Source organism: Myiozetetes cayanensis, unplaced genomic scaffold (assembly GCF_022539395.1).
Source record: "Myiozetetes cayanensis isolate MyiCay16 unplaced genomic scaffold, myiCay2020 scf14, whole genome shotgun sequence".
Taxonomy (NCBI): Eukaryota; Metazoa; Chordata; class Aves; order Passeriformes; family Tyrannidae; genus Myiozetetes; species Myiozetetes cayanensis.
Genome location: NW_026087048.1, coordinates 16119367 through 16263545, shown reverse-complemented (window position 1 = coordinate 16263545; position 144179 = coordinate 16119367). Strand labels below are relative to the sequence as shown.

Genomic DNA, 144179 nt, shown 5'->3' with positions numbered 1-144179 from the left:
CCAGACCATAGCAGCAAACTCTAACCTAGCCCTAGACATTTCATTTTTTTTTTTTAACATGCTACAAATTTGCAGTAAGTCTGGAGAACCTTAACAAAAGCCATTCAGAACGCACAGGGGACCGCTCAACTTTATTCTTTACTTAGCAAATGCACCATTCAATGTGCTTTTGGACAAAAGGTTGAAGTAATCTGTCAGTCTTTTGGTCCATATAATGGCATATATTCTGGCCCTGGCGTCTCCCGGTGCTGTCTTTCATTTGCCATGTGAGCATGTCTGGTTTTAGTCCTCACGTGAGCACATTTAGTCAGTTCTGTCATTTTCCCTATGTTGCATCTCCATGGTCATTTTCATTCCTTCTGTTCGCTTCCTCCACGGTGTCCTTGCTCAATAATTTTCATTAATTGATTGACAGCTCTGATAGACCCAACTAACCTCTATCTCACTCTCATGTCGGTTTTTAAATAAGTACTTGTACGTCCAATGACCTTGTCGCCTCATCAGATATCAGAAAATGAGCATGCAGATATGGAGGAAGCTGATTAGCAAAATAAGGAAGATCTCACTCCTGGCGTAAGTCCTTAATAAGCTCTGACAACTAACTTTAGAGTTAGGCATTTAAAACAAAAGGGGCCTACAAATGTGGAATAAATAGACCTTAACCAGTTTCCTGAGCGCTGGCTACAGTGAAAGGAAGATTTGGAACATCAGTAGCATAACAGCCTTTCTATAAAAGCTGGAAAACAAGCTCTATTTCCAACATGGGAATTATATGTTGGAAATAGTCAGACTTATTTTACTGTTTATAATTCTATCCTCAATTAATTGGACATCATTTCTTAGCTCCCCAAAAATCCATCCATGGAAAGGGAAGAGAATGTATAAATAAAAATTACATTATATTTCATTTTATTTAGCACACAGCTAAATTATTTACAGCATACCAGTGATCTTTCCCTTGGTAAAATTAACTGAACCTCAAAAAATTCTCAAGTTTGTTACACACACACAATCTAAATCACCAGATGAACCTACATGGGGTATTCTAGTATTTTAATTAAAAATGTTCCCTGTAGAAAAGATCAGGCTTTAAACAGACAAAACACACCAGAAGGATTTATTTTTATTCTAAAGGTGGGAAACTGAGGCTCAGTGACACTTGCACAATGTCTCTTGCAGGTCAGAAATTAGTCCAGCTCAGCTGAGCCCCAGTCTGTCACATTTTTCCACAATGCCACACTCTTTATTTCAGATCCCTGCAGCATTGTACAATTCAAATTTTTTTCTAGAGTGAAGGAGATTTATCTGGTGGTATTTCAGGTCTTTGATTTAACACAACAATGCCAAATGACTGTCTTGCTCAACATGCTTTAACGAGCTGGTTTAAGACTGACTAACAAATTGCAAAGCCTAACCAAAGTTTGGAGCATCTATTTGAGCTGCAAATCTGTTAAGACCAGAAGATAAGAAAGAATATACTTCACTGGCAAAAAGGAGCATGTACATTGGAATTTCACCTCTGTGTTTTTCCCTGTGAAGTAACTGTTGGTTTTGGATAAAATTCTCCTGATTCAAGTGGCTACAAAAGCTGCTGAACACCCAGCTCTTCAGATCATAGACCTTACCACATCTCAAACACCAACACATCATGTTCAAGTCTGTATTCTTTATCAACAAACGCAGCAACCAAAGCATGGCAAACAGAGATAGAAGATAGATTCCATGGTTTTATAGAATTACTTACTCCAAATCACCTGTAAAAAACAGTCTTTGAGATTTAAAGTTTTTATTCATAACTATGGAAGATGTATGATGACATGTGTGTGTTATTTACTTTCTAATCCTATGCAAGGGTGTAAACAAAAATCTCTTAAGCAGCAAAACTGGCAGACTCAGATATTCAGAATACAAGAGTTTATCCTTAACTGGAAGTGTAACTGGAGTTTTCAGACTATAAAGAGAGACACTTCTGATCATAAGACCCTTTTTCACATCTGCACAGCTGCAGCTGTTTTCAAAGAGTCATTCCTTATTCAACTATCAGGAGAACCAACAGTATGGAGCCTTGAAACAGGACTGAAATTGAGCCTAACAACTTATCCTCAAATGCAGGAGCACCTTATTTTTCTCCCTCCTTTGGCTCTTTCGTAGGTGAAAGACACCTGCTTCTCTGTATGAGGTGATGTTACTCTGTATGAGTTGAATTTGTCTCTCAATGGACTGAAGGGCAAGGCAGGAAGGTGGAAAGGTAAACAAGTTAAAAAATTGTCTAAAAAGGCCCAACCGGAGTTCAAGAATTATGGGCTATGAGCAAAATCAGACCATCACTAGTATTAGTGTAGGATATAAATAGTGTAGGTGCATTCTAGTATTTATACTCCAGTATAATTACTAAATTACCATGTTTTTGTTTTGGCAATATACCTTCATTTTCAGAAAGCTGACAGGTGGGGTGTGATAAATTACCTCCAAAAACCAGAAAAAAATTCTGTCAGAAAATACTGAAAATTGTATATAACTTTTAACAGTTTAAAATATTTTAAAATATAACAAAATCTTACTATAAAGGGCAGAAATTGTGTGTTTTTACAGTTCTAATTAAAAAAAAAATTATCTTCACTCCCATTTGCAATTTCCATTTCTACAGGATTCCAATCTCAGTGCCAGGGGAGCTGAAAGCAGAAGCCTATTTCTAAAAGTTCCTTTACATAAGAATTTTGCTTGGGTAAGCACTTCTATTAATTTTAAAGCCTTCTGGGCTACCAACAAAAAATTCAGTGACCTCAGTGAAAGTAATCACAGGGGTTTAGACTGACTATTTATATGAGTCAAGCTTTGCAGAATCTAAATCAACTAAATTATCTTCAAGATCTAACTTCCATAAGTGTTCGGTAACATTAGGCAAAATGTTGATATTTGGTTACTGTAATTAACCTTGCATTTTAATCATATTATTGCATAGTAGAGTTCTAATTTCTATTGCACTGTTATACACCCCGGAATACCCTTCTCCTCTGCAACATAAACAAACAAATCAAAACAAGTTGAGCTGTTGGATGAGCTCTGGTCAACTGAATTTCTTTTAATAACTTTTTATCACGAAGTTGCCCACGGAGTACCCTGCGTTCTCCAAATTACAAGTCTTCCACCTTAGCACTTTGGAAAGGCTTGGATTTTATTTCATGTAAGTTTTTGCAGCTGTACAAAATACTTTCATTAACCCAAGAATGGATTATTTGGAGTGCTAATTAATTGATTCTTCAAAATGCCAATTGACATACTCCTAGGGAAAACCTGATCTAAGCAACTATGTTAATCAAGCTATTGTACTTACGGTTCTGTCTGAATATCAGACCATCTGAAATGAGGAGAACTTTGCCATTACTATCCTGGACCTCTTGTGGGCAGCTAATTAATATGAGTAGACTATGACAGTTGCACTTGTACATTCACTGTACTGCCTGACAATAACTCTATAAAATTAGATTTCAGCTAAAGAATGGAAACAGTGTTAAATACCATTATTTGCCTTCCTTTGATGTCTGAGAGTCATTATGAAAGCAATTACAGCAGTTTCTCTGTCTGTATGTCTACAGGGTATTTATCTGTATCTGTCTGAGTCCTTTGCCAGGTGGAGAATATATGGCATATTAAAGACAAGGGAATTCAGCCTCAATTATCAGACTATGAACAGAAGAAACAAAATCAGAGTTTTGCAGATGATCCTGCCAGAAAACAGTAATTTAATATTAAAGGCAGGTAATCTGGGGAAAACTTGCCCAGTGCAAAGTCTTTTTATTTTAATATTCTTGAATCCCCCCCTACTTCCATTGTCCTATTTTGTTTTCTATTCATTTAGCTTCCATGTTTTCTAATACCTCTGCTCACGTCAAATAAGCTTATAGTAGGTTTGAGAGTCTCATCAACAGGAGACTTTTTTGTAAGCCCTACTTTTTATTCCTTAATTACATGCAGATCTTCTACCATCAAGGAACCTCTCAGAGCAAACAGCAGATTCTGGGTGGGGTAAGGCCATCTCGAGGCAGCATGCTGGCAGCAGAGTGAGGAGCTTTGTACTATCTACAGCAGGAGAGTACCTTTTTCATTCTGCCTGTGCCTAATTATTGTTTTGTTGGCCTCCCTGGCAGTCTGATTACATCCATGGGTTGGCACAAGGGAGAAGACAGTACCCACTTTACACACAAAAGGGCCAACCCCAAATTTATCCCTTGGATTTCTTCAGTTATCTGCCCAAAAAAGGCTACCAAAGACAATCCTGCCACTGCTTTTCTGTGCCACTGAGCTCAGAACTAACAAAATAACATTCTGCCAAAAACTTCTGAAAAATGCTAGTTCTTCCAAATAAATACATATACAGAAAGCATGAGCACCTTGCTTTTTCACCTGAAAAATATATTAGTTCTAATCCTGTTTTCAGTATATTGAAGTAACATCCACTCATAAACAGTTTCACGGTTCCTTCATAACTTGCAAAGATGGATGTTTTACCACCTCATCCTCCTAGTGTTCTATAATTACCCTAGTTCTGTAAAAACAAACCTCACCACGAATCTCAAAGTGTCAGTCCCACCAAGAGTTGGGACTTTTAGTACTATCACTGAACTCTAGTGATGAAATTTTATAACTGTGGTCTTCACCTGAAAACATCACGGAACGCTTTGATTTGGGCAGATGAAACAAATGCCGTGGTATTTCCAAATGGATTACCCAGTTGTACCATACACACAGAGGAAAGCATCACAGACCTGGATGAAAGCTACTTTGCCCTGCTATTCAGGGCTGACAGGATGCTAATTTATCTTAGTTGCCTGCTATCCATCATCATTTGACAGTCTAGTGAATGTATCGATAAAAGCCAAAGATCCTCCTCTTTTGGTAACCCAACATTTCTGATGCTTTAGACTGTCTTTTGTTTTAAATAGAAAGGCAAGATTAGCAAAAAGTCAGGCTGATCATCAAGCTTGATGCCTACCCTGAAACTCAGGTTAATTTCTAGGACCAGACTTCAGCATGTTATTAAAAATGTCATTTGATATTACCACCAGATTTTTTTAGGGGGTGGTGGAGATTTTATAACACTCTAGGGACTTAGATAAAAAGTATAGTAGTGTTTGAATAAGTCTACCATCAGATGAAGGCTGACCTAGTCTTCAAGAAATATCCATGACTTCACATCTCACTGCTGTGCCATTAGCATAGTCATCCAACTGGGAAAAGGGCGTGCAAAGGGGGGATAAAACACAACTGATACAGAGATGCCACCATCTTCTTTATTTTCACATGATCACATGGAGGCACTGGAGAAAAATCTGGAGCACAAGTTTGCCGGAGTCGTGTTCAGAATCTCTTCCACCCACGTTCTGTCCTGCTGAATTAGCACTGTCACTCTCAAGCATCTAATGCAACACTTCCCCATGCACAATAGAGACAACCTTCACTTGCTTTAAGGCTTGTGCTACCAAGGCCACAGAGAAGATACACCAAAATGTCATCAGTAATAAATCCAAATTATCCATCTGCTTATGCCAGGGCTTTTAATGCCTTTTGAGTATTAGATATCATGTGCGACTTCCCCAAAATCCCTAGAATCTTTTCCAGCTGCACATTCCTTTTTTTTCCAGACTTTTAAAGTATGCAATTTTTAGGCTGTAGACATTGCCAGTAAAATGTCTGAGAAGTGCAGAAGAAAATCTCGTGTTACAACCCTTTTTCCATCCTATAAGGGATCTTGGCCTTTGGAAATCTTGCCATTTAATTCTTGCAAAATTAGAATGTTTACAAGAAGTTTGCCTGTGTGTATACAGACCTATATATAAGCTACAAGAATTTTATTTAAAAAGATTAATGGATGACGTAAGTCTCATTAAAACCTTAATACCTTCTGAGCAGAGATACTGTGTTCCTTCAAAGAAGGAGGAAAGGATTTCATGATATATTAGACATTTTACAGTATAAATATATTCTTGATTAATTAAATCTGTGTAGTCTATTGCCTTACCCTGAGGAAACTATGATATTCAACAATGCTTTTCTTAATAAGAATAAAAACCCAAACAACTTGCTTTTGATATTTAACCTAAGAGAAGAGATGTAGAGAAAAATATTTTATGAACTTGTATAAACAAAGAAATTTAATTCTTTCCTTTAATTAAAAAGAAACAATGCAACTTGTAAGAAACATAAGAAACACACTTACTTTCTTCAAAAAGGAAGATTAATACAGGTTAAAAAGCCTTTCTAGTTTTACAAAATTAATACTGTGTTTAATTATATGAGATTAAAATTTCATTATACATTATACTTTAATTGGTATAGAAGGGGCCAGAGGTTAAAACCTTTGCACGAGTTACCTTTTGTGCTGTTCCAATATCTAATAACATAGCAGTTTTAAATTATAAACCCTGACAACATTTAACAAGTTTCTTACATGTTTTAATTCTACACTAGTAATCTTTTATGTGGAGCAGTGGTGTTCCTGAGGTCATAATCCTGGACAAGGAAACAGGCAGAGGCAGAAATCATTACAAAGCCAAAGTGGCTGGATGTTATTGGGTTATGGGAAAAGACTACCTGGACTCCAACTATCAACTATAGGTTTAGACATGGCTATTCACAACAGTTACATGATGGGGTGGCTAAAACACACTGTGTGAGGCAGCTTTCTGCCTCCTAAACAGGCAGTTATACCTTCGAAAACACTGGGAACTTCTCAGGAAAAGATCAAAGAAATCTGGAGGGTCCTTCTAACAAATGAGTAAAGTGGCCTTGAACTGTTTAAACCTATGATGCCACATCCTACAAGTGGGATTTTCAGAGGACTCTGAGGGGTTCAGGAATGCAAAGCCTATTGACCTCTAATGGAATTAGGACACCTATTCCATAGGTGTTTGGAAAACCCAATGCTACTTAGAACAATGTTCCTTAAATATAAACAACAGGGGGCAACTGTTTCAAGGACAAACTTGTCTCATTTTTTGAAATGAAGTAAGCCATTTGCATGAATAACAGTTTGCTGGTAAACTAATGCCATTGCCACTCTATTTCCCCACTTTAATGAATCCCTAAGGAACACGGTTAATGGATTCAGGTGAGTCTAGAGAGTTGGGTCTTGGTTTAAAAATGCTGGTTTGCACACACAAACAGATAAGCTTAAAGGAATTTAATCTTGCCACAACTTATTGACCAACAAGAAACAACTGTCTAACCCATATTTCGTCCTTTCTCCTCATCCTATACACCTGGGCACGTGAAAATTTACAAACAACTGATTCTCTGTATGGCAAATCCAGGCAGCTCAGCATCTACATCAAGCAAACTGCACCTGAAAACAGTCATGTGTCATTCAGCACCATCCCAGAGTGACATGTAGAAAAGGGGTGTTTGCTCATGTTGTTGAGCTGAGAACAGTTCTAATTACCTGTTTGTTTCCTGAGGTAGTTTACAGTTAAATCTCATTATTGGGTAACTGTTTAATCATCTCTGAAAAATACAGTATAATTAGGTACGCCATCAGGCAAGCAGCTCCGAGAATGGCAGAAGCCTACTCCATATTTTGTGCATATCTTGTTCAAACCAAAATTCAGACACTGAAAAAACACATGGGTTTATGTTTTTAAAACATTTCATAATCTCATACTACATCTTTAGACATTAAAATAGTTGTTCAGAATCCCAGTTGAAGTAAATTAGTCTAACTTTCATTTAAATCAACAGAGATGTACTGATTTGCCCAGTATGAGACTTTGACCCACACTCTTCTTTAGCAGCAGAGGAACTCTGGGTCTGATAATGTTTTCACTGAAAAAGAACACTTCAAAGGGATTTTTGTGTGCTTAATGAAATTCAGGATGAGGCCTTCTGCAAGTAACTATAGTGAATAATTTTAAAATATCTTCTTCATTAAAAGGACAAACTTTCAGAGCCAGCAAATGAAATTCTGTAATTAAAACATGTTTGTTTTAAAAAAAAATAAATCTGGAGAGGTCTCGGACAGTGAAATAATATCCTTTAGATTAGTGTTTAATTGAAAACAGTATTTACTGCTCTACTGCATTTGATAGAGCTCTTTACTGTGCTTCTTTATGTATAATTGTATTTTGCAACCAATTTGAAATAACTAGATGAGTGCAGTCCTTATATAAGGTGAAGATGAGTCCTTGCAAGGATATCAATGTCTACAGGGGTTTCTTTCTAACAGATATGAAAAAGTAATTTCCATTCTGCTACTTTGCTCTGATCCTTTCTGCATATAAAATGCCTTTCACATACATACATATCTACACACACACAACTCCTCACCTGAGAGGAATACTTCCTAAAAAACAACATAGCCTACTCTAATATTCTCTACATCTTTGATTTAAGTTCAAGTCAGATCATCACAATTTTTTTTTCTCCTTTAAAAGTATAATTCATTGCTTTTCTCCTATAGTCTTATTAAAATGTGATTGCCACTATTGTAACAGAGAAAAAATAATCAGGTGTGATTCTGCCTTGACAATGTTATGTGTAAATTATCTAAGTCTAAACATCCAAATTGCAAAGGGGAAGTTTAGGGTAAGTGACTCTTCTCCCAAAACTATTCCCTGCCTTAGAAGTATCACTAGTTTTACCAGATCTAAAATTTCAAAGCCATTTGAGCTGCCCTTGCAAGATGCCTGAGTACTCAAAATTTGGTCATATCACTAGAAATATTAATGAGCTTGGCTTTGGATGATTATCCAGCCTATTTCCTCACCCCACTGCCAATTTGTCTTGTTGCATCTTTGATCAAGTTCAGTTTAGATACGCTCAGATCAATGACCCTGTCTGTCTTCATACTCATAAAAGATGAATTTAATGTGATGCTATTCAAACAGCAATAATAATGCCCTGCCACACTGGGGAAAAAAAAATGTGCTACAAACTAGAGCATTTCTTGGTAAAGATTCCACGTTTTTAAAGGTGATTTTAAAAGTGGGAAGAGAACCTCAGGATGACTTATATCCCACATGCAAGTGGGAGACTCAGGCTCTTTCCTTACATCCCCACGGCCTGATTGCATTTAGTGTCTTGGCCTATTGTTATAGACACGAGAACATCCAACTCTCCCAAGGTTAATTGACTGCTGTTCTTTGAAATATACATGAGAAACTGTATTGACTGTCTCACATCCAACCTCACCTGTCATGCAGGAGGAGAACAGTAACAAGGGAAAGGACTCCACAAATGGATGAGAAGGACAAAGGTGAAATGCAAAGGGCAGCACTGAATTCCACCAAAATCCCTTCTTTGTTGTTGTCTTGTGTATTTTCCAACCCAACTTTTTGTGATTAGGGTCTGTAATTTAAGGAGAGATTTCTCCTATAAATTTAGCAGGTTAACCATTTCTCCCAGTGCCACAGGGTCTCAAGTCGACTAAATCCAACAAACAGGAATATGCAGATGGCCCAGATTCACTTGCAAACTTAACATTTGTAGCTTTTCAGCCTTTCCTAAGGATGGTAATTTCTTCACATATGGAAAAACTTCCATAACATTTTAAAGTCCACAGTGATCAAACTTCCATAAATAATTACTTTATCTCAGATATTACAACAGCAGGACCTGAATTACCTGAATCACGTAAGGATAAAGTCACAAACATTATGTTGGTATGATCTGACAGAGTACCATAAGGAGAGCGAATTAGACCATCATCCCTGAAATGATTCATGTAACTTCCATAGGTCTTTTATGTCAAATTTCAGCCTTGCAATATTAAACTTGGTTATGCAACCGTATCTGCTTCAAAAGTGTGTAAATTATCTGCAAGTGTTCTGTGAAGGAAAATGTCCTTCCCCTGTGACTCCAACACGCGGTCTGCATACATGGATCTCAGAAGTGTAGCATCTCCTGGAGATATCTCACAGAAGAAATAATATCACATAGGAACTGACATTCTAAATTGCAGTCTTTCCAGGCTCATATCCTCCAGGGATAGAATTAAATTTGGCTTAAACGTCATACAACTTCTTGTGTTTTGAATGTTCTGGCACCAGGAGAACACCTGTAATTGTTAAACCTCCACCCACCTCGAAAATAATTCCATGTAAAACAGAACAAAAGGGGCTTTTTCCAATAAAAAGCAAGCACTGTTTTGTACAACACACTTGTATGTCACCTCACACAACATCACTGTTATGCTCAAATTGGAAAAGGGGTTTACCTTCGACTGCTGACACAGCCCTACCCACACAGCACATCCCCCAAAGAGCAGATATAAGCCAAACATGTCTGATTCTTAGCACATTCCATGACTTCTGTCTCCACAATGACAAGCCAGCACAAGAGACATTTCTGATGATGAGATAACCCCTTGTAATGCCTCCACCATGATAACTGGATTTCTGCTAAGCTTTCCATGACCAAATTACAGCCATAATGATGACACACCACGCACCACTGCCAACAGCATAAAGAGACACCTGCTTACAACAGCTTGAAAGGGAACTTGTTGGTACAACCAGAAACACTACCAAAGGGACTATTTTTTCTAAACTCTCTCAATATTGGATTGTACCTATTCAGCTTGGTAGCCTCATAGAACCAGAATATACCTCTACACCAGGCAGAAACTCTGAAGCCAACGAAACACTTTGTTGTTGATGGAACAAAAAACCCACTCTCTTTATCATACCAGGAATACCAGTCAGACAGATCCAATTAAATCTCTTTGGATTACGCTCAACCTCCACCTCAACTCTACTACAAAAATCCACACATGAAATCTGTGTAAAAGCCAGAGGTAGAATATTTTCATTACTCAGTTCAGCACTAGTAGGTTACAAATGCCAGTGTCCTATTCCCTTTCAAAATCTCTCATCTCCTACCCCCTACCTGCCAGCTTTATAGAGCATTTCCCTTGCCACTAATTCTGATAGCATGCCCTAATTAACTCATTTTATCTTTTGGTATAAATCAATTACAATTAAAATATAGTTTGTCAAACCTCAGTGGATTATTGTTTCATGTTAAAAACATTTTTACTCATGAGAGAAAGTGTGATTAACTTCAATAGAAAGCTTAAAGTTCAACTTACTATGAGCAGAGGGAATCGAGCAGGATTCTTCCTTTGCAGAAGACTTGAAGTTTCATTACAGTGCAAGAAAATGAAAGTGGAGGGCTTTGTACTGGTCACTCAGATCCTTAACACAGGGCAGGATCTAGGAAAAAAAAAAAAAAGTTGTTGTTTTGGGTTTGTTTGGTTTTAAAAGCTTGTGGTAATGTGATGACAAAAGAATGCCCAACACTTGAAAGGATAAAAAAGAGCTTTTTAGGCATCACACTTTTTCAAACCCATTTGAAATGTGCAGTACTGTATTTTAATTTTAGGTGGGGATAAAAATGCAACAAGTCCAATGTTCCAGCACAGATAAGGGATTCAGTTTCTTTGGCCATGGGTTTGCAGTAGCAGAAGAGTCTGGCAGAGCTCCCAGTTTCAACAGAGCCAGAGGTGCACTGGAGGTTTCCTGTCCCAGCTCTTATCTCCACAGAAACCATTTTAAACATTAAATATACAGTAGAAGAACCTTCCACTCACTATGGTGTGTTATATATATTATACATATATATTTTTATATATATTATTTTATATATATATATACCAAATAAACGTGATAGAGAGAGTTGAAACAGAAAAAAGTCCTTGCCTAGACAGATGTGAGTGTAATATTTATGGGGGTACTTTTACCCTAGGGCAATTGTAGTAACACATCCCTGGTGTCACAGACTACAACAGGACAAATCCTCATCTGACGGATTTCACTGGTTGTATTGGTGAGGGATAAGGGAAGTGAACTTGGCTGGGGACACAGACAGTGGGACAACACATCTGAGTGGGGACCTCTGAGAGGACAACCACCCGTGGAGCACCCCACACTATAGCCCACATCCCTGAGGGATGGCAGCCCCTGAGAGTGCCATGCCAGTGCAGGGACATCCCTGAAGAACCAGACCAAGGAAACTCAACAGACCATTCCAAAGGACTGATTTCCAGGAAAAAATGAGAAAGAAATGCATTTAATAAAGATCCTTCCACCTGCTGCAGAACTACAAATAGATGCCACTATTTTTTGCAGCCTGTGCATAATCTGTGAGACTGCACAATCTAGATTTACCTCTGTTGGAACAGTTTGCCGAGGATAAAAATCTGTAACTGTACCAGAAAACACATTCTATGTTTTAAAAGCCTGTAGCACGCTTGATACAGAATATAAAATCATCCTGCATTTTTCTAAGAGCCTCAAGAAAACGACCTCACTGCCTCTGATTTACACCAAGATCCCATGGTGGCTTTGCTGTACAGGTCCATGCCACTTCACCTCCTGCTAGATTAAGTGTCTACCTTTCTACAGGTGGCATAAATCTTTCCTTACACTTACTAAACCTGTTCTTTGCTACACAGAACAGTGAAAATAAAGCGTGTGCATGCCATGTACGTGTCTAAGTACACACACACAAACACATTCATATTACATTTTCCCCAATAAGTGACACACCAGTCCCCTCTTACTCTAATGTAGCTACACTTCCACCTAATAATGTTCCATCAGTTCTCTCCAACAGAATGATCAGCTGGTTTTAAAAACCCTAAAAACATCACAAAACTGACATAGTTTATAGATATCCTATATCCAAGATATAGGATGACCTGGGGCATCATCAGATACACTGTATGCGAGCACAGAGTCTGCCCAGCCCACCTTGGCCCTGAGTTTTCTGTTAGGTGCAATGATGTTCAGCATCCTCAAACACAGCACCTGAAATCCAGGTGGCTGCACTAAAAGTCAAAGTTTTTACTCCCACTGGTGAAGCTGCAACACAATAAAAAAAAGGGGGCATCCTTTAACAACTGGATTTCTGCTGCACAGTTACACTGCAGTGAATAAGATCCCTGTATTTACCATTAGCTGGGAGGCTGTGATGATTGCTGCTATCAGAAGCTTGAAATATTTCCTTTATGTTTTTATCCTGTAAGATTCCATGGGTATTTTAGTGCGTATTTGTAGCAAGTACAGCTCTAGATTAGCAAACCACAGTTTTGTTTGACCCCAGCCACCATGTAAGCTTCTAGTTTTCTCCAGTCTAAAGTACACTGAAGTATTTTTCTGCTTTCCTGCAGTTTTTAAGTAGATAATAAGTCCCAAACTTCACCAGTCTTTAGCTGAAAGAAGCTTGTCACGGTGGTTGGTAGCTAATGAAGATCCTTTTAGTTTATCTTCATCAATTGTCAAATATTTGAGTCCATGAAGTGGTGTGATGAGGTACAAAGACAGATATTTGAAGGGATTTTAACTCATTTGAGCAATTACATGCTTAACTGCCCTGCGATAATCTGTCAGTCTGAGTCTTTTCTACACAGCAGAAGTGGGGAGTATTAGAATAGCTGGATTTAGAACATAAAGGCCTGGCCTGAATGGAAGAAAGGCACCAGAGAAATTAATTGCCAGTAACAAACAGCAGGACTGCTTGCAAGTTATATATCACATAGTTACCTACCAGCAGTGGTAGGAGCCAGCTGTAAAATAACAGACTGAATTGTGACAAAATAGTCACTGCTATGAAAATCAGTGAAAGCCATGAAGAATTTAAACTAACACTGGCTAATGGAGTACATTGTATTACATAAATTACATAGATACAGAGATATAAATCTCGTATTATATAAAGATTTGGTGAACCCTAATTTTAGTAAAACAAACGTGGTTTTAATTATAGCTCCAGGAGTCTTAAGAGGTGATCTTTTAATTTATCTGCTGATTTTTATTTGTGCAGGTTTTTCTGCCATACTCAGAATATGACACTGCTGTGAATTCAGTAATGTAGAAATTAGTAAAATAAAAGAGGAAAAATGTTCCTTTATGTGTTAGTCTTTAATTTGGAATTGCTAACATTAGAGTCAGATTATTAGGAAGATCTAACTGATAGCGTATGTCACGTATTGGTATAGTTGCAACTTCTTTGGGTCCCAGAAGTTCCCAAGAAGAGCCAAAAGAAAACTATCACAGAGGAGCCATCTCACTTCCCTCCAGGCTCAGTGATGCTCTGGGCCACAGACATGGCACTGTGATAGCACTCCACAGTTCTGTTCCACAGAACCTTTTCCCTGCACCCATAGAATCCTGTCTAACTCAGCAACACTCTGGGATTTCCAGCAGTGGGGAAATATCCATCCCAGTTAGAGCCTTTTTACACCAGAAATTAAGTCCTTGACTTCTGCACGTGTTTGGAGTTGTTTGTTGGGGTTTTTTTGTTTTCCCCCTTTGGAATTACACCATGAAACCAGCATGAGGAACAGGGACTTGAGACTACAACTAACAAAATAAATGTGGAACACACTTAAGAGTCTCTCACTGCCTTCCTGATAACACAGACCACAAATGACAAAGTGTGTTTCTATTCAGAGAGGGCCATTTCATTCCCATTACTCATGTTAGTTATGATGTTTATTTTAGATTTGCTGTCTCCCTAAGGTGCCAGCTCTGGGGGAGCTAGTTAGCATGGCAGTGTTAGGTACAAAGCAAAAGCCCTTCACCTCAGGGACTGTGCTTCAGTTCTGACCTCAGGTCAGGAAGGAAATAAGATAGGTAATCTCAGCTCTGTCCCTAATGACCAGTATTCCACATCACAATGCTGCACATGGCTGTCAGCTTCTGCTCAGGAGAGGCCCAGGACACAGCCAGCATGGAGAACTAATTACCCTCCCATCCCAGGAACACATGGGCAGCCCAGCTCAGCAGGCTGGGATCGCTGGTGAGGTACAGCAGCAGGCTAATAAAGTGGAGGAGTGTCACACACATGGCTGTGGCACACAGTTCAGGAGGAGCTTTATTTTTCCTTCATTAATGAGGATTTTTATTTTAGGCTCACTGTAGCACATTAACATATTTAAAAAAAAAAAAAAAAAGGAAAGAAAGAAAAAAATAAGAGAGCTGATTTATTCAGTCAGCCTGGTGTTGCAAACCTCACCTGCCTTTTGTTTTTACAGCCCTAATTCACATAGGCCAAATTAAGTCCAGACTTTTACGAGTGGGGCATAAAGGGCACAAAGAGCTGCTTCCTCCATCAGTGGAAGAAGGAACCATAAATTGGCTGCTTACACTGGAGAATCCAGAGACAGAAATCATGCAGTGCCAGCAGCATTAGTTGGGTCAGACAGGCCATGTCTGAGCTGGATGGACTGTGATGCGTTCTGATTCCCTCCCAACTGTACGGCAGGGCAACCAGTAAGGAAGCAAAGTCTTCAAAGAGCTGATGCTTAGCACTCACCTCCTGCACCCCTGAAGCCACCACTACCCCTGGGTATCGCTGTTCACAGTGCACAGAAGGGTCTCTCCCTCCATGAGAGGGCTGAGACTAATTAGCTCACAACCTAACATTTATTGGGATGCAACAGCTTACTGTAATTACAGCACTCACTAACTGCCTAGACCAAGGGGTAGAAAGACCTGGCAGCAGAAACACAGGTCATTGCCAGTACACACACACACAGAGGTGCTCACAACTCCCCTACAACCAACACCAACACCAGGAGAGCCAGCAGGACACTCATTTTGTCTTACTACAGCCCAGAATATGCACAAAACTTACAGCCAAAGATGGAGCAGCGAGCATGAAGGAAAGAGATATCTTCTAAAGCTCATGCTTTTATGGCTGCTATAATAGCAAATGTGTTAATTAAAAGAAGAGCAGATAGTGAAAGAAGCAATTAGACATTGAGAAAAACGTGTTATAATTGACAGAAAGTTACCTTCACAAAGCAGCACTGGAGCAACATCTGCCTCTGCACAGAAAAAACAGCCTACCCCCTCAAACATACTGCACCCACCTGTGAGCTTTTATACCTGGGAATGGGTGGCACCCTCTGGTTCCACCTGTGTGGGAACCTGGAAAATGTGTCAGGTGACCCTTCTCTTGCCCGAGTTCCTTTGACTACATTAAATAACATGATTTTAAAGGATTTTAAGTATTTACATGATTTTTTTGAATGCTGGGTTCTTTCTCAATTAAAAAGAAAATCCAAACTCCTTTTAGGTGATGGGTGTTATAAACAGATCTTTAAAAAATGCACTGGTCTGAAACAGGGAGGAAGCTAAGTCATGTTTGTCTTGACCTGATTCAGACTGAACAGTGTGAGCTTGAGATGTTATTTTATTTAGAGCACTGAATTTTGGAGTGCCAGAGTAGTACGGGTGAATGGCACAGCAGCCACATGCCCTTGTTCTCAGAAAGAAATTTAGGAGTAAAGGAGGGGAACATAAAAACAACACCCATTCAGTGTGAATATATCAATTTATTGTATACTCCTCCTTCCCCAAGAAATGGATTACTATATACAGATGGATGTTCTCTGACCCTATATGGACAAATAACTGAATTTTTAAGAAACACAAGCTGAGAGTTAATTCCCTATACTCTCAATGAGGAAAGAAGCACTGGGTCAAAATACAGCTTCCTAATGACATTTTCCCTTGAATTGCTGTGACACCTGGAAGAAATACAGTATAGAAAATGATCCACTTCATTATAAAAGTAGGTTACTAACTTTGTCTCTAGATTTCATGTCTGTCATATCTGAGCAGGAGCAGCATGAGAAAAACACCTGTAAGCATCAGTGGTAATCAAGGAAAAAGAATCATACTGTTCCCACCCTTTCTGAAGAACACAAACCATTTGCAACTTGTGCAGATTTTCCTTCAAACTATATGTCACATAAAAATGTCAAACCAACTGGGGATTAGATTCTAAAATCAGGCTGGAATCTGTTTCACTGGAAAACAGTCAGCAGCAGCCTTCTTATAACTGTGAGGAAATCTGTACAGACAGACTGCTAGACTGAAGAAGACAGGCAATGCACCCTCATGGGGTGTTTTCTGATTTGTAAGAGCATGTGCCTCCACCAGAAATATTAATCTAGTTCTCAGGTCTTGAATTAAGCTTAAACATTAATTGTACTTGCTGCAATGTCATTAAGCCACAAATAAATGCAGTAAGTTCCAAAACTGAATCACTCCATGTTGAACCCAGTCCTGGCAGATGCTCATGTTTTCCTGGAAGAGAAACAAAACTGGCAGAATGAGGCACAGGCTGGACTTTGTGTCTCTACACCCAGTAGTAGAACTGAACTGGCATATTTAGAAATAAACAGTGATGAGACACAGATCCAACACAAGGATGCCCTAGTTCATAGTATCCTTCTCTGGACCATAGCACAGAGCAGCGATCCTTACACAAGACAAATCTTAATTACCACATTATGGTCATAATCTGACAGGGAAGTGGGATACTGAAGGTAAGGCAGTAAAACCAGTTGGTTTCCATAACATTCATTTAGACAACTGTAAATAAGCTTTGCAAACACGGGTAGTGAATGGATTTTTGCCATTGAATTCAGCAAGGATTTCACCTCATATCTTATTAGCTTACCAGTCCTGAAAGCTAAATTTACTGACATGCCACAAAGAACAGGACTAAAGCAGCAGGTGTATGCTCGTTGCTTTAATTCATCTAGTGAGTCCTGGTATAATAGAGATTTTCTATTACAGCCAAGCTTTTCTGACAGAGGCAAAACAATCTTCCAGCAACACTAAAAATTATTATCACTTTCATTATCACAGCACATGGGAGCCTTAGCTGACAACTAGAACCTTTCACAGACAAATACGAAAGGCAGAGCAAGAAAGGAGTTTTCAGAATGCAGCATCTTCTATTTCAAAAGTGACAGAGATAGCCCTCGAAAAATTAAATCTGCAAGGAACGTGAGAGACAAGTTTTGCCTGAGATCTGTTTCATATTCTTATTGGCATCATTCCCTAGGGGCAAGTAATTTTGAGTGCAATACAAAGTTGATAATATGCTGAGTATAATTATAATGAGGACTGATTAAGTTGGTAGCCAAAGTACAGTAGCTTTATATCTTGAGAGAGCATCATAAAAGAAAACCACATTAAAAGTTCTGGAAAAAAAAACTACACGCAGGGATTGACAACTAGTTCCCTAGTGAAATAACATCAAAGCTGATATATATTGTATGCAAAACAACCCACAAACAGAGAAATTATTCTAATTCTTTTAAGGTTTCCACGTCAAAAACTTAAAATCTGAACACATCAGGTGCTGCAAAAGAGAAAAAAGTACTGACAGCTGTAGCTATTCCATGCAATTAAGTTCAACGTGCCCCCTTTTTCAGTGGCTGTTGAACAACTATTTTTGCCTTTGGAATTTTCTTCTCAGTTTCTCGGGAACATTTGGCAACAGAAACAATTTTTGAAGAAATCTTTTCAGGAACTGATTCATCCCTCATTCTAGGGGAATTACAAGAGCTAACTGGTATAAAGACTCAATAAGCCAGTCAACTGATGGAAAGTATTTCCTCCTTTTGCTCTCTGTTTTTATTTCACATTTACCTTCAGTCCTGCTCTGGGTCTGACATTTTAATGTGTTTTGAATTTTAACAGTGAATCCAGCTGGCTGAAGTCACACGAAATCTGAACATTTCACATGACTGAGTCCCGCTTCTCTGACAGGCAGAACTCGTGTAGACAACTTTTTAATTGTCGTTTCTAGGTCATGCTCACTTAAACTACCAAAGCAACAAAAGATTACCTATATCCAAGGTTGCAAAGTGGAATAATCACACAGGTTCCTGAATCCAATTCTCTGATGGGCTGAAATAGTGGCCCCTCAAAGGAGAAGTGAACTTTTCAAGTGACTCCCCTTGTAGGGAATTATTCCAATAAGAGCAATTGTGGATGCTAAGATTAATGGAATTATTCAAATGCTGAATTTAAAGAATTTGCTTTGAAAGACCATCATTATCAGACCAGGATGCTCCAGGTCCAAAATCATTCTAGTCTGAAGTATTAAATACATGGGCTTTTTTTTAATATATGTTAAATATACAGCAGGTATGGCATATGGCTGTGAAAATACAGCACATTATAGGAATCCAGGACCTTCTGGTTCAGCAAAGTCATGCCCCAGTTACTGTGGGCAACTACATCATAAAAAAACAATTTAAAAGTAGTTCACATTCCATCTAAACACTGCCATTCTAGCCCTATTGCTTGATCACTCCACTGTAGCAGTTGCTCTTCTGATTTCCAGCCTCACTGTATTTGTAGCTTATTATATCCACTCTGCCCAGCTATCCTTCCCCTGATCTGAGTTATGAAGACCTTGGATAAAATTAAAAATTGTTAAGAAATACGCAAGAATGTATCTTCGTGGTTTATCCAAAAATGCAGAGGATTTAATGAACAGGATATAGACCCATGAAAAAAATCCCTGGGGCAGAAGGGATGCTGAGTATCACTGAACTGGGTATTACAGTGCTGATGTATAAATGTGGCATAAAAAAGGGTAATGCTGTCTTGTGCAGCAAAATGATACCAACACAATTAGTTCGATGCTGGTTTTAGAGTTTACGGAATATGACCTCTGCATTTTTCATCTTCAAAGGTTACTTCTAATTAGCATCCAGTGATAACATGTTAGAGATGCTTCTTTAAAAGATATCACAGCTCTAGCAATGAGTACTGACATGGTATCTATCAAAGTCTCCTGGTGCCTGCAATTCTGACAAAAGGCACTCCAAAGGACTGGCACGTATCACCTTATTTGCATTTTTGCATTTCATTATGCTCATAATTGCATACCACCACAGCAATTCTTCCCCACTATCTCAGAAAACATTATCAGCAGCGTCTCAAATAAATGCTTAAATGTCAACAATTGACGAGCAAGAAAAGCTGACCTTTGCAGGATCTCATTCTTTTGAGAATTGCCCTGGTATGACTCACTCCTTAACTTTCTGTTTGTGTTTGATAACACCAAAAGAACATAGTTTCTGTATGGATTGTTTTTGTGTATTGGAAATAGAGAGAGAAAGTCAAAGAGCTGTAAAAATACAATCCATTTATACCAACAGTCAGCTGGGACAGACTGAATATTTGCAATGACAACTCTTAAAGTCACCAAAACATTAAAGTAAGTGGACATTAACATTAAGCTACAACAGAATTTCTGTGGAATTTTTAGATCCACATTCGAATTAAAGTGAATTTATCCATGATTAATGCTATGCCAATGAACAAAACAATCTTTCTTCCACAAGAACTGTTTGACAATTATAAATCACTAATCTAAACCTAAGGAAAACCATTGCCAGTCATCTTATATGCACTGCAATACTGATTAGACTTCACATTTCACTATAGTTGTTATTTCCACCATCATTTCATGGCTCCATTTACCTTGACATTCACAGCAATTTTGGTGCACATTTTTCAAAAACCAAACCAAACAAACAAAAAAAATCCAAAACCAACCCACTATTCAATTTTAGCTCAAAATAAATTACACCACCACAGAAATTGCTGACACTGTCCAAAAATGCTAATCAATTTTGAAAATCTACATCATGGCTTGCATCCCAGATTTTTTCCATCCAATCCACATCAAAAAGAAATGATACAAAATGATGTTAACATGTTCGACTGCTTGTTTGCTTGTTTTAGTTGAGGCATTGGTTATGCTTCAATGGCAAACTAATCGCCTGTTTGGATTCTCATCCAGTTTGTGTTACCTTTTTTAAATGGCAATATGGAGAGGCTGCAGAAGATTTCAGCACGGGCCATAGTGCAAGCTTTAGATTGTCCAACAGGAGACTTTTTTAACAGCACTTTTAGAGATATTATTAAAATATTAGATATAAAACTATTTGTTTGGACCAGTATTACATTCCTCTGTGGAAGTAATTTATTTCCTCATATTAAAGTTTGTTCTAATGAGGCAAAGAATACAACAGATCAATTGGAGTGTCAATTTTTTCAAGGCCTATAAAAGATCATTAGTGTTTTGGTTTGGGGTTTTTTTAATGTTCGAAAGAAATAATAATTTTAAGCTGGTATTTTTATCCACTTCAGCTCCTTGGTTTGCTCATAGTTTTGAGTACAGAGTGGGCTCCTCTGTACTCAAAGCTTTCACAGAGCTTCACACTTATTTGTAATTACTACCTGTTATGGTGACAAGGCTACCTGCCCCTCAAATTGTCCCTGTCTTGTGGCTACGCCCTTTCTGCACAAATAAGGACTTCTTTTTTCTTACAGTATAACTATATAGTCCAGTATCCTATAGAAACAGCTACGCTACTTCAAGATTCATTAACCTTACTAAAGGAGCTATTGAGCTCCAGGTACTGCAGATAAACTCCATTTCATGGAGTGAAACCATGTGCAGATAAAGTCAGCACCAAAGGAAAGAGGGCCCCAACAGAACCCACAAATCAAGAAAGGAGAAAAATTACCTCTTGTTCTCTGCAATTAAAAGTGTCTTACAGAGATCCATTGTCACAGCCAGTGCTGTGGTTCAGTCTATAAACTGGATAATCTCAGTGTTCATATACAGATATATAATGGCAAGACTTTAAGGGACCAGGATATCACCTACAGTGACTAAGAACCTGAAAGGAGTATAGCCTTGCAGGTAAGTTACCATTTGATATTTTCCTGCAGGTTACCATGCAGACAAAGTGTCTCTGCCTTTAGAAATAAGTGGCAAAAACCACACTGAAAAGAATCCAAGATAGTTAACACCAACATATATCAGGATTTCATTTTAAAGTTCTATTTTGTCTTTTTTATATGAAAGAGAATTTTTCTACCAAAACAAACCACTATGTTGCATCAAGTCCTGAGGAGCTTCCTAACTCATTGGTTCACCTTGTTTGAACCACACATCTTTGCAATTGTTGTAATAAATTACGCAATGTCCAGATCTTTTTAAAGGTGCCTCGTGTGAATTAAAGATTTTGTATCACCTTTACCTTGTTTAAATAGGGAAAAAAAAATAAATGGGAGGATAATAGCAATAGACTTGGATCCACCAACTCTATCCATCATCCTTATGCAGTATGAAATACTACAGACCTTGACAAATTTCAGTAGTACTGACAAGCATTTTTTAAAACAACCCCAATGTATTAGTTTTCATAGTTCAGACATGTAAAACAGCACTTTTAAAAAGCACTTCAACATGATTTCCATTTTAAAATCTCCTAGACCTCATTAAGATCACATTCTTTGTTTCTGGCTATTGAGATAACTTGAATAAAGCTGAGACTCCTCATTATAAAATATTCTGCCAAATGATTTAAAACCAGGCATGAAAAACTATCTATAAAAACAACTTCCCACATGGATATGATTAACAACCAAGATGGAAGTGTTTCTTGTTGTCAATAACAACTTCTAGTAATGATTAAGACGGACCATTAAAAATGGAAAAAAACATAAAGCATTCCTCACATTAAAAAAAAAAAAAAATCAATGTCTTATATGAAAAATAGCACTAGAATTATTTTAAGCAATTCTTAGGTTTATGTCCTTTTTGTCCAAAGTTGGAAAATGAATCTTTTTCTTATTATGGTATGTTTACTATAAAAACATTTGTCACTGTTCTTCATTGAGAGATAAAATACTGGAAATACACGGTGCACTAACTGGACAATTTAACATGCTCAGGTCAGGCACTCTGAGACTTCACAGTAGCACAACAAGAGCAGATATTGGAGATGCTCAAAATCCAGATTATGGCTTTCAGAAGACATGGTGTATTGTTCACCCAGGTTGAAAGCAGATGTATGTTTATATACTTTAATCTTGGCTCAGATGTGAGCTACCATGTTAACAATTTTGTTGCCCAGGCTGCCCTGGCTTGGGATTTAAATAAAAACAAATTACAGGTCTTAACAGTGATAGATGGACTTCTCTTACATTTGTGTAGAGTATTTTTGCCTTAAGATTAAAGGCTTACGCATTTATCTGCATAAACTAACCCCTGGAGTAGGGTACTGCTGACATTTTCCAAGAAAAATGAATATCCTAACTTATTCCAAAGAGAAGACTTGGTATTTGTATGGCCAGAGTGACCTTTGCAAGTGCCCTTTCAGATTAGGTGCACTACATGGAAAATTGTGCTCTTACAGTACTCCATAAATCATACCTACCAATTTTCTTTAAAGGGGTATGTAAATATCAGTGTACCAGGTGGGTAAACAACACTAACCTCGTACAAATGGCTTGAAAATTGAAGAAAAGCACCTTATTTTGCTGCTGAAATTGCTTTTGAAGCCCAGCATCGTGGCTTGGGTTGTAGAATGCATGAAATGATTTGTGCACTGGGAATAGAAAATGGGTTGATGATAACCACACTCGACACAGTTCCTATGTTTCTGAGTTCTTTCGATGATCAAAGATATCATTGCTGTATATTACTTTTCTTTGCCGATCCCAAATGCATGTGAATTTCAAGTGACACACACATTATCTGCATGTTTCCAAAATGGACAGACAGCTTTTTAGTTTGTATTTCTCATTTGAGCTAGTTAATGTTTCTGGTCCAGATTCAGTCTGAGTCTCCTTCCAACAGTTATGCAGCATTTCCATTTAATAAAACCAAGGCAGAGAAGTTCATGTGCAAAAGAAGAAAAAAAATGTGAAGTCACAGACTTTGAAACTGTCAGAAGAGTTATTTGAATCAGTACTGACTAGGGAAGTGGGAAGATGTGTTAATTGTTGCTAAGCTATAACAGATAATAGAACAGATCCTGAGTCAAAAAAAAAGCCCTGGTTTTGAAGACATCAGTAGGTTAACATATATACCACAGATATCAAAGCACCTGGGTGAAACTCTAAGAAGCAACTTCAGATGTGATCCACGCAGGAGGACTTCAGTTTAAATTTTAACATCTGTGGCTTCTGTTAATTCAGAAAGGCTCATTTCTATAAATGTGCTGTTGTTGTGCTGCTTATCCTGCAGCATTCCAGGGGATTCAGCATAAATATCCACAGAAAAACTTGGTAACTCATTTTGGAATGGACATCATCAAAGCAAAATTTACAGTGTTCTCATCAAGGTCTTCTCATCCCAGCCTTCTCTTTAGGTAGCTGAAGAAATCAAAGACAACCATCTGATTTATTGAAGAATTGCCCTGATGACTATGAAATGGAGCTTATATAAAATTAGAGATGTGATCTGTACACAAGAAATCTCTATGTCCTATAATTTAATTGTAGAATCATAGAATGATTTGGGTTGGAAGGGACCTTAAAAATCATCTAGTTCCAACCTACCTGCCATGGGCAGGGACACCTTCCACTAAACAATGTTATTTTCATCTTTTCCTTTTTCAAAGTGGTGAAGTGCAGTCCTTCAGAATGTAGCAGGGCAAAGTATGAAACTGCTATCAGTCATTCTAAACACTTTTCTAACAGTTTTTTAGCCCTAATTCACTCCTGTCAACAAAATTATTTGGGACCCTTCTTGGTGAATAGGAACATCAGGAATGTACAGATTTATGTTTTCAGAAATTTCTGTTCATTTTGGCTTTATTCTTACTATAGAAATTGAGAGAATTCTAGGAGTCCTGGGCTCACTCAGCTGCAGTTGCATTTACTGATGATAAAACCCTCTACGTGTGTCACCCTGGGTGCCAAAACCCAGGCCAGCTCTTGGATAGCTATAAAGGATGGACCCTTATGTTGGGATCACAACCATATTTTAAGTAGTAGAAGATGGCAGCAGAACCAGGATGTATGTTCCCTCCTCTTGCCCACTTAACGTTGTTGAAATAAGCAGATGAAAATTGTAATCAGCCATTTGGAAAGATGAAGTGTGGGTAAAGAATAAAAACCATAATCCATTTTTAGGATATGCTCAAGAAGGTGCCTTAGAGTTATATTGTATATCAACATTTCCAGTGTCTTCCTTCAAAATCCTTAAATCAGCTCAGCTCAGAGTGCCTTTGGGGCATAAGACAGAATTGCTCACAGGGAAGTATCTGAAGCATTTCTGCAAACAGATTTATTTCTCACAAGGGGAACTAAACCAAACAGAGGGATATCATCTACCTCCCAGAGAAAAATAACACTGCAGGGAGAAGAGAACTGCAAATGCTGTAAAACCAAGCTTGAAGCATTTCTGGTGATTTTTTTCTTACTGAGAAGGGAAAAGAGATCATGGAGGGGATGAAGGTAGTGTCTGAGGATATTCAGACCTCTTAAAAAATCAGTATCTATATCCCAGAGTTGCCTCCTTGCCCTCTCTCAGTCACTTTACCACTGGTCCACCCAACAAATACTCAGGAAAGACTTTGCAGAGGAGGTCCAACAGCAAATCCAACATGTTTAAGGCAAGATTTAAAAGCAGCTTGAAACACTCATAACATTTCAAGTCACGAAAGGCCACACGAACACCCCAGAGACGCAAACTACCTTGTTGGGAACGTGCCACAGGCTGTTCTCCTCTCCTTGCAGCCCCCAATTTGGTGTGCTCAGCAGCACTCTGAGCTTCTCAGAGCTTGCAGCTAGTTGGAGAGACAGTGAGACTGAATTTCTGCTCTCTACAGCCAATATCTAAAAGGCACTTGCTTCCTGCTGCAATTCTGTTGGTTCTTTGCATCTCCTCCTCTTCATACTTTGCACTAGACAGGGTTAAAATGCTCTGAAGAAGAAAATATAATGTCACTAATGCACAGCATGGGAAAACTCTGGAAAGAATTCCATTGTGTTAAGGTTAAAAGACAGAGGAGTTGCCCTAAGTCCTCCACTTCACCTAGAATATAAAGATGTAGAATGTCTTGTCTTTAAATCAGAGACAAACATATTTCAACAAGGGACAGCACAGCCCTATTTTGCTATGATAAAAGTACGTGATACATTTAAAGAAATTATTTAATCCTCAGAACCTTTTGTTAATGGAAGCCTCAGTTCTTGTCTGTGTTCCACTGATACTGATTTAAGACAAGACCAGGAATAATTAAATTCAATACAAAGACTCACACTGGCATATGGAAACTTTCACCATTTTATCTCACTCCAAAAAGATTCATTGCAACAGAGAAGTGAATTACCCTTGACTTTAAAAGTCATGAGGAAAACACCTGTGAGAAACTCCACACTGCAGGAATAGGAATAGTTTGAGGGTTTTTCAGAAGTACCTAAATCAGGTAGCATATTAGGGGCATATTAAAAACCACTGATGTTTGTATGTCTGAGCAACTGAGAGGTTTTTAAAAATTCTCTTCTTTTACAAACACTTTATGGGAGTAATTTTTGAAGGATCTTGTGGATTTTACAGAGTCGTGTTCAGTTATTGGTAGATTTAGATTTACCCACAAGTTGTTGAGAGTTCAGTGTGATTACTATATGAGGTATAAAAAGTAAGCAAGCACACATATGTTTATAGGCTCAACACTGAAAACAATCCAGGACTCAGAGACAGGCAAAATATGAGAATTTTCAAGGTGACTTTTTCATGCTAGAAGCATTTTTTGAAGGCAGCATGATGTTGCACACAGGATAATATTGGCAAGGGCATGGAAAGCGTGTTATTTTCTCCAGTGGGGATTGGAAATAAATATAATGTTATTATTAGTTATCCCTTTAAAACATCTTTGAGCTTAGGAGGAGCTGCATCGTGCCAAGTTTTACAAACATGCTCTATCTCCAATCTCCTCAGCTCACAACATTTAAGATCTCATCCTATTATCCTATTAGGTTGTCACTGTTGGGAGGGAGAAAAGAGCTGCAAATGCTGTAAAACCAAGCTTGAAGCATTCAAGGCCTAAGCCAGAGATGTCACTGATTCCACCATACCACAACAATACAACTGAAGCCCCTGTCGTGTTTTCACAAAATCACCAATTATAAAAAAATGTCCCCTGGCAAAAATATCATCTTAAATTGTCTATTCTGCAAAAACCTTGTTAAGATATAACTCATTTTCTGTTTACTGAAACCTCAAAACATCATATGACCTTGCATCTACTTGCACAACAGCTAGAAAAAATAAAAAGAACTGTATTTGACAGGCACTGCTAATAATGAAAATGTTTTTAAATGTAAGCTCTAGCTGTGTACCAATCACTGCCTAATCAGGGTTATGCTTTTCAAATTATATTGTGTCTTCTTTCACCTCCTGCCTATTATGTGAAATAAAAAGAGGAGCGCTTAGGCAAATCCTTGATCTGTTCACATATATTTTTAATATTAATATGTCAGAGCAGTGGCAATAATGATATTAGGCAAATGACGGAATTCTCCCCCCAGCTGGACATGTTAATTGAGAAGCCAAATTTTCGAGGCAAAGTTCACGTCTGTGCAGATGGCAGGACAATGCCGGATGGCAGGCCTAGGTCAGTGTCAATCCCAGGCCGGACTTTAATGGCTCACTTCTCGGCTTTCCCAACGTCAGCTGGTCCCCGTGGGGTGTTGTGACTTGGGGAAGTCTGTCTCTGCGTTTTTTTTCTGCCCTTGACTCTGGTGCACTAATTTCACACGGAGAAGATGGCCCTATGCGTGATAATAAAAAAAAGAAAAAAAAAAAAAAAAGAGGAATTTACACTTAGAGACTTTCCCAGTATTTCCTTCAGAGCTGATGTAGCTGCACTAAAACCAATACCATACCCTCGCTCTGGCAGAGCTTCCTCCAAAGTTCTCTGACATGAAGGGGAACATATTCCCAGTAAAATCCAGGCACCTCATACCTCCTTAGTTTAACAATATTTTGGGGTGTGCTGTTATTGTCTTTATTTGCATTAATATTCAGGCTGCTTAATATTTTAGACAAGTTGGACAGATTTTAAGGTGTTTTATTCTGCTGCAAGCATATAAAGGTATCTTTCCCTTTGTCAAAAGACCCTGAATACTGTTCATATTTATATATTATCTCCTTTAATGTGATCTGTGAATCAAAAGCTGAATGTATATACTCATATGTTTAGACAGAAATATACAGCATCACAAAAAGACTTTAATAGTTTCAGTTTCCTAATATAATTATTTATTATCTCTAATTAAAATGCAGAGCTTGGCTTTCTGTGTGAGAGTAGATGAAAAGCCTTTTTAATGAAAAGAGCAACTATGAGCTCTAAATTTCTTTATGGAAGAGATAACTTATGTAATCACTGGTAACCTTTTTCAAGAATATTATCTCACTGTTTATAAAACAATACCTTCTTTACTTTAGAAATTCCCATTTACATATGAAAAAGAGCTTTATTTATTGATGCCTTTGACTGATGTGCATTCCTCTTTCAGGAATACCCTCTTTTTTCCATCTTACATATGCCAGAGAACCTACTTTCCTTTTGGCATTACCTGCAGTGATATTTGAAAACAATTCTCTGCTTGAATTATCAATGAGCACAAAATCAGTTTGTTTTTCAAATAAAATCATGTAATATATCCTCGTTTTATAATGTTATATTTCAAATGTTTTCCTATAGGCAAAAGAATGCAACCTTTAACCACTTGCAGCAGGTATGAACACAGGCAAAACCATTGTTTTCCTTTTGTATTGTAAGAAAATCCTTTTTAAACACATCCCACAACACACGAACAGACACACGTTCCCGCTTTTATAAATTTAATTATTTTATGCATCAGAATGATATAATCAACAAAGAACTGAAAGTTTACTGCCAGTAAAACTTGCCTACATCTACCTTAAAAATTAGTAATAAACTAATATATTAACATTACTTCTTGAATTTTCATAAATTCTTCTCTTTATTTCTAAATAAAGAAGGGTTGTTTGACATTGATGGGATATATATTAAAATTATTCTATGATTCTATGATAAAATATCTGAAAAGTCTATGCTTCACTATTTTTCTGATATTTGTGTAACTTCCAACATACCTATGGTCCAAATCTGACCCATCTGAAGCACTAACATCATATTCCTATCAATGTAGAGCAAACAGGAGAAGTGAACTAGTTATATAGCAATCAAATACAAATATACAGTATATCACAGCACATATTGACAGGTGGCCAAATACCTTATGGATAATCCACAACCATGTAAGTCTTGATTCCAATCTCACTGTAGTCAAAGGAAAGACTTGCACTGATTCCACTGGGTTTTCAGTCAAGCTCTTGACTATATGTATTTTTTTCATTAAATGGAAAAAATCATCATCTGTGGCGTTGCCTGGTTATAACAGAGCAGAAAATGAGTTCAGTGATGCTGCATTTCTGTAAATCTGGGCAAAATTTGACCTTATACACTGACACATCAGAAAAGAAGTAGGTAATGCATTTAACTAAACATCTCTGTTGTGCTGTAATCATCTGGTCTTGTGTCTCACTAATTAATGACCGTGTAAAGCAAAAGAATTCAAATAAACATCATTTTAAAATCCATTTACTCTTTACAGTGCTTGCCTTGTAACTTTTACTGAATATTGATTATCTTTTAACTTACCTCCTTTCTCAAACCAATACCTCATCATAAGTAATTCCATTTCTTTTCTCCAGAAAAGAAGCCACCAGTTTTTCTTAAGGACACAGTACCAGACAGCGTAGATTTTATACAACAGACTCCTAGATATCTAACTTTTTTCTAGGCCTACTGAGTGTGAATACCTATATATAAGCAGATTACCTATGTTTTCAAATATATATGTGCATGTTTTCCATGACATCTATCCAGTTTTACCAGGTTTAATCTGACAACTAATCTAGTCAGGGAATGAAAAATAATAATCTATGCAGATCAGTTTAAACTTGGAGAGTCAATCTGAATAGCCCTGTACATAGGAAAAGGTGTGCAATGATCAAGCAATACTGTTTTACAGGGAGGAGATGAGTATATACTAATTTACCTTTAATTTCATTTACAATATTGTTAGCTAGATTTTTTTTCTATTTATTATTGTATAATAATTCAGATTCCACGACTTTTTTGTGACTAAAGTCTTTAAACAAAATTCACAGTCAATTTAGTTAGGGAGAATCCATACACTAGAGCTACTCAGGTTTGAGTTAATCTCAGATGATGCAGATTTATAAAATCACACCACAAAAGCCAAAAAAGGAACAGGCAATCCAAGGAAATCTGGGGAAACTCAGACCATTCTTTCAATTTTTAAATCAGATAACATTACACAGGCTTAACATTTGACATCATCAGATATTTTTCAGCCTTTTTTTTTCTGTTCCAGTTATTTTTGGCAACTGTGTTGAACACTAATGCAGTTTCTGCGTTATTACCAATGGGAAATCCCTGGCATCAAAGGATTAATCTTAGTCTTTGTCCTGCTTTAGTAATAGGAAATAAATTTTACCTAGTCATTGTCCTAGTCAAGTCAAATAAAGAAACTATATCTGCTGACAAGCCGTTATTATCACAGTCAAATAGATTAGCATTGATTTACTGTAGGTAAGAGCTGTTGAAGGGTCCGTTCTGTATGTGCTCTGTAGCAGCATGATTATTTACTGTAAACCTACCCTCTGATTTTCTCCTTAGGCTAGTATTGTTATTATTAAAGCTAATTCACATGAAATTATGGTAGCTCTCCTGGTCTACAGTCTTTGGTCAGAGACCTAAGCAGGTGTTTGCTTAATAATTTGGTCAAAGATCAGTGAGTTAAAGGTTAGGCCATAGAGGGGAAGAATGGAGAGGTCAGAGCACTTGCAGGAGGGGTCTGAGACTTGATCTTCCTGAGTCTGGAATGGTCGAACCTCAAGGTCACCCATTAGTGATCCTGTTTTAACGGACTGAGAGATGTCGACCATAAATTCACCGTGCCAGCACCTTTAACCCTATTAATACTTTGACTACTGGAAATAAAAGCAAGGACCCAGAAGGAACCAGCCCACAGAGAATTATTCACAAAATGTCTGTGAGATTAAATTTATCTAATAAAGCTTGCAACTCTTAAAACAGTTCTCCAAGGAAAAAACTTTCCTTCACTTTACCCTTTTATAGAGGTTCATTACATTCTATATCAAGATGGTAGGTAAATGAAGACCCTTCACATACAACATGCACATACATGATTCTAAATGAACATAACATGTATTTTACAATATAACATTTTCTCTGGTAATTGAAATAAAATTAATGAAAGTAGAAACAAAGCTGAACCATCTCCTGTTGCCAAGAACTGGTCCATGTCTGCGTAATCAAAATGTCATAATGATCATCCAGAAGTAAGAGGCCGACACATACTGAGCAGTCACCTCCCTACCAGAAGCAGAGAGGTTTTCTCTTTCTTTTAGTCAATAACTGTGTTTTGACAGTCAGGCATTTTTGCATGTAGAAGTATGGGATCACCAAACCGTAACTGCCAAATGGGGAAAATGATACTGTCTATTTAGGAGCTTCACCTTGAAAAGTACTTCTTTCCTTCCACTCTCCAATTCCACTTCAAGCTGGAGGAGCCTGTACTTACTGCAGTAATGCTGAGTTACAGGGATTTAAACTTTTTTATCATCTTAGCACAAAGCAATTCAGCTTAGTTCAGAGTTTCAAACAATTTCATATCAAAAATATCTGAAACTGCTTAGTATCACCATACACCACAAATCATTTTGGGGCATCTGGCATAGTGAGATCCTTGGAGAGTCCCCTTTTGCTGTGTCTGGGATCTTTTGGACTGCACGCGACCAGAATGAATTTATATTAGGAATCAAAATTATCCTATAGATGTTTATAGCACACTTCAGAACAAAGAAAGGTGCTGGATTATCTAGAAAAGTTTACACTCTAGATCAGAGCCAGAACAGTATGAAGTGACTGTTCATATACAGGAGATATAAAGGAATAGCTGGTGGAGGGATTTCTCAGTCATTTGAGAAATCAGGGTATTTGGCCTGTAAAAGAAGTGACATCACAGACCAGGTCAGGAAAATATTCACTCACTGCTATTAAGATTAGGATGTCCATGGGGCAATGAGACACTGAACTCCTTCCCAGAGAGTTCCCAGGGTCTTCTGGCAAGCAGCTCCTTCCATTGCAAGATGAGGACATAAGAACTTGCAGGCATCCAAGTATCATGAAAGGGAGCAGAAGGGTAGGAAGGGTGAGACATAAAGGAACCATCCACTTGAGATAAATGAAGACATCACAGCAGAGTAAAAAGAGATAACAACAGACAGTTAGGTGCAGAGTGCTAATTGGGAGTCTGAACTGAATCAGTGGCCCCAGCCCAGCAGTAATGAAATATTCATAGATGGCCACACAACACACTGGCAGTAAAGGACAGGTTGCTTTGCCTTGTAGCAAAGAGAATTTTAGTATATCACTGTCCTCTTGTGTTCCCTACCCTCACAGCTCCGGGGCTGTAGGAAGGAAAGGCATCCAGCTGCTGCTGAAGCATGTTTTCTCCATGAAAATGTCATACTGGGCACCTTGGCTACCCAGGGATTTAAAAATTAATTACATCACCCATAGAAAGCCAACCACATAGGAAATTGAGGCATTCTGAAACATCACAGATATCTTTATTCAGCTACTAGTCATCTTTTCCTTGACTTTCAGCAAATTTTAGTTTGCATGTCTTCTCATCTTATGAAACCTCTCCAAATATGTGAACAGAAAGAGTTTTTCACATGTGGGCAGGAGGGAGCATGGTGTTTCAATAAAAAAGTAACTCTGCTCTTGATAAAAATTCATGGGTATTTCAAACCGAGAAACTAACCCTGACAGAGGCTGTCATCTCTTATACGGCATAAAGTGCCCACAATTCCCACAAAGATCAACAGGTTCTGGGCTCCATCCAGAGTCCCTCAGATCTGAGCCCTTCATCCAGAATACTTGGCTTCAATTCATAACACTTGAACTCACATTGTTCAGATGAGCTTAAATCTTTGCACAAACTGTTTGCTCAATTGCACTGCATACCGTGCCTGCTGCTGGGTGCACCTGTTTGTTTTGATAGCAAGCACAATAGGATATTTTGTGGGTTGAAATCATCCATTGTAACAAAACAGTCTTTTTTTAATTAAAAACAATTCTGGAAATGAAGACACAATAAGAATATGTAGGGAGAAAAAATCCTTTTATAACGATTGAAAAGTAAAATGTGTCAAAATATTTTTTGAACCTCTCGAGTATTTTGGTGACCCAAAGTCAGTTTTCAGAGAGGAGTTCTGTTTTAATGGGCATAAGCTTCTGTCTTTTAAATGATCTCTGAAGGATATCCTAAGTGAAAATCATTACTCTGTTTGAAAAATAAATATAAAATAATTATTAAAAGGAGCTGTATACTTACTGTGTTCCATGTTCTGCTTGCTAATTAGGAAGGAAATGCTCTTTTAAAAATATCTGATCAGGAAATAAGATTTCCAATCTACTTAATCAGTATGGGTTGGAATCCATTCACAGAAAGCCATATCTCAAAATACTCCTGCATGTTCAGCTTTCATTAATTAAAAGAAGAATAATAAACATAAAGTCTAAGCTGTGAGACAGACCGATCATGTTCATCTTTAACATGAAGCCTCATACTTTCAGGGTTATGTTTACAACTGATCACAAGAAAATAGTACCTTCAGCCTCCAATCTTTCACAGAACTCTACAACAGATCAGGTCAAAATACTAAGTACTGTAAACTATTGATAACCACAAATAATTATTTTCTATGAATAGTTTAATACAGTTTGTATTACTGTTACACTGCACATTTAAATGTGAATTGACATGAAAAACAGAGAAAATTATTCATGTAGCATGTTGTTGCAGTAGATCATCTCATCCTATTCAGTGACAGCAGAACAGTCACTTGGACACTGTTGCATATAGCAAGCTCTTAATATGGAAAACAGGCATGGTACAAGAAATTTTTATCAGTTCCCCTCTAGATTTTAACCTACACAAGCACAGTGAGCTCAGAAATCTCTGAAACAACAGAGACAGTATTTTCTAATTTTCTTCACGGTCACCACAGAAATTAATCCAAGCTTGGAAAAGGACACTTGAAGATCTCGAACCACTCAGGAGAGAAATCTCCGTGTCAGTCACAAGTCAATCGTTAGGTGGATTCCTGGCTCTGTAGGACAGAACTGTTGGCTTCACATAACCTCTCACTGCACCAGGGAAGGTGGATTAGCCATAAACCAGGATAGATGTTGTTCTATGGATTTGTTGCTTTCTTTGGAGTGGAGGAGATTTGTGTTTTCTTCCAGAAATCACTTCCCTGCCCAGCACAAAAGCATTGCCCTTTTGCCCCTGTTGCATGCAGAGAGAGGGGATGCTACCATGGTAAAATTCACTCCTGGGCAAGAGGCCAGAACATGGCCTGTGTACTATTAAGCCTTCAAAATAGGGTTTAAGTGGGACTTAAGTGGTGCATGAGCCTTTTGTTGGCTTTTTGCCCAGAAGTGAACTTTACCCACAGAGAATATTACACGTTGCCCAAGCATTGTCTGCCATATATGGGTGCAATGTAATTCCCCTTTGTCACCCCGACAGAACACCCAGCACTGCTTAAACCCAGTTGTTCTAAATGGTCCAGAGGAAATTAAGCCTGCTGCACATAATTCAACCAAAGCACTACTAGCACAGGAAGAAAGTATGGCTTTATGGCTGAGGAAATTTAATTTTCTCAGGACTGTCATGCCAACATGGTAAACAGGATGGGCCCTCATTATAGAAAGATGTGGTTTCTGGCATTTGCTTGTACAACACTGCACATAGATGTTCTGCAGGTCTTTATTCTGAACTTACAATCTAAGCAGAATCTCGTATTTTGTGTTTATGTAGCATCCTTCATATTAAAATGCAGCTTGAAGTATTCCCACATTCTTCAGTGTGCTTAATTTTACACACATGAATAACCTTTCAGATTCAATAGAATTGCACAGGCAGTAGAAATAAATTAAAACATAGTGTATGTCTTTAAAGGAGCAAGGCCCAAAGTTGTAGTTGCATTCCTGAAGTGAAAGCTTTTCCCTTTTTATTTCTATTTCTGGTTTCTTTTCTGCTTTGGCATTAGGGCTTTCTCTTTCCTGATTGACTCATTTTCCTTTGAGAGTTGTTTAGATAGGTTACTAAGAAGGTTAAAAAAGACAAGAAACAAAGGTTTAATGACTTGCAAAATTATGCACAATACAAGAGGAATACACACATCCTGAACATTTCCCAGCCTGATACAGTTTAGCTGGAAAAAAGGATGACGGGAAGGGAAGCAGAATTAGGAACAGAAACATCAGATGTCCTGGAAGGAATAATAAATCATAATTTGCTATTGTAAATTCTACTGGCAGCTCGTAAAAGTGACCACAAGTAGTCTCTCTGATATCTGGAGAAGGGATCCAGAACTGCTGACAGGTTTGTGTACACCAAACTGATTAACACTTTACATTATACAGATGATTATTAGGGACTTTGAATTTGAGTTCCTACATTGCTCTTGCTTCGAAGCAAGCAGCTGGGTTTTTTTTTCTGAAGATACTTTCTCTAAGTGGCATGTGGAACCTGATGATTATCATTCATTTTTATTTAGCTAGCAGATGGCTTCCAGCAGCAATTCCTTAAAAGTTTCCTCATTTATAAAATATGAAGTGGCTGACCTAAGTTAAACCAATTAGTAACTTTCCTTTATCATTTTTGCAGGTGCTTTTTTCATTAGGAGATATCAATCAACTGCAGGGCAGTAAACATGCTAGTTCTGGTATTTGTGGAATGCTCAGATCATCAATTGAAGTACACGCAGTTCAAACCTGAAATATTAGCAGTTCAAAAATCCATTAAGATCAGTATCAGACGAGTTGTTGTAATACCCATATTGAAATGTGTTGCACAGAATCAGCATGTGACAGCTTGGAACTCAAAGAAAATATTTCCTGTTACTAGAGTGTTCATACAGAAACTCTAGATTGCATTCAGTAGGCAAGAGCAAATGCTTTTCACCTGGAAAATGTTCCCTTTTAGTAATACCATCTTCATTAAAAGCATTCAGATTAGTTTCTTCATCTACTCTGTATCTCCCAGTTACAGAAGGTAGAGAAAATGTTTCAGGATGAAAATATTCTTATGCAGCATAACTGAAAAGTGATTCATCTGCTTCTTAAAAACAAGTATTTTACCTTGTTTCTACAAGCAGGATCTTTCAAAAAGATACCAGTTTTAGTTTCAAAAAAACAAAGCTATATTATTTGAAATAATGTACATGATTCAGACTTTTACCCACTCTGAATTAGTAACATGAGAAGTGAACTCTATCAGGATTTCTGCAGAACTGTATCACATACACTTACAGTCTGAAAATCCAACTGGCTTTTCAATTACACTGGAGTGGAATACAGCTGCTAGATTTTATATCAAGTAGCAAACAAAATAATGTTAATATTTTCTGAATGGAGGATTATCAGAGAAGAACAAAATCCTGATTGTGTAAAGCTACAGAATCAGGTTCAGCTCATACGAACAGGATCCTGGCAGGATCAGGCCAACCATTCACCAGAAATGTTGATACAATAAATTTGTGGATAAATTTTTGGGAAAAGGCAGGTTAAAATGACAAATGTCAAATACTAGTAGTTCTTTTTAAAAGGCATCTCCCCTGACACCTCACCCTCATCCCTTGCTCTCCCCTCCACAGATGGCAACGAGGTGCACAGTGAAAGGAATTAAGGCGATGGTGTGTTGACAGGAGCAAGGACACTCCAGTTTTCATCCCTGCAGACAACAGAAATGACATCACGTCTCCTCAAACTGACACATTAATAAATTTAGTATCACCTGAACTTTTCTGGAAAAGAGAACCTTTTACACCAGCAAGTTATCTGGTGTCAGCAATAATAGGATTCTGTATCATATTCTGCTCCATATATGATGGCAGAATTACCTTTTGGGCCCTAACAAGTTGACAGGGGTTCATTTTGCTTCCTCTTTTAATGACATCTTCTTTGCAGGTGAACTGCAGATGTAATGACTTCCTCTTTTGCTTCTGAATACTCCCGAAATGTCATCATGACCCAAGACATCTCAATCTGGCTTAATGCAAACGGGAAGCAAAGGGTTTTTAAAGGTGAAACTGATCTTGCTAATGAAGAAGTATCACTCTTCATCTGGACAGGGAGCACAAAGCTTGTTAGATCGAGCTAGGTGAATGTCACAGGCTAGAGTTCAAGCATAACACAGAATTGTGACTAAAGATGTTACCTTCTATTTGTGTAGACATACACAATCAAAACAAAGTAATAGAAGTCTAAATCTAAGTATTTTGGAATGGCACAGTGAGATATGAAATAATACTTTGCTGGAGCGGTCAGCATTTCAATGACCTTAATCATGAAAAGTTCAAATGTTTTTAAAAAGAAGACAATGGAAGAATGTGTTCTTAAAAAAAAAAAAAAAAAGTTGGATTATTCTCAAGGTATATACATATATATTTTTAATGCACAAGAGAGCCAATTAGGAGGTTCAGGTAATGCAAGGGGAAGCAGCTTGCTCTTTGGACACACAGAAAGTTCTCTGAAGCCTTTGGAAGCTTCTGAGGAAAACACCAAAACCCATCCCACAGGCAAGTACCAAACATACACAGACCACCTTCACTGACTTTGCTGACACTCCACCACCTGCTCATCCCAGCTTTTGTGGGATATCACAGTCCTCCCACTAGGAATTCTGACTGGCTGTGGAAAGCATTAACTTTCAAAGCCTTTGCTGACTGTATAGAAATGGCAGGGGTAGCAAAATTTAGCTCCCCTCTTTGCAGATGTTTCTTACATGTTTAATTCATTTAATGTTTTGTTTACAGGCCAGATCCTGGTGATACTTTTCTATTTAAAGCAGCCCACTGTTTGCAGGATTGCAGGATATTTCAGATGGACACATTGTGTGAATGGGCCCAGATTGAAGCTAATGCAGAAACTGTTCAGTGATTCACCAAGAGAAAATAAAAAACAAAAGCCTACTGGATTCAAACACTTGTCTGATTCAGGGAACATTTTAAAAACACCACATGAATATTTTAAGTGCCAAAACTAAAATGGAGATTTGAAAATAAAGGCTCAGATTTTCGAAGGAATATTTGCTCCACTCACGCAATCTTCCTATCTGCTTGGGGAAAAAAATATTGTTTTTATAGGTGAAGGTATATTTGAAATGGTCTGACCTAAGTTTTTTGATCAGTTTTTTTCACAGAAAAAGCAGAAGGTGTTTGCAATATATTTTGTTTAAGACACACTGACTTACAAGAGCTTTTTCTTATTTACTCTTGCTTTCCCAAAGATACTTAATGGAATTTACTACTGTGGAGTACAAAATCAAACTAGAGGGGATATAAAAAGAAGACTAATTGTTTGTAAAAACAATATCTATGACTAAATATGGTGAGCTCAGCCCCTGACTGACATCCATGAAGATCCTTAGCCAGAAGAATGTACATAAATTAAACTACATCATAGTAAATTTTACCCAAAACAACGAAGTCAGTGTTTACATTAAAAATAAAAAATTCTTTGTGTATCAAAGCTTAATACCAAAGGACTCAGCTGAAAAAAATGGAACAACTAGAGGTTATGCTCCATAGCAGTGGGTCAACTTTGCAAAAACTATTCAGCAGAGTTCCCTAAAGGTCACCACAAAAAAATTTAACAGAGGAGAGAGAACAGTGGGTTCAACAATCAAAACTTAATCATGAAGCTGAGAAATCTTCTGGTTGGCTTCTCCACACCATCTAGATAAGAAATGGCTTAAAATATATCAGAACCTCATACAATCCCTTATTACGCAACTGGGAACAAAGAACAGCTTTTATGCGACAGCAAAAACTTCCAGGCCATACATCATGCAGTGGATTGATGCTGGAGAACAGCCTTTATTCATTCTAAGTCAATGAGTGCTACAGAACGGATGATAAACTTGCATGTCGAACTCTAAAGTTGCTATTCAAGTTGCTTTACGACAAAAAGCAAGTGGCTGAATAAAAGATTTGATTATCTAATACCCGATACAACACAGAAAATGTGGTACCTTCCTTCTCACGTGTCTGTGGTAGAAAAATTGGCTAATGAGTTTAATCCACTTACCTCAAAAGAAAAAGTAAAGTATTTGCAAATAAGTTTAAACGAATTTTCAATTAAAAAATTTATGAGTCATGGCCTCTGTGTTATTTTAGGAAAAACAAGCAATTACACTTAGTTCTAACAGGTGGAATAATGACTTTTTCACCTGTCAACTGACAGCTTAAAATTCCCACACATGTAGACCATTTCTGTTTCATCTTTTCTTTGAATTTCAGCTGCTTTGCTTTTCAATGCCTGTGCTTTGCTGGTGTCTCCTTTGTGTCTGAAACTCTCACACTGAGTTCCGCCTCTTTGGTGCTGGGCTTTCTTTTCACAGTGACATTTCAACATAAACAGTCAATATTCATTACCTCAAAGGAGACTTCCCTCCTATTGCTGACCAATTAAATACCAGCTGAGTTAGGCAGACAAAGGTAAAGAAGCTGGAACACAAGACTGGCTGGAGTATATTTCTTCTTCCCTTAACAGCGAAAAAATGGATTCAAAACAAAGAATTGACAATATTGGGAAAATCCAAAGCAGAGCAAAACAGTTTCTTCAGAAGTTATGCTCCTTTTTATCTTGCATGGTTCTTTCCTAGCATTATTTAGTCTGTAGACAGGAATAGAAAAGATGCATATGTATCACAGGGACAAAGACAGATCACAGGTATTTCTCTGCAATCCCAACTTTGATGAAATAACAAGGATGTAACAAAAAATAACAGCTAATGTTTGATGCCAAGAGAAAGGGCTCTTCCCTTTTCATTTCTGAAATGTTAATAAGCCTCAGATGTGTTTTGAGTGTTATTGTATCACCAACAGTTCAGCAAAGACCGCTTCACTCTGTACTATTAAAGGTTCAACTGTGAGAAGGAAAATGCCCACCTAAACAGATCATGAGCAGGGGTGAAGAGGTACACTAAACTTCTGGCTGATGAGGACAGCCTGCTGACAGACTGCCTGAAGGCTGATCAACCTCCTTCTCTTCCATGGAGTGGGAGGGGATCAGCATCATTCACTGTCTCCAAAACAGAGGCACAGCCTTTAGGGGAAGGAACAGCTCTACCACTGGCAATGCAATTCAGGCATTCACAGAGCTTCACCTGCAAAGTGCAGGAGCACTGAATCATAAAATACCTAACTGAAAAGGACTCAAAGCTCATCCGTGCTGCATACCTGCCTCGGGGCAGGATCAGATACCTGAACTCTTCCTGACACGTTTGTCTGACCTCTTGTTGAAAACCTGCAGCAACAGAGACTTGACACCTCCCCTGGCGATCCATGCCAGTGCTTCACTGTGCCTACAAGTTATTAAGTTCTTATTACTGTCTAAACTAGATCCTTTTTGCTATGAAGTGAGCCTGCATAAACCCAAATTTGCACATACCCAACTAGAAACCGAGAGCTCATCAGTGGTATTCTGGCCCATAATATTTTGCAAAGACTTTAGGCATATACAATCAGTATTGAGTGATGAGGTTGTTTAGAGAACAATTAAAAAAAAAAAATTAATTTTTATAAGCTGTAAAAATGCAGAAACTTGGTATTTGTTTTAATACATGTATTATTAGAACAACCTACCAAAGAGAGCGAAGCAGTTTGGGATACGAGGATGTGTAAAGATCAGCAATAAACATGGTTCTAACAAAAACAAGTCTGAAATCAAAGGTCTTAATGACTGCTCAGTACAAGATCAGGCTGAACTGTCACTGTCTGAAACAGTGTGTTTAATGATATTAAATAGTTCTTGCATTTTTACATGAACATATAAATATTTTTTTTCTTTCTTGTGAAGCAGAGATTTCTGTAGCACAAAAGGGCCCAATCCCACAGCCTGCCCTCAGTGGGAGGTTTGCTTAACCAAGAAATGCAGTGTCAGGCTTTCTCAGAGGATAAAAACAATACAAAGAATTGGTGTAGATGCTTTATGTAAAGGTAACAGCTTGAATCCCTGAAAGCATCCAGATGATTTTTACTTAAATGGATGTGACATTGCCAAGAAAGAAACTTTATCCTCATGAGAGATCTTTATTAGCCAGGGTACTTAACCCTAAAGATGAGGAGAATTTAATAATCACAGGGTTGTTTTCTCCCTCTTTCTTTCATTTGTGCAACCAGCAGCTAGAGGGCACAAAAGAATGCTTTTACCTTATGATCTATCATATAAAAGAGCTCTACAGACTGAATAAACAAAAAAATAAATCAGTGCTAATATCATAGTATATTACATATTTTGTTCAGAATCTTCATCTGTATTCTCTTTAGTAAGAAGCAGTAGCAATTCAGAGAGACAATGGCATGACAAGGCAGGAGACTCATCAAAGACCTTTATCCCACTAAGAATATGTATTTAAACCCCAGAACCTAGCAGGTATTTCACACCACATACACTCTCTGTGAATGTGGTCATCATTACTTGCCTTAACTGTTTTGCAAAGCTCTTTGTTTAAAACTAATATAAACACGTATTTAACCTCCTTCATTCTTACATCTTAAATATTAATGCTGGCTGTGATCCTGCATTAATAACAGCTATTATTTTTGCATTAATAAGGAGCTTACAAGAATAAACATGGAAGTCATAGTGCAGTCTTCCTGTCAATTAAAAAGAGAGTCAGTTGTAGTTGCAGAGTGCTTTATCTTATCATTTCACTCAGGACATTCCCAGGTTCACAGATCCGATCTGAACAGCTCCAGTGATAATAAACATGTAAGTACACAAAAAACCATCAAGGCAAGAAAGCCACAAAGGAGATTATCAGTGAGTTGCCAATTTTGGAATCCCTCACTTTAAGAAAGAGTATTATCACCATAAATGAGGTCACTTATGTGGCCAGTGTGAGCATAGAGCTTGACATTTTTCCACCAGAAATCCTAATAACCCCAGGAGGGGTCACATCTGTTGCTGCAAGGTAAAATGGGGTGGACCTTAATAGCAACGTGTGTATTTCTCTGTGTGTATATATATACATATAGTTAAAAAGCAAAGCAAAACAAAGACCCTTTCCCTTCACCCCTAATGAACTGCACCAGCCCCTTAGGCTGAAATGACTTGGATCTGGATAGAGTACCATTTGCCAAATTGTAAATTGCCTACATTTATTTTGGGAGTGCACTAAACAGAGTGCTAATTGCCTTGTTTAGCACTTTCCCTTCTTTCATTTGCACTGGTGTAAAATCTTAGTAAATTAACTCAGGATTTTATTATGTAGGTAGCATTTGAACAACTGAATCAGTGAGAAAGCAGCATCAAAGGACTGATAAAAGAGGAGTTGACTCTACCCAGAATGCCATTTATATGTCCCTTGAATTAAAAAGGATGAAATTAACTTTTAATCCTTTTGCTTTTCATATAGCTGATCTTAACATAACATGTATTACTCAGTCATTTTATTTGCATTTACTCATTTTAAAATGTTAATAACTGTGGTTGCAAGCTTACTGTATGGGAATGTGCAATTGCTTGTATTCATATACATAAGTGTGTAGGATTCCTTAGTAATTTTTTTGAACTGCAGCCAAACACAGACTTGAGGCTTCTGTTTATTGTCAAAGAGAACACCCTGAAGAGCAATTCCCATCTAACTGTTCAGTGGGCTATGCAAAATTAGCTGGTGGTCTCACACTTGTACACAGCTCCAACGGTACCTTATTTTTACATAAAGTCCAAAGAGAAAATGAGGGGGGGGGGGGCGGGGCACGATCTCCCTGTTTTCACCGCTACAATAACCATGTTTCCCAGAGGGAAATGAGAAATACATCATTTATTCTGGGAGCATATTCAAAGATATTATATATATATATATATATAAACAGGGTATTTCAGACTGAAATCTTGCACTGGCAAAATTCCCCCTAAAAGCTCGGGATTTTGATGTGGTAGCCCTGTTGCTCATGAACACAACTTCATACAAGAAAATTCAGACTGGAGACCTCCGAGCCCATACTCAGGATGTCTGGGTTCTGTTCTGGACACACCTGCTGGAAAACTACAATGGATTTCAGCAGCAAGTATTTGGGGTGTTCTACTAATGGAACCTTGATTTTCCTAAGTTCAGAAAAGCCAGAACTTTGTCTTTGAGACCTCATAGGTACAGAAATGATAGATAAAAGCCTGTTTGTCCTTGTCAGTAAAACACTGTGCTTGCCAAAATTTGATTTACTCTCTTCTCCTTTCAGTTTGTTGTCCTTTCAAATCATGTATGTGCATATATGAGAAGATCAGATTCCTAAAAAATTACAAAAATTGATTTATTAAAATTAGATTGAATTTGATAAACTATTACAAAATAAGATGTTTTGTCCTAGTTTCTGATACACCTTTTTTAAAATCTGCTTTACTGATTATTTTCCCCTCAGTACTTCTGATTGTAATGGAAACAGGAAACACAAAACAGTACCAAAAGTCAGCAAGTCCAGAATCCTTGGCTTCACATGTACCTTTTATTAAATAACACACTATGTAATTATTTTAAAGTACTCAGACCTCTGTACCTTAAGGTACCCTACAAACAGAAAAAAGGGATTGCTCTGCAAAGCAGCTCTTCTAGTGATATTTTTTCAGCTCAGTTTCCAGACCATCATTCTTTGGGAGGGTTCCAGATAAGTATCTGAACTTCTGGATGCTTCTCCCAACTGAGTGGCCAAGCCTTTTGATGTAACTCTACTATTATTTAACACCTGGCTGCACTGCTGTGAAGTGCAGTGTGAATAAAATAAGACATGATTTAGTGTGTGCTAGGAACTATTTGGCAACAAAACAACAGAAATGTTTTCTAATTAATCTAAATACGTTTATAATAAAGATCCAGAACCGACTCCTTACGCTGTAAAGGAAGCCATGCCACATTTTTCCATGACAGCACATTCAGGCACATTATTTGGGACCACATCTTCTTGCTTCAAGGGTTACTAAGTAGGAAAGAAGTAGGTGATAGATTTATTTTTATCTGTGCAAAAATATCATGGTTAATTAGGATGTGATATCCCTGTTATTGCTGGGGGTTTTTACATTACAGGTAACACACAGGACTCATTCAGGCACTAGAAATCCGTGATGTTCCCTGCTGATAACACATGTAATGAAAATTTAAACTCTACATCTGGAAGTTTTTCATTATAATCTGAAAGTGTTGAATTTAAAGCACTGAGGAACAGACACAATGGGCACTGGAGGGAATGTAGCCACCAACCACATAGAGCTCAATGGATATAAGCACAGTCTTTTCTCAAGGTGCTGCATAAATCTGGCAAAGATTAAGTTTGTTCTGTCAATTCAGTGAACAAGTGAGTTACTCATCCCACAGAGAAGGGAAGTACATTTACTAGGGAAGGAAGATCTAAGACACAGGTTGAATAGTTCTGAAAAAGGAGTACTCGGGAGCCTAAGGAGATGATTTTGGTTTTAACCACAATATATGATCACTTTGGCCTTACAGTTTCAGGAATATGTTTTTAATGAATTCATGTAAAACTGAAAAAAGAAATGGAAACAAACAGCTGCTTTCAAGTCCTTTGCACTTTGGTATTTAATCACCAAAAAAAAAAAATAATAATGCAGCAGCAAAAATATACAAAGGGAAACTTATCTACAAATATAGTACTAAGACTTTTTAGGTTCTAATGTAGCCCCTGATCTCAGGAAAAATTAATATGCTAAATAATCTCTACCAAAAACTTTCATGTAAAGGAGTTGGCCACCCTTAATATTTCAGGCAAATGCTGCTCAGCTCCACTTTGTAACAGACCATTAATTAAAAAATATATATTACTGCAGTTAGAAAACACAAAGAATTTTACAAGTCTATCAGTATCGCTTCTTCTCTGCAATAATTTATATTTCATATTACCTAGAGGGTTTTCTTAAAAGGCATAGTCTTCAAAATAAAAAATATCCAAGCATGATGGTTACACTAATAAAATAAAACCAATCCTGTCCAGGTATCCTCCAGGAACCAATTTTGATATTCCCTCCTTTATTTAAACAAAATTAGGGAAATCTGCATATACAGGGAATTCTTTTTATGTTAAAATAGGTAATAGTGGGATTAAGTCATTAAACTAATGACGAAATGTTATAACATAAAGTCATAAGAACTTGAGATTTGCACATCTGAGAAACATAATAAATACAGCTACTACTGTTGGATCAACCTTTTGATGATGGTAGAGGATAGAGTAGTGACTCAAAAGTGATTGCACAGTGGCTGTTCTGCTCACCTGGCTTTTAGGGACATGTTTCCTGTCTTGCCACAGCCTTCCTATTTGTCCCCCACCCTGGCTCAGCTTCATTCAGCTATTTTAATTGATTAAAATCATCAGGATACCTGGAAAATAAAGCACCAGTTTTTAATCAGTCTTAGTACTTGTGATGCTGAGTCAGCAGAGCTTTGAGAAGACTCTGCTGCATCTTTTTCTTCAAAAAACCCAAGAACTCAGCACTACCTTTGTAAACACCAGAGAGAGTTTTTCACAAACCAGAGACAAGAACAGTGAACTTCTTCTAATGAAGGAAAACTCAGAAAAAACAAATAACAAAGAAAAGGGAATGAAAAACTGGGCAATATTCTCTCCCCGCCTCCTGTGTCCTGACAAGGTGGGTCCATTCCCTCAGGCTCGCTCTCAGTGACTTTCTAGAATTCTGACAAGTTGCACACAGCCCCCCGGCTCCCTCTGAAGCACTGGGCTTTCAGGGCCAGAGTCCTGCCTACTCCCTGTCCTCAGCAGCATCTCAGCCTCAGCACTCACTGCAGGGTCCCTTTTCCCCTAACTCATCTTCTGTGATCATGCTGAGACCCTCCTGAGGAGGGAGTAATCTCCCCTGACTCCAGAGGGCTGATGCAGAGGACAGCGCTCAGGAGGAGTTTAACGTCTACAGGAGCCTCGTGGGCTGTGCACACACGCTGGCTTACACACCATGAACTACACATAAAAAGAAGTATAATACAGTATCTCTAGGCTATTATTTCATAAATTATAGTCTTTAAGAGATTCCATTTCAGTTTTCCAAGCCTGCAGGAAAGCAGCTTTCCTCAGTAGAGCTGCTGGAAATCCTGCCTTGCCCTGGATCCCAAGGGAGGATGGCGGGCGACCTTGGAGGAGCCTGGACTCCCCTCACTGCTTTTATCAGTACACAACAAAACTGGTTAGGAGGGCAAGTCCCCACATTGTCTTCACATGCTACTGCCACACAAAATAGGACTATTTACACCTATAAAGCACTTCACCTGAGAAACTCAATATATGAGTTGAGAGCATTGGTGAAAGAGCTTGGTATCATGTGCCAAATTTCATGACTGTAAATTATAGCACAAATTTTAAATTATTTATTCAGTGCTAGAAACAGATTAGTGACAGAAAACCAGTGGCATCCACAGCTCTTTCCATCCATTTCTGATCTCCCAGCAGCAACTAGCAGTCCCCCCTGGGTAAGCATTGGCAGCACTAGATGTCAGCCACCAACGATGGCAGCACCAATGGGAAATGGTTAACAAAGGTTTGATATTTCATTTTGGGGGGCAAGAAAATTAAATCTTCAGTTTGTGACTCTTAGGAAATTAAGTCTCTATTAGGAAAGGGTTAAAGACAGATTATGTAAATAGGGATATTGTTATTTCTCCCATATGTAGCACTGTGGAGTGAAGACTGCTTTCTCTCCCTCCCTATTTTTATTTTTTTTTTTTTTTAGTTTTTCTTTTCCACAAATTGAGAGATTAACCTGGTCTCAATTGAAATGGCAGCCCATATCATACCTTCCCTTGATCTCACAGCATGGCTAATAACAGCTGGGGCCTACCAAGCAGGCTTCTTTATTTTTCCTTTATTGTTCCAGGCCACACAACCGTGAACCTTCAGCATGTTATGTACTTAAGCATGGTCAGGTTGATGTCATTATTTTCTTATTGTTGTGGAGCTCCCTGGGTGTTTGCCCATATTCATAGAGAGGGGCTTGTGTGCTCTTTGTAGGTTAACCTTTTAAAAAGGAGATGCTCGACCACTTGCAAATGTAGCCCAGGGCTGTGACATTGCACTGGCCGATTCGTACGCTTCAAAACACATATTAGCACCGCTTGTGCTATTTCATCTTTCTTTTTAATTTTATCCCAGTCTTGTTAGATAAATCTTATCTGCGCCACAAGTAAATGCTTGATAGAGCACATTTTTAAAGCCTTTAGAAGGAGGAGGAGAAAAAAAGTGTGGTTTGTCTGGGTCACTGTGTGCTTTGTCTAAGTGTAGGGAGAACTATTTGCCAGTTTATCTGTCCGCTGTCCCTCCATCTATCTCACCAGCCACCTCGCAGCAAACAAGCCACGAGCATTAGTGCTGAATTGTGAGAGCTACAGGGAAAAGTGCTTCTCTGCATGAACCCCAGCCACAGTCAGCTTTTACAATCCTATAAAAATTGGTCTACTTGCTATCAGTTCAGCCTGGGAAGCAAGCAGCGGCTCTCGATTGCCTCCAGCTTTGATGTGAGCACCCCACAATATTTCCGTTTAAACTACAGTGGGGAGAAGACACCTATAAAAATATTAATTAGCTCCAGTTGACACCAGATGCAGTTAACATACTGTGAGCCAGCTCCGAAATACTAGAGTTTTTATTAGGTAAGCTAATGTTTATTGCAATCATTAAAGTCTGAGTCATAAAAGGCTGAGCATAAGAAAGATGGTTCAGGTATTATTCCTTCCACGTATCAAACGTGAGTTTGTTAAATCCTGCTTCCAGGGTTAATTATTTTGGAAGTCATATTGCAAATACAAGCTTCCAAAGAATTTGGCAAGCTTTTTTCATGCACTCAGTGGGCCAAAATGGAAACAAGCAAAGGGGTGAATCTCCACTGGTTTCAATGAATTTTTGGCCTCGTAACTTTTAAATTAAGCAGATACAAACAGCAGAGAAGATTACGGGCTTAATGTCTGAATTACTTCAGTTGCACCAATTACGATAATGACAGACCTGACACCAGTGTATCTTCTGCTACAGTTTCCTTTGTAGGCCGCTCCTTGGGTTTTTCAGGGCAGGAGGTCAGGGAGGTGAGCAGTACAGCTGGGTAGGAAGCAGCCTTATGTATCTGGGTCACCCTCAGTGCCCCAAAGGTGTGTCTTAAGTTACTGGTGTAATGGGAACCCCAAGGCTGCCCCTTCTCGAATGCATGAGGATTATGTTTATGGTCACCACCACTCTGGATGTACAACTTGCCCGTTCTGTAAAATCTGTGCCACGTAGACAGGAGGTGAAAAAAAAGGATACTGAGATCTTTACAGGATGCAGATGAACCAAACTGGGTTTCCACATACTTAATGACACCTTTGGAATCTCCTTATGTCTTTACCAGGTACAGCCAGGATGTGGTAAATGCTTCTTTCAATTACTGCAGAAAAGACAACCAATAAATAGACTTAATTTCTCCTAATTTTGGGGTCAGAGTGTATGTGTGTAGATCTAAGCATAAGGATAGGTGGTCTGAATCCTTTGCACATGACCATGCAGTGTGTTTCTTGCATGGATCAAGATCAACTTAAAAGTGCTGTGTTGCCTCACTTTTCAGAGTTGAGTTTCTTGAGCCATTCCATTCCCTCTCTTACATCTGTAAGGAAAGAACTGAATATGAGCCACTCCTTTCATGTCTACAAACTTCCCTGGACAATCTGGCTTGCTCCAGAGTGAAGCTAGGATGGCCAACACTAAACTAGGATGGCCAGGGAGTTTGAGCCTGACTGCAGTCTCAATTCCCAGGGAAGATTGAAACAGCACTGAACTGGCACTGTGGTTCCCAATTTTCATTTTCTGGCTTTAATTTTATTATCAAAACCCCTTGCTGGTCTACAAGGCAATACTCAGTGATACACTGAATTCATTTTTCTCTGACATTTTGCACCTTCGTAATTCTCCTTTGCAGTGCAAGGAAATTTAATGTTAAGGTAAAATGGTTATTTTTTCTTGAAACTAAAGCTGAGTATTTCCTTCTATAACAAGGCATTCCAACTGTTTCAATTCCCAAAACTGTGTGGCAACTTGTATGTGTAAGTATAAATTTGTAGATATATGCCCATATATATATATATACACACATATATATGCTTCATGGAAATGTGAATGTGTAAGGCATATCCTTACTTCAATTTTGTTTAAGCAAATTTATAATCAGAATCACAAATGAGTATAAAACTAAGATAAAACATCTCCTCCACATGTATTTTAGTGGTGAGAATGACACACTGGTTTTGGCGTACACCAATGTACTGTGAATTCATTAAAACCTCAACAGTCTGATCTTTGATTATCTTAAGCAAGATGGTATCCCCTGCATTGTTCTTTATACACCTAAAATACCCCATTTACCTGAAGCTCAGTTTTTAAAACTACTTTAATATTTTCCCAGATAAGCACAGTTCATCTATGTTAGTTACACTAACATATTTATTTTGACTGAAGGCCTTCAGTATGTTTTTATGACAAAATCTAGAATCATATTGCCTGCTTGTAAGCAATATGATTTTTGCAGGAAACCCATAAAAATTAAATAAACCTGTAGAAAAAGCCAAGGGTTTAGTCCAAAACCCTTTCTCCTTACAAATAGTTATTTTTTTGTAATTTTGGGGACCAAAAAAGATTTCAAATTTTACTGACAACTTTCCAACACCTCTTTTCAAACCTTTTGGCTCCATCAAAACACTTCGATATTGCCAGAAGACATTATTTACTATGAACCGTGGGCTACCATTTGGAAAATATGATTTGAGCAGGATGTCCTTTCAGAGAGCACCACGCTCTGCCTATGATTCCATAAGATCTTTACATATTTTAAATGATATTCAGAAATATGCTTACGCCTTTTTTTTTTTTTTAAAGATCTGATTCTCTTATCTGAACTCCTTTAACAAAGGTATTATGCTAAGTATAAAAGCTGCCCAATTTTTTCCAACCTTTTGCTTCTTTCTAAACCACAGTCATTTTGTTAGACATTGAAAATGTCTTGATTTAGTTGTCTTGCTATTTTGGGCCTGTCCTGCCCCCTGCAGTGGTAATAAGGATGGGGCTTCCTGCTGGGTCCTGAAGAATACCATTTCACGGCCGCCACATAGCTGGCGGCTTTTATTTATGGAGCCAAGAAAATGAATGGGTATTAGTGTCCAAACATTTCAACATGCTCCTGTGGCCAGGCACAAAAGGGACTGATTTGCAGCAAATTTCCACTTATTTTCCAAAAGTATTTACCTTGCAGAAGCTTGGCTGATCGCTATAATGGCATAGCAGAGGGGAAAAATGACCATTTCAGAACCCCATTTTTATATATGTTTCTGAACCTTAAAAGTGCTATACTTCTTGTGAATAAAGATAATACTCTTGGTTGCTAGGCTTTTTATGGCTCTGTGGCTAATGCCAGCCCTTTTTTCATGTGTGTCTTTACAACAGATGAAATAGGCATTACCTAAAAGCAAGAAGCTTCCTCTGCAATGGGCACTGCATGGGTGAAAGCTCTTGTGAAAGACCAAACTTCTTTTAAGCACTGGAAATGGCACTCAACGTACACATCCAAGAGGGGTTCCCAATACCTGTACTTGTACCTGCCTGCTGGGGGCAGCACAGGGTGTATTTTACACCTTTCCTAAATCGCCCCAGGAAATTTGGGGAGGACTTTCAACTGGTGCTCCACTGGGCAACTGCACAAAACCTGCATCATGATGTTATACCAACAAAACATGGTGAGATCTTGTCCAGGATACAATACCAACAAAAACTGGTGGGGGCTGTACCACGATACTATACCAACAAACAAACTATACCACAATAACATAGGGACACAAATTGGTGAGGTCCATACCACAATACTACACCAACAAAAACCAGCAAGATCCACGCCATGATACTACACCAACAAAAATTGGTGAGAGTCACTCGTGCCCTTTAAATCACTGAAATGTATTAACCATAGGAGGTTATTAAGATCCAGTTGCTGAAAGTTCTGCCCGGACTCAGCAAAGTTCAGGGATGCAAATCAAATTCTTGCGCTCGTATCTTCTTAAACAGTTCCAGATGAGCTTTGGGGCAGCAAACTTTTAGGGCAGTCAGCATGTGAGTGTTAGATGATATAAAGGCTTTGTTAGATAAAATGGAGACTATTCTTAGTTCTGCAGGTGTTTGCAGGTACCCAATTTCAGGTGCAATTCCAGGTATACACACGCACAGGTGGAGATGGTGTGCTTGAAGATCCCCACAATCACATTTATAGGAAAGCCACAACAAAAAGAAAAACTGGATTACTTGTACAATAACATCATTTCTTGGAAGTTCCCAGCAGGTAAGATGTGAAGTCTAGATAATAGAATCACACCACTACAGTAGCTGCTATACAAGTTTATGCAGGTCACCAGATATTGCAGTCTGCAACCCCTGAGTGTAAGTTTCAAAAGAAACAATACAGGAAAGAAAGACTTGTCAATGACAATATCCTTGCAATATTTTTTTCCATTTTATATCTTTTTTTATTAAGATACTGTTCTAGATATAAAACACATCACTATTGTGTATGGTTGCCTCACCTGCACTGAAATGTAAAAACTATCACAAATTATTTTCTAGTTGATTAGTTCCATGTTATTATCCATTTTTTGTTTTTTATCCTGGAAAGTCATCTGGCAATTACAGCTGCAGTGGTCTGCAGTGTCCCTCTTTTTCTCCTAAAATCAGTTTACATACATGACAAAACCAAAATAAGAGTTTTATTTTACCATAGTGTCTGAATACCTTGCAGAGTAAACAGACTCAGAGGGAAAAAAAAAAAATCTGAAGTCCTCGATGTTCAGCAACACATCTGGAGCTGCTTTGCAGTTACAGCACTTGCTCCTTATTCCTTTGCTTCCTATTCAGATTCATTCCAGTCAGAGTCTCTGCCTCCTAAATCTATTCTCATTGAGGCAATCCCAAAGAAACAGTAACACAACATGGGTAAATCCTCTTCAACAAACAATTCTACCTCCTCCTGTTACCCCACCTTCAACTGCTGTATCGGTTTCGCTATATATATGAAAAAGAGATGGAGGAATGAAGTGGTGGAATAGAGAGCAGGTAAATAATCTCATCTGTTTCAACATCTTTCAAACTATTCCTGAGGCACACCAAGAAAAAGAGCAATGGATAGGTGAGAGATGCTCTTTCCTTTCTCACTCCCTAGAGTTTTACAAGATTTTGCTCCTCTTCACATTGCATGACAGAACACATCAAGCACCAGAACAGCATGTTGGAAGGAATAAATAAAAGGGGCAGCTGGAAGAATATCTGTGAGTCTCTAGGAAAGGAAAGACCCTTTCTGCGCAGCTCAGCTTCTCCCACTGAGAAATGGATAGAATAAGGTTCACAAGAGAGCGTTGTGAGGGTCTGCTATGAATTCTGGACACATTGAGTCATTTTTAAATTTCCACTCAGTTCCTGGTCCCTCCTGTATGTCTGTATGATACTTAACGAAAACCTTAGAACACCTTTAGAAACTACAAATTACTTCACAGCTAATGTAACAACTTAATTTTCCAAAGCAATCAAGGCCAATCAAATACCAGACATAAGTGACCTGTTTTATAACAAACTATAATTTTAAACATTTTAAAAATAAGAATATGCCATTAGTCTCCCTACCTCATAACAGTGCAATTAAAACTTTGAATTGGTGAATTATTGTATTTTAGTCTGGTTAAGAATAAGCTGTCCTGAAAACTCTAATAGAAAGTAACATATATCAAAACTTATTCTTCCCACTAAGACTTGATCTCATTCTGTTGTAATGAAGCAGGTAAACTTTAACAAAAATTACTCCCTGTGATCTGTTTTGTCCCCTTTTTTAGTGTATCTTGGTTTAGTTGATGATTCAGAAAGTCAATCAAACCCTGCTCAAGGTCCTTTTTTCAACCATTAGAAGTGAACCATCATGAAAACCCCACTTGGTATAATGGTTTCATCTTGTCAGGATAGGAAAAAAAAAAAAAAAAGAGAGAGAGAGAAAGAAAGAAACAAATTTTGCTTTTTTTTACTGAGGTTAAGAATTTATCAAACAATGGCTTTGCATGTTATGGCATTAATTTTGCAATAAATTATAGTGCAGGTAGGTGGAATTACTCACACTGCTTGACCAAAGTGTCTGACCCAACCAGACCTCTGATTGATGAATAGTTTTTCATTTTGTTCTACTAGTTCTATCAAACAGAATCAAAACGCTGGATGACAAAGATCCTATTTCATGTAATAGTATTTTGTTATATATCATTAGCACTTAATTCTGTCACCAGTGCCATGTTTGTGTTAACTGGGCCTTTCAACTTAATCCGTTCACACCTCGATGTGACATTCAAGGATGTCGTGAGGTTATACAGGGGGACAATTACAAGGGCCAAACCCAGTGAGAACTTAAGTCTCGCTATTGCTGTAAAAGACAATTTAAAAATGCTTCTATAAATATACTGGCAACAAAAAGAGGGCTAAAGAGAATCTCCATCCTTTAGCAGGTGCAGGGGAAAAAAGTAGCAATGAAGGATAAGACTGAGGTACTTAATGCCTTCTTTGCCTTAGTCTTTAACAGTAAGACCAGATGACTGGGACAGGGAGCAGAATGAGGCCCTCATAATTCCAGGAGAAACGATCAGTCACCTGCTACACCACTCAGACACATCACAGGTCTGTGAGTCTGGATGGGATCCACCCAAGGGTACCAGGAAGCTGATGGAAGTGCTCACCGAGCCACTTCCCATCATTTACCAGCAGTCTGGTAAAACTGGGAGGTCCCAGCTGACATGTAGATGTAGTGGACTTGGCAGTTGGGTTTGATTATCTTAAAGGTCTTCTCCAATCCAAATAGATCTATGTTTGTTATTGGACGATTAATGCACTAAAACTCTGGTGCCAATGAATGAAATAGTTCAGATAATGCACTAACACAGTGACTCGGTCAAGGCCCTTCAAGGGGAAGTCTCTTACAAAATTAAAAATATGACTAAAGCATGATTAGAGCCACCTTTGATCTAAATTTCTTAAGTGTCAGCATGAGTGTACTCTCAGTGGATACTTTAGGAAAGACTGAGTACAAGCCCATGAAACCTTGACTGTTCACCTGAGTAGCTATTGCATACTGAAATTCATGTGGCTGTCACTTCACTACTATTGTTATCCAAGGTACTCAGTTTAGTTCAGATACATTCTACCTGTAGTATTATTTATGGCTGTAGAGAATTTAGGCTTGTTCAGGACCTCTTTTCAGCATAGCTACTTGGTCTTGGTGAACTTTACATCTGTACATTGATTATTTCTTCTGTTTAGGTCAAAACTCATGCTTAAGTCCAAGCTTGCCTTAGAAGCACAATTATTAAAGAAAAATCTGAAATCAGGTGTAGGCCTGGAGGGAGGTCTAGAGTACTCTGGGTAAGTTCAAACTCACCCTGTTTCCCAACATGTCCTGGCTCCTGTCCCACTGCTCCAACCAGCACTGTGGATGACACAGTCATACACATGGCTGTGGATGGCTGGCTAGAAATTTTCAAATTCTACCCCACAAAGCTTTCTGGCACCACCACAAGGTGTACACAGGCTGTTTCACAAACTGGGCAATCATGAGAATGAACCTCACTCTAATTCAAGCAGGTCCCATGTTAAGAGTTTACCAGTGACTTAAATGAAACCTTGCTCTTCCTGCAGATGTTTATAACTGAGTGGAATTTCAGTCAAGATAGATGAAGGGCAAAATATTCAATGAGTTAGCTTTGCTTTGCAGCTGCAGTTTTGTTATTGCCAATCTTACTGCTTGAAAGGGGAGACTGAAGCAGCAACTAATAAACTAAAAAGAGCACGCAGTTCTGGTAGCAGGAATTTCAGTGGGTGGCAAAGCTGATCAAAGGACAGTGAATGGATTTGTGAAACTTTAAATGTTCTATGTCAGAGGGCTCAAAACTTAGCCATTTTTCATCTCTGTCAACATTTCCATGTATATAAATCAGAATCACAAAGTACATGTAAGAAATACATGTACACGTTCTGCAGAAAACTGGATTTCTTGTATTGTAATTTTACGCGTGCCTAGCACATAACAATTTCTTATAAACTACAAGATCATGGTTGCATGGTGGTAATACTTGTTGAGATTATCCTTTGTGACTGGCATATCCTCTCACATTAATTTGTCAAGTCATGCCAGAGACATGTCTCGTTGTAATTTCCCTTCCAAACTTTTTCCCTCAAGAAGCAAATTAACAACATTGTTTTCTTCTTTGGGAGAAGTCTGGTTCTTCTTGAAACCAGTCAGAGTTCGTGGAAGAGGCAAGGATCCACTCAAAAGACCTAATGACAGGATTGGGGTCCTAATTTATGACTTTTCATTTTTATATTTCATGCTGCAGAAGCATTTAACCACGTTCTGCACATGCTTTTGCTTTCCAACCAAGAATTATTGTGTCTCTGTCACCTTCCTCACTGTTCTGATGCCAACACTGTAACATGTGTTCTTTGGACTGCAAGTTCTTTGAAACACAAGCTGGATACTCCTTAACTAAGTAATGATGTATTTAGTAAAAACACGAGGTAGGTAGCAGGCAAAATCTGTTGTCAAAGAGACGTATTTTTTCATCTTTCTCCTACATAAGTATCTACTTAATCCTGAAGGTCCTCTTTCTGACTTTTATCCTAAGTGTAACTTCTTATATTGTCTGGGTTTTCCTTTCTTCTTGGGTTGGTGTTGTTGTTACTGGGTTTTTTAACACCTGGCATCTGCCAAAAATCTTTAGTCTGAATTAAAGATGCGTTGCAAGTGCCTTACCTCAGTCACAGTGAATGTATACCCAGAGACATTCCACTGGTTCCACTGGCATCAGTCCATATGTGCACAACTGTAAATGACATGAAAAAAAAATCTGGCCTCAGATATGAAAAAGGCTATTTATGCACTCTGACAAAGGACAAAAGTCTTATAACTTTGGGTCTACACAGAAATGAGACACAAATATGTTAGTGAAAAGCCCCAAGTTTTCTAAATGTAGATGAGCACAGATTAAGAAAGCAGTAATTAATTTCCTTTGACCTCAAGCTGAAATTCCTTTCTAAAGCTGTCATAAAGAGAAAGAGGCCAGAGAGAAGAAGTGAAACTGTGTAACAATGCAATTAAACCCTTGTAATGAGGTCAGCCATTGGACTTGTTGCAACTGATATCATTATAGCAATGAGGAGGCATTATACGATGGCCTGATTTTTTACAGGATTCATTTTTTTCTTTAACTCTTTAACAGTCAGATATGTGTTCTATAGCATTATAAAATAATTGTTGTTAATGACCAGAAGAACAGGCACAAGCTCTATTGTCTTACTAACACTGTTTCCTAAGTTCTGGTTATGGATGCACCAGAAAACTCCATGGCAGTGGAACACAGGACAACTTCGAGAGAGACAACCTTCCACTCAGACTCTGTGTCATATTTGCTGCTGGAGCTTCTTCCCAGAAAGCAACTCAACTCCCTTCAACAATGGGAGAGAGTAACTTCTGGCAATCTGCTGACAACTGGTGACAGGTAATACTTGACTCATGTGGGAGCTGTGGTGCTCAAGGAAAACATGAGCAGACCTGTAGGACTAACCTGAATCAGAAAGAATCCCAAGTAGTCTCGATCTCGCTTGAAAGTTGTTTATTCATTGTGGCTGCTGGGAAAAGAATTTGCTCCACTGGAAGATTATTCATTGGTTTCATGTGTTCTGCAAAGGTATGTTTTGATTGGTTAGTCATTAAAAAGAAATAGAAACTTGGGAAACTCCGATTTGGGCACAGATTTGAGATTTAGATAGGGCATATTTTACATAATGCTCTCGTTAAATAAATAATCACGTTTTCAAGTGGAAATCTAAGCTTAAGATATTGTCCCTTTTTGAAGGGAGTGCCCTCAGTATTGGGCATGCACATGACAACCACCTCATTATTATCTCTCTGACTCATTTGGATCCCCTACAACTCACAGTACCCATGTCCTCTGCAAGTATTCACAGATCAGTAAATAAGAATAATATTAATCATAATATTAATAATAATAATAAACAAGAAGTTGTGGTTCTTCCTTCAGTCTGTTCATATGAGTGAATCCTTACTAGTATTTTTAAGATAGGGTTTGGATATCTAGATTTAAAAAATGCTTCAGGATTATGAATCCAAAGTGGTCACAGGCATTTCCATCTTCTCGAGGGAAATACCTGCAGGATAAGGAGAGAAAAAGTTAATGAAGAAAAATGACAGCTTTTTGGATCTTAAATATTCATACCCCATTTATTCTTTTAAAACAACCAGAGTAAACCTGAAAGGAAGAAACTGGGGCACTTATAATGCCACAGAGAGGAGATGACTGCTTGATGAAAAGTCTGTTCATGGACTTCAATAAGGCAAGGAGATTTTGGACTTGAGTTGTCTCTTTCTTGAGGTCTCAGTTCTTCTGGTTGTCTGTCAATACATATATGAAGGCATAACAAAGAAATTCAAACCGATACCAAGTATTTCTAACTCTTCCCTCCACATTCCTCAAATTGTGCTGCTTAAACCAGCTTGAAAAAAAAAATTTCAAGTACCTTTACCTTTCCTGAACAAGTTCACCGTCCCCTGTGTGCATATTATACTTTTAAAAGAACTATTAGAAGATGGATTGCTAGATGGAAATACAGAAAAGGCACCATTTTCTTGCACTCAGAGGACTGAGGCAACAGTTCAGACCCCTGTGCTTTTACTGGTGCACTGAGTCATCACATGCCTCAGTTTCCCCTCACTGAGTATAATACTGACCTCTTCAAAGAGCTGTAAGCTTTCTGTGAACTTCTGTATTAAGTGTGAAGCCACAGCATTATTAAAGATATTTTATACAGAGGCAGCTGAGTGAAGTCCTATAAATTGTCATTTCTCTCCAAATGGAGCACAATATAACATTTCCTCCAGAAATACATTTATTATTTAACACTTTTCTGTAAAAGGTTTCTTTTACATTGCAAATGCTCAGAGTTCTTTCATAGGTCTTAGACTATTGACCCTTTACCTTAAAACATGCTATTAATGCTTAACGCTGTTATTAGTATTCAGGGAAGTAATGATTGGTACTAAAATGGAAATGTGCGGTAAAAACACCTTCTATTTTGTAAAATAATTATGTAGCCTAATAATTATTTCATACGATTCTTTTTGATTGATAGGGAAAGGGCACCAAGAAGTTTGGAATCATGATTCTTTAAGGTCTACATTCAAATAGCAGCCACCAACACCATTGTTTCCGACAGCTACATTTTCTAAGAACGGCAACAGGATGATCCCTGGTTCTGTTTGGATGAGGGTTACATCAGATAAAGGATACTTAATTAGCTTTTTTTTTTGTTTGAATGGCAAGGAATTATAATTCTATAAAGGGCAGCTCAGCGTTCTTGCAATTTCCAACTAAGTCATTGGTACCCTGGAGGTCAAATATAGTTCAAGTCTGCAGTGAAGTGAGACTACCTCCTTCCACTCTGCTGTCATCCCACCTGACCCTAACCTGGTAAAAGCATCCCTAGTGATGCCAAAGAGGCCTTTCCATTCTCTGTGTACCAGCTACACTGGTCTTTCACATTTGAGGCTGCCAGATAAATGTCAAACCGCAATGTTCTTGTGATGTTTAATGGGAACCAGGCTGAGAGTGCTTGAACTTGTTTCACTTTGGAGAAGTTTTTGTCACTTTGGCTTAGATGGAAAAACAAGTTTTAGATCAATAATGTCAATAAATGAAGTGCTGGGCTTTCTTAGCTGGTTTGCTGCTTGATAAAAAAAAATGGAAAACCTACCTAGCTTCATGTGTCTGTGTGTAGTACAGAAATAGCTGCAAGATTATTGTTCCATGTTTTACAAAGGTGGCTAGTTCTAGCTCCATTCTTTGAGTGCATAATATTAGCAACTTTTATAGTTGTTTTCCTCACAGATTTTCAGATTCAGACAGCAATAGCTGGCTGTCTATCTGCATGTATAACTATTTTAAACCAATTTTCTGGGCCTGTTTTGTTGCCAATTTCTTCTTCAAACACTGTATTAAAACTGAAAATAATAAATTCAAGCCAGGTTTACTACTAATGATACTACAGCTATGGATTGGAAAAGAAAGAAAAATTACAGGTGTAAATAGGTAGTATACATGTACACAGATGAATTAATTGTTTGTAAATAACTTTAAACCAATGTTAACATGAATTTGTAAGTTCTCAGAAGTCTTTCCTACCATAATGCTGCTGAAGACTAAGTCTGCTGAGCTCTCTGTCTCTCTACCTTTACCAGCACAGACTCCTAAGCAGGAGCCAACATCCAGCATCCATAAGATTCCCCCTCATCACTCAGTTAACCTGGGAGCTGTTCAGATATTAAAGTGATAACTGCCACAATAAAACTTCAAGGCCTATTTAAGAGTTGTGGAGAGGAAGAAAGGAAGCATTCCTGCCAATTCCACCGCAGCTGCTCAGCCATGAATGCTCTGGGTGGAGCACAACTACTCTCCTGGATCCCTGTTTCAGTTCCTACATGACTACCAAAAGGCATCAGCAGTGCCAATAAAAGCAGTAAAATACCAGCAGGATCAGCAGTAGGAGCAACAGCTGGCCAGATACAAGAAAGGAAATAAAACATACCATCTGAGGGTAATCAAGGGATTAGTTATGATTCATGAGTCACAACTCCTTTCTGGACAGGCTCCTGCTTTGATCTAGCTACATATGGCCCCTTGCTCTGGTTCCCTGCTCGAAACAGCAAGAAGAGAAACACAGGAAGTAAGTGGTAAATGGAAGCAGTAAGTGTGAGATATTCAGAGCTATTTATAAATTAACTACTTTGGGACAATTAGCTGGGTTTGAAATTACATGTTTTACTACATAATTAAAATTCAGGTAAGTATTTACTTTTGTAGAAGAGGTTACAAAATTAATAAAGAATGTCAGTCACCTACCTAAGACATTACCAGCAACTACTGAGAGAGAACAGAATCAGGGATAAAGAAAGTTTCAAATGGTTCATGAATATTTTGTTACGTTTCTCTGAATAGTGCTGCAGGAAGCAATGAAAAATTGAAAGTATTGCCTTATTTCAAATTTGAATTTTTCTGTTTTAACTTCTAATAGGTCTAATCAGCTCAGGTTTTAAGCTACAGGAAAACCTTTCTGTCAGCTGTTAGAAATGTCTTGCAGACCAGGAGTGAACAAGCTTCTAGGCTTCCAACAGGCAAATTAAGTAAACTCTCCAAGTTTCCCAACAGGAAATGTATTTTCAATATCTCAAATAATTCCTGTCTCTCTCCTCAGAATCCTCCTAAATGTTTTCATTGTGCTTTGGTTTTCAAGTAACTTAACTCTTTTACAGCGTTCCCTTTCTTTTACATCCCAGAACCTCACTTACCATCCTGCACTAATTCTTCTGTTCAATTACACCTACCATGAATATCAGTCTTTTCTCCTAGTTCTCCTTTCTCCGAGCTTATAAATGTAATTTACATTCCTGTTCCTAGATACACGAATCCGTATTTACATTTAGCTGCAACAATACAATGTAATCTCTATAAAACTACATAACTAACCCATTCTCATTGTTATTTACAAAGTAGCATCTGTAAATTCTATTTGGAGGTTTATCTTTTCTCCAAAATATTAACTTTTGGCTACATGCTGATCTACGTCTAATCATATTAAAAATACCCTAATGAAGGTTGATTTCTCATTTAGAAGCAGATTTTTAGATCAACGAAAAAAGTTTAAATCTGTTCGGTAGGGACCACATTGATTTTTGTATGACACTAATTTTTGTAAGGAAGCCATGCAACATCGAATCAGTCTCAAAAATTTTATTCTTTCAGAGCAATTAACTTTTACCTGTTAGACGTGATATAAATTCTAAAATGCTTAATGACATCATAAGTCAGCCCTGATAGTGTTACAATTTCAGTTGGACCTGAAACCGGTTCACAAATATGCTGGAGTCTTTTCAGTTCTATCACACACATTACAACTCCTCCTCCAGATTATACAATGATGCAAACGTACATTTCAATAATAACAGTATAGATGTGGCTTCACATATTCCAAGTATATAGAGAGCCTATATATAGAGGGCCTATATTTAGCCTCTACTTCCATCACCCTGTGAATGTAATGCCAGAGGGAATAATTAAGGGGCAAGACTGGTTGACCTAGACATTGGTTGACCCGCCCGACAGGCTTTCAGTCTGAATTCTCTGGTCTGCTAAAGAAGAAAGCCTCACAAAGTGTCTTTAAAGCAGCCATGGAAGACAAGAAGACGGTTCCCTAGTGACTCTGTGATGATGTAAGTCTGTCAGAGATGGCTCAGCTATTTACCATCACAAGGCATTTCCTGCCCCCAGCATAAGAGGACAGTCATAAAGTCATATATGGACGGCAGAGTGGGATCTGAACGTGGTGAACCTCACTACCTTAGATCCTTTGTTAGCAAAAGGAGATTTCCCCCATTGTAACCAGAACCACGTGAAGCTGAATCTTCAGACCCCTGTGGTTTCCCACTTTGTTCTGTGGCTTGACTTACAAGGAAAATGTGGCTTGATGGTCATCATATCCAAACAATAAATCCATCACAAGCAACAATCTGTCAGACTTTTATGAAATCTAACTTACATATCAATGACCTGTTTTCAAAATGGTTACCTGCCACAAGCCACTCCAGACAAGGAGACTGCCATCAGTGAAATCTGTTTGGTCTCTCAAGTTAATTTGTCCCTGAGTCCCTATGCTGAAGCTGTGCCAAAAATATCTCCCAGAGGTGGCACTGGGGTTTGTCCATAAGGCTTGCATGGATACGACTTGTTTCACACTACTGCTACTACAGACAAGGCATCAGATACTAAAAACTTCAGTTCACTGATTGATACAGTCTGATTGGAATCTCCAAATCTACTGCAGAGATGAAAGCCCCTGTGTCAATTCATTAGTCACCTTTGCTTCATCATTAGGAAATGTAGAACAGTAAGTTTGCAGGAAAGATATTCATTACTAGACCCCAGCTGGAGCCTTTCAAGATCAGGGATTAAAAAGCACACAAACCACTGTTTCCAATTAGGTACAAATGTCTTTCTCTCATCTGTTCCTCAGCAGTCATAGGACTTGCTCTGGATGTGGCTAAAATGGTACATTCTGGCCAACTACTTGACAACATTTATGACTGGATAACTAATAGATTCAGCTTATTAATTTCTGCCATGAGTTAACCCCAGCTCTGTCCCCAAAAAAGGCTTCTACAATAGCCCTTCTCCAGAGCCATGCCATACCCTTTACAGGGTAATCTTTTCCTGCACTCCCTAGCAATTCCCAGCTCAGGGACTGAATGTAGGATATGGAGCAGAAGACAGTGAGATCTGAAAAAAAAACCCAAATGCCAGAACCTCCACAAACCCAGTGCCTTGTAGTGAAAATCCAGGTTTCCAAGCTTTCCAGTGAGCAGACAATCTCCAAATGACATGCACGACAACACATCAAATTTCAGACATGAATAGTACGAGATCTTTTTCCCCTTCTCACCACGTTTTTTATGATTCCTCTTATTGTATCCTAAGTGTTTGGAAGATTTCTCCCTGTTGGCATGTGACTTATATAGTCCAGCTTCCTTCAGAGAAGGCTACCATATTTCAGAGGAACAGTTTTTAAGGCTGCTTAAAAGCTTTTCCTAAGGAAACTATGTGCCAAATTCTGCCTTATGACTAAAGCTGAATTCCAGTGGATACTCACTCATGATTCCTGTAGAGTCAATGAGACTTCTGCAACTGCTCATCAAGTTTCAGTCCCTTGTACATGGCAATTTTTTTTCCAGTAGATATTTTTAAAGCCTGTTTTCAAATAAAGGATGAGGTCCAAAAGGAAATGTTAATGCTTTTCTTTCTCAAATGTCTGATCAGACTGGCTGGGAAGAAGGAACTGGTGTACAATTTTGTTCCTGTTAATTTTGTTAATAGTCTTGCGCTGCAACTTGTCTAGAAGCTTTGTGACTAGTGCTGGTCTTTTCTCCTTTTTTCCCACTGATATGCTCTTGCCAAGGATATCATTATGACATTCTGTAGTAACAAGCATTCTTCTGTTCAAATTTATATCAATTAGTTTGGGACAGTAATTCAATCGGACGGCCCACTGGATTTTGAAAGACTCGCAACGATGTCAAAGTGGCGACCTTTTTCCTCCACTCTCAGCCAAAAGCCATTTTTTAACAAGGAGCTCTTGAAAAGAAATGCCACTTTGATAATTAGTTATTGATCACGGACAATGCGGCGACGAATACCATCGGATTAGCCAGACGCCAGTGGGTCGCGACACGAGGGTTTCCTTATCGCAATAATCTATGAAAAGAAATATAGAATAAAGGTCATTAAGGCTTCTGTTTTGGGAACATAACCCAGATAACTTAACTTCCTTATTAAAAATAAAAATACCAAAAGCGTTCTGGACGCACTTAGTTTTGTAATTAACCTGTTAAAAAAACTTCCGGCTACACAAAATTTGTGAAGTTACACTCTTTACGCAACTACTTTTAAAATTATTTTGATAAATTAACCTCGCTGTGGTCAGCAGTGTTGCCTCACTAAAATACCATTATCTTTCCTGCCCTAAAATGTCCATTAGAAACTATTTTGGATCTGTGCATAAAAACACCATAACAATTACAGACTTAAAAAATAATGGACTTTTCTTTCATCTAATTTAGAAAGCATTTCAAGGCCTGCCTGAAATTGCTTCATGTAAGTTATTTAATGGAGAAAAAATGGCAAAGAACAATTTTATGGCACTTAAAAGAGCTAAAAGGAGGATGGGATCCATTAGTTTTAGGGTTTCTTTCCAGAATATTAATGAAACATAGCTCTTTTGAAATGTGCAAGAATATACAACTACCTGTGCTATAATTTTGACGGACTTGAGAGATTTTTAGGTTAGTACTAGAGTAATACAACTATTTTTGAGGTATGTAGGATAATGTTAGAGTCCCACTATAAGTGAACTCATAACACCATAGATAATACCCATAAATGGCTGAACTACCTAGTACTTTACATTAATAGATATATTACTCACAGATCATTATATCAAATTCAGTACAGGGCTTTATTTCTTCATAGACTTGCCTAGAATAGTTATAATTTCAGTATGACAATGAGATAGAGAAAAAACATTATGGTCAGAGATAAAAAGTCCAGAATGATTGACTGAAATAATGTCACATAGGATGTCAGAAGTCTGCAAGTCTAAAAATCAAACTCAGATTACTTTGTTTCTAATCATATAAAATTATTTTCTTATGAACTGATGACTAATGGCACTTAAAACAGTGTTAATAGTTTAACGCTAGTCAACACTAACCAAATTAAATTGATATTATATTCACTTCCCATTTCATAATTCCTGTCTTTTTCAGCACACAACCTTACAAAATGGACACCAAGACAAGAACAACCTCTCAAACCTGAAAGTTTTTTCATATAGATTTGAATTCATAGTGATGGGGAAGCACAACATAGCCATTTCATGGGTAATAAGCATTCATTCTTTCCAGGGAAAAAGAAACTCTCATTATTAGACTGATGAACCTACCATGAACACATTATTAATTATTTCTTGTATTCAATATTATTTTGCGAAGTTCATTATTAATTCAGTGTCATTTTACTGTTGTTATTAAATTACTATTATTTTAATTTATGACAAATTAGTTTTCTCAGAGCTTCCAGAGATTCATTTTTATACCACAGTGTGTACAAAAACATTCTAAAAATGTGTGGAAGCCAACAATTAGAAGAGTTGCTCATTAGCTTCGTAAAGGTAATATGTTCTGAGTTCTGTGATCTGAAGGTTATTTAATTTTATTGCTTTGACTGCATGAAATAGTCTTAAGGAGCAAGCAGCAATTTCATTGAAGGAGGGTACTGTGTGCCCACAACAAAGGTAACATGATACAAAAGTCAGAATTATCCTGGTGGATAATTCTGCAAGGGGGATGTTTTATGATCCTTTTCTGATGTTATCTTGTCATGGGGACTTCGGCAACATAATTCACCTTTAGATGACTTGTTTTTCTGCCTATTGTGAACTGCTATTTTATGGTTCAGATTAAGAGCATTTAAAGAATAATTATAACACTGTCCTGAGCTACTAAGATAGAAACCTGAAGTACTCCAGCTGGCAGCATGCAGATGCTTTCTGCTCTTCCCAGTTTTCCCTTTGTAAGCAGGAAAGACCTGTTATCACCACTTTCAGGTAACAAGTAGCACCCCTTTTTCAACATACAGATGAACACATTAGTACCTCTTACTTAACCACTATAACTTATGCCTGAAAGTGTTCACTGCACTGTAAAAAGGATCCAAAGATCCAAGATGCACATGAAGAATCTCCTGCAAGCACAGGACAAAGGACAAACTATTCCACTGCAGTCATACCTATCCAGGTACAATGCAGTTTTTATCTGCTTTTTAGTATCTGGACCCTGAGTATGTCAGACATCTCCCTTCCCTGACATGCAGACAGGCCATTCAGTGACAGTGGGGCTGGCCATTTCCATGAGGAAAGATCCCAAATGCTGTGGGACATCTGTCCTTCCTCACCACTGGACACAAGTCTTCTGAAAAGAATAGTATTATTAATATAGGTATGATCATCATTAAAACAACGGATAAGATACATCTCTCTAGCTGAGCTCACACCTTGCAATCTCAGCTCAGTGCATCACAAGGCAATGGAAAGAATCCTGTCTGCCAGACGGGTTATTTGTGTAGATACCATGGTGATGGGCGTGTGATAAGATACGGATTATTTTTACAACAAGGCAATAATTCTTACTTACCTATTTCCCTTGGGGTGCTCTGAGGACTAATCAGTTAATGTTTGCTCAAATCTGTAAAAGGCCATATAAGTAGTAAGTATTATTATTATTACCTTATTATGATATTGACTTTACCACATCGAACTGCAGTACTTTCATCTACTTAGGTATAATATTACCATGGAGTGTTTATATTCCCATAATGTAAATGTTTCCTTTCAAAGGTGAGTTGAACAGCTTATTGTTACATGTGACCCACAGTATAATTTATTTACATGAGCCAGGAGACTCTAGAAATATATTCCAGGGACCTTTCCAGTTAGACTTAACGCTTTTACATTCTCAGTTTGTCCTGAGCAGTGTTTGTTGACATGCATTTCCGAAAACCTGTTTGGCCAATCCATACAGCCCTCTAGGGCCCTGTGTTTTGCTGCACCAGTAGGCATGCTGTCATTACTTTGGCACCGAAACACAGCTGACTGTAAAAGCTGGGCTGCTATTCCACTGCTGAATTCACCTGATTTGGGAACTCATAGCCTTGTCCTGAGAGCAAAGGCTGGACAATTGCATGAAGTCAAACCTGCAGTCCTCATCAGCACTTAAGCCAAGAGCCAACCTGCCCCCACTCCCTCCCAAAAAAAAACCACAAAGCCACCTGATCTGTCAAGTTTGCTGTTAGTACCCGTATTCCAGGCTGACAGATATTTACTCGCTCTCCCCCCAAGCCCTTACATCTGGATCAATGGGGACAGGCTTTCCACCCCTCAGAAGATTCACTTACATTAAGTGGCGAGGTGGAAGCAGTGAATGAACAATAGACGGCTGTCAGGCTCGACAGCAGGGCATGGATGTATGAGCGTGGAGCTGACAGCAAGGGCCTCAGAGGGTAAACTGCTTTGCTGGAACTAATTAAACAGATGAAATTATTACATGAATATGCAGATGTTGTTTACATTTTACCATATGGTATTATTTCAGGTAATAACTCGCAGGAGGATCCCTTCCTCTCATCAAGAGGAAATGAGTTGAAAAGGAGGCTCCACGTGTCACCTTTCAGTTGCTAGGCAGACATTGATATGGCAGGCTTCTCTCTGAGTCGTGGGGAAACTCTTCTGCTTGTAGCTGTATGACACCAGAGAGGATTTGCATTCCTCCTACTATGCAGTGTTGGAGGAGATTATCTTTTATTAAGCGTAAATGTTAGGGTTGCAAAATTTTTACTGTGGCGCACAGAAGACGCGCACTTCTCCAAATGTTGATTCCCAACGTGTGCTTTACAGCTGAGATGCTGCCAATCCATAGTCCATAGCAAGAACTGACAGTTCTGTCCAAATACATAGAGGCTGGAAGGATGTTTCTGCACAGGCTGACATGTGGCTGTGCTGGTTAGCATTTACTGCCTTGCTAACCTGAAGAGTGAATACAGAGGAGTTCCTGTTCAATGTTTCCATTCATCACACTGAAAAGGTTGTTTTCTAGAATTACAGAGGCACAGAGCTACCAACAGTACAAAACATTATTAGTTATATGATTTAAGGTGGGTAGTCAGGTAGAATCTGACACAACAAAACTGCTGTACAGCCTAGGCAAAGATACAAGCAACACTGAAAACCTTTTTATAAAGTGTTAACTATGGAAACAGGACAGTGAGGGACCACAGCCAACAAGATGGCTGGTTTGGGAGCTACTTGTTACTAGATAAATTCAGGAAGGGTAACTGCACAAATGTAGCCACTCTCTACAACCAGTCTCTGATGAAAAACTGTCACAAATATTGAACAAATAAATACAGCTGCCTGTCAGACAAGTCTAATAATCCTACTGCCTAACTGATCACTTTGCAGCAATGTCTACTGCTTAAGGACAAACATGCAACTGTCCTGTCCTTTTACTGCTATTCAAAACTCCCATCCTCATACAATTCAATATTAATGTAAGTGATAGCTCTTTCGGGCTGATTCAGCATCTCATTTCTACAATGACCATTTTTATACTCTCCAAGGGATCAATGGCACCACCTTTTTCATCATATGTGCAAAATATCTTTCTATTACTCTCTTTATTGCTTCATCTAAATGTTCCTAGCTGATATGTGGGCTGACCATATTGATCTTTCCCCAAAGACTCAAGTACCAGATATGTTTCTGGAGCTCATTGATAGGGGATAATGCCAAGTTACATCACCACTGCACTGACAGATTGGTTGCACATTGCCACTGATGCATTTGGCTTTCAAATATCTTTCTTAGGTACATCATTTTAATAGATCATTGGGGTCACTGGTGACCTATATCATTGAAGATGGAAAGACATGATGTCAGCGGTGCAAAATGTGGTTTTGATCAAGTTATCATACTTCATTTTTGAAATAATAAAAATGTTTTTCTCTTCACCACTATTTCCCCTGTAAAAAGTCCAGCTGAATAGCCAGTATAACTGCCTCTGGCCATTCTAAGTTTATGAACAAGAAAAAAAAAAAAAACATGACTGAGAGACACCTTTATACAGAGCCAGTGCTCCAAGTTCAGAAAGGATTTCTTTGACTTAGTCTTCTGACATAAACATTTAGCAGCGTAACATATAAATCAAAACAAACCAGAACAGTTCACTTTATATACATTCCCTTTGGAGAGGAGGTGAGAAAACAAACACAGAACAGATGTTAGTCATGCTTAATGTACTACTGGAGGGTACTTGGATACTAAGGTGATGAATATGGTAAAAGAAATGAGTATTCTCTTCTGCAACTGCTGTTCCTAACTGACAAAAAAGCAATGAGAAGTGCTTCATTCATTCATTCATCTGCTCATCAATGCACCACCTAACAACCAAACACTGAAGAAAAACACTGGATTTTCCTCAGGAAACTGTCACACACAGCAAACGCTGTTACTAATTACTGACTGATATCCACCTTTCCATCCTATTTGGTATTGTTGAAAGTTGGCTTTGATCATTCAAAAACCCACATTCCTTTTCAATAAATTAAATCACAGCAATTAGGAGAAGTTCCTGAAAATTTCTACAGCTTATTTTGTCAAAGTCTTTGTCTTTCTTGTTTTATTCATAGCATCACATATTATACTACAGAAAGAAATTTTATTTTGGAAAACTATTAATTTGTCACTAGAAGTGAGTCCTCTGGGTTGCAGGGCAAGCCACAGGTTTTGTTGGGCGAACAGGGGGTCCATTTATCTCATCCCTGCCCAAGACCTGCCACTGCACATTTCTGTCTAACCACAACCACGTCTTTCCTGCTACAAAGACGCCGGGTTGTGGTGCAGTTCTGATCTCTCCTTATGAAGTTTGATGTCTGCCCACAACGTACACTGGTCCTACTGAAAAAAGAGCCTGGGGGAAAAGGCAATAGCATGGAAATAAAGTCAAGAACTTCAGTATCAGGATAAGAGAAGACCTTGCTGTGAGTGATCAGAGGTGTGGACAAGGGAACAAATGAAACAAGAAGTGCTACGAGAGGAGCTGAGAACGTCCTGTTGTTGGCATTCCAGGAGGTGGAGAGCAACTGCACACAGATCACTGAGCAGGCACTGCCTAAGGCTGTTACTGCTGAGCAGAAATCATGACACAGCCATTATTAATAACAGTATAATGGTGCTCAGAGGTCTTTCAGTGGTGTTAGAAGCAGCAAATGAGACACCAGATGAGGCCTGGAGAATAAGGTCCTGCCTTATGCCTTTCCACCTTTCCCCATTTACCTCCATCAGACAGCCTTTCTACAAGTCTGTATTACTTCAAAGCCCTATCTGTTGTATCATCTGAACACAGACTATGTAAGTAATGTGTAAATGCAAGAAAATAAGTATATATACATATATATAATATCTCTTCCCTCTCCTTTCTTTTTCCCTTTTATTTCTTTTCTTCTCCTTCTATTTACTACAGCAGCAAATCACTATTACTCATTCATTGGAATTCTTTTTCCTGCTCACTAATGTGTCTAAAATACCCCATCTCAGTCTTCTGGCTGTCACGCTGTCCCTTTAGTATTACTGTACTTCTCTCCCCAGCTCATTGTCTGGGTGTTGTGAACTCACATGGACACAACTGTGCTCTCTGTATGTTTGGAAAACATCCAGCACGTTAGTGTTACTGAAAAAAATTAGAAATCAGGTAAACTTTGTTTTCATTTCTTCTTATTCATCTTTTGTTCTCCTTCCAAGAAACCAACTCCACTTGGCAGGCACTACCTCCGTAAGATAACTTTCTAACACTGTAAGACATACAATTAAAAGCAGCATGCTCATCAAACACATGTGATTTATCATGCAGACTGAGCTAAACTATGGCTTCTTACCTTCCCTAGAAAGTCCCAGTGAGCGAAGGGCAGCAGAACATCCATTTGGTTTCCTCATATCAGATTCTGTTTCAGAGTTTCATACTTTAGTACTTCACCACCTGGGGTTTAAACTTTGTCTAGTGCATGCAAAATGAAGTAAAGCACGCCATAGCAAAGACAGATTTGACCTGGAGTCTCCTGGATGAAGGCCCAAACCTAAGAGATGAAACAATTCACAAAACTTTGCATTCAAAGTAAGGCAATATAAAGGAATTGATGTGCATTCCTGACACAGAAAAGCCACAGTTGTGTAACATTTCTGTTGTCCAAACTTCAGGATGGTCTGAAGAAACTAATGCCAGATACAGAGCTGTGTTGCTTTCCATTACAGTATTCCACTTTACCAGAAGCGAGATATCAACTAGAAGTTTGTCTTGTGTAGGTTTTTTTCATATTATGTTAGTATGTTGCTGTCTACAGGGGAAGACAGATACCCTGAGTTTTATGCACTATGTAGAATTGGGTTTGGGTTGTACTAATTTCACAAAGTAGAAACAGAAATCTGCAAAACATTCCCATTGCCTTAAATACCATTCCCAAAATGCCAAGTCTTTTCAGAGTTACATTTTGTCTTTCCATCAAACGAAAGCATCTCAGATTCCTAGAAACCAGCAAAGAGATATTTTTTACACTGTGTGGGTTTCAGATACAAAGGAAGAAATAGTCAAGAAATTGCAGATAAATACAAGAAGAAAATAATGTAAAAGTATTTGGTTTAGAGAGGTTTGAGGACCAGCCTCTGTTTGAAAGCCCATAAATTATGGCTCTTAGTATTTCACAATGCCCATCCAGCAAAGAATTCAGGCGCACACCACCCTGCTGAAGTTCACCAAGGAGCCTACATAGTCTACACAGCTCAGAGCAAGACCAAAGGTCCTGCTTTTTAGGGTTCAGTCTCAAAAGGAGCTAGGAGCCAGACATCTGGGAAACTGAGTCAGGGTTATAGGCACCACCTGCTCATCTGCTCACTGACACAGCTCTGTGAAAACTGCTTCTCAGGGATGCACCAGCGATACAGAGTCAGAGAAATGCCTCATGACTGGTTAATGCTTTATGTTTCCAAACAAAATGAGTTAACAGTTGTGCCCTACATTTCCTTCTGGGGTAGAATATTGTTGAAAGGTGAAGTAAACATGTAGGAAGGGAAGAAATCAGCTCGTGGTATCAAATGAAACTCTATTTGCAGTGGTTACCAAGAACTCTCTACTGAGAAGACAATCCATAAACAATTGTATATTGACTCTGATAAATTTCACTTGATATTTTAGGAATAGTATAGAGGGACTCAAGAACAGCAAACACAGTCCTAAATCTGAACAAGGTAGAAGGGCAGAGTGAAAAGTCTGTCTAGCAGTCATAACCCTATGATATGCTCAAGAGGAGCATACCATGCATCCCATCTATAATTCAGGAAACAGGCCCTAAAATTCTCTTAGTCCCATTCCCAGTATCTCCGTGGTTGATATCAAAAGATTTTTCATCCGAGGTTTAGTTGTCTAGAAAAAAAAATCATGTATATACAAATACTTGATCAATGATTTCCTATGTGCAAATCATTCCTCCCTTCATTTAGCAGATCCTTCTCCCATCAGTGGTGTACACAAGGCTCAGCTTCCCAGACCTGGGGACTTCATAACTCTGGATTTAATGTCCTATTCAATTTACAGATGGTGCCTAACCTCATCTGAGATAAGCATTTAACCAAGGTTAGGTTTTGCACCTATGCATTCTCCATTTTTTCCACTGTACACCTATATAAAGAAAACCAGAACATGAGCTTATAGGGGTTTTAAGACCACAGCATACACATGTGGCATATACTTTAAGACTGAATGACTAGTTCTGCAAACAGACCCAGGCACTCAGCAGCAGCAGAAGTGCTACCAGGAGAGAGCCCAGGTGTCTCACTGACCTGCTCTGGCATTTGGCAAAGCAGAGTTGCTATGTGTTGAATCCTTGTGGCAGATAACTAACTCTCAGTCCCTCTGGGGCTCAAAACAGTGACAAACACAAGCCTTTGGAGATGCCATCACGAACACTTCCAGCTCTGAAATGTGAAGATCTGCAAGGTGTGGATTGGTAGAAAGACTTCACTGCATGAGGGATACGTAGCTGCAAAACTCTTTAAGTATAAACATGTTTCACTGAAACGACCACAGATTTGCTTCTCACTGGATACCACTCTCTGCTCTATGCATGTCTGAATACACCTTTGAAACTACCTGTGTCCTAATTGCATATACATACTGTAACTGTGGGACTGTTGTGTAGGTTGTGAGTCTCTTACACTGATGCCATCCTCCTTACCAGAACTTTTCAAAAAACCTTCCAAAGAAAAGCTATAACTTTTTAATTGAATGAAAGAAGTGGTGGAGATATTGACATCTTCTAAATCTCTGTTAAGCCTCTATTTGAGTACAGTCACATAGACAAAAAAAAAAATACTTTTGGAAGCATATTACATGGTGACTAATGCAAAATATTTCAGCTGTGTCAGCATCCATCCAATTCTAGATTACATTTTGGCATTTCAGACAAAAGACATCCTGGCAAAAATTAAACTAAGGAACGGGTAATATGATTATGACAATTTATATTTGTAGCAGTTGTGAATGGCAGCATCAGTGCTTGCTAATCCTTTGATAAATTCTTGTTACCTTTCAGTTCCCAAACGTATCTATGCAAGTATAAAGCATATTGGAGGCAGATGCTGCAGCAGATGAATGTGCTTGCCAAGTAGTGCTTTGTTTGTTGCTTTTTTTTTTGTCATCTAGGTATTCTTAATTGTCATGTTATATGCACCAAATAGTTCTTACTTCTGGCACACTTCATACACTGCTCTGGGAAATGAACAATACAGCTGGTGTTTTTCTCCCTCCCCACACTCTTCCTCCTATTCTCTTTCCCACATCTTCATATTAGGCCTCATCTTGCAGCCTTTACTCAAATGAGCAATATCATTTACTCCAGTGTCACTAGTTATCTGAGTAAAAGAAGAAAAAGCTTGAATGAATTGCAGAGTCATTCATATTTGAGTCAATTCAACAAAGCTTTTTTGCCCCCCTCCCCTTCTTAACCTTGAAACATCATGATGGAGTACAATAAAACAGAAGAAAAAACGATTTAAAGTTTAAAATTGGGTTTCTTTTACAACAACTCATCTTAACAGAAGCACAGCATCTGCATAGTATTTTTTTACAGGTAGGAGTCAAAAAACAAGCCTGGAAATCTTACCTTTCACTTATTATCTGAATTTGGAGAAACCTGTCAACAAAAATACAACTTGTCAACAAAGTTATATATTTTTGCAGTTTTACACTGTCTCCCATCCCTGAAAAATCAGAATATATTTTACCTGAATATAACAGGAAAGGGCTTCCTGGTGTCTCTGGAATTCACCTGTTCCACTCCATTAATGTCTGCAGGGGTTTTTTTATATGTTTTGGAATTCATTCACTTTTACTGTTGCTATCTTCTGAAATTAAAGAGGGGCAGGTTGGCTGCATAGTGAACATAGAAGAGGGTATCAACCTTGTGCGTTACTTTGCAGCCCGTGTTTTTGGACACGAGTGCACACACGTGTGCGTGCAGGTACGTGCCCGTGAGAGCTGCACGTCTGCAAACGGTATCGCCACACAAAAAGGCTGCAAAGGTCTGGGAGCTCCAAAGAAATATCTTTCCCCTCTAAACTGCTTTATTACTGGCATTCCCTCCCTCTTGGGCATGTGTTCAGCTGAGACTAGGCCAAATTGGCAGTCATTTTCAAAGCGCTTGGCAGCCCCGTGATCCCTGGGAGTTTTCAGCTGACATCTCTCTCCCCACCAGTCTATGCAAGGGTCAGTGGGAGACCTGACTCCCAGGCCCGGGCTTGCTCTGGCTGTGTCATGAGTCAGGACCAATATAAATTAAAACCTTAAAGCCATACTGTGAAGGCATTCTTTACCCCCTGAGGTTTTGGGTTTTTTTCCCTGTGACAGATTGCCTTTCTGCTAGTTTCCTACTATTTTTTTATTCTTGGATAATATAGTAGCAAGTATGTTCCTTTGAGCTGAAGGAAGGGGGAACATCTGGCAAAGAGAGAGTTAAACTTCCACCAAATTTTTAATATTTTTGGTGGATTTGTTGATGCTCAACAAGCAGGAGTGAAATAATAATAATACTAGGGGCTGCTTATCACTTACAAACAATAGTCCAATGACAATGTTCACACTGACGGAAAAAATGGGAGTAGAAATTAATAGTGACAGTCCTGCAGGAAACAAGGGAGAAATTGGATACCAAGTTATAAAATACAGACTAATCCAATAGGCACATGCTGCTGTTATTATATTAATATTGTTAAAAATATCAAAGCACTTTAAAAATGGAATTGTACTGTAGGTAGATAGACAGTATTATTTCCACATTTTTTTAAATAGAAATTTTCACTCCTTGTTTGGCTTGGAGGCATGGATGTAATTTGTTGCGCAAAAACCAGTAGCTGAATGCTGTGAAAAATAAGACTCAGGATTAAAGTCTTCCATCTGAAGGACAGAATCAGGCTACACCGAGAGCTCTCTCTGTTATTAAGAAAACCATCTGAGTCACTGCAGATATGGATTTCACTGATGTTCAAAAGTGGGGTGGGCTGTGTTTATTTAGTTAGTTGGAGAACAGGGAGAGATTGTTTTTCCTCCGTGCAAAAATAAACAGCAAAAAAACCCAACCAAACTCACGCAAATAAAGAAGTAAACGTGAACCTCGACATATCTCACCCGCTGATGAACCTAATCCCACAGCCCAGGCTCAGATAGGTAAAATCCCTCCTAAAAAAAAAAAATATATCACTTCATCACATAGATAAAGTGCATAACATGAGCTGCAGATCCTGGAGGAAATGACCACAGCATCGCCATTCGCGATTCAAGGTGTTACTGCAGCTCTCCTGCTATGCCTGCACAGCACCCAGCACGGCGGGGGCCGATCCCTGGCGCAGGCGTCAGAGCCTGGATGATAATGATGCCTCATAGTAGTGTAATTTCATCTGAAATCAGGGGATTAGGGAATCGATGTGGCTTCAGATAATGCCTCTAGAGGGAAGGGGTTGCCTGGGAGGATGCAAGAAAACCCTACAAGAGGCTTCTCCAGGTGGAGATGGAGGATGGCTGTTGCCTTTGCTTTTCCCCCCATCAGAGGTGCAGAAAGGAGCCTTGAGAAGCAGTGTTGGTACCCGAGGTGGGTGACAGAGGCAGCATAAACAGCAGCTGGAGCATCCCGGGTGGGCACGAGGTTCCTGCTGCCCTGACGAGGCCTAAAAGACCCAGCCAAAACCCAGAGAGCAAATGCTCTGTTGCCTCAAAGCTCGTTCTCTTTTTCAGCTGATTGTGAACAAAAATATCTGTTCTCCCACAGCGACTCCAAGTCAAGCCCACAACCTGCTTTCTTTTGAAGAGGTTCCTCCATGCAAATCAACTCCCTCCCTGTTTTGGATGTGCTTCTTTCCCCTCCCGGTGCTCTGTCAGACAGACCTTCCCTTTCCACCAGACACTGAGACTTGACTTAATAAGCAAGGGGGGTAAAATATCCACTCTGTACACGTAGGGTGTCCTGAGGTACATACAAGCATCACTCTAAGATGTGATAAAGTAATCCAACGCCGGGCCCAGCCTGCCAGTTCAGGCCTAAAGGGATTTGATTCAGTGTCAAAACCTTTGGCTCGGGAGGTCACTCTCTCCTCTTGCTTTTCTTATAACAAAGGCAGAAGGTTGGGGGGGGGGAGGGTTTCCTCCTCTTCTTTTTTTTTTCTTTTTTTTTTTTGTCTTGTGAATTCATCAGCTGCTGTTTGTTGAGCAGCGGGCCTTTATTCCGCCTGCTGAAACATTTTCATTAGATGGAGGCCTCTGAAGTGCGCTGGCGGCTGGGACCGCGCGAGGACAAAATCTTAGGCCTCTCCAGAAGCCGGCTGATTGAAATCAGCACTGTGTCAGGGGCTGTCATATCTCAGAAAAGACATAAAACACACGGAAACATCAATAAGCAACAAGCCTCTGACAGCTCTGAGACATTCCAGATGACAAGAAGAGAAAAGGGGTAAGGTTAGGGCTCATGGGGGATATTTAAAATGCCTAACAGCCAGCCGAAGTGTTGGCAGGCTTCAGGGAGGCCCAGAAAAGACAAGATAAAGTCTATCAGGTTATCACCTGGTTCGAGACGGATCCCTCACAGCAAGGCCACAGGGATGAGACAATGACACGATGGCTTTTTCTTCTTTTTTTTTTTACTATTATTATTATTCTTTTATTATTTATTTTTAAAATGTATCAGAGAAACAGACTGCATTTACACCGAGGTTACCCAGACAACGTTTGTGCTGGAGAAGATTAAAAAAAAAAAAAAAAAAAAGAGGAAAAAAAAAAAGGAGAAGAAATGTAAAAGAGGGAGGACAAAAAGAGAATCCTGTGAGTTAAAGAATTCTGCTTCCAGCTACCATGTACAGAAATCAAAAAGGATTAACAAGTTTTTTTTTCATTTAATTTCCTGTACACCAGACGCTTTTGTTAAGAGATCAGAGATATTGCTATTTATTGAATTTTTAATATGATCTTTATTAAAAGGCAGCACACATGTTTAGTTTTCTTTTTTTTTTTTTTTTTAAACATGCATGGGTATAAAAATCAAAGCACAGGAATGAACCACGGTTGTTTGATTTTGGTCTCTTTATATTATGGTGATTCAGACTCTTATTTAAATTTTGAAATAATAAAAACCCAACCCACATAGAAATAGCCCCTCATCCTTCTTTTAACTCCTGTCTATTCTGCTAAGTAAGCAATGGGCCCGGAGCAGCATTTTGACCAATCAGATAATGAATTCTGCCTTTGGAGTCAGCGTAAGACCAAGAAATGAGGTGTGTAGCTGAGTAGAAAGGGTTATAAGTAATTAAATCACCACTGTATGTGCTCATTTGTTACATGCAATACCCCCAGGTTAGTCTTCAGTATGAATTATATCACTAATGAAAGGAGTGAAAATCAAACTATATGACCTCCTCCTCTGGGTGCTAAGGAACTGGACCTGTTTTGTCCTGGAAGAGCCAAGACTGCTGGAGCAGAACCTGTTTTGCCCAGTCATTTACAAAACACATCAAACCATCCTTTCCCAATGACAGTCAACAGCAATTCCAGTCTGTCCTTCCTTCAATATTTAGCATGCCATGAGGATGATGATTTCTTAATGTTAGTCCTGCACTAAAATCTAAGCACATATCCTGAACAAAAGACAAATACCTTCTTTTCTATCTGCAGCTCTGTAGATTTTCTTCAGAACCTGTACCTACAATCTGCAACCACTTAAAAATCAGGTTAGACTCAGACTTCATGAAATGCCCTGCTTGTTTCTTTGTTACATTGCTCATATTGAATCCATAGGATTCAACCTAGTTTTACTGTGTATAAAAATTATTGTGCCAGTCTGAAGCTTGGGAACCTCTTTCTTCTGCCAGACTCCAGTTCTTTATGACCTGTGAATCACTTGGTCTTTTTGACAAAACATTCTGTAGCCTGAGCTAGTGAACCTCAAGAGTGAAGGTGGACACAAACCTTACCACCTTATGCTTAGTTTTCTTTTCAGGCAAAGTTTTCCCTTTCTGGAATGTCAGTTGGATTTCATAGTGCCCATAATTCCTTATATCTCTGCGGCAAACCACACTGGGAAACTTTTACAATAGCAGCCTTGTGGGTTTTGTTTATCATAACACTGTAGCAGGGCACACAAACTAGAGGGAAACCACTGGTGCAGCCACAAAGAGCCAGAAGTACACAGAATAGCTCTGAAAAAACTCCAAAAAATAACCATAATGGACAGAACTTTCTCCCTTTTATCTACAGCTTGCTGCTGCCCGACAGCGCAAATGTGAAGTGGGAGTAATTCTCCCCTATGGCAGTTGCTTGTTGTTAAAACAAATTACTCAAAAAGTTTGAAATCTCTGGACAGTGCGTGTCACATATTTTAGAAGAATATAATGCCTAGAATCTTCTGTTGTGCCTCACAAGACGAAGGAAAAGCTGAGCATTGGCTTAAAGACCTGCTCCAGCATAGAGCAAGTAGTCAGTGTTATAGAGAATCAAGGGAAAATAGGTAGAGCACAATAAAATGTATTTACATAAAACATTTCCACACAAGCATCAGGTTTATGAATGAAAATTAATACAAAGTCAGCAATTCCTACTTATGGAAGACAAAGATGTGATTTTTCCTTGTCTGTTGGAAGGGTGTATTCTGCTGACCAGCACAGCACCGAGTTACAAACACCAGAGGATGCAGATCACCAGGGTTCTTTTCATCAGCCTTTTAGATCAAAAGCACTCTTACAAAAGGTGTCCTGAGCCTGAAGTGAGGACAAGTCAAGTCTCTTGACTGAGTGCAGCATGTGTCAACCTGGACACCCTTTGACCCACCAGGTTACTTCTACTTCTGGCACTAAGAATTCCAGAGGGGATACCTCATCTGTGTCTTGTCTTTTTAATGGAAAGTTGGAGCTATATCTAACATCAGAAGTAATTACTCACTGTATCAATAATTGCAAAGGCTGGTATGCAGATCACAGATGGACTGTGGGGAGCAGCAGGCATAGACAGAATGGTCCAGGTGCTATTTGATGTTGGTAGAAGTTAGAGCCATCTTCCAGCTTGGAACAAGTGACTAAGATTACAGGAGTGCAAAGGTGAGCTTTCATATACTCCCACACCTGATCTGTGCTTTCTAAAAACCACCTGTATCTCAGGATCTAGTCAAAAATCTGAAGTGATATGGGCCTTTGTCTTTTTTCTTTCCCCCCTACAGACTTTGACAAGTATTTTTCCAAAAGTAAATGCATTTAAGTTTCCAGCAGAAACTAGTTTTTCTGTAGTTCAAAATAAATGTCCACTTTTTTCCCCCAGTGTTTTGAAGGAACTTTTTTTCACGTAGAGTGTCACAACAGGATTCTCTTCTATCACTGAAGAAAAGAATACCAGGTTTATTTTTTCTGCTTTTGTCCTTCCCTATTCTTCTTCTGAACTCGTTTTTTTAAGGAAAAAAAGTATCAAAAGACTTTTTCTCCCCCTTGAGATTAAAAAAAAAATGCTACCAAAACCCCTTACTTCTTAAAAGAAGTCCACAAGATGAACTTAAACATCAGGTTTTTGTTCCTCTGCATAAAGACTCAGTCTGTGGAAGTTGCACTGAAAACCTGTCAAAGAACCTTCTAAGACTGAAAAATCAGGTTCAGTGATCACTTCCTTTTAAGTGTGTCTGGCAACCAGTACTATTTTTATGACTCAGACAAAAACCTGATTTCTACGTAGGCTATAGCTGTCAGGCATTTAAAATCCCCTAGAATGAGATACAAGACACAGAGTTGCTTCTCACTGTAATGAAGATCTCTTTTGAGCCACTGGATTGTCAGGACCTCGAGTAGATCAGCTTGACACTGCAGTACCACTGAGCTCCAACTTGTTTCATGTGAGGAATTTTACATGGGAGCTTACAAAGTGATGCACTGAAAACTTCAGTGGGTAGCTAACAGACTCACAAACAACAAGAGTGTCTCAGTGCATTTAAACATAAGAACTGTGATGAAATTTTAGATTTTCATGGGAAGCCAGGCTGAACCATCACTAGAGGTACCACAAAAACAGTTTCCATAGGTTAGTTCAGTAGGTTTTATGTGGTCATGTATGTAAATACTCACAAAGGACTTGGTCCAAGATGAGTGCCTCCTCCTCCAAAATGCTTTGCCCAGGACTTTTGATCTTGTTGCAATGTTGTCTTGGCTTTGACTGCAAATTCAGTAGCTCTTGGAGTGCCATCACTAGTGAGGTGAGCAGGATTTACTATGCCTTAAAGTAATTACATGCAGCTTCAAATTCAATGAGTTCAGTGGCAATGCAAGTCCCAACTACAGGAACATGTGTTGGTGCGGTGCAATGCTGCAGTCAGAACTGTGAAAATACATTTTCTAATGTGTGCTGGGAATTAATTCTCATGTGGTCCTACTGAATTTCCCCACACAATGTGAGAATATGCCATCAAGTACCACTTCTTGAAAAAACCTGTTAGGTTAGTTAGTGCCAAGAAAACCCACTCATCGAATAGTGTGACTGTTGCAATTTGGGAGTTGTGCTTACTGTCCTCTATTTCTTGATTTAAGACTATTATGAAACTATGTCATTTTGGTGTAGTCTTTTTATTCCCATGGCAATTTATGTCTGTGGGTAAGCGTTTATTTTATCTAAGCCATGGTGCCAGAGTTATTTTCTGAAGCTCTTGAGTTTCCCTTTGATGCCATTGAAATTAAAACCAGAGCTGCAGATAGTACCCACGCTGTTTGTCACAGAGTCAGAGGTTAGAATGCATTTGCTGCTATTTATTGTGGCTCATCGACTGCAATCGTTACTGTTGCTCTTCTCATCATTGATACAAAAATATTAATAACAGACAACAAGAGTGGCACATAACTGAGTTTGTCTGTCACCATCAGCATTATAAAAAACACATTACACAAGTATCGGCAAATCTCTCTGTGCTGCAGTAATCTGACTTGCCTTGGGAAAATTTTAATTAAAAAGATGAATTCCAACCTTAAATATTTTATTATTTAGACAAACAATTTGCATCTTTAGTAAGTAAGCACTAAAAGATATCTCTGCATTTCCTATGTACAGATGGTGTGAAATGCTACGAAGTACATTGTCCAATATCAATTTATTTCTAAAATACATGGAAATTTTCTATCTGTGCTTAAACAGCTAACCATGTAAAGAGCTAGACTACATATTCTTAACTAAAACCTGAAAATTGTATCTAACTTATCTTCCTGTCTACTTGGTGCATTCTAGGTGTGAAACGAGCATGATGGCACTTCCCAAGAATCCCAAGGTAAAAAAAAAAAAAAAAAAAAAAGGAATTTTTCCTCTTCTACGGGACGTCTTTGGTGCTCTGGGTCCTCTACACGGAGAGAGGCACTAATAGTGTCACCCAGCAGATCACATCGTGCCTGGGGACCTCTACAACTTGTGCCACAACTGCACAGTGTGGCCCCATGGACCAACAAAGGACACAAACCACAGCAAGGAAGCATTGCTCTTGGAGAAGCCCCTTTACCCCCAAAGGTAAGTCAGAGCAGAGACTTTATGCAAAAGACTGCAGACAGAAAAAAGAATGCACATCATAAAATTAATAACAAACGTACACTTTAAAATCATACATAATTAGCCCTCTTAATTACCCCTTCACTACCATATAGAAAAAGGTGATGGAAGTTCAATAAAATAAGATGCTTTTATTCAACACTAGTCAAATTAATTTACATGCTCAAATCCTCTTTAAGAATTCTGTGATAAGGTAGGTTTCTTTCCTCCAAATTTTGGAATATATCAATGTTACAGTTATCTCAGACTGCTAATACTGTTGCAAAACTCTGATAAATTCTGGAAGGAATACTATTAGAGCAGGAAAAGTCATTTCATTACTTGCCATGAGTCTGATTATGCATCCTACAATGCACTTAGAAGATGGAAGTGCTCTTTCCTTTTAAAAAAGAGAAGAAAAAGGGCCACGAGACCACTATACTAGATATCCCATTTCTCTAGCAAGAATATACTATCTATCTGCAGCAAATCTGCTTCCAACATAATCTTTTGTTGCTCTTAATTACCTAAAACATCCAAGCCAAAAGCTTCTGCCTTCTCCCCATCACTGCAGAGCATGAATATTTTCAATATCTCATATACTTTAACTCCACTAATATGCAATATCAGACCTGTCTCTTCCATCTGAGAATACCCTATCACATCCTTTGATGGCAAGTACCAGAGATGCTATTTACCTATTCCGTGTTGTCTTTACACCTAATCTTGACTGAGGTTTCAACAGCAGGATCTTGTAATAAATCTCTTCCTGAAGGAAAAAAAGCTGCACCTACAAGCATTCAAGTGAATGACTCTTGATACCAGTCATGAACTTAGAGATGTTGCACTGAGACATAAAAAGCTGCTTCTAAGCCTAATAATTTGCCTGTGATCAGCTTAATGAAAACTTCACTTCAGCTCAATGTACAAATATATATTTACCATGCAGCTATCTATGCATGATCATAGAATATTAATGCACCCAGTCAGAGGGCAGAATAAATGTTGTATCTAAAAGAATTTAAATAAGATTTTTTTTTTCTTGCAGATTTACTGGGATGCTCAGACTTTAGTGCTTCTAAGTAAAGATTCTGAAAAGGGAAAAGTCAATTCTCTGCACTGACTGCTACCCTTCAGTTTCTCATTAGAGCTCTCTACTACATAAAAACCAGGAGAAGATGCCAGTAGATCAGCATGATTACAATAAAATTTGAATTTATTTTTTTTCCAGGAACTCCTAAGTCTCCCATCTTTCTGATACATCTTAATAGCTCCAATTTTGCTGATGACTCACATACAGCTCCAATTCAAACAGAGCTAAAGTGGAAAATATCATTAAAAGCTTTGTATTTTTATTAATTTGCATTTAGTTTCTGAACTGTTTCTGACCTATGATATCTCCATAGAAATAGAGTAAGACTGATAACTGTAACACTCTGCACGTTCTTTAGGATAGATGACAGGGAATTTCTTCATTTAGAAAATGCCTAAAACCAATCAGGCAAATTTTGTCTGTATTCTATCCAACAGCACGTGCCCAACCTAACAATACCATGCCATTACATTAACATAGTTCCATTATGCTACCAAATTTGCCATAAACACTAATATCCAACTTTTCCAAGGCATTTTATAAAGACTTAACGTAATACTTCCACATGCACATGTGTATGGTTACCAACTGATAAGAAAACTAGTAGCATTCATTAATGGCCAGTCTTCGCGAGCGAAGATCCGGGGAAGGTCTTTCCAACCTTCCAGCCTGCGCATTGGATTTTTTAGGTGAGACACAGTGTGCGCGGAACTGAGCCCACCCTTTAATCCTAAGGTTCATCTGCCGGGGCCAAGCGAGCTTGGACAGTGGCAGTGAGGTCCTCAGGACGTAGGTGGGTTGCCTTTAAGGGCTAACGAGCTCCACCTGCCCGGGAGTGGCCCTGACCGGGAATCGAACCCGGGTCTCCGCGGTGATAGCGCGGCGCCTTTACCCCCTAGACCACCAGGGGCTCCATTAGCATTCATTAAGTATTGCTATAAATCTCTCCACTGAAACAGCAATAATATCTCCTTCCAGCAACCACAAGAAATGTAATGCTTAATCTCTCTCTGTGATATTGTATAACTCTAGCCTGCAGCTAGACTTGCACTGGAGGTGGTACTGTAGGGATAACTCTGCAGTGACAGCACAGGATGTGTTCCTCTTTTTTCCAGTACCTGGAAGTTCTGGAGTTTGAAAGACTTTTTTTTTTTTTCCCTTCCAGAGAGAGGCCTGGTTTTAGACAGCAATAAGAAGAGAGAATCAAAATGTGTTAAGTGGTACGACACCACTCTTCGTAGGACCTATGAATTTTTTTAGATTTATTTTTTTCCTTCTCTAAAGATGCATTCTTGATCCACATCCCTTGAAACTTAACCTTGTCCTCATCTTTGGAGTCCTCTCTTTGCCTTACCCTTCTCCAGCACACTGAATGATATAACTACCAAAACAGGATTTGTGGGAATTCACAGATTTTTTTTAAGTACATCTCTGCAGTGACTGGTTTTGATCAAGTTAGTAGCAAAGTCAAAATATCTTTTTCATTACAGTTTTCAATGCCAGCTCCCAGATCACAGAAGCCCAGGCAGCATCAGAACAATGTCCAGCACTGCTGGGAATGCTCATCCAGAGAGAACCCCTTCCTTTTCTTTATGCTTATCCACTGTCCATCACTACAGTCCCTGTTTCCCAAATGTTTCCAATTCTCACCAGTAGCCACTCAAGCACCACCCCTGCTGCAAGCAGAGATGAAGCAGCTGTTTGGTGCATCCTTGTGTGTGACTGTCCCATGGACAGGGATCCCCACAGAGGGGCTTCCAGCACTGACATCTAAACTGGGCACTCAAATTCCACATGAGGCTATGAAAGATGATCCCGGTGCTTATCCCCAAAGGAAATTCAGAGTCCTGCAACGTTTCCCTCCAAGGGTATAAGGTGAGGAGGAGAAGGGAGGGAGAGAGGAGCAGCCCTGAGCATCCTTGCAGGAGCAGAGCCACCCCTTTAAGGCAGGACATGTGGCTGCCCCGTGGGCACCCGAACAGACCCTGCTCTGTGAAAAGCAGCAGCGCTGGCCCCGGGCTCCTGTGGCTGCAGACTGAGGAGTGTGTGACAGCCAGCTGAGGACCTGCGAGGCCTCTGGCTGGCAGCCCGTGCCCTCCCGGGGCAGGGGCTGTCACAGTCGCTTGCTCCCGCTCCCCAGCGCTCCTCGGAATGTCAGGCTGTAATCCTGCCCTGCTGCTTCCAGCCTCGGAAGGCAAAGCTTCCTCCCTTCTGCTCTGCTATTACCATAGGTGTGTGGCACAGGGCTGGGTTTGACCTAAATTTGATTTATTCATTTTTCCAATGCTTTACAGGGTACTTAAGCTCTAGGTCAGCAAAGCACTTAATCACATGCTTAACCTTAAGCACATGCTTAAGTGCTTAATCAGGGCCTTGTTGCTATATAAAGCACAAAGCTATGACTCAATTTGTAGCAACTGAGTTGAAAAATTGAGATTTCCCCCTCGTTCTCATTTGCTTACCTTGATATAGATGTATAGGCCAAATTATTCCCAATAAACATGTTTAAATATATTCTGGTTTGAAGCCTAATTTAGGAGTTTACAAGACAACCCAAATATTGGGGTCCCTGTAGGATTTGCGCCTATTAAGAGAATTACACTCCTGGAATTCATTAATTGATACCCTTCCATAATATAACTAATATTCTCTTAATTCTAATGATTGATCTAATGAGAAAAAAAGAAAAAAAAGGTTATCTTTAAAGGTATAAACTCAAAAATGAGCCATTCACATGTAATACAAAGATACTACTTATAGCAGGATGCACCCATATGCACTCTACAGCTACATATGCAGTTCCAAGATTACTATTTTAAAATGTGTACTGCATCCTTATCTAACTTGTCCAGTAGGTGCAATTATTTGTAGAATTTGTTCTACAGTTCGGCAGGAAATTTCCCTTTTGCTCGAGCAGTTCAGATTTGCCTCTGCTGTGATTTTCTTCTGACTAAACATCCTCTGAAACGTTTTTTTGATGCTTCCCAGAATTACTGGCACTCTGATTACAATATCCTGTTGGATGGATACCATGAAAGCTGCTAGCTTTGGTAACTATATCTAAAATGTACAGAATGTCATATAAAGCAGTTTACTGAGGGGAGGAGGCCTGGACTTTAAACCAATAATAATTTTCTGTGAACTGGGAATGCTTATCAACATATTTGCTGTTTCATATTACCTTCTTTGCTTGTGTTTGACAGGAACATTATACCACACATATTTGATTCCATTATTAATTAGGAATGACTGTGTTCCAGAAGTTTTAGACAGGACTGGTAAAAAGCTTTTGTATTTATTTTTATTTATAAAATAAAATGTATTTAGGGAAAGCTTCAGCCACAATAATGTAACATTACACACAGTTGATGTCTCAGCTTCTCCAATGAAATCATCAATGCAGCATGAACACGATAAACCACTTATAAAATACTTTCTACTACTCCATCAAAGGAGCACATCCTCAGCATTCTTCAGAAAACATGCAGTATCCTTTCTCTGTGCTATTTCTCACATGACATAACTTGCTCTTCCTCCTCTGAAATGTAAGGAAATAAGACAGTAGTATCCTAAATAGTCATTCACACTAGAAAAACTGTATCCTCTTGACCTTCTTCCACCAGTTTAGCTAGTTTTACCAGACTTCAATTAGCCTCTCCTAAATTTTGGTAAACTCCATTCCACTGCAACAGGATCAGTACTTTGTCTCCCTAATCACACACCATAGCAATATATGAGAAACAGGTACTAAACAGCAACATCCTGCCTGTTACAGAGGGAAAAATCACATGGTCACCAGCCAGCCCAGCACTGGATTTCTGCTCTTCAGCTTCATGCTACACCCATTAATTGGGGCTTCCCAAAAAGCACCACCACTCTTAGCTGTCCTTGAATCAGTACATCTCACCAGCTTTGGGACTTCTTAAGACAAACTGTTTATTACCTAGACAGGTACTCAAAGATATATATCTGAAGAACCACATTCAAATGATGAACATGAAGACTGACATGGGAACAGAATCTCCTGACATAAACTGTTGCTGGGAAGTGGCCAAGGGACAAGGGTGCTTCTGAGGGACAGCCATGGGGCCCCTCTTTGAGATCCAGCCCAGAGTCAAGCCCCCAGGTTCCTGGTAGGGGATGAAGTTACAGGGCTTTTGCTGTCTGCCCTGACATTTTCTATACTCACATCTCATTTTAAAACCAACCCTGAAAATTATTCCAAACAAACTTGTCTAGTTTCACTCCTACCTTGCCCCACTCAGTGCTGTGGAGATACTTCTAATGTGTAGTAGTGTTAAATAAAATCACGCTCTATTCGGGGGCTGGTGAAATCAATGTTTTCTATTACAGGATTGGTGCACAGTTTATTTCCATCCATTATATTCTCAGCACAGCAACAGCAGCCTCTCAGTTAGGAGATGAACCCCAACCACTTATTAGTTCATGGCTGGAAGCCATCAGCTCCACATTATACAAAATCCCCGATTCATCACTGCCTCTCTGCATCCTCACACCTTTCAACTCGTGCATCTGAGGTAAATACAAAGTAAAGCAGTGGGAAATCAGAACCAAAGTTTCCACAGTGAGTTTTACTGCATTTTGCTGCCTTCTTTTCATTCTTTCAAATCTTTAAAAATAAAAAAAAGACCTATTTTCTTGTGTGGGGTTTTTTTTCCCTTCAAAGATAATAGTAGAGGCTTCAACAATATCTCTGCAAAAAGGAAAACTCCTTGAACCTTGACTTTCCATCCTACTACACATAATGAGACAACTACTTAAACTGCATTTAAAAAGTGCTGAGTAGATGAACTCAATGCCTAATGATGTTACTCAGCTTGTCAGCAGCTGATTGACACTAAAAGTAATAAATTAGAACAGAAAATGATTTTACAAGATCCCTGGGATGACAGACAGGCTAAGTGTAATATCCTCCATTACAGTTGTCACTAGATTTTACACAGTTCAGATCCGAACAGCCTCGGCAGGAAAGTGGAACAATTTCATGAGATGGATCTTTAGATGATGTAGAGTAGCATAAATCCTCTGAAGTTAAAGAAACTATCCTGATTTATGCAGACAGGGATCTGGCTCTATATCTTTATACATGCTTCTACTCAAGTATTGGAATGAAATCATTTGTTTTCCCATGCAAATCTGGGCAGAGAAAAGCAGAAACCCTGTAAGAGAGGAATGCTGAGAGCTGATGTCTTGGCTGTGTTTGTTTCTGCCCCCCTCCTCCTTTTAAAAGGACAGAAAACAGTATTTAGAGCATGGCATCACTGATTTTGTTGGCTGCCTTCATTTCAGGGAATCCCACTGTAAATCCACAGCTCTGCAGAAGCACCTTTTGAATCATTAGCATTCACTGTCAGAATCCTTTGTAACGTGTTAGGATGTGTAAAAGCAAGACAAAAGGCAAGCATGTGGATACTCCACCAAGCTCAAAAAGCCATTATGCCATCATTGTTTGGGGTTAATGAAAAGAAAGAATAAAAATGCGTATCTGAGCTCTAGCTATCTGTAAAGTCTAAATGATCAATCTGATTTTGGTTTGGGTTTTGTTTGTTTGTTTTGGGGTTTTGTTTGGTTTTTGGGGTTTGTTTGTTTGGTTGGTTTTGCTGCTGTTTTTTTAAACTTCCATTCATAAAACTTTTCTTTAGAAGAAAACATATTCTCTTCATGTACAATTTATTACAAGCTCACGGATGACGGCAGATAATTTTAATTTTGCTTCATTCAATGAGCTCTTCTAATGCAATGATTTTCTCCATGGAAGACCTTAACCACAGTGGCCATTTGCAGCTGATGAATTTTTTTTTTTTTTTAATAAATAATTTATTAAGGCATTGCAGACTTATACTTTTTGCGCTGAGAGAAAGGAAAAAGAGGAGGGGGGAGGATTGCATCTTAAACTCTATTTACAAATTTACCTTGGCAGGCCCTCTTGCTGCCAATAGGAAGCCATGTTGCATATTTAATTTGCTCTTTTGTTACAACGGGGCTTAGGTTAGTTAATTTCAATTTTCGATTTCAAAAGCTATCAAATATGGCTCAGATGAGAAATCAATTTTTCTCAGCTGCCTCTGTTTTTGTGATGGGGAGGTTTCCCATTGGCGAGGGGACAGCCACGTGGCACAGCAAGAGATTAGTTCACTAGACCCCGTGTTTCAGCCACCTCAATTACTGGCTGCCTCTTGTAATTTAGCCTTATAACACCTAATTTCAAGATAGAACTCATATTTAATTCATGAAAGCTTCCACAAGAGTAATTGTGAAATAAATTGCCATAGAAAATATCCATTTGTGACTCGTTTTAATTTTGTATGCTACTAGCACGCTATTTGTTCTACTTGTTTAACACTTTAGCACAAACATATTTTATATTGAACTTTATGGACTGCTAATAGGTTATTATTTTTCAGTGTTTCCCCTTCACGGACACACCACTGAACGTCCCTCTCCTTCATGCAGCTCCGGGTCCAGCACCATTGAAACAGATGCACTAAAACACAGAAACTTGTAATCTCCTAATTATTGGCTGGATTGTTATGATCTGTTCATAACTTTAAAAGTAGCAGATAAAATCACAAGTGATGGTTTGTAAATGGTAGTTAGATGACAAGGATCATTTAAAGGGCCAAGGAATAAATACAGTTTAATTTCTCTAATGTTTTAAACAAACCCATTCATTATACATATTGATGTTGCATGCTAACAGCGGTATATGTATTTTTAATTCTTTAACCAAAATAAATGTTTCCACTGTATACACACCATTTTGTCCTTTTCCTCCCTGTTGCTATGACAACAAGGTGGGTGAGGCCTCCTCAACTGCCAAACTCAGCTGTCATCCCTTCACCCTAAAAGCCTTATAATTGCTTTTATTTGCATACGACAATTAGGCAGGATGGCTCACAGCAAGAAAACCAACCTTTCTCTCCCCCAGTGCACACAACGCCAGCCTGTAATTTATAAAAGATACACGCCATGTGGTGGAGCACTAAAATAGAGTGATGAGTCCTTTCATCTGATTGTAAGCTATTAACAAAAGAAAACATCCCCTTTCAGGCTGTAAAAAATGCCTATCTGGTGTGAACCTGGAGGAAAAAAAAAAAGGGAGGGGGGAATAAAAAAGTTTTACCACCTCCATGCAAGCCCTTCACATTCATTATCACGTTGAACTCAGGGAAAGAGTTTGAAAGCAAGAGTTACATTTTGGTGCTTTATGAACAATGGAGTGTCAGCAAAATTGATGATGTGGTAAAACTGGATGGAGATTTTTGATCTTGGATTACGTCACACCCAAAAATGCCAACGTGAGATGATAGTTCCTTGCTGAAAAGTGCTGCAAGAGAAGCTTAAAATGGGTAAGGATGCCAGATGAGGACAATAGCACAAGAAACTAGAAGTTCAATACTTTTAGTATTTCTGTTTGGGGAAAAAAGCAGTTGACAAAGTACTGAAGCCCAACTTAAAGCAAAGCCCCCCTGCTTATATGTCAAGCTGATGTTGGGGCCTAAATGCCTGCACAGATTATTCACATGAAGAATCAACATCCAGGTAAACATTTATAATGCAACTTTTTTAACAACATGCTGCTGGTTTTAACTTTCATAATTACAAAAGTATCTTTCTCCAAGCAACTTCTCTACAAAACTCCTCTCCTCTCTACCCTCTTCTGGAAGCTCTGTATGCAATATTTTGTAACACCTGAGCTGATTAGTATCTCCAATCCTCAAAAATCCCCAAAAAGACCCACCTTTCCCTTGACAGATTTTACATCTACAATCTCACTGGTAAAAGCACAGTACAGCTCGCTGGATCTAAAAATAGACCAGCTAATACAATGCCAATGGCATTACAGCACACACATTTTTAAGCCTCTCTGATTTATCCTCCTTGGAAGGACATCCTTGTTGAAACTGGGAAGACTACATAAAGGAGTAAAGCAGAACAGACCTACCCTGGCTTGAACAGGGGGACCGACCTGTTGTGTCACTGCAGCCACCTCTGTGACCTGGTATTGATGAAGAGGATGAGTCAGGATCACAGCTTGCAGGTATTGCCTTCAACTTTGCCCACTTTATTTGCTTCAAACTCCACTTTAGCACACGAGATTTACCCAAACCAGTTTCAGTAAGAGTGTGGAAGAGGAGGGCAAGTTTGGAGGGAGAGTGAAAAAGAAAATGGGGATGTTCAGACATGGGACATGTACTGCAAGGTCCTCTCCTGCTCTCTCTCCCTCATTAGCTCAGGCAGATACTCACAGAGCACAGCACATAACTTCCAGAATCACTTCCCAGCTTTTATCAACACAGGGAGCAAGAAAAAGTCAACAGAGAACAAGTTTCTCAGTACAAAGCTTGAGGAAACCAGTAATTCTTGCCAGTGCCCTGGACTGGCAGCAGGTTCAACACACAGCTTTGCCACCGACCCACAGGCTGAATCCTGACAAATCCCAACTCACAGGCTTTAGTTTATGTGGCTGCTCATACAAAAAGCATTTTTTGAAGTTGTGCAAAGGACATGAAAGTCAATTCAATCAGCACAGGATTCTTCCCTAGCTGCAATGTACTATTATTTTGTCCATTTTGGCTTTACAAGACCCAAACATCACATTTCTCCACCAAGCATACATACTCTACCCTAACTGGACTTGATCTTTTATCTTAAATTTCAAGATAGGATATTTCTCTTCTAACTCTGTGTTTCTCTAAGTATTTGCCTTACTCTTCTTAGTATCCTATTTCTACTCCCAATGCTTGAGAGGTATCTTGCAGTCTCAAGACTCTCAAAAACTGCAGTATTTATTTTTTTTTTAATGCACCCTTTCTCATACCCATTTCCTACTGCTATGACAAAGTCAGTTGAATCCACACACTGATTTTAATAAGAAAAATTTGTGCCTCTATGTTGAACAATTTTTCATTGCAGATTTAATCTCAAAATCATGCTGTTGCTGAGTTAATTCTTTTAAATGTCTGAAACCAAATTCATCCCTGGGATAAGGAAGTATAGGGGCTGCTAGGCCTTTTGGCTTCAGAAATGAAACTGGCCCCTGAGCTGCTCAAGATACAAAAATTTGATTATAAAAGTACACTATGAAAGTATACAAGGAATTTAATAAAGGCCATCCCTTGAATCAGGGGGAAGTATTTCCTTTTCCGTAAAAAACATTTAACTTCTACACAGGGAGGTTTGTTTTGAGCAAAATGAGCTTTTTTCTCTGTGCTCAATAAAATGCAGAACCTAAAAGATGCAATATCTCTTAAAATGTTGAAATAGGACAAGACATAAATGAAGCTTTGGGAGGCTTTGCAGTTTTAGCGTCTTTGCTCTCCATTTTCCAAATGCACACACAGTTCTTTAAAGAAAAGCAAACCATGAACAATTAGTGAAAGTTTACAAGATAAAGCCTCCTTGGGATGGTCCTAACACACACTCTGATCATTTACATGGATTTTATGTCATTATTGGCTGTTGCATTCAATATAAACACTTACAGTACAGCAATACTAACACAGCCCTGTTAGTCGCACTCATGTAAGATTTAAAGCTTAATATACTTCTCTCTTAGTGAGCTCAAAACTCTTTTTCTACCTAGATAGTAAAGCCTGTACCTTTTCTGAAGTTACTACAGCTTTCCATCAATATAAATTAGAGAAGAATTTGTTCTAAAGTGAATTTAATACATAAAATTTGATTTGATTCTGAAGAACAGATTTGTGCTATGGAATAGTATCTTGTTTTGTGACAGTTACTGATGAGGTGACATCATAATGTATAGGAATAAGGTGTAAGAATCAATGTTACTTTGAAGATCTGTATTTTTCAAACCTAATTTTCTAATATTGTCTAAAAAATCGGGTTAACTTTTTTCTGTTCCTCTATTTGTGATGGCTCCTAAAAGCAAACTCCACCAGTTGGATTTTGTACTCACGCTAAAGTACACATTAATAGCCCCAGAAAGGAGGAAAATAATGATAATTCATAGAAGTTATGAACACCAGATACCTGGAAAATGAAATAAACTTTTAGGAAAAGCAATTTGCTAATGGCCCTGCAGACATCAAACCAACCTTTAGTAATGGAACAAGTAAGAAGTGAATGAGTTTTACTTCCCTTATATGAACTGGTTAAGATGCTTCTCTGGTTCCTTGCCTGTATGGTAGGACAGGTTTGCCAAGTTTTCACCATTTTTTTCTATTGAGATAAACAGTAAAGGATTGCTCATTTAGGATATCATGAAGTAGACACAAGTCTGCTTCTGAACTTTAAACTGAGAACACCTTCAGGTATTTTCCCATCCACATTTCTTTTGCAGGCAGAAAGACCTAGTTCAATTTATAAGAAGAAATTTGCTCCTATTCCCACAGACAAGAGGCAGGATGAGGCTCTCACTGATGTTTTGATTATCACAACAGAAAAATGCCACTAAGTAATCTTTGATGCAGACACTACACAGCAATTCACTGTACTTTAATCCATCTTCTTCTACCTTTTTTATTTCCAATAAAAGGAACAACGTACACTCAACATGAACTCTAAGATTTAAATGAAGCTTCATGCGTGCTAATATTAGAGAGACATTAATAATGAATTGGGAAGCGGGCAAGTCGAAGATGATTTCTGACTCGGTTTTGTACCTCAGACACTAGAACTTGAACTGCAGAGTTTGACACTGACACTTTTTAGGGAACAAAGTCTCTCTCCTACTACCTCCTCCGCCCCCCGAATTCAAATCTCATCTGAGAAGTGCTGAAATGAAGCTGTCACTCAGGCCTGCTCAGGGACCTGTCAGCAAAACATTGAGCCTTTTCATTTTGATGGGTCAGCCTGCAATCCCCTTGAAAGAGAAGTCCGTGCCACTGTGGTTTTTCTTTCTGCAGGAATTCTGAATTCTAATGAAACTCCAAATCGCCCAATAAAGGCAGGGGCATGGGGAAGTAATCCAACCCAGATCGGAGCGAAATTTGTATTTTATCTTTTTTTTTCCCCCTCAGACCATTATTCTAATAGCATTCACAAAGGGTTGTGGGTTTTTTCTCCCCACCACCAACGCCCCCCTCCCTTTTTTTTTTTTGCAGGGCAGGCGCAAACGGAATGATGTGTCCTTTGTCTTGATGCTACACTGAGATTAGGTGGCAGCTCTCTGAAAATGAAAGGGCATGGCTCAAATTTTCTTGGGTAAATATCCATCCACCTATTGCAGTCTGCATTTCCACTGCTACAAATATCTCTAATGTACGACTGTGCTGAGAGAAAGAGAAAATTTCACATTAGCATTTCTTCCCCAGAATAAACTGTCTTCCATTAGCAGTGTACAAAGCTTTTTCCTAGACAAGACGGAAAACTGCACCTTTCCCTTCCATTCTGTTCTCCTCAACTTTACCTTCCAGATTAGTTGCTACCTGTGATTGATATCAGGATGGAGGAGAGATGATGCAGAGAATTGAAAAAATAATTTATATAATATGTTGATGTTTTCTCTTTAAAGTGGCTTTATTAACACATTTTATGTCTCTAAAATATGTATGAATTCAATAGTCCATTGAAGTCTGTTTATTTTAACAAGGAGATAATTGTACTTTGCTAACTAGTTAAAAATGGGAATTGTTAGAGAAGGAATAGACAGCCTGAAGAAAGACAGAATTTATGGTATGGTCAGTGCTACAGCCTAGTGCTTTTTATATATTTTTGGAGTTAAGGATAATCCTACACTTCTTTTTTAATACAGACTTCTCTGTATGGCCCTCAATAATTTAAAGAACAATTAAGACAAACGCAGTCAGATTAAAAAGCCACATAACTTGGAAACCAGAAAAAAAATCTGACTGAATATCCTACAGAAAAGCATTGTATGAAAAATACAGACACAGTATCTTTAAGTAATACTTTATGGAACTAGGAAATAAAATGACAGATGGAAAACTACTTTAAAACTTTGAATTCAAAGCACAAACTAAGTAGTGACGTAAAGGTATCAATTAGATGATGTAACTCTGCTAATGGCATGATGGTAAGTGTTCCCTAACTCTCTTCACTGTCTGGTTAACCTGCAAATGGGCCCAGCAGTGATGTTTCAACAGTGCTACAGCAACTCTCCCACCCTATAGTTATGTCTGTGTTATTCAGTCTTGCAGAATCACCATCTTCAGGCTCTCACCCTCTCTCTGCAAGACATGACCCAAACATCTCATCTTCCTCTGCTCTGCCTGTCCAAAGAGAATCCATTAGAACCCCAGGTGCTGAAAAGCCCAGGTATTATTATGTAGTACACAGCAAACCAATGCATATAGGTGTATGTGCACAGTATGTATATATTCCTACTGTTTTCTTGAGCACTGTGATCTAACTTGGATGCCAGATAAAAATACAGTATATAATTTTCCTTGGTGATGACCTTCAGAGGTTCTTTTTTTCCCCTTGATTGGCACTCTTCTCCATGGGAAATCACTATAACAGACCCCCATTTCTCTACCTACACTGTCAGGGGCTGCTAAAACTATACTTCACTTACCCTGCTATACCTCACTGTTGCACCACAGGTAGCATGTACGATCACCCAGAGTTCTGATGCTGCATTACATCTGGACATCTAGAAATCAGTTAAAACAGTGATAGACACTGCTTCCTTCCTTTTGGAAGGACATTAATAGCACTTTCTCTTTTCTAAATGAAATTCATACCATTTTCCTTCACTCTCTTGCATGGCAGGTGAAGGCAGGGACTTGGATAAAGCAAAGGTACTTACTTTTGTCTTAGTTATATAGGGTACATTTTATTTTTAAGATACGTGTCTAATGTGTGCAGTGAATGTGCTCATGTGCAGTTCAAGATCAACTTATCTATGTTTATATAAACCTACTTGCCCAACCAGATACATATACATACGTGTGCATAGAAAGGACACACATATAATCTTTTTTAAATGGCTAAATGCTTGCAAATCTCCAGTTCAGTAGGTGCTGCCCTTCTTAAAATGCACGTCACAAAGACAGCCTTTGGTGTTATCATGGCTGTTTTGTTGTATTTTGTGTATTTTACCTTTTCACTACGTTCAAAGTCTCATAAAGCAAATGTTAGTTCTGATTCATTGTCAAGTGCCTGACCATTGCAGATGGCAAGAATTTTACAATGGAATTTCTCATTTCAGTGCATCAGCAACAGTTTGCACTTGCATAATAAATAACTTTGAAAACTACCTTGAAAACTCAACCTTGGCTAAAATGTTTAGTGTAAAACAGGGCACTGCTTTCAAGTTGTGCTCAGCCTTGAGTCTTCTAAAAGAGAAGGAAAACCTACCCTTAACTCACTTGATGGCTTGATCCAATTCCAAAGACAAACTGAAAACTGCACCTCTACAAGGACAAGCAAATATTCCGGATGAGATTGAGTCGAATTAAGTTATTTTACTCAAAAATCCACCTAATTGCCATCTTCCTTTCACTGGTCCAAGTCCAGTTCATACCTTCTGTATTTTCATCTTCTTCAGCCAAATTCCCCCTCTGCTCCAATATGAGTGTGTCAAGAAACCACAGACCAGAGCACAGCTGCATCCTCTGCTAAGGGGGATACTCATCCTTGTCTTAATGGGAGCCCTGGGAATCATTTTAGGGAAGTGAGGCTGCAAATGTAAAGACCCACAAGTCCACATCTTCCCACAATCTTTCTCTTCCAGCTCGACTGAAATTGTCACAGTCCAGCTTTTACTTAAAAACTTGCAACCAGGCACAGTTCTGTATCCATCATCTCTTCCTTAGTAAAACAGTCAGACTGAATTCAGTTATTAGCAATCTCAGAGTTTCTGGTAAGTGTTTACCCTAAATCAGAAGATGGCAGTTTCTGTGATCAGAAACATCAGGGTTTTCTCTTCCCTGACCCCTGGGGGTATGGGATGCGGAAAGGATACGGATACAGTTTAATGGGAGTGATCAGAAAATTTAAAAGTATTACCTACTTATGTATCAAAAACCCACGAAATAAATTTAGTACCTTTTCCTTCTCATTTTCCTAATGTAAATGACGAGATAATTAATCCGAATTCACAAAGTTGTCCAACAACTTACAAACCAAACGCATTCAAAAACACTGCCACTGTGTCCACTGCCAAAACATCACCAGCTACCAACCAACACAACTGTTTCTCTCACCTTTACTCATGTTGAGCAACACTTACCCAAATGAGACCCCATGGAAAAGTCAATCTCCACATGAGATTTGAAGGATCAGAGTCCAAGTAGCAAAACATATTTAAACGGACTAAGTTAATCATCAGGTTAATTAATGCCATTCTAGGTTTATTCCAGCAGTATTTCCTTCTAGTTCATCCTAGGACTATTCTATTTCCCCTAAGAACCTTAATATTTTTGGGTTATTTTTACTATGAAATTTCAGTCTCCCAGTGGCCTGGTATTAATTACTTTGATAGAGTTAAAGCTTAATTTGCACTGGTGGCTACTTTTTGTGAGCATAAACACTAGAACATTTTGATAAAATTAAAACTATCCTTGCCTTGTGAGCTGGTAAGATTTAACAAGTACAAACAATATTGCCATAGAGAATTAATGCCTTTTTTCTATTTGATTCATTAAAGTGTCTATCTTTATCTGTAGATTTTTTACTTCGTTATCTTTATTTTTTTTTACTTTTGTTGTATTTTTAACTGCAATTGCAGCCCCTCCTAAGCGTTAAAAACCACAAGGAAAAAACCCAGGAAGCACTCCAGGTACATCTCCAGTAGCATAAGACTTGTTCCTCCCACCCCAATCCCCTTATAATTGGTTTTGATGTTCAATATAAGGGATAAATGAGTGCCCCTCTCCTGCTTGCTCACAGTATGCCACAAAACCCTGAAAGGGTTAATTGGCATTTTAAGAAAAGGTAATTGTAAAGCATATCTGCTGGGGTTATCCCCAGAATTGGGGGGGTGGTGCATAGGTCTCCCACCCACTGGAGCATCTCACATCTTGAAGAGCATGCTGAAGACAAAAGCAGTCCTACTGCTGTTTCTTGATTTTCACTTTCAGCTCTAACTGCTAACCCCCAATGTGCTCTTTTGAGTTTACTACATCAAGCTAGTACTTATAGGAAAGTATATGTACTGTGTCTTGACTGTAAAATTATACTGACATTGTAAGCATAAATATAAATCTCTGTGTGTGTGTGTTTGAATCATACATAATTTACTGCTGGATTTATTCACTGCAGAGGAGCACACTGAACTGGAGTGGGTGCTCTAAGAAAAATTGGATGGAGAGGTTGGCTGTACTTTTGTATTTTTTAAATAAACCAAACATTTCACTGAGTAAAATATATAACCTGGCATATAAAAAGAAATGTGGTTTTAAGTAAGTGAAAAGTCGAACTGAATCTGAGTGAGGTCATGGGTGGCCATTTTCTTACTATATCAAACTCTCTGCCAGTTGTTTGTAGATGCTCGTAACATTTTTATCCCCTGAAAATATATATTTCATGTTCACTTTTGCCAATTGAAACTTTTCCACAATGTTCTTCTAATGTATTCCAGTGAGTAAAGAAAAGGCATATACACCCAAACACAAAGGAGACACTTCTAGCTTTGAACTGACAAATACCCAAGAGCTAACAGCAATTTGGGGGGTTTATTCAAGTTTTTCTGGGCACATGAGTTGATTTCCATAACACTTTTCTTGGGAACTTGGCTTTAGGTGTTCAGTTTGCAAGAGGCAGAATTACTGTGTGTGGTTTTTTATAATGTCATCCATCACAGTGTAAAATAAGGGGTGGATTCATCAATCTTTACAATCAGCAATTCTTCCCTTCCTGCCCTATTCCCACTCAGATTACGCCCATAAGCTGCCAACTATAGAAAAGCTTACTGTAAGGAGGATGGCAGGATGTGATCCCATATATTTTCTACTCATGCTCTGGATTAAATTCACCACCTTTTAAGAAAACTTACTCTGAAATCCATGGAACTATTTGTTTAGGTATATGACAGTGAAGGAAGGCTGAGTACCTATTCATTAGTATCTTAAATCTTTAGCATGAGTTTCATTTAAAAAAATCCCCAAAACTATTCCAACCCTCTGTTCTAACCTCTACCCTTATCTCCTCACTTTCTGAAACCACCCCACCCCTCAGCAATAGCTCTTTCTGGTTTAAAGAAAGCACCACATCTGGTTTTGAGCAGAACATTTCTTTAAAATCAGAGTTGCTCTTAATTACATGGCATCACGTCCTGCAACACCTTCGCAGTTAAACAACTAATTTTTAGTACTGGTGTTTTTCAGTGTGAATTTAATGCAGTCCTACCAAGAGGTTGGTCTTGCTCATTGCACATCATCACACGAAGACGGAAAGCATGCTGGTCTAACAACTTCTACATTAGATAACAAGATCTAAAATCTCTTTTGCTAAAGCACTTAGAGAACATCAGAAGTTTAACTACATACAACTCAGAGTCATAACTGACACTCAAATTTGCTGGCCAGTGAAGTTTTTATCTATACATATATATGTTTGGAGCAAAACACCTCGCCCAAGTAGGAAATTCTAGGAAATGCTGAGCCTGGTAACTCTCAGCCAGCGTAACCATTTGTTTTGTCACACATTAAAGGCTAGCAGCATTTTTCAGAATATTGGCCTTTTTTATCCTAGACTGCCCATGATATTTAAGAGGAAGTTCATGCTTCTGTATTTCTGAGTAGCAGCTGAGGGAGCTGGGGGGCTCAGCCTGGAGAAAAGGAGGCTCAGTGGAGACCTTCTTGCTCTCTACAGCTCCCTGAAAGGAGGTTGTAGAGAGGTGAGGTCAGTCTCTTCTCCCCCGTAACAAGGGACATAACAAGAGGAAATGACCACAAGTTCTGCCAGGCGAGGTTTAAATGGGATATTACGAAAAATTTCTTCACCAAAAGAGGTGTCAAGCGCTGGCACAGGCTGCCCAGGGAAGCGGTGGAATTACAGACATGTAGATCTGGCACTTAAGGACATGGTTTGGTGGTGGATTTGGCAGTGCTGGGTTAATGGTGGGGCTTGATGATCTTTGAGGTCTTTTTCAACCAAAAAAAAAAAAAAAAAAATCTATGATTCTACAACTCTAAGTACAAATTAGCTGCATGCACCTTCAGTAGATATTTTTTCCAATACACCTCTTTAATGGGGTATTCACTCAAGAGTCCCAGTGAAATTCTTGTCATTGTTGAGCTCGTCTCCTAGATCCTCTCCTATTTGCTTTCTGCATTTTCACTTCTTCGTGAAGATGCTTAATGCAGTATAATTGAAACAATTTTATTGTCTCCAGCCATCCATTCTACTGTTTCAGTGGCAGAAAATACTGGTCAATTTGACAAGTTAATATGACTTTAGTGGTCATTTGAACTCCTTTAAGCCACTGGGTGCTGAAATTACTTGTCAGATTCCTACACCTGCAAACTGAATATAACTCTTCCATGAGAAAAAGAGGGGAAAATTATTTTACACCAAAACCATTTACTGAGAGTGATAATTGCAACTTTTACTAATTGATAGGGCATTGACTATTCCTACAACAGTTCTGAAACACCTGAGAGCAATATTTGGTACTCTTAGCCGGAGCTTTGATAATACCTTCAGACTACCTTTTCTTTTTCCCCCAGGGCTGGGGGGCAAATTTTTTTGTAATCTAATTTATCTACTAATAGGATGCCTATTTTTCAACATCCAGTTCAAGTTTACAATTGAGCTTACTGCTTAGACTATATAACTCTAAGTAGATATGTACAGTTAATATCGGAGAAACTGCCAAAAGAAAGAAAGAAAACATTTCTTCCACCTACCCTCTTTAATTATACCTAATTTGCTTAACAACCAGTTGGAGCAGATACAATTAAAACAAAATCCCAAGTTTGGGGTTTACTGTTTGGGTTTTTTTCTGTTTCTGTGTATAACAACAGAACAAACATATAAACATAGGTTATAACTTTAACATGATCTCTCAAACTGCCAAACAAACAAAATATTATGTCACCATAAGAATTATATGAAGAATTTGAACCTCTTCCTCCAGAAGTCTATGGCATTCCAATTAAATCAGCTAGACCCCACCATATTTTCACTTGAGTTCTATTTTTTTTAGATTATATGTTACCCTATATAGATTATACCATACACTCTCATAACATCAATAATGGTTCCCTTGACTTACAGCCACAACTACCAGAGAGGTATTGCGGTGAGCTCCTGCCAAGAGGTCACCCTGGGAAGTTTCTGACAAATCAATGGCAGCTTTAGGGACTGCTTTTCTTCCTTACAGGAATAAATGCAAACAGTGTCACTGTCTGGACACTTCTGCTCTAAGACTAATTCATCTGTGTGCTCAGAACTTCCATTCTGGTCCATCCTATTGGACTTGTTCCCCTCAATTCCTCGCATTTCAGTTCCTGTTCTTTAAAAACTGTTCAGCAGAAGAACACAGGTAGCGTTAAGCTAACACAGGTTTCTCTGTGTCATTCACACTGTGGTGGGAGTCACTTTTCAAATCACATGAACTTGCTAATTTTAATGGGATCCACATAATCAAACATCCCACTTCGGAAACTTCCCACCTTTGTGCTTTTAAATATAACCTTTGAGGACACATTTAGTAACACTATAATCTTGTTATAGGGATAATACTCTTTTTTTTTTTTTAACAGTGATTAGCAGACTCTCCTAATAACAGCATCAATTTTTCCTTACAATGCCAACACAATTACTGCTCCAAAGAAAGGCTAGATGTCAGAAAACGTAAGCTAGCTGCTCTTCCTAAAAAACACACATCTGAATTCTTCTGCTAGCCCGGTTTCCTACAGATTTCTGTCCTTTAGCCCTTGCTCTTCTCTATCCTCACCATACGCTCTGTTCAGGAAGCACGAGGAGATGCTGCAGCCCGCCAGCTGTTCCCGAAGCCAGCATGGAAGGGTTGAGTCCTGCCCACTTTCCCCTCTGTGGGGGCACTCATTTGGCTTTCTCTCCTCTACCAGTTTTAACCAAACTTAGAAGAACTTCATTATCAACCGACATTTCCGCCCTTCTGTCAAATTCAGTCGAGAAATGCAACTGCACTAGGAGGGGGCTGACAGGTAAAGCAAATAATCATGTAAAGCCTGATTTTTGTACATCCTAAAGGATGCCATAAAAATCTATGGAATGTCTGAAGCCCTGTGTTAGAAATACTGCGAGCTACATGATCTGAGTTAATGCTTCATTTGTATACGGGTGTGTATTTAAAGATAATTAATATTAGCTGTGACTTTTGAGACTGGTATTAACACAGTCTCCCTTTGTAGTGGCTACAGTTTTGTAAATGCAAATAATTTTTAGTTCAGTTTTGCATTTTTAATTATGAGCAGACAGAGTTTCTTTGGTATTTAACTGGCTAACCATGACTCAGGGTAGGCACACACATTTGTGGCATTAATTGTGACAGGTGTAACAAAATCAAAGGGGATTTTTTTTAAAATTAACCCTCAAGTGAATCTTGAACAGAAGTACTTGAGATTCGTGGGCACAGAATTATTTTTTAAAGCTTTGACAAGAGATTTCTGTTAGTTGAACTAAGGTAGTAAATGTAATATTAATATGAACTCACAGTGTTGTGAATGCTCACTGTATATTATTGGAGGGGAGGAGATATACTGTGATATTAAAAAAAAAAAAAAATGTTATTTCAAAGTAGGCATGCCAAAAGCAGTTCTCTGGAACAGAAGGTGGCCTAATTATTAAAAGAAATGGCTTCCATCTCTGTGATGGTCTGACTGTTTGTGGATAAAATCCTACAACTGTGAAGGGCCTCATGCACTGCAAAAAAAAAAAAAAAAAAGAGAGAGAGAAAAAAAATCAAAGTGTTCAGCAGCCATACATCAGAGAGACTATACAAGAAGGGTATCGTATTTTTAGAGACCCCAGAATTCCTGAGCAAAGTGGTAGTTAGTACCAGGTCTACATCAAAAGAAAACAACATTCTGTGTCATCGCTGGCCTCCTCTGTGATGTTTTGCCCTCAGCTTCATAATACTCAAAAAGTCATGGTTGAAAAAGACAGACTGTCCCTTTAAAATTAGATCATCCCTTTTATTAATATGCAGAATGAGTTGTCAATTGACCAAGCAACAAATGTACATCCTCATATCCTCATTTTCACTTCTATCTATGAATATTTTAAAACCCTAATGTGTGCTTGGCCATTTGGGTTTTAAGCAAAGACTTATCACAGTGTAAAACCCCTCATTTTTATCCCTTAGCTGAGGGCTTCTTTTTCCCTTTTCCAGGGTGTCATTAAAAATCTGATGCCAAGAGCTGGGACTTGGCAGGGTTTGCGATATAATTTGCAATCTGCAGTGTTTGCTGGCTAGCCCCCACCTGCCCCCCTCTTTTTTTTTTTTTCCCTTTTTTTTTTCCTTTTTTTTTTTTTAACCAGCCTGCCTGCTAGAGTCAATAGGGGGCATCCCTCATCTGTCTAAAAGAAAAATAGCAGCATACTAATTAGAATTCTATTTGCCAGAAGCCTCGGAGTTGCTGTGCTTATAGATTTCAAGCTTCTTTTGTTTGAATTAAATTGCCAACTTTTCCCCCCCCCTCCTCCTCCCTTCCCTTCTTTGCACTAGGCATGAGAGAGCGGGTGCCTTATTTGATTGAAAGAGGGGTAGGGGGATGGGGAAAAGGAAAGCCTTAGCTATGGAAATGCTGAGGAAATGTCAGGGTTGTGTTTAAAAATGCCTGGTATGCTTTTCAATGCCTGACTCCTGTCTTTCTAGCAGGGTTGTGGAGGGGAGGAAAGGGGGCCTGGCATTAAGCGCAGGCACTCTGCCCCTTCTCCCTGACACTGAAATTCTGGGGGAGAGCTTGACATGCTTTTCCCCAGCTCAAAGCCAGATGGTTCAAGCTTGGATAAAACCTTGGGATGAGATCACAAAGCTTGTTCATAACAGAACACACAACATCTCTGTTTTTCTGTTAATACCTCCTTTTGTACACGTTGTGTGGGGTGAGGGAGGGGCCAGGGGATATGTCATAAATCCAAAGGAAAATGTCATATTTAACATTAATTTGTTTTCATAACCCCGTGAAAGAATTCAAGCTTGCCCCATTAAAATGTCATAATTAACCGTCGAGAAGTTTTATTACAAATAATTTTTTTAATTTCACGAACAACTAACCGGAAGGCACAGCACGAAGTTTTTCACTGCCCTTAAGCATCTGAACATATATATTTTTTTTTTTAGTTGTTTTTTTTTTAAATGTGCAAAGAGTTTCACTGCAAGCTCCAAGCACGGCCACATTTACGCAACTTCCTAAGTTTAAGTGATTAAATAATATTAAAAGCCCGAGCTCGGTTTCTATCACCGCGAATTATGCCCATGCACAATACGGCCATTGACTCCCGCCATTGACAGTCAAGTCTCATGCGCTGATTCACAACCGGGGATAAGAGAATCATGGGGACAGAATAATGCATTCCATGATCTTCATATTCCTCATAACGACGGAATACGCTCACGAAGGAATAAGAATTCTTTTCAAATGCATTAATCAGTCAAATTTACTTGACGTTTTCGTGGATTCGCTTTCTCCTTACAGATTCTTAACAGAGCTCACCCATGGGTGCTCTCGGATGGCACTGCTGCTGTTCCCTACCCAGAACACATTATATTCCTTACTTGACTTCTGGCACAAATACTGCATAAATACCTAAAATAAGGCATATGTAGAATTTTTGTGCACATCAGCTTAAAGCTTCCTTTCCTTACTGTTCATTCACCCCAATGCAATTTTGTTTCATAAATGCCCACACAACGGCAACATATTTTGGACAGAAGTATGAACATGGAAAAAGGAAATTAGGGTTAATTCAAAGTTAGTCTTACTCATCTGACAGTACTTAAAATTAGGAATTTGTAACGCCTAGTTATTCTATTCCTGAAAGATTTGACCCTCAAATTTGATGTAAAAATAATACTGAGATATATCATCATGTTTGACATAAACCTTGTTTGGGTTTTGTTTTTTTTTTTTTTATTTTTATTTTGAACTGTGAAACCTTTAAGAATTAATGATGTTCTAATTTTTTTGACGGAATTCGGGATCAGGCCTGAAATACTAGCTTTTCCTTTAAAAAAAAAATCATATATCCTTTATCATAGTATATTTCATTTTCTCTTAGTAGATGCTGTGATTATTTTTGCACACTCCTTCGAAATAAATTTCCTGAAAAAAAAAAAAACACAGAACTAAAGTAGCAGCTAACCATTGCATTTTTATGTATTCATTAAAGATAAGATCTTAAAGGAAAGAGGGAAAATACGGACATTAGTAACTCTTACATATACTCCTCGGTGCTATTATATTTTAATTAGCACAGTTTGCAGGCTGTAACCTTTCCTAGGCCTACATGATGCATGAATATTTTATTTGCATTACTATAAAGTAAAAATAATTTGATTATCATTCGTACTATTTATGATTACATGTTTCTAGACACGCACATAGCCTCTATTCATGGAGGACTTTAACATTCTTAAATAGCATAGAGTGCTGACAAGCAAAGTATTGATGTTTACAGTATCATGCAAACCCCGAAGCCAACCATGCTCACATCCCTTTGAATTACTTTTCCAATTCGAAGCCTCTGAGAACCCAGTCCTCCTTTATCTCTTCTCGTTATAAAAAGTGGCAGGAGGCAGAGTGGCAGAATGACCCACAAGATGGCACCTGTCACCAGTGGGATTTCTTCTGCCTTCTGCAGGCCAAATTTTGTTTGAACTCACTATGGCCTCTGTCATATCCTCATTTTCCCTTCCACTCTTGCCTCTCCTCCTTAATCCCCTCCATGCAGGCTCAAGCTCTGTTTACCCAGCTTCCGAAACCTTTTTTCTGCAAGAAGCTAAAGTAAAACTTTATTGAAAGAAGGGGCTCAGGATTAAGAGGCAAAGCTCGTCGAGGAGGAAGCCGGGCACACCACCTGCCGCCTTCGCCCGGCTTCGCTTAAAGACAGTTTCTCCTAAACACCATTACCAGGCTCATTCTTATAGATGTGCATCTGAAATACATGATTACTTTAGGTCTCAAAGGTGAGGGAGCTGATTAGCTCTCTAATGAAGCCTTTTGTTATTACTTACAGACAAAGTACATCACACAGATGGAACGTACCAGAAGACCGCTTCCTTATGTCGGGCCAGACATATTGTAACTGGTAAGATCATCCAGAGCAATGAGGTGAAGCGGCTTTTATAAATACAGAATCAGCGGAATTTTTAAAAAACAGATTAAAGGCAGTCAGAAAACAACAGAAAACAACAAACAAGCACCCTAAGATCACTAGGCCTAAAGCCCCAAAGATGAAACTGATCGTTCATCTGCTGGAACTGATAATTCTTCGGCTAAAACTGGTAATTCATCTGCTACACCAGTCATTTTGTACTTTGTCCAAAATTAGGTGGGGCCACATTCACTACCTGCCTAATAATAGGGTTATAGTTGCCTTATCACAGAGTTATAGTCAGTCTATAAAGAAGATGGTGATGGACATCCCTCTTATCTTTGACTACAGACAGGGCCAAATGGAAACACACGCACAGAAAAACCTTCCAACTGCAGGTCACTCCATCACTTAGTGCAACTGAGAACTGTTCTTCCACACAAAGTGATGAAGCAGAACTGGGATCTACACAGAGCCTGGAACAACAAGCACCTCTTCTCTTATGGCCACGCCACATCGATGGTCTCCTGGTTTCTCCCATTAATGACTTTGTGGCTTGGAAAGGGAAAATATCTTACAATCTGTTCGTAATTGTCCTCATTCCTCCTTCTACCAACTTCAAAAATGCACCTGATTACCCCAAAGCATAAACAGAGTCCTTCAGTAGCCACCAGTAAGGGCAGAAAAGGAAGAATGGTTCACAATTTTCCTATTTCCTAATGAAAGATGGCACAAGGCTTGAGTCTCACTTAGGGAAACCTTTGATGTCATCTCATAGTTTCATCAAACCTAGTGAAGAAATTCTTTTTTACATGTTATTTTATACCAAGACAAAATTATTAGAAACAATGCAGTTACATATAGATAGTAGTTAATCACGGTGTTAAAAATAACTGCTACTATTGTGTAACCTTTAAAATATTAACCCAGTGACTAAGGATATCCTTTCAATAGCTGTCTACAATTAACACAAAGAGCAGACTGCGTTTCTGTAGGCCATATAAGTTGCTTTTGCTACAAACACCAGAAATAATTCTCACCTCCCAAGCCAATCAGGCCATAAACATATATTTTACAGAAATTCATGAAAATCTGAAAATCAATGCAGATTCCAAGATGCTACCTTCATTTCAGTGCCTCCTTCATAAATAACTGAGAGATAATCAAGCAGTGTTGGGGGGGGAATTAAAAAACCCAACCCCCTAACAACATCAATAGTCTCCCTTTGAATTGGAGAAAGTGAACTTATAAAACTAAGCGGGTTTATGAACCATGCCAATTTGCCATGAGTTTTTGGGGAAAGGGGATTTTGTTTTGACCTTTTCGATTTTTCATTTTGAAGTGACTTTTATTTCAGGCTTTTTCTGGTAAATTATGAAATCAAGCAAGTCCAACCCAGAATGAACCATTTTGATCAATCTGAAAGGCAGCTTTTTTTTTTTTGAGACTTTTCCTCTGCCAAGAATTTGAAAATGTCACATTTCATTCCAGGATGAACAGAAGCCAGATTTCGAACTCTCCAAATCCTTTGCGAAACAAAATTTCTGCCTCTTTTTCACAGCTCCAAAATTAATTTTCCTCAAAGACTGCAGGGTGGCTTAAGATAGTGGTCAGCAATTACAGATAGCACGTGGGTGGATTTTAATAGCATTAGCGTGGCAGGGGCAAGGGCGGGATCACCGAGTCGGAGCATCTTGAGGGAAGACTGAAGCTCTCCCAGCTCCTGGCTCTCAGTGAATCCCAAGCTCCAATGCCTCACTTTTGAAGCAAGATATAGACGCCGAAGCGAACGCCAGCATTTCCAGGCTCCCACTGAGTTTCTATCAATACTCTTAAACTTTAAAAAAGAAAAATACAATCTGGTGTAACAGCCTTAGAAGACTGCTGACTACTGCTACAAGAAACTCTCTACAACTGGAACCTATATAGGGATATAAATCCAAGAGCTGACCTGTAGCTTTTCACCCAGCCAAGGAAGCTATTAAATTCTTGCTGATTTAAGTTACTCTCCAGTCAGTAACGTGTTGCCATTTCCTGAAAAGAGAAAAAAAAATAATCTCCCAATGTTACCACAAAGGGCAATTCCTAAGAATTGTGATTTTTGCCACAGAACCATTTCCGAAGATTTGAAAGTCATGAGGCCAGGTCTGCACTTATCAACAACTTGGTGGCATTAAGGCTTCACCATTTCTCTTGTGGCACTGCACAGGAACATCTCACCCTGCCATGGACCTTCTCTGGAACTATTCCAGAACAGGCAATAGCATCACTCAGGTTGAAATATCCTCATAAAGGTCACACAACCACCAGGTCAAGCATGAAAAAAACATGGCAGCCTTTTTTTTACTGGACGTATTCCACAGCCATCCAACCAGACCCAAACACCATTGTCTTCTCAATGGGCCAAAACCATCCCTTCATCTCCCACTGGACACAGGACAGTCTCCTTCCCATCCACACCACGGCTGGTGGGGCTCACAGAGGGTGCAGAGCTCACTGCTGGGCTTTGCACAAGTTGCCTGTACTTTACAATAAAACAAGATAAATTCTTTGTGTGTCAAGGACAGATATCGTTCATGCTTTTTTTATCACTGTTGTTTCACAAGCTCTCTTGCTTCTGCCACATCATCCTGCTCATTGGGAGTCATATTTAAGGTCAATCAGTATTCGCTAGTCCTGCCCAGAGTAAAAATTTCCCCCTTACACTCAAAATGACAGGCCTGTAAAACAAAACATGAAGGAAAAAAAGCCATTCATTATTTATAAAAAAGCAAAACGACAGGAGCTGTCTTTTCTTGCATTACACAAATCCAGTATGAAAACTCTAACCTGTATACTATTCTAAAAGCTCTGTCCCTGTAATATCTCTTTGTTTTTGTAATTATTTTAGGCTTTCCACTCAGGAGCACTAAAAAGAGCTTATATTTTCCCAGCACTCAGATGAAACAACTTTGAAATCATGCCTTGTAGTTTTCTTTAGTATAATTAATCTCAAGATGTCACTCCCCCACCCGCTATGATAGTCTCTGGAGTGGATTGGGGGGGACAGAGAGAATGATATTTTGATTTTCAGCCCAGTTAACCACTCTTTCTCCAAAACTAGATCATAAAAATCAAACAAAACCTGCAAGAGATAATCCCCCACCAATAAATTTATCAAGAGTGAATTTTCTGCAGGCTTGCTAAACTGTCATAAAGGGGAGGAGGTAGAGATCAAATATACTGTTGAGTAAGGAAACAGAGAGCACAAACTTTGTCCTCAGCTCGGGGACAATGATGCTCAAAGATTAACCCACCCTCTCAATTAACACCTCACATGAAAATCCCAGCAAGGTCATGGGATCTGTGCTGCAACTCGGTCAATCAGCATTGCCTGCCTCCATACAAACCAAGATCGAATGCAGAATTAACACTGGTCCCCCAAGCCCTCGCTCACAGACTCACGTCAGATTAAGCCCTTGCATGGAGGAGATATGAAAAGCATTTCTAATTAGGGTCTGAGGTTACTGGTTAAAATGCAGTCGAGCAGTCTACCAACCATTCTTCTCCCCCCTTTTTTTTTTATAATTTTAATTAAACTCAGATACTATTTAATTCCTACCTGCATATATTTAGTACTACTTGAATGCAAACCTGATAAAGAATACTCCTGATCCCCACTTAGCTGCCACAAGCACTTATTAAAAGGAGGGTGACTGTCTTCAAGATCTTCCATGGGTCCCTTTGCAATAATTACTTTTTCTATCAAATGAAAAGCATAATATTTTCCTGTAAATAGATTTTTTTTTCCTTATGAAACCTTGACTTCCCTACTCTTGTGACGAAATTATAATTATAACCTCAGTGTAGTGGTTAGTTACTGTCATTCCAGTCCATGAGGAGGCTTTTTTTCTGTATATGCTCTGCTCTTCTTATTCCATTGCTTATAGGACTCTTCAGATGTACATTTGAGGACATTTTGCACCCGTTTATTGTCACAGAAGCATTGCTGTACATCCTGTGTTTTGGGGAATGGGAGAGAGGGGACTTAGCACCAGTCGGATGCTGTTAAATTATTTGTAATTCTAGGGCACTCCACAACATTTCTGCCATTGTGTGATTAGCAATCTAGATCTCTCTCCATAACAATTTTTAATATCTACCATGACCCTGGAAGCCTTAATGCTACATCTACAGCATACTAAAGCCTTGTGACTCCAAATTATAGCCCTGAATAATTCAGGAATTGTAACGGTAGCTCAGTACTTATTAAAGCACTGGGAAAACTTTGGGATTCTCATATCTACAGGCTCTTCATTATTATTCTGATTATAAAGATATTTTAATATATGCTGTTGTTATTCTTACACATTACCAAATACCATTTGTGAGGAATCCATAAGTGATCCAACTCCCGTACTAAGCAGCTACACCTCAGAGTATCCAGGGATGCAGTAAAAATGAAGTTTCCTTTTTTTTTTACCAGGAAGATGGGAATTATCTAATAATCTATACATTAAATTTTAAAATCCAAAATTATGTCTTTGACAGCATAAGACAAATCTGCTACCAAACTTATTTGAGCAAAACAAAATCATGTATGTATAGAACATCAATTTTTTTCCTGATACCACAAATAGGGAGAAAATTAATGTAAGTAACTAGTTTAATAACATATTAAACACATTCTGTCTTCTGTACTAATCCCAAGTAAGCGGCTGTAATAAGCCTTAGTGACAAGGAGGATCTAATGAAGAGTTGAATTTTTCATAGAGGTTTTATTAGGTTCATCAGCCTCCTCAAAAGTCCAGGCCTTCAGTCCTGACAGCTCTGAAATCTGGAAGAGATTATCTTCAATTTACTGAGAATAAACATCTCATTTCCACAAGGAAAATTCCATTTAGTGACAAAATTTGTTCATGTCCTAAACTTTGAAACCCTGCCACTGGATGTCATACTTGAGTAGCTTTGGGTAAATGGAAGAATTATTAAAAGTTTCAATAATAATGATGAAAAAATATATAAAGTATTTTTAGTGTGAAAGTAATCTATAGCACAGAAATAATCCAAAATAGAATTTTGGCAAATTTTATTAATCAGCTGCTTTCCCAAGTTGTTGAAGGACTTTCATTACTTTCTGGACAGTCAGGAACTTGCACTTTTGTATTGACTGTCCTCATCTGACTGCCCCACAGTGACTATGACTTAAGTTAATGGTTTACCAGAGGAGATATCCCACGCTATTAAAAGGAGTCCTCTAGATTAATTTATAATTCAAAGCATCCTCTCCTCAAAACCTTGTAAAATATCAGATGTATTGAGGGGGGAAGTAGCCATAGACTGTCTCATTTAATAAAGTGGGTCGAACCAAAACAGAAATCCTAGTGCAATCACTGTGTATGCTCTCAGGTTTAAAGAAGGTGATAAGGTTTTATTTACAACCACACTCATAATATCTGGTGTGGAGCAGATGATAAGGTTTTATTATTGCTGCTTACTTCTGGAAGAAATTACTTCCCACGTGTGTAAAGCTGTACATTAGAGGAGACTCGGGCTGAGCAGGAAACCTGGAAATCCAGGAGGAAGAGGACCAAATGTTCCACAATGTTATACCTCTAGTGCAAGGAGGTAAAAGCTGCCTCAGTCCCATCTTCATGGGAAAACAGGCACTGGGCTATGATGCGTGGGTGTCACTTGTCCCTGCCACATCAGTGGAACAAGCTTCTCAACATTGATAGGAGTTACAGAGAATTCTCTTTTGTCCATCCAACACAGCTTTATATTTAGGAAATATCTTCCCCCATCCTTCACAGACACAACCTGGTTTGGTGGTTGGGGGGTGGTGTTTTAATTACTTTTTTAAACTAAAGTTTAGTAGTTTCATTACCTAATTATCCTTTAAGCTTCAGAAGGTGTGGAGGTGTTCTGGAATAAATGTACATTAAATGTTCTTTAAGAAATTACTAAAAAAAAACTAAATAGAAACTATTTCTTTTGATACTGTTTCAATGCAACAGTTAAGAGAAATACTGAAAATCTGCAAAAACACTTTTAAAAATAGGAAAAGTGCATTTTTGTTCATTCCCATAGAGAATGAAAGGGAGGCAATGACTATCCTCAGCTCTAGTGATTTTCTGTTTCTGAAAGATATCACCAAATCCACTGAATGTTGTAAAGCAAGGCAACAGGAGCAGAAGGCACAACAAGAATCCTAGGGAACTCCTCAAAATCCTTCAGGATTAACGATGCAGACAACATAGTGGGGACTGTGTTTTACTTCTAGACTATTTACTTTTAGAGTAATTATGTCCTGATCCGAAACAGACTGAAACAGTCGCTTACTATAGAGCAATGATGCCACTATTTTCAAATAATAGCAACAAACTTAAACCTGCAAAACTCTATTACAGACAGGCAAGGAATAAATGGACAGTTAACCATGATGGAAACAAACAAAAAAGAAAACCTCCTGACAAAAGATCTTGCAATCTTAAATGCACCATCATTTTTAGTGAGATGTGTTGTGTCACTATTATTTATCCTCAAATTACACCTGTCCCTTGCTCATACTAATTCAGTTTAGCATGCAAAGGCCCCCATATATGTTAGAAGAGCTCCTGTTTAGGTTAACAGAAAAAAACTGGTACCTACAAGAGTAAAAAACTTTAGAATACATTGTTCTTTTCTAAAGCTCATCTCTCCCATTCAGCAAACTAGTGTTCTTTTCATTTAATCTACTCGGGTAAAAATAACCATTAAATATCACCTAAGTATCACTTAAATTCTATTTTGGGGATTTATGACTAGGATTAGCTTTGTGTCAGCTTTGTGTCACCTCTTAGTACAGGGTTGAATGACAGAAATTCATTTAACCACAGTTTGAATCCCATTTCTTCCCTACCTCTGGATTCATGTACATTTTTCTTTCTAACATATATTGATCCTGGAAACCCAAAGCCACTTTTTAACACTTTATTAAACACAATATATACAAAGTAACATATTGAAAGTATAATAATGAGGCCATTGGTAATATAATAATGATAGCTGAAGCTCTATCAAATATGTAATTAATATTTTAATTATATACCTCATATATCTGCGCCCCACTGTGAAAAATAACCGGGTCTAGCAATTTTCATGGACGATGACAAGATTACTATTACTAATGGTCTGAGGTACAAGTGTTTATTTTTAACATTATTAACGGTACTAATTATGATGAATATGATTATTTAGAGTCATTATGTGGTAGAAGAGTTTGATGATCCACTCAGGTGCCTAGAATGTAACATTCTCCATCTACCATCTATGGAAATTAATGACATAGCTTAACACTGTTGTTATCGTACTCACTGCCAAGAAAATTGCTTTTAAAGAAGAAAAAAGCGAAAGATCACCCGAGTGTGCTGCCCATTTCTTTATTACCCTGCAAACGTTCGTGTTTGCAAATCAGTAAGAAAGCCTGATAATAAGATGTTTTGCACCAGAAAAAAATGAGACAGTGACTTTTACAGATGAAGGGACAGGTTCCATGAGCCCTTCTCTGTACAGAAGTATTATTTTCATTATTGTAGGGCTTGGAATCAGAGCTCTTGGGTGAGGCACCAGCCATCCAAAAAAGCTTACAGAGGCACAACAGACAAAGGGGCATTTTGTAAAGCCCATTTCACAGATGGAAGCTTACACCACAAAAATCTAAGAGGCCTAAGACCATATAGTTTATATCACTGCAAGTATCTTTATGGTATCTCACCTGTGACCATGGGCATGCTTTACCTCCAGCACAGTCAGCCCACCTCAGCATCTTCACAGGTATTTCACACATGGTGATACAGCTGATGCATTTGGGCAGACAAGGTGCCACGTGAGCTCAAGGACACATTGCAACTGTGCTTGCAGGCTCACAGGTAGGAAAAAACTCATTTGTTGGGCAACCTCGGGCTTGTTTTTGGCAGAAAGCACTTACAGAGACACAAAGGCTGTGGTGGATACAGGCATAGAACACACATTTCCAAAAACCAGAGTCACAAGCGCAGCACAAGACCACCACAATGCTCTCCAGCTCTAGAATTAATCTGCTCCTCACACCCCACAGCATGGCCTCACAGGGTCCAACTAAACCCTCCTTCGATGGGGAAAATGTACACATAATTTTGCCATCGATTTTGAAGTGAGTCAGTGCTTAACCCTGCACAGAACTCAGCCCTGCCAAACAGCTCCCTCAGAGCTGACGCTTTAACTGCCCACTGACAATAAACAACTGCCACCTCTGCAGCGGGATTCCCTGTGGCATGCAGGAGAGAGAGAGGGCAGAATCATTAACTAGTTAAATCTGATAAATACAGACTCTCAGCAAAAGGAGGAAGAAAATGGACCATTCTCACTTTGTAATGCATTTCCATCGGTGACTGGCACGCTATTAGGATCGGGATCAAAGGGGGTGGGATGCTGGTGTCTGTGGATTTGGGCCTTTCACACTGTCTGATTGATGGAACTGAAAGGCTTCTGCTTGTAAAGCAGTCACCCCAAACAGCTGTCTCCTGCTCCTGTCCTCCTCTCCATTGCAGCATATGCAGTTCAGATTTCATTTACCAGCCCCTTTGAATAGCAACGCTCTTACCGTGGAAGCAAAGCCTTGCCTTAAAGAGGATGCTTGGCAATTTGCATGCACAGTGCTGCTAAGCATTGTATGGCATTAGTTGCCAAAGGACATGCAGCAAATGTGTATCTCCTATCTTCCCTACTTTTCTGGTTTCTTAAATTATCAGTGTTTTACTTCCCTTTCATGTTCAAAGCATAGCAAATTTATTTGATATATTCTGAATGCTGAAGCATGCCAATGACATCAATCAAACTACAGAACACTGGGAAAGCTGCTATAGAGTAATCAGAATTGGCCATAAGCTATAAATATCTACTGTCTCATGATTCTCTTGGCTGCTATGCAAACTTTGATCATTAGCACTGATCAAAGATCATGAGGGATAAAATGGTATTATGATATAATGGCATGTATGCTACAGCTGATACTAAGGGCTATAGATGACCTATGCTTGACTATATCATCTTTGCTCACCAGAAAGATTCATTAAAATGGCAGACTTCTTTTTGCTGTACCTCAGAGGATATGTAACAAAAATGCAGTACAATCAGAATTGGCATAACTATTCATGACCAGCCTGAGTGGTTTATATTTGTATTCTCTGCAACAACAGCTCCTTATAACACTGCACAGGTGACTCTCAGACAGCACCTAATTGTGCCTGAGAGGTCACAAAACACAACTAATGACTTTTTATTGTTTTACTGCTTTTAGATGGATTGGATGCTTCCTCTCTAACAGCAGGATATACCAAGCACTTCACAGCTAGATCTTCTGTAGCAAAGTTACACAAGTTTGGCTTTGCATTTTAATCTAATCATTACTTCTGAGAGGATAGTGTCATAGCAAATGTAGCTTCTACTCATTTGTAAAACATCCCTCATGTCCAAATTGAAAAACAGTATATGGGTCTGCCTCCCTTGTCTGCCAGTATTCTGTTCTGTACTCTGAATTAAGTAATTAAATACCTACCAGAGCTCCAAAGCTTTCAGATAAACCAAAGTAGTATCCAAACTCACAGCTGTCAAATAAAATGATACAGAATTGCTTTGCACAAAAGATTCATTAAAATATATCTAATGAACACATCCTTACTCATTAACTTACGAGTAATTTTCATAGAAAATCCACCCAGAAAAAACTGTTGAAAGTTCTCTTAAATCATCTAGTTCTTCCATTAAAATCTGAATATCTTTCCTTGAAATTTAAGAGTTAGCCTACCCAGTCAGGGCCAAGAATGTCACATGACTCGCATGGCCACATGTGTTTCAGAGCTGTTATCAATAAAATCTCTACAGGTGACTCACACAATTCAGATTAAAAGTGCTGGATACACTTGCATTGGCAAAATTACATCTGAACGACAAATCAAAATGCATCTTTGCACTTAGTGTTATCCAGCATGCAGATCTCACTCTGCTTCGTTAATACTTCATGCTTTCTTGAGCCAGGAGCTGCAGCATTTCCAGAAAATAACTAATAGACAGATGATTACAGTCTTCCCTATTTGACACATCAGAAAAAAAAAGACAAAGGAGAGAGGGGTGATTTGTCCAAAGTCTTACAGAAAGGCTGAAAACCAACCACTAGCATGGATCCCACCTCTACTGGGCCTAAACTGAATAATTTAAATAATAAGATATTTCTTCAACTGAATTTCTTTATTCCCATCAATAAGATGGGAAATCAACCAGTAGATGAACACATTCTCATTAACTTGTTCTGTATAAACCATGTTTTCCCATCCCCCTCAGAGTTGCTTGAATTCATAGAAAAAATCATTCATATAAGTTCTTTCAGTGACAAATAAAACAACTGATTCGTACACAGGCTTCACACTCCAGGTCAGAACAAATTGTCCTCAAAAGCAACACAGTTAAATTGAGTGGAACTAGCCTCCACCAACTTCCAAGGTACATAATATATATCATAAACTTGTCTTATTTGGCACCAATTTGACAACCTCAGTTTGAGAGAACAGGGAGTGAAAATGAGTTTTAAGCATTCAGCTACAAAGAAGTACAACATTCATTATGCACAGTCCTTTAACAGATTGCCCAGATTGTGGAGGCCCTTCAGCAGACTTGAAATTTCATCTCCCTGTTGCAGTTTTAGTTACTACATGTACCACCAATATATAGCTACTACTACAGTATAGATTACTGTTCAATCCAGAGTTTTTCCAACAAAGTCCATGCTGCTTCTCACAAAATCCCCTCTAGTCCTTTGTGGATCTACCCGGTAAGAAGCCAAATTCCACTCCATGTGGATGAAACTGAGGAAGGAAAGGGCTGAGGATCAGTAATTATCTCAAAACTGATGGACAGTGGGGTATCAGCCACTTTGAACCTGTCATGGACTCTCACACAAGGTCTCACTATCACCCACCAGGTCTGCCTTGGTGAAAACTTCTGTGACAAAAGGTGTTCAAAAAAAGTGATGTCACACAGCCCTCATGCCATTCAAAGGTGAATTCAGCACTATTACAGCATTCCTACAGATATAACCCAAAATGGTTCAACATGCCACTTCTGACTCACATCTGTGTGAAGGAGAACAGAATCTGCCCCCTGGGAAAACATTTTATTGTGCCTTTGATTCTTAAAAGTATTCTTTCTTTGCCCATTTTGGGAGAAGACTATTTCATGTGGCTTCTTCTCCCTCTGCTTATTACTGATTTGCAAGTTAAGCCTTCAGATTTCCTATTCTCACCTAAAAACAAAATAAGAGAAAAGCCAGAAGTGTAACTTGACTTTTCCTTTAGGTCATTGTCAACGTCACTCTGGCAGAAGTCTGATAAAATAAGCAGCACAAACCAACAGGAAAAACCTGAATTAGAGTCTGTTCCAGTGCCTACCAAAGTCAATGGATGTCTGCACTGGTTACAGTGGGCATTTGATCAGGCTCAGGAGGGGATAATTTGACACTCAAAAGCACTTTAACCTTCTTTTTTTCTAATTGCCATTATCTCAATCTCACTAGCATAGCCCAATTTTGGGCTTACAGTGCATGCAAAGACCCATTGTGTTGTCAGAGACAATAATCATGATGCTGTTATAGTGCCTTGATTACATCTGTGTGTTTTTATCTACTGCACTGGCCCCGGTGTTGGAAGAGATTAGTATTTCCCACTGACTTGCTGTGACTTTCTTTTAAAGCCAGGAGTCATTTTTTTAAGTTTTGAAAATCATCTTTTCATCTGCCAAACAGGAAAAATGACTGATTATATTTTCAGAAACTTGATCCCTCATTTTTAAACCCAACACAGGACTTGTGAAAGTGTTTCTGAGGTAAGAAACAGTTTCATTATTCTGTTTCTTTTCCAAGTGTGTGTGTGTGTGTATATATATATATGCAACGAACATTCTGACTGCTCCATTTATCTCTTTTGTAGACCACATTATGGAACAGTCTTTTCCAAATGTTTGTACTTTTCTTTTCTCCAAATTAATTCAATGTAATCTTAGAATTTTACCTTGTACAGAACAAACAAGCAATGGATGTCATGTTTTAACTAGTGTCTTTTTCAATCTCCATAGATTTTCATGATTTTAACAGCCTTCTGCCTCTCCCTTCGCTAACTAGGGATTAAAAACACTATCCCAAGTCATCCTCACCAGTCTCAGCCCAGAAATTATCAACACTCACCCTTTGATTACATGACATTCTCAACACCTGCCTAAGTATTAAAACCACACTCATCATCATAAAATCATAGACTGGTTTGGATTGGAAGGGGTCTTAAAGACCACCTTGTTTCAATCCCTCTGCCACAGGCAGGGACACTTTCCACTAGACCGGATTGCTCCAAGCTGCATCCACTCTGGCCTTCCAGGGATGGGGCACCCTCAGCTTCTCTGGGCGACCTGTGACAGGCCTCATCACCCTCACAGGGAACAATTTCTTCATAATATCCAATCTAACTCTGCCCTCTGGAAGTTTAAAGCCATTCCCCATTGTCCTGACACTCCGTGCCCTTATCAAAAGTCCCTCCTCAGCTCTCCTGTAGCCCCTTTAGGCACTGAAAGCTGCTCTAATGATATGATAATCATGATATGTGGTTTTCCAAACCAAAAGCAGCTTTTGTAATAACACTAGCCCTTGATATGTAAGTGTATTAAAACCACCTTTCTTCTTTCCTGTCCTAATGATTAGCCTATACATGAATGGCTTGGAATGATCTCTTGCAATCATGCTCACACTGCCCACCTGTACAGAAGTTTCAAATACTGAGACAGTGTTATTTTTTTTGAAAATAAAATATAATGACCACAGTAGCAAAGAAGAGATTCATTCTCCCTTGAAGAAAAAAAAAAAAAACCTTGTCAGTAGGATTTTGAAAATAAACACTATAGTCAGCTTTTTTTTCCCATTTTTTGACAGTTCGGGGCAAAGTTAAATAGCACTAATGCATTCCATTTATTTCAGATAGATCAAAGAAAGAGAAAATGTATCATCAAGCAAAGTTTTCAAAGCACATGCTCACACACACACACTCCTGCTTTTCTAGGGGTCTTTTTAATGGAAATTACTGTCATTTAGCTCACAGATTACCTTGACTGAGCAGGAGGGCAGCATCAGTTGGTGCAGTGCAACAGTGGCCATGCATGACCTTGGCTTTTCTGAACATGCTCCTTTACACCTTTGCAGGTAGCCTGACCTGAAGTTATCAACACCTAAGTCCTGCTCTTCATTAAAATATAAGTCTAATAACTCATGAAGGATAATGAAGACAACTCAACATCTGTCAGAATGCTTACTGAAACCTTGGTATTTACCTAGACAACGAAACACAGCAAAATACGTTACTACCTATCTTTTACCAGCCAATATTAGCAGTTATTGTCAGTTTTAAATATTTTTCCAGCCCTTAAAACACTTCCTTCAGGGCAGAGGTGCTGGCCTTACGTTAGCCAGAGAACATAGTGAAAATAAGCCCTGATAAACAGTTTTGACACAGATATTTTGGGCTTCAAGCTTTGGTGATAATGCACAGACACAATCACTACTACAGGATATTTTTATTAAAACCAATTGTGCATACGTTAAAGGGATTAAAAACTGGGTGATGGCTTTCAACATGTTGTTAGTAGGAAAACAGTCAAAAAACAGCACTTCTGTGAAGATGTGCCTTATACAGTTTGTCTTGATCCACTACTGTAGAGTATATACATCAACAAATAAGAAGGAAATAGAACAGGGCTGTATTCACAAATTTTCAAAGCAGATAAGAGTTATGGTGGATCACCAGCTGTGACTAAAATTTGCTTGTAATTCTTGGATGTATAAACAGGAATAAAAAGGTAAGGAGGGAGAACAAGCAATACACGTAGCAGCGATTTAGTCATTATCAAAATACTGGATATAGAAAATTAAGGTAGTTTCCCTTAAATGTTTAAAAGAAATAGTCAAAGTTTGGAAGACCTGCTGTGTAGCAAGAGATCTAAAAAAATCTTCAATCTAAATAGACTGCCCACAAAATTTCAGAGTTAACCTGATTTGATGTAGAAACATTGATATGGGAAGAAGTTATTAGACTGGGTCTTCAGGACATATTGAACTGCTCCCCAAGTCTTTGAACCCAGCACAAACAGGAGGTTACAGTAGAACCTTTAAACCACTTCACACTGTCCCACACCCCAGGTCTGGACCCTCCATGGCCAGTGAAACCACAACTGCTTGTTCAACTCTGCAGCAGTCATGCATGTAAGTGTCTCCACAGCTTAATGAAACATTAAATCTGACTTCAGGCTCTGTCCTGCTCATCTCAGCCTCCCAGCCTACAATTATTCTCCAAGTCCACCATGCTTTCAAGGCTCCTTTCATCCATACCCTGCCTTTAAGTGCTTCAGCTTGAGATCTGAGCTGGCTTGGAGCCATGGTAGGACATGAAACACCTGGTAGTTTTTATCTGGCAAGCAAGATGGCTTTTGGTGACCCCTGAACAGAGTCATGATCCTTACAGATACATCACATCCTGCTGAACAAACATGTTTACGGCCTCCAAAGGTGACGCTGTTAGGCAAGAGCTGGGACAGGAGGCAGGATGATCCTCTCTCTGAATCTTCTCCCCCAGTTTCACCAGGGGATCCAAGTGGTGGATAAACCTAACGTTTAAATGTGGTTGCAAGCTTGATCAGATATATGTTAGAGTAAAGAGTTCTGTCTGAAGAAGTCATGCTGTGGATTAAACTCACTCCACTGAACTTATCTTCCCAAAAGAGCCATGGAATAGCCACTCATGTTTGCCTTGAGGATTGTTTTAAGGGAAGCTGTTTGTCATGCCAATATAACTTCCTTCCCACAAAAGCATATATAGGTACAGTTCTGTACTGGATACTAACAATCTATATAAAGTGATGTTATTACCAGAGTCACTATGTATATGTTGGCAATTACATATATTTTTCTTCTTTCCACTATATCAATTTCCTTTCCCTAATAAAGTGTGGAAGGTTTCCCAAAGAGTTTAATAACCCAGAATCATTGAAGTGTAGCTGTTAAAACAAGCTAAACTGGTTTAACTTCTGAGCTGTCAGACTTAATTTCAAATGACGAGATGTGACCGCTGTTTTCATGTGAATTGCTGAAATTAGGTAATTTCAAAACATATGTAATAAATACAAGAAAGAATGTCAAAGTTCAGGGGTTTTTTGTTCTGAATTTGCTTTCCTTAATGAAACAAATGGCAAAAAATCCATTATTTTTTTAAATAACTTAAAGTAGTTAAAACAACTAAACATACTAAGAAGCCATGAAGAGTAGTGTTCCTGTAATTTAAAAAAAGATAATTTTCAAAAGGTATTTTAACTTTTTTTTTTTAAACTATCTAGTTCAATCTTTTTTTTTTCCTTCAGGCAGTAAAAGCAAATGCATATGGCATGAAAATCTGTTAAAACATAGTACTTTACACCTTTGTTTGTACCTGCTCCAAATATATTTGTCTATAAATTAACTGCACATGGTGGTTTTCACATTGGCTTATTTTATCCATGTGTTCAAGAAATTTAATACATCATTTGTGTTCCCTCAATTACAGTTCTATTCATCAGGCAAAAAGAGGAGGGGTATAAACATAGCTACGTATTTTTGCATTTTTATATGCAATTTATGCCCAAGGCATCAACCATATGTATACAAGGTGAAAAAGTAACCCTGTATTTCTACTGCATCTCAAGCACTGAACTATCTTCAAATACCAATGTCTCAAGCAAGTGGTGGATGCCCCATCCCTGGAAGGGTTCAAGACCAGACTGGACAGGGCTTGGAGCAACCTGGTCTACTGGAAGGTGTCACTGCCCATGGCAGAGGGTTGGAACTGGGTGATCTTTAAGGTCCTTTTCAACCCAAACCGTTCTATGATTCCAGGATGTTACAGACAGAGGACCAGAGCTATGCCTTTAGTGGCAGTGGCCTGCAGGGCAGATATCCAGTAAGATCCACAAAAAACTCTCATGGTGTTCATCTCAACACCAACCATTTACTCTCAGCCTGTACAGTGAGATTGTGTTATACCTTCATGCTCTCCAGCAGCAGTCAGTACTCATGTCAGCAGCTAAATGCTATTACTGGGAGTTTTTCTCAAGGAAATCCACAGATCTCAGGTATTCCCAGTACATAACGTGCTCTAAAGACACCACAGGCTTGGCTTCTGCTCCTGTGAGCCCAGGGCCCTATTTAAGAAAGGCTGTATCACAGAATGCCCCAGGCTCTCCGCCAACTCCCTCAGCACACACTTCCATCCAAAGCGGGATGGATGTTTGTTACATGTGGGTTGGGTCACCTCACCCCTCTTTTAATTTTAGCGCATGTGAAATTTGCCATATGGGCAGCTCTGAAGACTGAAGTCCTTCACTGACTTGCAAGAGTTGTAGATCACAATTTTTTCCATCACTGCTGCTTTAATGCATCACCTCCCTTGATGTAACTTTTTAGGAAAACTGAGTTAGATCACCCAGTCTGGTTCCCAGCTCCTGCACACCACACACATTCATTTTCACAGGCTAATCAACCCACAGATAGAACAGCCTGGCTTGAGGGTTCATCTACTCCGTTTCCACCATTGCTCCTACGGTCAGGCTGCTTTGAGATTCACTCTTTGAACAGTTCAAAGGTTTGTTCTCACTTCCACCCTTAGTTTAGCATTGTGTTATTGCACCAAAAACGTTCTTGGTGTTAAGGACAGGCAAGAGAATTCACATTCTTCTTTCCATTCCCTCTAGGCAGTAGAAGCCTTAACTTCCACAGGAACAGTAAGTACATCTTTCTTGGTAGTTAGACTGTGACCAGAAATCTCATTTTATATCACCCTTGCTATTATATCAGCCTGCTCTGGATTCAGACAGAAAGTTGAGACTCGAACTCTGTATCACTTCTACTGATGCAATGGTACACTTATTTAAAGAGGTTACATGTGGAAAAGGTTAATGCCACAATCCTGCAAAAAGTTGCCTAAACACCCAGTTTCAGGCATATAAATAATTCCATTAAATTCAAATTACTCAAGTCCGCTGAATTCAATGGGCCTATGCCCATGACTAAATTATAAGGCACAGGATTGTGGATGTAGAGATCATTATCCATGACCCAGTTTGGTGGGTCCCCACATAAATCAGATAAGCAAATCCCTTTTGCTCATGTTTGCACAGTGCAGAGTCCTTGCAAGCTGGATGTCTTAACAGATGAAAACAGGGAAAAGCAGCCAAGTATCACAGGCACCATGGTGAATTCGTAACCGTGGCCTCAACTATTCAGTTTGGTCACTTTTCAAGAAAAAACAACCTGGTATAAGCAAAACTCTGCACAGTTGCTTGATACTACTTACAGGAAAAGATCCACATTCCAAATTTTAAGTCAGTAAGTACTGTATAGAAGGTGAGAATAGTGTCCTTAGGAGCTTCCTTTAATTTTATCTTCAAAGTTTAATTATATTACAGGAAATATTTGGCTACGGTGTGGCCATTCATCATGATATCTCTATTACCAGCATCAGCAGAGAGGTTTCTGTCAATTTTTCATTTTAACCTGGTTTTTACTTTCATAACGTAATTATATCCCCTCATTTCATTTATGCTATAAAAAGAAATTACACCTCTTAATTTTCTTTTACTAAAAGAAAAGCTTTTTCTTCAAAAACCTATGTGGTAGTGTGCAACATATTTAGAGCTTACGATCAGCAATTTCTCTAAAGACGAAGATTTAAGGAAAAAAGTGACTCTAAAAGTAATTTCAGCAGCAAAGTAGATTAAATATCCACCATATTAGTCACAGAGTATTAGATGGAATTGGATTGACTGGGAAGAGGTCAAAGAGTTGCTGAAGGTTTTAGCCCACCAGAGGAGCAATAAAATTCAACCATACTTAAAATCATTAGCTTTAAACCCTTTGATATTAGATCCAAACCTCCAGTGCTCACAGAAGGAACCTCCAAGCACCATGCCAAGCCAAGAGGAAACCCTTTAAGACATCTGCATTTCACGGAAACCTTTCAGTGAAGGAGAGGAGTGACAACAGAAAGAACCTGCACGTGCAAGAAAGACCGAACCACAAACAGAGAGGAAAGGAAAATGCAGCCTTTAAAGCAAGTTAATTTATAAAATAGCAAGACATTCACTTTAGCACGGACTAGTGGGGCCTGGAGGTCATTTTTTGGCTAGCAAAAAACCCCACCCACCAGTTCCTCCATACTTCCTCCTCTCTGCTGCTTTGCTCCACCGCTAATTTCTCCCTTCATTTTCCCGTGGTGACAAGGCGTGTTCCCCCTCACAAAGGACACATTTGCCGAGCGAGTGTGGCACCAAAATGAGACAATCAGGGATCTGAATTGTATGACAGGATAAAGGAAAGACACTATGCGCTGACAGCAAGGCAAGGAGGAAATCTAAAAACGCAGAAGTCATCTAACACAGCGACAATCCGAAAGAAAGAGAAAAAGGCAGAGGAGTAATTAAAAACCCTGAAGACAGTGATGGGTCTCAAGTTTTTGAACCGACTCCCTATTTAATAGAAAGGATGGTTTCCACCCGAGAGAAGAGAGATAAAAGAGAGACTTTGCTGTAACTAATAACCAACTGACATATTTCTGTTGGTTTTGTACATTTCTTCACTCATTTTGAAAATGACAAGTATAATTAAAGTTGTTAAATACATCGAGAGACTTGTCAGTCAACTAAAATATCAACTCTTATAAATTCTCCACAATAAGTACTGCACACAGCACAATGCAGAAGAAATTAATCTCTCACTAGAAAGATTTAGTCATTTGATGATCCTATAAAAAAAAAAAAAATTCCAGATTTTCTATTTCCTGGGGCAAAATGAGCTTTTCTTCATGTGTTTGTGGATATAAAATGTATGTGTTTAATTTAACTTCTGTAGCACAGCAAAATTAAAATCTCAAGAAGAATTTTGGTGCCTATTCTGAAATGTTTAAGGTTCTAACTTGAATGCATGTCGTTCACAGGAGCACACTGGAGTTTTTTCCACAGGTATGTTCTTCATGAAGGATAAAACAAAAGAAAGAGAGGATGGTCTAGAAAAGTGCCTTTTAGGGACAAGTTCCAGTGTCTGTGCCCTGCCACAAAGCTCAAACTAAATTAAACAGGAACTAAATGACACTTAAGTCCTGTGTTAGCTACGTATGCAGGATAATTTTAACCTCAACCCATAAAACCCTCTTACAGCTATAGCCTTTCAAGCCATTCAGAAAGAAGCCAAACCCTCCAAGTGTGATTTCAGCACTCAGCTAATCCATGTGTGCTAACAGGTACATTATGATCCAAAAGGCCAAGAGCTGGTCAGGAGAGAAGAGCCATGGAAATAGATGAGCTACTTCAGAAAAAGTGCTGTGAGAAATAAACTATCCTTGAAAACATGTCTTTTTCAGTATTTGATAAGAAATAGTGCCTCAAAGCAGTCATCACCACTTTCTATCACCTTACCTGCTAAAACAGTGGATTAAGTTCGTGTTAAGTTCAGGAGCAACTCATGCATATGCTGAAATACTCTGCTTCAGCCTCCCTCCTATGCAGAACGTGGACCTACACAAACTTTACAGACTGCTCATCTCATCTGTGGGAGTCTTCCACTGCTCTAACCCACCCTGGGGAGCTGGGCACTGCTCAGGGCTGGGCAGCACATGGCTCTAGGTGGCAGTGCAAGGCCATGAGGGCAGCAGGTCCTTCCCCTCCCCTCCTGAGTGCCCTGGAAGGAGACAAATCCTGAAAGAGGCAGGGGGGAAACAGCTCCTCGGAACATACTAAGGCTCTTTGAGGAAGCAAAACCCACAAGAAAATGGAGTGTATTTGAGATAATTCATGACAAAGCATTCAAAACTCATCTGAGTATAACACAGTCCCTCCTGTAGCTGCTGTATAAATGTAATCAGAGTGAGTGAAAAGACACAGGAAGACTTAGCTCAGTCACTAAAACACATATTCAAGAGCAAAGCTGTTGTGATGGGAGAACAACTTCCACCTTGTCAAAGCCTTCAGTAAGTGAAGCCCCTTCCAAGCTCAATTCCACTTACTTGTTCTGGGACAATGTAACTATGAGTTTATTCTGGAGACTGGAATCAATGCTGTCTAAATTAGAATTAGCACAACTGGTGCTACAGGGTGTAGGCTGGGTTCTCATGCTAAAAATTAATTAGCACTGATTATAAAATAAGTTTTATCTCTTTCTTGGAGCCAAATCCCCTTTTTTATTTTCTCTTTTTTTTTTTTAAATCTTTTTTAAAGGTTGATTTATGCTTTGTCATTTTCATATCCCCGCTAGTTAGAGCGGAATTTTTATTGTAGGGTCCCATAGATGATCAGATGGGAACCAGACCATCTTCTTCCCTCCTGCTAGTGGAAGGTCAAGCCTCAAAGCAGCTCAAGCTTTGTTGTTGTTTAAACCTTGGCAACACTGTTGGCATTGTCAGAAATAAGGGAAGGTTTATATACAGGCAATACTTGACCACTTGGAGCTGGATTGGGATCTCCTGTACAGAACAGATTATGGATGAAGCTTACAAACATCCTTCATAAAGCAAGACAGTTTCTTTTGCACCTCATAAAAGCAAACATAGAGACCTTATAAAATTTCTTTTTCCTGGTGGAACTTAATGCTTTAAGCTGTTTTGATCAGTAGGTACTTTTGTTGTAGTAGAATAAAATGTGTACACACAAATATTAGTATCTGAGAACACTCTCACAATATCTCCAAGCATTTTATATGCTAGATAGAATACACTGTTATATCAAAGCAATTCTTCTGTTTCATAATTTAAATCAGAGCTGGAAGAATGATCCTGGAGTGATCAACTTCTTTTCAGGGATAGTGACTGAAAAAATAGTTGGCATTTCATAGGTTTTTTAGTGCCTAAAATAGTGTGTTTTCAATCTCTGAAGGCTTATTTTTCTTTCTAAAGATGGCGTGGGGCCTGGGGGACCCACTTAAAGTTTCTTGCCATACTTGGCCAAGAAACACAAAGTGTTGGTGAAGTATAAACACAGAGCCCTTTTTCTTTGACCCATTCTGCAGTGTGATGGGATAGTGTTGTTAGTTTATGCGAGAGAAAATAGCATAGGCTTTCTGAAAAAAAAAAAAAAAAAGTGGAATTGGATTAAGGCCTTTGTGCAAGCCTCAATGCTGAGGGGAATTAGCAATAGTTGTAGGCACTTAAAGGAGCTCTCATGCTGAAGCTTATCCCAGATTTTACACAATAAACATTTGAATATCAACAGTGTTTTGCAACTTGCAGCACTAATGTATAAACTTCTTCCTTTTGAAACTCCCAAATCCCTCCAAACGTTCGCAATACCCTCTACATAAACATGTAGGGCCTATAGTGGAAAACACCCAGTCAGGGATGTAAGTCTGATTTTTTTTATTTCTTTCTTTTTCATCCCTGGAATCTAAAATGAGATCTAGCACCATTAGCTGGTTTAAGCACTTCAGAAGTTCTGTATTTTAACCAACTTTCTCCCCTCCAGCCTTACTTTCCATTTAAAAGACAAAGATGTCAATGAGACATGAGCTTGACTTGGGTATCCTAATATTACATATTTCATGCTACAATAAAAAGGCACTACAAAACCTTTGAAGTGGTTCATTAAAATCCTGATCTATCCCTCTTATCATTATGTTCGTAGCATATTTTTTTTGAGCTCGGCTAACAAGCTTAAACCACACTACAACACGAACACGTGGGACAAGCATTCAATTCCCTTCCTTTAAACTCATCTGCAGGTGAGCAGGACTCAGGAAAAGCTGGACTCCTGGCTGCTGGGGCTCTCTTAACATCCATGAAGCTGCTGTCATTAGCTTAAAGTCAAGCTTGGCAGTTAATGACAGACTGAGAGTTTTGTAATATTAGGTGTATCAAATTCACACTGACTACAGTTGGGAAAGAGATCCGTCTTTTCCAGATAGTGATCAGCTAGATTTGCAGTTGACATGACATTTCTACTGGCTTTTCTAGATGCGACTTAATTTTGATATCCTGTTTAAAGGATGAGAGCCGATTCAGGAACAAATTACTTCCACGCTCTTGGTGTGAGCCCAAAGTAAATCTTCTCAATACAGTATCTAATTATAAAAGATTCCCCCCAATTCCCTTTTTAACTCCTGTTAGGTAGGTATGCATGTAATCAATTTTACAGCTTTGTATCTGTAGCTGTCCACTAAAAGATGGAACAAAGAAATAAGCCCATGGTGAAATAGCAGGGTGGGAAAAACTTGGAGATCATTTTTTGTTACAGTGTTTGTTTTGTGCTTGAAAGGACTGCGATAAGAAACTCATTGCATTAAGAAAAAATGAAGACATTACTGCCCTGTCCAGCTCTGAAGCATGTTGAAGCAGTTTGCCTATTGAATTTGATACAATGATGTATAGATGAATAAAGTTATCTCTAGTATTGAATGGGACGGTGTCAGTGGGAGGGTAAAAAGGGAGGAACTTGGAATCTGAAAAGAATACTTTTCCCCCCCTCTCTTTTTAAGAACTTGAAGGTCAGGGTCCAGCTGCCGTAAAAGGCTAGAGGACAAACAAAATGCTGCACAGGCCCAAATAAAGACAACTATAGACACATAGCAGAGGTTTCCTGCTTCAAGTAGCTATTATATTAACCTACACTTTAGGCAAAGAGCATTTTAGGTTTCACACTGATGAAAACATAGGATGAGCAGAAGCATCAGTAAAAGTTGCATCTTTAATGAAAGAGATGAAACAGGCCAGCAAAGGTAGGAAACAATTTTTTAAAAGAGGAAATTATATTGAATCTAGTTTGCTTGCAAGTCTAATTATTTTGATTGAGATGAGCCAGTAATCTTGCTTTTTACTTCTTTACATCCAACCAGGAGCTATTTTAAAAGATCTGTTGCCTAGCACATGCAAGGCCTATAACATATACAGCAAGAAGTAGTCTTGAAATTTGAGGTAGTATATGAAAATATATACTTGAACTCATAGCTCATTCATCCATGTTTATAAACTGGTAATATTCTGATAATCTATCACTCACATTATGGTCTGGGAAATAAGGGGAAGAATCTTTAGTGAAATAGTCACAAGGGTTAATATCACTGATGAGAGGGGGAAAACTGCATTAAAACAGCAACTTGAGCTGCATTTTGTCATTCATGCTCAGAGCTGCTTATTGTTGTCTTGTAATTATTCTAAATTTAAATGTCTCCCCATAAGATCAAAGAATGGCTAGTATTTTCTTTTTTTTTTTAAAGAATAAAAACTACTAGTCTGTCCTGTTCAGCAGGGGGGAGGAGGGGGCTGGATAGCTTTGTCTGAGTTTGCTTGGCTTTTTTAAAACAAAAAAAGAAACAGTGGAGTTGGAATAGTCTCATGGTGTCAATTTTTTAATATACATAAGAATATATACATATACACACATAACTTCAGATGATCATTCTAAAAACCAACCCAATTCACTGTACTACTGTTTTTTCCAACACTGGTTGGTTTTAATTGTTTGGTAGGTTTGTTGCCTTTTTTTTTTTTTTAATCAGGGGCATAGAATTCTAAAAAATTATTCAAAGGACTTTAACTGCTTAATTTAGCATAAACACTTTGCAATAAAGAGATCTACTGATGCCACATAATCAAATAAGCTCTAAGTTAACTTCTAGACTAAAGTATATATTTAATCATATATGTTGGCAGAAAGGGAAAGGCAGAAACGAAAAGAATCTTCTATTTAAAAAAATAAAAAAAGTTTTTTCACCTTCTGACAAAAATCTTTTAAGAAATAAAAGCTGCAAATAAAGGTCGAAGTGAAAAGAAAAAAGATGCAACAGTTAAGCCTTAAAAACACTGTTTCCAGGCTAATGCATGTTGCAGATCATTAGCTGAATGCATTGTCTAATGGGCATAAACGATAGCCTTCGTTTTGAAGTTTCTCTTTCATCTGCAGTCAAACTTTGAGTTTGATCCAATCTATATAGATAAATCTAGGGATTAATCTGGAGGTTTAAATGGTTTAGCCAAAGGTTGGTCCAGCTTTATAATAATGACAGCTGATCTGTGTTACTTTCCACTGAGATTTCTTTTTTTGGATGACCCCCCTACATATTGCATCTTGCAATTAGACTGTTGACAACTCTATTATGCTGACAGCAGAGGTAGAGCTACGCAGGGAATTATACAGCACGTTGTGCTGTAAATGTTACTCACAGATGTCTTAAGAGGCAGTAGTTTGTCCCATGTGCTCCTATCTCTGCTGCAGTGCATCTCTAGTTGCAGTTGTTCGAGTCAGAATTGGCGGCATGCTGAGTCTAATGCAACTCTTACCAACAACTTTCTGAGATTAGGAGCCTGTCAGGATGATGTCAATGGAGGTTTAAGAAGTGCTTTCTGAAGTTGTTCTGAGTTAATAATTAATGGGTATCTCCCTTTGATAGTTCTTTTATATTTGGATGCAGCTGGCTGGAAATAACCACAAAGGGAAACTGATTTTATTTGTCATTAATTTTGACTTTACTTAGCAAATTATCCTGTGTCCCACCATCACATCTTTACTAATCTGGCTGTGCTATAATGTGAAGATGAAAACTTTGATTAACAAAACAGATTAATCAGTTTCTAGGGTGTTTTGGGGTAAGATGCACATACATACATCTCCTCCCAAGTTGTTTTCCAGCACATGCTTAGAGATGTGCTAAGTGCTAAAAGCTGTCGAGCAATCAGAATGTTTTTGATGTAGGCTATGTCTTCTTCTTGGATAAGTGAGTGTTTTCCCAACTAAAGCAGAAACATTTTGTCTGCACATGAGGTGAAAATTTGGCACTGCATGCTGGAACATACAGGTTTAGGGCTCAAACCCATGGTTTACACTCAGAAATCAGTTTTACAAATGAAACTAATCCAAACTAATTTCCAATACTATTATTTTGGTAGAGTAATGCCCACAGATGCTAAATGCTGCCGAGATTATGCCAAGACTATGCCCTACCTTAAATAATTGCTATTTTACATTGATTTATTTTCCAGTACTTGGAATATGTGCATATGTATCCTACCTACGCATTCCAACTCTGGCACAAGAGTAAATTCACACATATTGACCTTAATTTCCCTACAAGGAAAGATGCTGGAAGATTCAGCCCTTTATGAGATCTCTGTACTGCCACAAAAATATAGTTAAATTACTTTGTAAAATACTTTTGTTAGATTGACCTAGTCTATTAAAATTATTTCATGAAAGAAATTAGAAAAACAGAACCAGAAGCTTAAAAGAGGAGAGAAAAATGCCTTATTCTGGATATTCAGAGATTTTGTCACTGTTTGAATGTTCCTATCTACAAATAATAATTAACAGATTAATCTTATACCCTTAAATTAAAAATTTTACAGTTCAGGTGAGAAAAAAAAATCTGTGCAGGAGATGCATTCAAATGCATTTGTGTTATTTTCATATGAGAAAACTAGTAGTTAAGCATATTTTGTTATTACCCACAGATTAAGAATCAAAGCAAAACGTAGTAGTTAACTAACAGGTCTCTTACTCTCCTGGGTGACCCACCCAGTTCAGATGAAATCCTATTTAGACAGAACACTCTACTAGTCAGATAATGAACAAGCAAGTTTGCTGTATTGATTTTTAGAGAACACACTTTTCTAAGTAGTATGAATAGACCCTATTACCCATTTTCTAGTTATTATTTTCCATCCTGTGAAACAAGTTTTGAGTGCTCATAACAAGCACATAATAACTTCTCCAGTAAGATCAAGAAATTAAAAAAAAAAAAAAAAAGTAGTAATTTTATTAGTTGCTATCTATGAGCTATGTGGACATCCTGTAGAGGCAATAAATATATATTTTGGTCCCAGGTTTGTAATGCAGTGTATGGATTCAGTTATAAAAGCAGGTATCACCTGTAAGGAACTCTGAAAAACTTCAATACCAACAGAGATATGAGTCCCCCTACCACCAGTGTGCACCTCAAATACGTTTGAGTGTTTGAACATATTTTTGAACTATGAAGGACACCCTTAAGAGATAAGAGAAGCTTGACCACCATGTCACAGTTCTCCCTGATCATCGGTAATTGAAAGGAGCTTTTACTCTCTCCCCGCCTTCCCAAACCCAGCTTAAAAATTGTTTTAAAAAGTTGACAGGCGTCAGCAGGGAAGCTGAAGGTACAGCAAGGTCTTTAGATTATCTTTTTTTTTTTTTAAATATCCTTACCTGTTTAGACAGATTAAGTCAAGGAAAGATGCTGTTTCAGTCATCCTGAGCATTTGATTACTATTTGAGCTGGATTTGATACTTAACGTGCAAGTAGGACAAACTTGCTAAATCTTGCTGAGGGAACTCTTAACAGCTTTTGTTTAACTCAATAACAAATAAACACATACCTCTACCTGTGTTTATATATGTAGATGCATATGTTTATCAATAAAAACACACGAAATACACCGAGCTGCATTCAAGCATAAGTCATTATCCGCTGCATTCTCTCTCCCATTTAAAAAAAGGACAAAGATAACAGGGAATTGTAAGGATTTTTGTTAACGTGTACTCTGTAAAACTATCTGATTGAAACAGTATATTCTCCTGAGAAACTTTAAATTGGGTGTTCTAGAAAGCACTCCAATTTTAAGATAACTGCAGATAACAGATTTTGAAAGGCAGCATTATAAAAGCAAAGCTTATAATATTTCAGTGCCTACCGCTGAACTACACAGCAGTAATTTCTCCATGACTTGTTACTACTTTAATTGCATTTTCAAGCTTGATATTAAGAGAAGACTTTAGTGTTTACTATAATGTTCAATTTTAGCTCAGTGTTGTGCTTTTTAAATGCAGACAAAAATTACTGAAGAAATATTCCTAAATAAATAACTCCATTAGATCCAAACGGTTACAGATAAAGCATTCTTTGGGGGTGTCTATGCCTTCCCTTCATATTTTTCTGATATAAATAACAAATATTTTGGGCAAGTTCTGCAAAAGAAATGTAAACACTTCAGATAGATGCACAGCTCATGAAGCACGTAGCTAAATATAAGACTTGTCTAGTGTTTCCTTTAAGAAAATAAAATATCCCCAGCAGCAAAATATTTTAAATTATTTAAATGTGTAACCATTTAAAAATAAATAGTCATGTCCTAGGTACAAAATATTCAATTCCAGACAGAAAATATTTGGTTTCTAATACGAGCAAATATCTTGATGAGTGATTTTATATTAAAAAAAAAAAAAGACTAATATTTCCTGCTGTGTTAGCTCTGTTTCACTGATGTGGTTAAATAGATTTTTAACATTCACCACTTCTTAAAGGTGCATAGAACCAGGGCGATGACAAGATATCTGTGTCATGGTAAATTGAGAAATAATTATTCTATTCTTTGATTTATTACATCAGCTGTAAAGTATCTAAGTCGAACTGGGCACTGCAACCTCTGCACACGTGAATACCTCTCCGTATGTTATTTGTCTCATAGTCTATTCAACTGGGTTAATTACTCACGGGTGTAAAGAGGAACAAAATTCGGACCTTAACTCTCTGCTTTACCCTTAAATCTTTATTAGCCTCTGCCTACAAGACTATACCTGTGTGGTAAAGAAAGGAGCAAATTACACAGTTGCTCGAGTGTAATTGTTTTAGATGTTTTGAGCTTGAAATAAAAGCTGTGTTAATAAGTGCACAGTTGAAAGCTTCGCTTTCTATAGCGCCCAGACGCTTGTTTGCATTTGATGAAAATTATTAATACTAACACCAAAATGGTTTTGAAACCATTTATATGGAATACATACCTACCTCTTTGGTTAAAATCAGTGATCCATTAAGGCTTTTCTTGCTTTTTTCCAAGCTGTGAGCATACTGCGTATTTAAGTGTGTGTAAGAGGGAAGGTGGGGGGTAGGTTTAGCTGAATAAAAGATTGCTTGATATCTTGAAGTCCTTTGAAGAGTTTTATAGGCTTATAAAGCCCAGTGTGAATGAATGACATTTTTCCCCCCTTTACTTTTACATATGGAAGTTTGTTAACCTGCGTTTCAATTAGGGAATAATTATTAATTATACTAATTACAGGTTTAATGAAAACCACATACTTTGCAAAAAAAAAAAAAGTTAAGCTTAGGGCTGAAATTGTAGCTGCAGACAGTGATGCTGCAATAAAGGCTGAAGCAACACTTACACTTCAGGGGTTTTACATACATGTACACATTTCTTTAAAAAAACAACAAAGCACTAAAGCAACTCTTTATAAGAAAAATCCACAGAGAACATACATCCAATAAATTATTATTTCAGACAACCTTGGGTTTTTTTCACCAAGAGTAATAACCGTTTACTTTGTTTTAAAGCTAAAACTACTAAATTCAATAGAATCCTTAAACACAAAAAAAACCCTTATTTACTTATTTAACTACCAAAAAAAAAAAAACCACCACAAGCACAAATCACAAGTTATCAACTGCTAGAAATTATAATACTTTATTCTGACAAAAGAAAGCACTGACTACATTATTTTAATCTCACAATCATAGTTACACTAAAGAATCCAGAAACTTTGATCTGGCACTGCAATTTTTGCCCCGAGCAACCCCCATAATCGTATTTCCCTTCACAATTTTTAAATTCCAAATAGGAGAAGCCTTAAAATGAAATCTCTCCATTTTTTAATGTCTATTTTTATTTGAATATGTTGTTAATTATACTTTCAAATAAACTTTTCAGAATCCTCTAGCATTGGATATCGCTTCTCCCTGGGAAAAGGCACCCACAGAAAGTTTTAAGAAATATACGTGGATGAGAAGCTGGTTATTTACATATTTTACACATACACAAAGACTAAAAAATCATGTTGTTTAGTTACTAGAAATCAGTCAGATTTTAATCTTGTGTGTTTGAGGATAGAAAGTAACATGTCTAAAGATCACTATTTCAAAAACTTGAAGTGTCTTTGCTGCTCATTCATTTTTTCAGAGCGTAATTTGAAACCACCTGAACGTTCAGTGTTAAATATTACAGATATAAAGCCAAAAAAAAAAAAATCTTTGCCCATTTTTCTCTGGTTTTCATTCCAGTTTTCCATTGTCTCCTGGATTTAGTTAAGCAAGTGTTTTAAAGCACTGGAAACTGTGCTTTCCATCACATTATTGCACTGCAATCGAGACATATTTGCATAATGAAAAATAATTATGTAGATAATATCAATAAGTATGATTAAAACCATCTATTTGGGGGGTGGGTTGAGTGGGAAGATGTAACTAATATTTATAAATTACCATTGTAAAATTAATAATCTTAAACATTTTTTAAAAATAGCATGCAAAGCAGACAGCAATTGTTTTACTTTAAATCTCTTTTTATAATATTGTTGTTGCATTTTCCACAATTAACTGGAAACTTAATCCATCAAAAGTATGTACAATTAAATCAACTATACAGAGATGAAATTACTTTTCATATTTCTCTTCCCATGCAGAGAGAGAATTCCAAAATTAAAGTAAATTAACCAGGTTATTGAAATCCACTTGTGATCTTGATTTTAGACTTAAACAATATTTTAGCAAATACTTAAACAGGCAATTACTGTTTATATAGTAAACAGAAAACTGCCTCCAGTTTTAGATGAACTAGATTCACTAATATTGACAAGTAAATAACTGTTTGGAGCTGGAACCATACTTAATTACTACAGTCAACAACATTCATTATTGAATGCAGCATACAGCTTATATTAAAGTATAACATTATATATTTACATATTTGTTATTTGTCCATTTTTCCTAGTAAGTTAGAAAATATGAAAAATGTACTGGATATTTAATATGCTGGTACTAGAAAATCAATTCAGCAAACTAAGATGCAAAATCCAGATCTCTTCCTTTCCCACAAAAGAAAAATATTAATTATGTCCCAGTCCTGCAACGGCCTGCTTCAATTCAGTAGGACTCAGACCAGGATCCTCAACAGGCTCATAGAATTTCTTTCCTCTTAATTTGAGCTCTTATCAAATTAAACTTGACTTTCTGCCAAAATTACTTGAATTTTCAGAGATTGGCTTCATTTTTTTTCTTCTATAATCTATTTTTGGATTCATAATAATAATTGATATCACTGCCTGAACATCACTGACATTAAACAGCATGAGAAGATGTGTCTGTTCTAGGGTTAGAGCCCTGCTTTTCATTATACATTAAGACTCTGTAGGAAGCAAATCTCTGAGAGGCTGCACTTAAGAAACTCCCTTCTGAGCAGTTTTGGGCCCTCTGAGGCTTCTTTCTTTCCTGTCTCTCTTCAGAAGTATTGGTGCCTACTTTGTCCAGGATGCTTTCCCCAAATGCACAATATTAAAACCCACACAGAGATGTCCCTGCCAGCTTCAGCCCCTGGTGCAACTCCCACCAACCCAACAGTGGCACAGAAATACTTTTAACCTGAAACACTAAATGTGATGGGTCTGGACAAGCAGCTGCCACACACATCACACCAGAGCTGTGACATGTAGTAGCTTACAGGTCACCAAGACCACAATGAAAGCAGACAGGTGAAAAACAGCCAGCAGCAACTTCTGGCGTGGAGCTGTCAAAAATCCACTTGCTGAGGCTCCTTGGTAAGTCCCAGCAACATTGTGGCTTCTCTGTTGGGGGTCTACAAAGCCTCCTGTGAGTATCAAGAAGTGCACAGGACCCTCAAGATCTCCAGCAGCCCACTGGAACAAAGCAGTCCTGTTTTCTTTCAAAATATGAGTCTATGTGCAAGAGCAAAGAAGAAACGGCCCAAGCGTCCAGAAAACACTGCACATCTCTGATTTCTACTTCAGGGCCTTTAACAACTTTTGCATTAAGCCCTAGTTTTACAGCCATTCCCAGAAAATCTGGCCTTCACCTCTAACATGGGAAACGCTTGCAGACCCTCTAGCTATAAGATTTCCACAGCAGATCCTACAATGGATAACTCAGACCAGGGCAAAAGGGCTTGAGGAGCCCTGAATTCTACCTGCCTAACCAAGGATCTCCTTTCCACCTTTGCAAAGAGCACTGCGAAGGGAAACGACGACACAGAGACACTGCTCAGAGAACACCAAAAGTAAAGCAACTGTGGCTCCAAAGGCTGATCTCAGGTTTGGAATGTAGATTTTCCTTTCCAACTGCCCTATATGAATAATATGGATTTTACCACACAGGGGGAACTGACAGTAATCAATATATCCAAATTATTGTATTAGTAACACAACAATTCACAACCACTGAGGGCTGGAGAAGAAACAACAGGAATAGGTCACACCAAGGCTTACTCAAGCCCTGTACTTCTCTGTATTCAGGCATAATTCCTCTGAAATCAATGGGAATTTGCCTGAGTAAGGAGTAGGGTTCACTCGGTGATAACCCTGGAGTTAAAATATCTATTGCTTCACTACAGACCATTTCAAGGACTAGGTCTGATTATTCTCCCTCAGCAATGGGAAAAGCTATGCTCTCACATTTCAAAATCAGGGGTGGGCTGAGAGGGCTGCCAAGTCTCCTCCAGCATCATGGCACCTCATTGTTAATACTCTTCAGAAGCCCCTTATTTCCATTTACATGAGTTCATTAGGATTACACAGGTGACTGATGTTCTATGCTAAGTGTCTCCGTGATTGCACAAAGTGCCATATTAACAAAAATCAAAATAGAAATGGTTTGTCAAACGCCACACAAAATGCTGCCGAAAGCTTCATGGGCAACTGTTTTAGCCTCCATATGCCTGCACACTATGAGTCAATCTTTAATTACATGATCATATAGAAAACTCCAGCCTCGGTGGCAGGAGCTCTACAACATTACAAGCAACAAAACCCAAGGGAAGGAGCACACAGGGCTGCTGCTTCCCACTGCCTCTGCATCGCTAACACCGCACCAGTATCTGCCTGATCTCAATTCTTGTTATTCTCAAGTTTCTAATGGAAGAGAGGGGCTTGTTTCAAGGCTTAGGAATGCAAAAGTAGCTAAAAACTTATCTTTACATCACCAAAGTCCAAATACCGGATTTTAGGTCAGGCCCTTCCTGAACATTTTCTGGTTGGATTACTGTTGTCCTCCTTTCCCTCCTAAGAACATGAAGTCTGCCCTCATGACAGTGTCTACTTGCAGTTTCTCCTACAAAAATCCTAAAATCGAGAGGCAAAGGACTCAAAGAAAATGGTAACAGTGGCAGAAACCAGAAATAAAAAATAAGAGCAGACAAACATGGGGTTCAGTGCAAGTTGGGATGTTTTTTCTTTTTCTCCCTTCCTGCATTTTACAGCCCTGACAATCAGCATGTATCAAGCCAGTGACAATGGCCAGTCCCTGGGTGGAGCTGGCACCCCCCACCCTGGGAATAGAGCAGCCCCAGGGTGACCCAGAAGGTCCCAGCAGCCCATGACTGCAACTCCCGAAAAAGCCTCATGTCAGGGGTAAAAGCCCTTTCTCCTCCCTCCTGCAGTTCTTCATGGGCTGAAGCCTGATGCTCTTTTCCAAGGCAACGACCAAAGTGTCCCAAGTAATCAATTTTACCAGGAAAACATACTAGAGAAATTAAAGCTGTCTATACATTACTCTGTACACCTAATTTGTGTTGAATACATACAGGACCAAGCAAAATACAAGTATTCAACTGATTCCTACCTGATCCTAACACATCACCCTGTACACATTTCTACTCCTACAAGTAGTCCTAGCTACTTCATCAGGGAAAAAAAAAAATTAGCTCATATTAAGCTTCAAAACTGTGCCATTTCTCCCTCCACATAATTTGCTGATTGATTCCTGATCTGGGGGTCTTGGAGAATTTTGCACGCGAGGCACTTGTGCGGCAGGCAGAGTGTCAGTGAGTCTCAGGTGGATTTCTGGACAAGGGAATAATATGATATCATGGTGTCTGCTCGGTGCCCTCTCCATGCACAATAGCCCTGAGTGGCAGCGCATGGTAAGCGGATGAGGCTGTAAGACGTGTATGATCTGATGAGCTTGGCTAAGCTGAGGGAGTCTCCTCTACTCGGCTAAATTAAAAACCTCCCTGCAATTTCAGTCCTAATCACCCCCTCTGATGCTGTAATTGATGATGGTCAGTTAACTCCTTCACTCCCCAAGGCCATTTATCAGAACCTGGAGAACTGCGCATTAAAGCGGTGCTTCATGATTTAAATCAGTTGAATTTAATGGGAGGTCCTGGAAATTTTAGGGTTTTGCAAGTGATATGAAGCACACAGGAAGTCACAGCATAAATATTTCATGGCAGGACTTTGGATACTTTAGATCCATAATGCCCCACTCCCAAGTGGTACAAGCTGTCTTTAAGCCTGGTTTGTGGAAAAATCTCTCCTCTTCAGTGGCACTGAGACAGACATTGGCTTCTCTGCCACTCTCCTCCCTGTGGCTGGCACAGGCAAGGAGCCAGCAGCATTATTACACCCTTGCACCTCCCAGCTGGCAAAATGGCCCTTTGCAGCCTTTACCAGTTGGTGCAAGCTGCTCTAACTTGTGTTGAGAAACCAAACCAGGAAAGAAACTCCTATTTGCATTTTCAGCCTGATTCCAGACACAGCCCCTGTATGCTCCACACACAGGCTTATTGTTGGCTCTTACACAACATGCTCCAAACTTAATAACGAAGGTGTGACCAGAGCTGTTAAAACAATCCTGGAGCTAAATAACATCCTTCCGTTCCACCTCCTACTTATGAAGGTTTTTAGGGAATTGTCCGTACAATGCATTCTTCTTCTCTCGCAGAATTTTCTAAGTCTGACTCACTCCAAGAAGGAAAAAAAAAAAAACTAAGATGTGATATATGTTTATACTCTACTGAATAAGAGGCTCTGCAGCATTGGGAAATCTATAGCATGAATTATTCTAACTGATTTATAATAGACAGTGATGCCTAAGGACTCTCTATTCTGACTATTGTGCTTTGATGCCAGGGTTCAGGTACAAGCTGCACCATATTACGTAAGCAGAGCATGCAAAGCAATGCCCATACACCTGCTTTAGAATTACAGCCCATTACTGCACTTTAGAAAAGGGCAAGAAGCTTGCCTTTGTTATATTTTTAAGGATAGACTCAGATCTCAATACAACTGATATTTATTACAGTTTCAGTATCCAGCCATCCTCTCTCTTTCCACACTAAAGCAACAGCAACTGCTGGAGCCTATTCTTACTTTTAGTTCTGCTGTGGTGCTTTGTTTCTTTTCTGCATAGGCTACAGAGTCTCAATAGTGTGAGCCTACTTAGTTTACAAATCCCAGCACTGCTATACTGTAAATAGGAAACCATCTGGCTCAGGAGACACCTGGATATCAAGAGATGAGTCATCTCAGAGAAGGCCAAGGCAGAAACCCCTCTTTGTGGCCTGAGTAGCAGCAGTTCAAAGCTGCCCCCTAAGATGTTTCAAGACTTCTTTACAACACCTGACTGAAGAGCAAGAAATTGGGGTGAACTGATAGACCTTCCCACCCAAGGCTTCATTCCTTCTTACCTGCCTGCAGAGGAGGATAATTATTATTCTAGATGCTCTGACAGATGAAAGCACTGGTTCCAGACAGCCATTCCTACTCAGATCCCAAATTTATCTTGTCAAGAGTGCAGTATTCTCATAACACTACATCATTGACCAATATTAAAAAGACAAAATATTACTTTTCACTCTTCTGAATGCATAAGAAGGACTAAGTCCTGGCTGTTTCCCAGCAGCCTTTGATCAAGTCCAACTCTAAGGTGACTGACTGAAGACACAGTAAGAGGCAAAAAAAAATTAGATTTTTTATTAGAGTCCATCTCCCTTGCTCTGTTACTTTTCAAAGGGATGATTTCCCAGGCCCCCAAAGCAACCACATCATCCCTGTTCCAACACTGCCTGCAGTCTTTGACTAATGCGGCACGATACCAAAGTTCATATTAAATGAGGATACAACAATTTAGTCTCTAACAGACAACAAAACAACTGGCCCTAAAGTTCCTCCAGCACAACCAGGATCCACATGGCACTGAAAGGTGGAGTGTCTGCCAGCCAGTAAATGAATTTAATTAGGCAGTGGAGTGGCTGGTCTCATATGGCTGGAACTGCTGAGTGTAGGTGTGTGTGCACGTGCACTCCCGACACATTAGCAGAACCAAGCCAAACTGCTAAAGAATCCATCAATTTTTCCTGCAGCAATCAAGCTAAACAGACCACTCTGACCATGCCAGTAGGACATCTACTGGACTTGATGTTTTGTGAAATTACTTTAAGTTTGAAAGGGAAAACCTGAAGGAGACATCTGCATGAAGACACCCCAGTTCTGATTTCTATACGATTTGTTGTGTACTGCACAACGTTTTCCTCACTGAAAAGCCACCGAGACAGGAGAGAATTAAGATTGGCAATGAAAAATTAATTTAAAGAGCATCTAAGAAAAACATCTGAAGAGCAGGCTGTTCCCTTTACAGGTCACGTTTCATAGCTTTGCTCAGAGAAAAAGCAATGTCTACAGTTACTACAGGAAACAAGCCCAAGACATTGAGGACACTGTTCCATTTACTGGGTCAGATACTGGTGTGCAGCTATGCTTCCATATCCAAACGACATGCAAACTACTATGACTCAGTGAAATGTGAAGGATAATTTACTCACCTTTTTTAATATATGCTTTTATATATATTACTGACTGGCTTTCTGCACTTATTTGGGCACTAATACCAATACAGCCAACACCAGAACCACCTCTTTTTTCCTGCTGCAACCCCTTCAGAAAGGCAAGGGCAACAAACCCAATTAACTGGCCACTGGGGATTTCTTTTAGAGGAGAAAGTACTCGGGGTACACAGGGCTGACACCACACCCCATTCCCCTTTTGTAGTCTGGGACGGGAATGAATCTGTAGGTGACAGGCAGGACACACTGGCCATATGGCTACAGCAGTTTGTGTTACAGCTCTGGAGGTCCAACAGATCTCCTAAAAGGACAACTGGAAGTCACAATAAGCTGGTGCAGCCCATCATATGCCTGAGGTTTTCCCCAAAGAGTTCTAGAAGATGGCAAGACAGCTCCACATTATCTTTAACCTTATTCCCAGTCAGTGCTTGAAGAGAAAACTAAATGAGACTCCATCTAGTCTGCTGGCCTTTGCTGGCCTTCTATTCCCACTTTCTTATTTGTAACAGTTTCATTGTAAATGAGTAAAGCATTAGAACATTAGCTTATATTGTACTGCAAAGCCTATTCCAGTAAACCTGTCAAAATTGGCATCATTAATAATAATACTTAGCACTTACATACTGCTTTACATTTTCAGAGCACCGTAGACATTAACTTAATTAACAAGTGACAGTTTCACAAGTAGAAGCTTTCTCTGCAGCACCAGCCTGCATGCCTGAATTTCTCACAAAATCTCAAACTCTGCATTAATCCACTTGTCTTTCATCCCTCTGAAAAGATTATCTTCCTTTTTATTCACCTACTTTGGATATATACACCCATGCTTTTAAAAACCAAGCTATTAAAAATATTCAGGTGGAAGAACACTGACTTAACATAAGCTAATTGGAAAATCCACATTACCCTACTTTTCAGCCTAAATTACTCAAAAATCAGAGCTCTATAAAGCACATGTCTGGACAGAATAGGGCTCTAAATTGGTGTAAAGTGTACTTAATATTGATTGCTCTGCAATTTCCAAAACTGTTCAGAAACAGAGGGACATAATTAGGTTTTATTTGAATTTCTCCTTCAGGTTTAAAAAGAAAGATGGCAAAAAAAAAAAATCAATATGTTAGTCTAGCTACAGAAGTAAAGTAACTGAAACCTCTGTCTCTAGCAATTTACATAGAAAAGTCACTGGGGAGAATAGTGTTTGGTACTTGGGGCCATATTTCAGTGGTCTGTAGAGCACCCACTAATTTCCAAAGCTGGCTTGTTTTCCACTTGTAGCACACCAAGAAAACCCAGCAGGCTTTAAACTCCCACCACCACTCACTAAGAGTGATTTCCACAGCCAAAAACGAGTGCCTCAAGGAAATAAGCACCCAGAGGTGCTGCTGTCTCTGGGAAAACACTCAGCCCCCCCAGGCTGCCCTCCCCAGAGCGCCCAGCAACCACCCTGACACATTCAGCCCCTCACACAACCCAGAGGTACCAAAGGTCATAATAACATTTGGGTTACTCACACATCTGCTGGGTCTTTACACTGAGGGAACCAAACCTTGCAGGAAGGTCTCCTCCAAAACACTTGTTGGAGAATGGTGGGAGGAGTTGAGCAGCCCAGCCTTAACAAGCTCCTGCTGTAGACACCTCAGGTGTCTACAACTCTATGATGGAGCACCACAACAACCATCCCTCCAGCAGCCAAACTCGTATGGGTCTCATTCCACCTCCTTTATTGTAGGGCAGGGTGGGGCCATGGCTAAAAACCTCCACACCCACCCATAGGGCAGCTGTGGTGGGGGTGTTCCTAATTGGTGATGGCCCTGCTTGGGAGCACCACCCTGCAGAACCTTGCTGTGGGCACTCCCAGCTCCTGGAGTCAGGGGGTCTGTGTGTTCAAAGTCCAATTCATGGCCAGGATGGTTGCTTGAAAATATTGATGCCTAAAACTCTCCAAGGATGTGCAGGTGCTACCAGAAAAAAAAAAAAAAAAAAGTGTTACATGTGCCTTTTCATTTTATACATTCCTGGAGCCCAATGTGGGCTGAGAGGTCTCCATTCCCCCTTCATACAAACTGCCCATACTGCACACTGGCATCACTGAAAAGCAGCTTCTCCATACAGCACAACTGCTGTGAGGATTTAGCCATGACATAAACGTTCATTCATAGCATAATAGTTATATTGGGAAGGGACGTTGCTTTTCAGCTACTTCTTGTGTAAAAGGTAGCACTGTCCTGCTTGTGCTCCAAGTGTGACAGGCAGGAACTTGACAGTACCAGGGAAACTGCTGTAAGCTTTTACTGGTTGTATTTCCTGTGGAACAAACTCTGAGCTGAGGAAAATCAGCATTGCTCCACAAAATCATGATGCAAACAGCAATACAGGCTGCTTCTTCCAACAAATCCTTTGCTTAAGGAGCGTGTCATAACAGCTAAATGTCTGCTAAATTAATTGTTCATGACCCAAAGGATTCTTTTTTAGACATCTAATGCTGGTAAGTTTGGCTGCAGTATGTTTATGCCCAAACATGCACACAGGAAAGCAACCAAACCATCTTATTCAACCAGGATAAGGGATTCTGAACCAACCCTCACTGCCACAGCAGTGCACAGTGCTAACAATAACTCAGAATTTCCCTTCCTCTCACAGACAGTTCAAACACTGGCGATGGTCCCATCAGAGCATTTAATATCTGCTGTAAGCCTCTGTTTAGCAGGAAGATTACATCCCCCAGATTTCACAGTTCAAAAGTTTATACTGTCCTGGTCTATTTATAGACTGCTGACACTGCCTCTAGTTCTAGAGTGCAGATATCCTGGGGAAAAAATAATAATAATCAGTTTGAACCAACCAGTTTGAAACAGGGTTTTAAAAAGTTTGTTTTCTGTGGCCAGGACCAACTCTCAGTGCTGCGTCAGAAGGTTTTCTTTGCTGGCCTGGGGTTTGCAATTAAGTGTTCTTCTGACCTTGCATTAAACTTGACACTTTGCAAAGAAAGTTAAAACATAGAACTGGATAATCAATACTG

At 38.7% G+C, this 144179-nt stretch overlaps 2 long non-coding RNA genes across 3 annotated transcripts; both read right to left on the bottom strand.

The window, feature by feature from the left end:
- Window positions 1-27105: 27105 nt before the first annotated feature.
- Window positions 27106-63161, bottom strand: LOC126637078 (uncharacterized). Of its 2 annotated transcripts, XR_007628189.1 has the most exons (6): window positions 62602-63161; window positions 56451-56565; window positions 55640-55709; window positions 45067-45173; window positions 28887-29038; window positions 27106-27392 (listed from the first exon to the last, which is right to left on the bottom strand). It is a non-coding gene; the product is annotated as an uncharacterized LOC126637078 (long non-coding RNA). The 2 variants fall into 2 exon arrangements; XR_007628188.1 differs by lacking the exon at window positions 62602-63161 and having other exon boundaries at window positions 56451-57448.
- A 6925-nt stretch (window positions 63162-70086) lies between these two features.
- LOC126637080 (uncharacterized) lies at window positions 70087-142708 on the bottom strand. Its single transcript, XR_007628191.1, has 3 exons — window positions 142672-142708; window positions 107425-107507; window positions 70087-70190 (listed from the first exon to the last, which is right to left on the bottom strand). It is a non-coding gene; the product is annotated as an uncharacterized LOC126637080 (long non-coding RNA).
- Window positions 142709-144179: the final 1471 nt, after the last annotated feature.